The sequence below is a fragment of the Strix uralensis genome, chromosome Z, assembly GCF_047716275.1.
Source record: "Strix uralensis isolate ZFMK-TIS-50842 chromosome Z, bStrUra1, whole genome shotgun sequence".
NCBI classification, from domain to species: domain Eukaryota; kingdom Metazoa; phylum Chordata; class Aves; order Strigiformes; family Strigidae; genus Strix; species Strix uralensis.
This window is the reverse complement of record NC_134012.1, coordinates 52057324-52201502: the sequence shown is the minus strand read 5'-3', so window position 1 is coordinate 52201502 and position 144179 is coordinate 52057324. Positions and strand designations below refer to the sequence as shown.

Sequence of the window (144179 nt, the reverse complement as noted above, 5' to 3'; positions counted from 1 at the left end):
AATGCAAACTAAAGTTACTACTTGTTATTGTTTAGTCTCTGGCAAATATCAGCCTGTAAGGACAGTAAAGATGGAAAGGCAAATGGCAGTTTGAGAAAGACAGTATATTGCCCTTTTTAATTAACTCATGCATTTTAAATTGTGCTCTGCTCCTACCTCCTACCACAGTCAAATTTAAGTTTTAACTAACCAAAGTTTTACAACAGGGGAGTTGTGCTGGAAACCATTCTAATTTTAATGCAAAGTGAAATGCGAAGCCAGAGCTGCAATTAAAAATGTGAAAAATACAGTACCTGGAGGAATTTTCATTCTTTAAAAAATACATCACAGGACATACACAAACATGTTAAATGCTCTACTCTCAAGATGAAAAGTCCCATGCTGGTGTAACTCAGATGATTTCCATGGGAGTCATTCACTAGAATTGAGTATTGTCGACAAAATAAAGGGGAATCCAGACACACCGTATTCCTTGCGTGTCTGACAGAAACACTTGCTTCTGAAGCCAGACACTGAGTAAGCTTCATCCTCCTCAAGCAGCATCTCTGCTTCTTAAACTTGCCAATGCTCATTCGGGTTCTGTCTTCCTACAGGGTGTCTTCTACTGATATAATTCCTAGAGAAGCCCTATAGCAGTCCTATAGGTTCTGCTCTTTATTTCTCAAGGGGTCCATAACACTGAGTAAAACAATGCCACTAAGTCAAGACTTTCTTATCCCTTATTGATTTCTCATGGCTTATTGGAGAAACTCTTTCTGGCTTCCTCTATGAATCTTGACTTCAGTGGAGCAGTCACAGTAATCTTCCACTAGGAAAAGCAGAAAACCTAGGAGCAGGCACACCTCCCTACAGTTCTTTCAGATTTTTGTGCTAGAAGTTGTACTTTTGTCCTACTATGACTGATGAGACACCCCATTCTGCAGAACAGCTATCCCGCTGTTGAGTTCCCCATAGCAATGCATGGACAGTGAAATATAAAATCTCCTAAAGCTTAGGATTGTATGTATTTGTTTATGATGGTCTGTGTATTTGTATAGATCCAAGAGTTTGATTTTGTTCAAGTTATGCAGGAATATGGTGCTTGTAGCTATATACCATATTATATAGATAGATACATACAGGATATATAGATAGATACATACAGGATATATAGATAGATACATACAGGAAGTTGCGCTAAAAAGAACAATTATGGAAAGAAATTAGTATGGTAAAACTAGACTAAAAGAAAAACTACTGTGGGTTTAGCTGTAGATTTACTGGGGAAGATAAGTGGTTTAATTGCTCCTGGTTTTCCCCATCTCATGTTTCATGTCCTGCTCCCATGCCACCACACAGATAACTTATACAAACCCAGCCACTGTGTGGCCCCAACTTTTCCCTAGTGCCTCCAAAGTTACTGAGAAATCAGTGTTGCACCAGGGTCAAGACAGTTTGTTATCTGTTCTCTCCCTCATCCCATTGCCTATCCCTTGTAGATCCTATTGGCAGCATCACCCCATTGCCTGACCTGATGCAGCCACACAGCCCAGACATATATCACAGGGCACAACACAGGTCAGCTGGAGGGATGGGGAAGGAGCCCCTCACTTTCTCAGATAAAGGCAGCAGCCACCTCTGTCACTCAGTATTCAAGTGAAATTAGCACAACTCAGTGTATACATTTCTGAATAATGGATCTATTTTCATGAAAGTTTCTGTTTGGCTACATGACATCAAATGTTGAGATAATTTTGAATGCTTTGAAATGACACACATGCAGTGAAGTTTAGACCAATTACTGTGTTAGTCTTCAACTCAGATAGAATAAACCCAATGAAATCAACCTGGTATACCATGACAGTTTCCAAGCTTACCTTCAAAGACTGGTCTTCAGTTAGTAGCTTCTTGAGTCTGTTCACTGTGAGGAGAAAATATTTACAATCAACTTTTATTTCAGCTCATTAAAGCCAAACAACCACTTTCTAACTATATCTCGTTTCTTCTACTCTTAGTGGTGAAGCAAATATTACAGTCATTGCCCTGATATACCTTCAACATCTTTTTATAAACATTCCTTTTAATCTAACTGCATGACTTAATGTTTTACTTCAAATAATTTCTCCAATCATCTGAGCAATGAGAAGACCTACAGTAAAATCTGATAATTACCTATGGATGAAAATAGGAATTAAATTAGAAATGTGTTTCAAAAAGTATTACTATAGAGCAGCATAGTAAAAGCATTCATAATATTGGTATGTAAGACAAAATATGAAATTTAGACCAAAGGGAAAACCACCATGGGTGTTTCACTTGAGTCAAAACTACTGTCAACTTTTTTCAATAATAAACACAGCTGCATGAGGGCTTTCCCATGTTCTAAATGTTGCATCTGTTCAATACAAATTTCTGTATTCACTGCTGCTCTTCATATTGCAGCAGTGGCCAAAAGTAATAGTCAGACTCAGTGCCCTGCTGTGAGCATCACTGAACCTATACATAGGAAGCCATGGTCCTTGCCCTAAAGAGTTTACAACCTGGCTTGCGAAAGGACATAACAATCGGAAAAAAACAAGAGAGTAGTAAGGAGGAAAGATAACGGGACCAAGATCATGTATTTGGATAAGATGAGAATATGAACAACAAACAATTTCTCAATAGGTTTAGTGTTCTCTTTATCTTATAAGGAAGGTAAACAAATAAAGTCAGTTCTTCCCAAGACTCATTCAATTAGACACTACTTTTTTTCAGTCTTCCTAGAATAGTTATACTTAGTTATGCCTAGAGAAAGAAATGCTCAGCAGGCAAGAAATGCTCACCAGTCCAGACCATCAATTTAGGCAAACTGGCATATCTCCACTGTATGTATGTATTGACATACTGTATGTATGTATTGACATACTGTATGTATGCTGATTTGTTTCAGGGCTGGAAATATACCTGTCTTCACAGAATCATAGAATGGTTCGGGTTTGATGTGACTTTTAAAGGTCATCTAGTTCCAATGTTCCTGACACGGGCAGGGACATCTTTCACTAGGGCAGGTTGCTCAAAGCCCCCGTCCAACTTGGCCTTGAACACTTCCAGGGAGGGGGCATCTGCAGCTTCTTTGGGCAACCTGTTCCATTGTCTCACCACCCCCATCATAAAAAATTTCTTCCTTATTTCTAACCTAAATCTACCCTCTTTCAGTGTAAAACCATTGCCCCTTGTCCTGTCACTACAAGCCCTAGCAAAAAGTCTCTCTCCATCTTTCTTATAAGCTGCCTTTATATACCCAAAGGCTGCAATAAGGTCTCCCTGGAGCTTTCTCTTCTCCAGGCTGAACGACGCCTACTCTGTCAGCCTGTCCTCATAGGAGAGGTGTTTCATCCCTCTGATCATTTTTGTGGCCCTCCTCTGGACCTGCTCGAGCAGGTCCATGTGTTTCTTGTACTGGGGACTCCAGAGCTGAACACAGTACTCCAGGTAGGGTCTCATGAGAGCAGAGTAGAAGGGGAGAATCACCTCCTGTGACCTGCTGGCAATGCTTCTTCTTATGCAGCCCAAGATATGGTTGGCTTTCTGGGCTGCAAGTGCACGTTGCCGGGTCATGTCCAATTTTCCATGTACCACTATCCCAATGTCCTTCTTCGTGGCGCTGCTCTAAATCCATTCATCCCTGAGTCTGTACTGATACTGGGGCTTGCCCTGACCCTTGCATTTGGCCTTGCTCAACTTCACAAGATTCCCATGGGCCTACTCCTCAAGCCTGCCAAGGTCTCTCTGGGTGGCATCCCTTCCCTTGAGCAAATCAACTGCACCACTCAGCTTGGTGTCATCCACATGTTCTGAGGGTGAACTCAATCCCACTGTCTGTGTCATTAATAAAGATACTAAACAGTACTTGTTCCAGTATAGACCACTGAGAGTCACCCCTTGTTACTGATCTCCATTTGGACATTGAGCTGTTGACTGCAACTCTTTGGATTTTGCCCTTGGTGAAGCCACGTTGGCCGTCTTTAATTATCTCTCTCTCATCCATATATGTTGACATAGCGTCCAGGAGGATGCACACATCTGTTTAAGTAATCCACACAAAAAACCTTGACAACTTCAGATACAGCAAAACACAGATGGGGACGTCTAGGAGGGATTAAGGGCTGATAGATGCCTAAATTATACTGGTTTTCTATGGGAACTTGGCTAATATACGGTACTTTATACGTCTGAACCTGCATCTCTATCAGAATACCTTTTGTCAGGTAGGTTTCTGTGTTCTGCTACAGGTAGATCTCACTGTGGAGAAGTTGGCCCATCAATCTGTTTCTATTCTTCCCTCATTTATTTTTGAATACAAACTGCAAACTGTATTTCTAATGCCCTTGATACCTCTAAAACATTCTCTCATGCAAAGATATGTGGGGGGTTTTGTTGTTGTTTATTGTGTACATATTCTTCAGTGAAAACAAAGTAGCAGACAATTAAAATCCTAATTTAAATAGACAATATAGGCAATTTAAATCAACAATCCTACTAAAATAGACAATTAAATTACATGGGACACAGGAGCTCTCTGCCAGTTCTTTATTACTTTCATCATTGCCTCACCTTTTATGCATTCACATTTGCATTATGAACGGCATTATTGATTACTATTTTAATTGAGCCTTTGTATGCACCTTATCAGTATAACACAGACTTCTTTTCCATTGTCAATTATGAAAATTCAGGAATGGAGTTAAGGAACTCCTTTCTGTTATTTTTACAAAGTTAGCTTTGTTTTAGAGATATCACTGCCACACTCTCTAACTATCTTTGATGACATGCATAGTAAAATCATGTTCCAAAATTTCTGCCAATGTGTTCTGCTCTTATGTTACGTTGGACAGTGTTCCACTTTGTGAAGATTTACAAGGACTTCTCCCCTGCTGAAGAGGAAAGGAAAATGACAGATTTTAAATGTTATCCATTCCTCTCCCTTTATATATAATGTCCTTAATCTCAGAACAATCTGGTGAATGCCTCAATTCAAAACTAATTGTTTTCTCAAGTCTTCCTCATCTTGGACTTACTAGATTTTTTTTTTTTGCTTTTGTGCAAAATACGCAGAAGGGAAGATTCATTTTGGAGCCCTGCCACAACAAAGCCATGCCTGTGTATAGAACTGCTCAGCCAAATGTTTGCTTTTGATGAATTTACTTAGGTTTTTCAAGTTTATCATTATAACCTCTTCTCAGTATTCAAAAACTTAAATAAAATCAGGTAGTTGTGTCTGAGATGGTAGGCAGTTGAGCAAATGCCCTGCTTATGAAGACAAGTCAGGACTGAACTCCCTAAACAAAAAAGTACTGTTTACACATGCACTGTACAAATCTAATTTTAATTTTATTAACCTTGACAAATGAAACTAACTTGTACCTATCATAGACATCAATGCACAGATAGTGGGTTCTTTGAGTGTCTTGAATTTCTGTTCCTTTGTACACACCATCAGACAACTTACTGAAATCAAAACAAATACACATGGTTATATTACTGATGGTAAGTTTTGCATACCATTGCAATGAAAGCTTCAAATACAATAGTTAGGGAAGCTCTCATTATAGACGCTGATGTGTAAGAAAAGAAGGAGTAACTGGTGGATTTTCAAATCTCTGATTGAATTTGCAGTAGCTGCCTATTTATCTATCTCACTTTTTTAGAAATCTCACTTGTTATAGAAACCTTTGGGAAACTAACAGAAAACAAATAGAAAAGTTAGAAAACAATATGCAGGGATGAAACACACTATAAGGTCAAGAAGGGAGAGGCTTTTTGTTTAATTCTCACTCTGCTCTTTTAAAATCTAGGTTCAATTAAGAAACCATGTAACTGCATGCTGCGAAACCATTCATATTCACCTTTATCAACTCTAAACTTAAAAAATACTGCTATTAAAACCTCATTGCAAAACCCTGATTTGACAAAAAATCTACTGACATCAGAAGGCTTTTGAACAACAGCTATCTCAGGTAGTGTAGATGATTTTCTTGATAATGCTGTCGGATCCTGCAGAGAGAGACAAGTGTGCTTAATTTCCTTCACTGGGTGTAGACATGTGCAATTCAGTAGCTCTACCCACAGTGTATAAAACAAAATAACTACAAACCAGTTTTGTAATGCAGATAGATAAACCCAAAATATTAGATAGGGGCTAGGTGGCATTTTGGCTGATAATTTTGAATGAGGAGATTACCTACTAATAAAATTCTAACCATTTTCTTTCTTCAACAAATTGACAAGTTCATTGAAGCAACAAAAATCTATGTGTTCCTTTATAAAAAAGTCTGAAAGTTTACTTTTGCACTTTACTTATGGTCATAGGAAGCTGCCTGATTAGTGACTTCAAAATCAGACCTACAAATGGTAGCTAAATTTAAGTAGAAGATAAATTTTTGTGAAAATAAATTCTTACAGTCTGCTCCAAAGACTACTGATGTCAGAAAAAGTCTATAACCCTGATCTCTAATTAAGCTGGTTTGCTAAAAAAAATCTCATTACAGATCTGAATCTGAAAATACTCAGTGTTCTTAGTTTCTAGTGAAGTTCACATACTGTAATCTTAATTCTAACTATTAAGGGGAATTTATAATTAGGAACCTTTTAATCCAATGCATTGACAAGTCAGTTTCTGAATAAAGATATCCAGACCTGCTGTGAAACGTGCTTCAAAAAAATCCACATTGTTCTAGTTTGCAACAAAATTACCCAATTTTGAATATTTTAATGCAAAAAATTACAAGTCATAAAAAAATTATAAGTAAGATCTGCAAAAAAGATAAATTTGAATAATCTAATTTCAACTCAGTGTTTATGCAAACAGGAGAATCAGAATAAGTTCTTCATCTACTCAAGCATAACTTGGATGAGTAAACTAAATTTTTCTGAGACACAAAAAACTGAAACCAACGCCTTCTCTTCAAGCTTCTTCTCATAGTGACTTCTAAATAACCAACCCTTCGATCCCAAACAAATAAATACCAGCTTCAAAGAAATATACTTAATACGTATTAAGTTTGTCTACTTTCATGTTAGGATTTTATAAAATTATTTATATTTCTTGCTTCACATATGTGATTCTAGCTAAGCATCCCTATTCATTACTAAACAAGAACACAAATTAGCGATCCTATAAAAACAGAACTGATGATTTTTTAAAAATAACACTAAAAGTAACAAATAATGTGATTGGTTAAACTGTCATTTAAAATAACTTCCCTTTTTATACACTATCACACTTTTTTCATTCATACACTCTACAGTAGGTTTAGAGAACCTTAAAATGTCTTTCTTAGGACATGTACTAAGACATGCCAAAGTCAAATAGCTTTGGTCCTGTTTGGGGTTTTATTGTTGTTTTTTTTTCAGAACTGGTTTATGTTTTTCCATTTTTGAGATTCAAAACTGCTGTTTAACAGTGGTGTACACATAAGGAGGACTCAAAATGCCACACATGCCATTGAAGACATTTTTCCATTCATAACCTTTGAATGAGGATTGCAACAATCTACCAATTAAATTTAAATATAAAATACCTTCTGATCTCAGGTTTTGAGAAATTACTGTGATTACTTACTGATATCTGCTTCAATTAGTGTCATTTTCTGGTGAGGGAAATTTAATTTCTCAGTTGATATAGACTGTATTTGTTTCTGTAGATGGCAGAAATCAAAATCCCCAGTGCAACAAGTACCCAGGCATACCAACCATTCCAGACAAAAAAGAAAGGGGTAAGCAAATGCTTAAGTAACTAAATGAACTGTGATCCAGCATCAGAACTCGGCTTTGCAAAGAAGCTCTATTATTCTCATGAGAAAGCTTAATACCAAAGTACTCAATGGTCTTTAGGGCATTTTAAAAGCAATCACAGTACCTGCCTTGCTTACAAAACTTCCAAGGTATTTCAGAGATTTTCACTCCATACCTCTCGTCACAGACACTGGTGGGCTTTTTGATGGTCTAGACAGACCCAAGGTATAAAAGCCAGGTATAATTAGGTAACCTGTGAGGAGAGGACTATAGCTGAATGGACATAGGCACCTGATAATAAGGGAAGGACATGATTATCTAGAGATGCTGATAGTGCTTTTCATGCATCATGAAACCTGAATTAACTAACAAATAAAAATTGTGCTATGGAACAAATGGCAAACAATGTGAATGGCTGATAAATGGGCAGAACTAGCCTCAACTATGTTTTCTCCATTTTAATGAAAAATAGTTACTTAATCAGGAAAAAAAAAATGGCTAGAATCCCACTGTGCGGAAACATTGTCTAATATCACACATTGGGCAACAACCTGCTGTTTGTAACACTAGTAAGATTTAGAGGAAGATTAGAAAGACAGAAACCTCATTCCTTCAGTGTTGTATTTTCCCTATCTTCAACCTTTCCATTTTACTCAGTCTTAGTCACTGATTGTTCCAGCAAACCTTTAAACGGGAAATAATATTGTCGAAACCACAATGAGAAAGATCAGAGGGGATGAGCAGCCTGCAAATATGATGAATAAGAGAACCCAAACCCAACCACCCCTGTAGCAGGCTGCCTGGACTAGTACTAACTGGAGCACCAGGACACAACCCGCTTGTGGAAGGACACCAGTTACTGGTTCTGGTTGGGGGCCCAGACCAGCAGATGCTCCTCACCAGCCTGGTGCTGGCTAGCAGTGGTAACAAACATCCACTTTGCTATTGAGGGTATTCCCAAGTAAGAAGACTTTGCTGTCTTCGATGCATACCTGCCTTGTGCTCGTCAGTGTTCTCCAGAGTCGGAATTTTTACAGTTAACTGCTGATTTCCCAGGGATTCTAACCCTCCAGGTTGTTTGGGTGACTGGGGCAGGGGCGCGGGGGGGGGGGGGGGGGGGGGGAGTAAACACTGCTTAAGTGAGTCCACTAGGCTGCACACTTGTCTGCAGCACAGGCCTCCCGAGATCAAGAGCTGAGCAAGCAAGCCTGACTTGGTGAGCAGCTGGTACCAGACACTGGTCACAGCCTCTGACCCACCTCTCCACAGGGGTAATTCTGACGCCCAGGATGGCACCACTGATTTCAGGGGCTGTAAAAAGCCACTTTAAAGCTGAGTACTACTACTACTACTAAGTGGATAGCAGTGTAAATCAGCATTCACAATCCATCACAGCCACAATGCAGGACTGCATTTTGCAGGATTTTGACTATTGTTAACCTTTTAAAGTAATATGCAATTAAAATAAATTACAATACAAAAAATGACAGGATAACTGTGTCAAGAACATCAAAATGCAGTGGCAATATCTGCCCAGCCAGTAGCATGTGGACTGTTAACCTGACCTGGGGAAGACAGCAGCGGTGGGAAGGTGCTTTGCATCTGCCTCAGTAGGGTAAAAACTTCCAGCCTGGGCTGATCATCTTTGACGAGAATAACTTAAGAAATATCCTCACCACCAAACTTCTGGTGTAGAAGAACTTTTGTGTGTTGTCCTCCATTCCTTTGCAAGGATTCATAAGCAAACAGCCCTTGGAAAAATACACCCAAAAGGAGTTTTGGCTGAAATCCACGGAACTTCATTCGTTTGCCTCGCTGGGTGATTGGACACAGCGTTGATGAACTCTTGTAAAAGCAGGAGGGGAGGGAGAGGCTTTCGGGCATCAGCCTGCTCCTCTTCCCCAGCACGGTTTTGGGGAGATGCTGGCTGAGCCAGACTTAGCTGGTGACAGGGCTAAGCCTCTCCCATGTGAGATTTCACTTTTCAATGAAAACTTACTCCGGGAGGAGCACCGCCAGTATATTTCTCGTGTGACTCATACGCAGAAAACGCAAAAGTCAATGGTCAAGAGTTTATTTGATGGACGTTTTCTCCTAATTAAAAGGTCATTAAGGGGATCCGACTGTTACTCAGAGCTGAGACGAAGGTCCCCAGCAGCTGCTCCAGCCCGGGAGATGTGCCGGCCAGCACATTTTCCAGAAACATGTTTCCTCTCTCGCTAGCGGCCCCTTCCCCCTCTCCGCCACCCCGTTTCTAGTCTCTCCAGCGCTGATGAGCTAATAGCATTTTTCCTTTGCATACTTTGGCGCTGCCCCACGGCATACTCTGGCAGTCTACGTGTGTCTGAGCGCGCCCGCCCGCCGCAGGCTCGGCTCGGCGCGGCTCCGGGGCGCGGGGGGAGGCAGGCAGGCAGGCAGGCAGGGGGAAGGCAGGCAGAGAGGGAGGGAGGGAGGGAGGATGGGGAGCCCCCGCCGCCGCGCCGGCCCTCGCCGCCCCGTTCCCCCCTCGGCCGCCCCTACGCGGGGCGGGCGGCGGCGGCGGCGGGCGGAGGGCGGGGGGCGGCCGTGGGGGAACTGTCAGGGCCGCACGTTTCCAGCCGCATTACGTGAACAAATGGCGGGGGCGCAGCCAGCCCAGCCAACGGGGCTTGTGTAACTTTGCGAGCGTGCCAGCAAGTTTAAAGTCCCTGCTTTCTCCTCCTCCTCCTCCTCCTTCCCTCGCTCCAGACACCAGCGCGGGCCGGAGGACGATGAGAGGCTGATTGTTTGCTCCGGCTCCCATTCGCAACCCCTCGCCTATAAATACCGGGGAGAAGAAAAGGCGCTCCCGCCGCCTCTCTCGGGCCGGGTTTTCTTCACGACGGCCCGACCTGCCCGATGGCACCGCCCGGGTGCCGCTGCGCCTGAGACCTCGCTGCCCGGCTGACCCTTCCAGAGGCGCATCCCGCACCACCCGGCCTCCCCACACACCACCCCCCCGCCCCATCCCAGGCAGGAAGGCGCCCCTCGCTCTCCGCTCGCCCCCCCGTTTCGTCCGTTTCTCTCCCCCGCCGGCACCCAGGGAAGAGGAGAAGATGCATTTCGCGCCGCCGGGGCTCCTGCTTGCCCAGCTCCACGCGTGCATCTACTGGAGCTGCCTGTGGCCCGCCGGCTGCCAGCAGCCGCCGCCGCGCCGCGACCCCCCGCCGCCCCCCGCCGCCTGGAGACAGCGGATCCAGTGGGAGAACAACGGGCAGGTGTACAGCCTGCTCAGCCTCGGCTCCCAGTACCAGCCCCCCCGGCGCAGGCAGGCGGCGGAGGCGGCGGGCAGCCCCATCCTGCTGCTGCGGAACAACGGCACGCTTCCGCGGAGAGCCGCCGCCCGAGCCCCCGCCGCCGCCGCCACGCAGCCCCAGCCCTCCGCCGGCAGCCGGGGGGGCTCCGGCGCACGGCACTGGTTCCAGGCCGGCTACCAGGCGCCCTCCGAGGGTCGTGCCGCCGCCGGGCAGCGGAGCCAGGGGTCCGCCACCCCCGCCGCTGCGGGGGAGGCCAGGAGCGCCTCGGCGGGGGCGTCGCGACCCAGCGCCCCCACCAGCCCCGCCGGCGGCACCGGGGCTGACGGCAACGGGAGCAGCACCGGGGCCGGCAGCTTGCCGCCCCTCAGCAGCTTCAGACCCGGGCGGGAAGATGTCATGGTGGGAGACGACCCCTACAACCCCTACAAGTATACGGACGATAATCCCTATTACAACTACTACGACACCTACGAGAGGCCCCGCCAGGGCAGCAGGTACAGACCCGGCTATGGCACCGGCTACTTCCAGTATGGTAAGAGCCCTCCTTTCCTTGCCCGTCCCGTGCCCTCCCTCCCCTCCCGCCGCGCCGCCCCGCTCGCTCCCGCGCACGCCAGTGCCAGCGCGGCGCGTCCCGGCGGGGTGCGGTGCGGGGTCGGGGGTCCCGCCAGCCCCTCACTCGGGGCGAAACCTGCCCGCACAGGCGTTTGCACGGCTCCCGGCCCGCGGGAAGCCCGGTGGGCCGCAGCCCCTGCGGCTGGGCGGGCGGGGGGCTTGGGGGGGTGGGGGGCGAGCTGGGGGGGGCACTGCGGGAAACCCCCCGCGGGCGTCCGAGCGTCTTGCCTGCGATGCGATCTTTGAGAAGAGCCGAAGGGCCTGAGCAAAAGGGAGAGCGAGCTTAATGGGGGGACAGGGGTCCGTGGCAAAACGACGTCTCCTAACGATTGGGATGGAAGCCAAGTATTTGCAGACGTGTCCTGGGTTGATCTTGCTGTTATGTGGTTGGTTTGATGAACTGCAGGTCTCCCTGACTTAGTCCCGGATCCCTATTACATCCAGGCGTCCACGTATGTCCAGAGGATGTCCATGTATAACTTAAGATGTGCTGCCGAGGAGAACTGCCTGGCAAGGTAGGCATCACCCCGGCTTTTGCCTGCTTGCTGTAGGTTCTTGTGCTCCTGCGCCCAGCACGGCATACCTGAGGACGCAGTGAAGAGCGGAGAAAAGTGAGGCTGGAGGGCCTGAGGAAACATAGCCCAGTTTGTAACCTCCTTCTAAGCCTGTGGTAGATGGTAGGGTGTGCACGTAAGAAAACAATACTGTCATATTAGAGGAACTACAGATGCTTTGAAGAACCTATGTTTTGTGAAAAGTTACATTGCACATTTCTATTATCAGGCTCATTTGAACATATCTTAATTTTGCAAAATGGAGGTACCTAAAAAAACCACTTGAATCTGGTGATTTTCATCTCCCTCTCTAATCCAACCAGATCTATGGCATTCTACTCTGTTAAACCCCCCCCCCCCCAGCATTCTCAACCAGTGCAAATTACTGTTAAAATAATAACATGCTAATTGTTTCCGGGCCTATGCCTTGTAATGTCTCTTAAAACTAAAATCTCCCTGAAAAGTGTTTCAGAGTCTTTTAATGGGTTGAAATAACAGCTTTGCTATGAAGTTAGGTCCTGTGCAGTTGGCGAAGAGGGATTTTTCCTGTTTTGTTTGGAAAGAAATTAACATGGCTGTTTTTAACCAATTTAACTTGTTTGATACCTTATCATGCAAACCAGATTTATTTATTTACCAGCATCATTAATTGATGCCAGACTGTTTCCAGGGTCATGCTCTTTCTTCACTTACTGGTAAAAGAAAACATGGCATAAGAAAGAGTACTTTCTGTGCTAACTTTACGGTGAAGACTAATTGAAATGTCCTTGCTGGCTATCAATTGATTAAAATACTCTCGTATGTAAAAGACCGTAGATAATAGCTTATGTGCAATAGGAAAATACAGCCTGAGGCATATATTATTAATTTTTTTTACAACAGAAACAGACGTTTGTTCTGTGATCTTACATACACAGTGCATTATTTTGGTTAACAGCAACTAATGAAATTGTATTTTTGGTACCAGAGGAATTTTACAGCTAAGCGGTGATCTGTTTCAGAGACAGAGGCAGAGAGTCAGTGGTCAAACTCCTGCTTATATTATTAGAAGCATATCTGAATCTTACTCAGGTCTTGGTCTGACCCCAGGCACTTCTGAGCACACCGTGTGGAATTCTTGTGCATCTCCAACGGGGCTGAAAAGACCTGTGCTATCAGTTACTTCTGAGACAGTATAAAGTGTTTTTTGAAGTGTTTCTTGCCTATAATTACAGCTCTTTTTTGCATTATTACAGTTCAGCTTATCGAGCAGATGTTAGAGACTATGACAATCGGGTGCTCCTGAGATTCCCCCAAAGAGTGAAAAATCAAGGCACGTCAGATTTTCTGCCCAGCAGACCCCGTTATTCATGGGAGTGGCACAGCTGTCACCAGTGAGTGAAGTGCTCAGTATGGTATCTTCTAATTATCTTTTTTGCTAACAAATTGTCACTTATAAGGTGACATTTTCTAAAACTGCAATGGAATGAGGGGAAGCCATGGGGAAACTTTAGCCTTTTACTGTGTGATTAATTTTATGATAGTGGTAATTTCTCTTCATATAGCCACATGAAACCAAAATGGATATGAAGTTTATCTAGAAGTGTAAAACTCTTACACGTATAAATTCATTATAAATACAAGTCTTAAATCTGTTCTGACAGTGGCACCTTCTCCCTTTAATTATATTTTACATAGGTTATAGTCCAGTTAAATTTAAGTTGAACCAGTTAATAGACGTCCCAATCATGTTAAAAAAACTGTGGAAATCCTAAATTGTACATTTACTAGAATGTTCCCAATAATACATCATTGTAAACACTGATCCATACTTGACCTGAATTTTATGGGTTAGTTCTTGACAAGAAATGGCCTGGTCAATATGGACATGAAAAGATACTGAGTTGACTGATCCCAGTATCAGTATCCTTATCACATCATACTTGCACATAGCAGTACTGCTCTAGAAATAGCAAAATTGCTGGAAACACAGCAAGGCAAATGTAGTAGAACATTTTCAACATTCTGGGAGCAGGTAACACTGCAAACTTTTCAGAAAATTCACATTCAAAAGTTAGTTTGCAGGTTTGTTCCAGTAGGACCAATTATAAAATACTAGAAAGCTTACCTTTTTTCCGCCTTACTTAAAAGGGGTACATATGTGATAACATAATACAATTTTATTAAAAAATAATATGTGATGTGGACTTGATTTAAAGACCCCTGGAGTCAGTGGAATATTTCTTGCTAGTTTCAGAGGCTTTAAGGTTTTAGTGAAAAATCAGTATCATTACGACAAATTATTTTAAAAAAAGGACTGATATTACTAGTTTATAAATCTTGCAAGGATTAAAAAGTAAAAACTAAATCAAACCAAACAAAAAAAGCCTCCATAAATGCTCTAGTTAACCCCTACCCCTGCAAAAAATACCACCACCACCAAAAAGAACCCTAAACCCTGGTGCTTACAAAGTTGATAAATGGATGAAATGGATGAGAGCAATTGAAATCTTCCATTTGTAGAAAAGCAGTTTCTTACTCTGCCACAATAGCCAATCTATTGCTATCCAGATGCAGAGTGTCTCTGATGTTGATTCTGTTCTTGGACAGAAAAGACATTGTGTACAAAAAACCTGCATTTCTCGTGATCATTTCCATGACAGTGAAACAAGCTCATTTGGAAATGAACTATAACTGCCAATTAGTTTGGCTAGCCATCAGACTTCAGTGTTAGTCATCATCATCTGTGGACTGGTTTTAGTGTTCTTGACATGCATGCTTGTAAAACTTGTGTGCTCCTCTTTGTTTTAACAATACTTTTGAATTCTGTTTAATTACATCTTTTTCATATACCCCTTGAGCTGAACACATTCATAAATAATGGCAGCCAAATGCTGCACAAACTGCAGGTAGATAGTACAAGTTTAGTTTTCCACATGTCTGGAAAAAGTGAAAACACAATAATAATAGGCATTCAAGTCCACAGTAAGAGCTGGAACTCACTTTGTGTGAGAGCCAGAAAAACCCAAGACTGTGCTCAGATCAAAAGCATTCACACTTTTGAAATAGAGACTGCATTAACTATAGACTACAAAAATTGTTGACATCTGACAAGATCTGCATTGCCAGTACACAGTGGGTTTTGATTTCACTAATGTTATGAATGTGTTACATTGATTGAGGGACATGGAAATGTGAAAGTAAATTGTTGGGGTTTTGCTAGCAAGTAGGAAACTTTCCTGGTATTCATAGTATGTAAGGTAAGCATTCCTAGCGAAACTCTGCCTAAAGGCAGTTATAAGATGTACAATTCAAATATGAACTACTTAATACTTGCTATTGTTATTGGAAAAGAGCTGAAGCAGGAAATTTGGAAAAACGGTGCTGCTATGGAGTCTTTCCCTTAACAAATTAAAATCTATTATTTATTTATAAAAGATGGCATTTTTATAGTAATTGAAAATTAGAATAATGAAAATAAAACTTAATTGAATGGTCAGTAATAGGAGAGTATACTAACACAGAAGTTCCATGTAATAAATAAAATTTGGCCAGATCTAACAAAAGGTAGATTAAAAAGGAATATGCTAAAATGTTACTGACATATGGTTTAACAGACATTATCACAGCATGGATGAATTCAGCCATTACGATTTGTTGGATGCAAGCTCACACAGAAAAGTTGCTGAAGGACACAAAGCAAGTTTCTGCCTTGAAGATACCTCCTGTGATTATGGATATTATAGACGATACGCATGTACAGCGCATACTCAGGTAACAGTTGGTTCAGAGACAACCAAGTTTCTTCTGCCCCCCTAATGTATCTTTGGATATTTTTTCTACTGATCATCTGATGCCCTGAATTATCTGATGCCCTAACTAGCTCTGAAATTCTCCATCATAGACGCCAGGATAGCAACTTGGAGACCTATAATTTACCCAGGTGCTGCTAAATGGGAGTGTCTCATTTAACACTCTGAGGGACACTCATTAGCCTAGCATCACTAGTAACTGAACTGTATTAAAACACCCGACAAGTTCTTGTGGTTATAAGACTGGTCAAGCGAGCTAAAGGGAACACAAGGCAGAGTCAGTAAAGAAGTAATCTCCAGTGTTCATCCCCCAGAAACTGCTCAGTGATGTCCTTGGCTGGTTTCAGAGTTCATAGCTAGTATTTTCTCCCTTACAGAGCATGAAGCTGCAAGGTGCTTGCTGATTCCCTTAATACCTATAGCTACTGGCTGGCAGTCCAACACAGAAAACGTAAACCATACTTTTATGCGTGTATAGAAGGCTGTTAGTGAACATGTGAACATAATGATGGGTCATATACAACTGTAAAGCAAGGTGTTAGGACTTATTAAGGGAAGAGGTAAAAAATGGAATGTACCATTATGATATACAAATCCATGATAGACTCCTACCTTAAAATTGCATGGAGTTCTGGTCACCACCTCTCAGAACTGCTACAGAAAAGCTTAAAAACTCAAACCAACCAACCAACCCCAGGAGAACAAGGATGATCAACAGTGTAGTACCACACTAAAAGATTTCTTAGACTATTCCATTTGGAAAACCAGAAATACCAAATCTTGAGTGGTCCTGGATGGAAAGAGGAAATTGTTGATATTTGCTGTTGCTCACAGTATAAGAATTTAAGGATATCCAAAAGAACTGTCAGTCAACAGCTTTAAAACAGATGGGAGTGGTCTTTTGACACATGAATAAAGTATTAAATTCCTTGCCATAGGATGTTGCAGAGATCAAAAATACCTACATGGGTTCAAAAAAAAGTTAGACAAAGTAATGCAGGCTATTAAACACAAAAATCTAATGGTACCCCATGTCTTAAATACGGTTAAATGCCTGGTGGAAGGAATTTGCTCAAGTAAAGGACATTACACATCCCACTTCTTAGATTCTTTTCTCCTCAAGCATCTGCTGCTGGCACTGTCAGAGACATGACACTGAACTTGGTGGATCTGTGGTCTAACTCAGTGTGGCCATACTTAACACAGAAACTTGTATCCCTTATTCTGCAGTTTTTAATCTAGGAAATAGTTATTTTATCACAGAGAAATGACAGCTATGCTTCACTGGCTGATGTGTCCACATTTGATTTTTAAATATAATGAATGATCTGCAATACATAAAGTCTTTGAAGAGGTTTTATAAATATCTTTTCTCCTTCTGTAGACTATGACATCTAACTAAGCAACACACATATTTTACAGCTGGAGTATTTGTGACACTAGAATCATGGCTGTGTCAGCGTTTCCACTGGAAGCCCGTATTTCAGGGGTTTGTAATTGGACTGTAAAACTTTCCTCCAGCCTCAGACTTGGCACATATACGCGAGAGTCTGAGCTGATCACCAGCTGGGTCAAGAGGGAATTCCTGCAGGACTTTGGTTTTGTGCACTCTGTGTGTTGCCAGAACAGATCAGCTTTGCCTAAAGCAATCTGTATTGGCCACAGTTAAAAGACACCAGATTTGAACCATCAATACATTCATATGTGGAGATCCTTACTAATGTTCCTAAGAGAAAAGAAGTTTTCAGGAAAGATTGAACTGAAGAAAGGCTACATTTTCAGATCTCTCAGATTCTTGTGTCACTATTTGCCTGAAGAGACACTATTTCTATGCAAAACTCAATGTGAAAATGGGCCTAGACTGTTCAAAGGTGGCACTTTGGCAGAGTACATCTATTGGAGATTTTTAAGATTCAGCTGGACAGGGTGCTGGGCCATCTTGTCTAGACCATGCTTTTGCCGGAAAGGTTGGACCAGATGATCCTTGAGGTCCTTTCCAACCTGGTATTCTATGATTCTGTGATCTACAGCAAAAAGTGGCATCATTCCTAAGGGTAGAGGTAGGTTCCAACATGGTGATCAAGTTTGTACTCAGGGACCTCAGAAGCTACTTACTTGAGATTTACAGATATTTAGGTCCAGTCTTCAGTCAGTTTTGGTTTTGTGCTCACCTTTTGTAAAGAACAGTGAGTAATAGCATCAACAATATTTACATAAAAGGAGTACTATAATAAGTGATAATAAAATACAGATATCTTACAGATGAACAACTATCAATAGTAGTAATACAGTGCTGTCTATAAAAGTGATGTGTTAGACTTATGTGTTCTAGTTCAGATATTCAAATAAAATGCCTAGAAAAAATAAGCTTAATTTCCTGAGGTAATTTTCTTAGTGAAATGTGATGGTTAAGTGAACTTCAGTCCGAGTGTCCCTAATGTCTAGAATGTTACTATTCCTAATGATTTTTTGACATCCATCTTGACTTCATTTTTAAGGGACTGAGCCCTGGCTGTTATGACACTTACAATGCTGATATAGATTGCCAGTGGATTGATATTACAGATGTAAAACCTGGAAATTACATTCTGAAGGTAAGGGTATCAGGAGTGGGGAGGTTTGGGTTTTCTTTTTTTTGTTTTGTTTTAAAGAAGCAAATCATGTCCTTTTGAATGTAAGTTATCAGCTCAAACCTGGAAGTAGACAACACTGTGCTTTTTCCCCTTAAGGTGAGTGTAAACCCCAGCTATTTGGTGCCTGAATCCGATTACTCCAACAATATAGTACGCTGTGATATACGCTATACAGGCCACCATGCATATGCCTCTGGCTGTACAATTTCACCGTAAGTACATCCCTTTGTCTTTGCAACTGTTTTATATTCATAGTACTAAAGTTGACAAACAGATTTATAAAGCTTAGAGATTTACTTTATATTGAAAAAGTAACTCCCACCATTAATTCTAGTGATATCAATTTCTTCAGTATGTTGTTTCTTGGGTTTCAGGATGTAATGTGTTAATTCAAAATTCAGATGGTACTTCTCAAAAGTCTTTTTTGGCAGGTATGGTGGGAAAAGTTGCTTCGCTGTTGATAACTGCATAGCTTTCAAATATTGACCTCTGGTAATTATTTCTGTAAGGCTAGCACAGATTTTTAAAAATTACTTAGTCTTGAAATACAATCGTGAGAATTTTGCTCTTGCAATCATGCCATCAGGATATATAGCACTTTCAAAATCGCTGCTACTGTCTGGGCTACTAGATAAATACCTCTGGCTCATGCCTTCTTTGTATTTGCACTGAAACCTTTCTGTGCTCATTCAATACCCATTTACAGCATCCACACAGAACTGTTGAGCAGTTATGGAGCTCTTAAGACGTTCTGCAAAGTCCCACACATGTACGTTTGTTACTTTGCTACTGCTGAGCAGCCATCCTCCCTGAAACAGTTCTTCCAGACATACTCCATTTACAGTTAATTTCTTTAAAGTTTAAACAATGGCACAATTATGCTTTTTCTTCCCTCTAAAAAGACAAATTAATTTAATATTCTCACCATAGATCTACTGTAGCTTAGTATCTGTGAAACACACACACAAAAAGCAATCAGTCTTCTGTAACACAGAGGTAAGTGGTTCTCAGGATAATATGTAAGTTGCTCATCCAAAATATTTATCATGTGGTCTCATTTGGACTGTATAAGGAGTGAGTATTAACATTGTATAGAGGTTCATGTGAGATAAATGCCACAGCAGTAAATGAAAAGTAAAATAAATGACCAGTATAGTCTGCTATAGCAGCATCAGTGAAACAAACATACTGAATTAATGTGATTACTGCTTAATCATCTTCTAAAATATTCATCCTTTACTTTGTATTAGGAAACCAGTAGTTAATGAGGCTAAAATGAGAAACATTTTTTCATGCCAATGTGGAGATCTGTATTTATAATCACACTTTGGTCATAAACGTGACAAGTTAAATGGCTTCAGCAAAATTGTCTATTTGTTCTTGCCGTGTGGTGGTCAGACTTGCAGGAAACGGAGGAAGAGACCAAAAGGCATCCTGCAGGTGACGAGTGATTATTTTTGGTGGATCTGTGGCAGGAGCTTTTAAAGCATTTCTCTGTAACAGGACTTACTAACTGGTACTTCTAGGAACACCGTCTCTGCTCACATTTACTTGGAAATCTATGCTTCATGCCTTTTAGTCTCACCATCTTACCTCTGTAAATGTTATTACATAAATATATTCATACAGGGTGAGGAAACAAAATCTGTGCTATTCTTTGTTGACCTGGGCTTTCAAGCTGATAAATGGGTATTAAGCAGATACTCTTTTTGTATCTGCTTGGTCATCTGCTTAACATTGTTTCTTTTCTTTTGACAGATACTGAGAAAAATGCAAGAAAATGGATGAGATGGTGCCAGATGTTTTGAACTGAAGTATCATTATATAAACTTCAATAGGATGTAAACACTATAGAAACAAAACTACAGAACATACACACATACACCCACACACCTTATGTGATTTTGAAGCACTTCAGCTGCTTCTCAACCAAATCTGTAACTGGATTTTAAGCATTTAAATTGGCATTACTTTTTTTTTAACTCATGAAATGTGTGGAACTGGTGATTCATGCACAGATACTTAAAATTTTGAAAATCTAATTGATAAAAACAGGACCATTTCTTAACTCCTGAAAATTTGGAGTTTAGGTAATAATAGACTTCAGAGGGAGTATTACTGGTTGAATGAGTTGAACGTATTCTAAAAATTAGCAAAAATTTATGTAAAATGAATTAAATAAAATGCAATAGAAAGTACTAGTATCAACTATCTCAGAAAATACCAGAATGAAAAACAGCTTACAGTACCATTAAAATAAAACTTGCTAGGACACGTTGATATGAATGAGAAAAGTATGTTCAGTTTTCAAGGAATAACATATAGCAGAGAAATAGATATATATATATATCAGTTATACCCCTGCAAGAAAAGTTACATTTTTAATACATTAGAAGTTTCTTCATTTTCTTAAGTAAATAAACAGATGGGGTTTTGAAAGAAACCTTTCATCTGTGGAAATGAATTAAAGACCTTATCCACCTTTCTATGTTCAAGAGATTTTTCAAGGTGGGGCTTTTAAAAGACTTCTGCAAACTTAATGTGGATGAAAAGAAATACCTGTCAAGAAAAGGGCTCTTGGAGATGATGAAGAGTCCCTGATGTAGTCATCTGTGAAAAACATCCAACTTGAACAGGTTAACCATCAAAATAATACAGGCAATTAACTCAGGTGGCACCACAAACAGAAGTAGGTCAGAATCTCTAACAAAGTATTTTTATCGTGAAAAAGCCTACTACCTGCTTCCCCCTTAAGTACTGTATTTGACTTTTAAAATGTATTATCTCAGTATTCAAACAATGAATTTGAAAATATACTATATGTAGAGGGAGAACAAAAGTCAGTGTATTTAACATCATACTTTAGGCTGTTCAGGAACCAAACACAACATTGTTAAGGGGAAGAAATTCCAGCCCAAATTAAAGTTTTTGCTGAACTGCTTAACTGGTGCTGGGTACACCACTCCTCCTCCCATCCCCAAATTATTTTGCTTTTGCAGTGCACCCTGCTGTAAGCTACAGTAGCTGTGATTTTGTTTTTAAACTGTGAAATAACATATCACAAGGGGATCTGGCGTTTTTTTCAGAAGATTTCTGATCATGTAAAATGAAGGATCTACTTTTGAAACAAAGGGACTTAGAAATATTGATTGGTATTGGTTAAGTTTAATTAGCAGTTCAAAACACCTAATGAAACATGGAAAGCTCAACAACTGTTTTTAAAAAAATGAAAAATACATGTGCTATTTGGTATAGTTAGAAAAATCTGAGGAGTGTGGAGAGGTTTTATTACCACTTAAGAATACTTCAGGCAGTATTTGGAAGTATTTTATGCAATAGAACCCTACGGATTTAATTTGGAAGCTTCATGAATTATTGTAATATCCTTTAAGGATCAACTTGTTCTTTACTACATATATTTAAGCTTATTTCATGATTATACAGTATTTCCTTCTACCTTAATCATAACTTAGTTACAAATTTGCACAACTAGTATGTATACTTAAAAAGAATCTAAGAACCACCAACCCAGTGATTACTACTCAACATTGGGAGTAAGTGCAGAATGAATACCATTTATACCTGCAGGTCCTTTTTTGTTTGCTGAGAGATCCCTTTTAGCCATCAGTCACCAGTATGGGCAATGAACAGAAGCAAAATTTGGAAACTAGATATATTAGAAAGCCATTTATTATATGTGTCTGCAAAAAAGAGGGTCTGTTTAAAGTCTAGGCTTCTGAAATCTTGGCCCAAAAAGTTTTTAAGATTAAGAGGTGTTAAGGGATGCAAGTGCATTCACCTTTCTATAGACATAGGTCAAAATTAGGGTGAAAGTCCTGACAGCAGCTTGGGCAGTGGACACAAAAGCTACTGTAATGGAAGCTAGGCTGTGGGCACAGGCTGCTTCCTGGTAAGAGGTTGTGTGCTCGTACCTCATTGTGCCTGATGCTGAATGTGGGATCAGAGAGCACTAACTGGACACAGAGCAGCCACAGAAATTGAGTTTATCCCTCGGTTTATGAGGCAGTAACCTGCTCACATGTCTATACCCAAACTACTTGCAGAACTCCACTGAAGTCAGCAAGGAGACAGAGGACCTTGAGCATCTGTGTAGGTGGAGCAAGTTGTAATACTGGACTTAGTCCTTTCAGTGGGAATGGCCTGGTTCGGAAAGGTGTTGAACGCCATAACTTTGAATATTGGGGATATTGTAGCTACAAAAATGTAGCTTTTTTTTCCGTAGCAAAATATTGTATTTGTTTTGAAATGTTTGTTAAGCAACATGACAGTGATGTACAATAGCACAAAAATTGCCTAACATGAACAGTCTATATAAAAAACCAAGGGATTTTAGGATTAAAAAAAATGAAGGAATGTGACTTTAACTTCCCCTGTTTAACTATAGTAAATCACAACGCAGTAGAAGAGTTTATTATATAGCATGTGTAGAAGTAGTTCTAAATAGGGAAGTGCCAACCAGTATTTTCAGTATCTTGGCTCTGCAGTTTTGACCCAGACACCTTAACTTACTTTTTTCATACTGGAATATAGTTATGGGATTACATGCATTTTTGATGAAAAACATTTATAAAAACTGTTTTGATAAAAGCTTATTTTATACAGCAAATTATATTTTGGAATTCTTTTTACCAGACACTGGGCTTATTCCCATCATCTTTGAAAGGCATCTTGCCATTGGTCTCAGTGGGAGCAAAATCAGATTTAAATTTTGTGAGAATTCTAGTATGAATTTGCTGTCTTGCAGTCTCAAATTGCCCTTGAAAAGCCAAATAGTAAAAATGTGTGTGAAGCAATTACCTCCCACATTTCAGATCTTTAGATAAAAATTGCACATAAGGAATGTATTATATATCAGGCTCATTACAGGAGGGGTTTGTTATATATTTTTTTTAATCCTGAAATACATTTGATATTTGCATATTTCTAGACAAAAGTGTAACAAAAATGACAGATTGGTCACCAATGGAACCAACATATTGTGTAGATGATGTTTTTGTGTTAATAAAAGTCTACTCATTTTCTCTCTGCTCCAAAGTTTACTATGCAGTGTCGAATGAGTGCAAATGTACCCTTCTATAGTCATCCATGCAGTTTGCAGTGTACTCATTCAAAACCAGCAGGGTGAATTTCATAAATGAGACATTGAAAGGTGGTTTATCCTGTGTCTCACATTTATGCTGATATGGCATTTGAATTTTCTCCAAATCCTAAAAGGTGCTGAAAGATTTTAACTTGAATTAAAACCAAAGAGTATGTTATTGGGAAGTTTTTATTATGCAACTAAAGGCTACAGATACATTGAAATGCCACTTGTTTTTGCAACTTTTTGGAGGTTTTTCATTACTTCCTTCACTTTTCTTCCAAGAGTCTTAATTTCAGTAACTTTGCATCTTTATCTGAAGAGCTCTAATTTATAATATTCAGGCACTAGCTTTGTATTCTTCATTGCACTTTCATATTCTTGTGTTACATGCCCGTATTATGGTTGCAAGTTTATGTGAAAATGACTTGAATAAAATGTTTCAAGCGTTCTACTTGTTGAAGTATTATACTTACTAAATGCACAGGCCAGATCCATCTCAATGAGAAAGCTTCAATTAAAGTTATTATATCGATATGAAAATGAGGAAGATTCTGTTATGCTGACATGGTCTCAAAAAAATGTCACAAGTTAGAAACGAGAAGGAAGAAGTTGCAAGGCATGATAAATTACCTCTTGTCCTACACAAAGGTTTAACACATGAAGGCATAACAGGATGAGGTATGGTTCATCTGGATATAAGATTTCCTAACCGTATTGGCTGTCTCTGTAGGAACAGGAACTTAGAAACCACTTTCAGAATTTCAGCTCCAACACCTTTACTTTAATGGAAGAACATTTGAGCAGTGCATGTTAGAAAGTCTACGTACTCTAGAAAATTGACTAGCACATTTAACAGTTACTCTAAAAACATTTAATCCTTTGTTATTTACATTCTCTGAGTACAAACCAACATCCTGCTGCCTCTTCAATCTGCACACTAAACTGATGAAATAGGCTGAATTGTGAAGCATCTCTTGCCCCTTCACTGAGGGATTAACACAGAAGAGCATCGTTAAAAACTTTGGAATGTTCACTCTAGTAAGCGGTTGTCAAGCACTTAAATATCAACTAATGGTACCCTTGGCTTTGAGTAAATGGAGACAAAAATAATGTAGTATCTTTTAAAAAATTCATAAAATAAATGTAGAATTATTTCAGATATAAACAATGTTGTGATGATGTTTCTATAATTTAACAGAATTATACCTGTACTACCACATATTAGAGCTAAGAGGGCCAAACTGAGAATTCCTGCAAGTCCTAGACCACAGAACCTGGTGTGGATCAGACTCCATGCAAACACAAAAATGCAGTCAAAAATGCATAATTATTGCAGAAAATATATTCAAATTTATTGAAAATAAAGCATCTCCTCGTTTCCAAGTATCTTCTATCTGCTACTCTACTATTTCATTTTCACAGTAGATCTCCTGTCTAGTATCGCAAGTATCTGTCACCAGTCTGGAAAGCAGCCCAACACTTTTGGCTAAGAAACTATTGCTGGAGGTATATTTTCATTCAGGCCCTATTTCTCCTGATCTAATCAGTCCATAAAAACTGATGAAATATTTATGCCGGTTCGTAAATCTTCAAACTCGTACTATCAATAGTACACCTGTCTTTTTAAAAAAACATCAGACTTAAACTAATACTCTCTTAAACTAATACTGAAAAATCTGAGATCGTTTTGTAAGTCTGAAGTGAAAAAATTGTGTTCCTGAAGCAGTCTAGTAGTATCTTGACAGTATGTACCCTGACTGAGAACATTTCTTCTATGGTATGGTATTGAACTGGAAAGCACGGTTCTCAAGGTTTTTTAAATCTAATCACCACAGAATGAAATAACTTTCCATATCACTACAAAAATAAATTGGTAGTACTTTGTGAGAAGTCTCTGTCTAAGCAGTATTACAGATATAAGTTATGTTAAAATCTGTATATACTGAAAATGTTATCTTGTTATGAGAAAATGTTCTGAACTATATCAACCTCCAGGCAAGTTTATTGTGTTTATCAATCCACAAAAAAATTGCCCAGTTGCACATAAAAAGTACTGTCAAGTCTCAACCATCATTACTTGTTTTTATAGTGCATTAAGGCTGTGATCCAGGTGAGTCACTAAGCACCAGCTCAAGTAGTAACCCATTAAAATATGAAGTAATGCCAGTAAACTAATCTTTCTTCTCTCATGTTATCTTTTTTCTTTTCTTTAAAGTAAGACCTCAGAAATGTTTCTGAAGATGAAAAAAAGAGATGTTTTGATAAGTCAGGCTTCCTTCAGGAAGAATTCTATGGCCACAAATTACAGCTGTAAAAATGGAGTAAGAAACTTGCTCAAATGCCAAGCTAAACCAATGCTCCTAGAGCTCTAAGCACAAGCAAAAACCCACTTTAGAACAGAAGCTCCTTAAAGAGTCTTTTTTTTCTTTCTTTTTTTCCTTTTTTTTTTTTTTTTTTCCAGTTATTTGCATTATTTACAGTCTTTAACTTTTTGGTCTTTAATGTGAATCAACTCTTAAAATAGGGAGCTCATCTGCTAAAAGAAAGATAAGCTGTCCATGAAAAACTGGATTATAGCTGACGACATCTACCAAACGAAATTTCTCTTGCCTTTTATTGGAACCAGAGAAGTCACATACCAAACATTTGTCTGGTGTAGCATTCAGCTAGGATTTATTTCTTTACTTAGTTAAAGCATTAAGGATTAGCACTGGCATCTGGAAAACTTTCGAGTTTGTATATAGCAGGTAAACGCATGGCTTTTTCTACAAAATATGATCCTTCCCTACAAAACCACAATAAACATGTTTTCATGTTTTATTTTGATGCTTCTGGCATTAAATGTTGTTCCATATGGTACAGTGAGAATAACACAAAAAACCCTGGGAAATGGAGAGTTATTTAAATTTCTAATTCCTCTGAGTGGCAATGGCATTCAGGAAATTGCCACATATATTGACATTTGTTTAGGATGCAGAAAAGAAAGCCTGGGTGGGCAAAGACATGCCTAGATAATAATACAAAATGGACCAACTTGAACCTTTAGTCTTCAAGAACTTAACATAGGATGGGAGAATGGGCAGAAAGTGCTGGGCTGTAACTACTAAGATACAAAGTCTGCATGGGGGAGAAAGAGAGAGAGGTGACCTTATCAGCAACAGAGTAACACTGTATTAAAAAAACTAAACTTGTTCCCGCACTTTGCCTTTAATGTCATCCCAAGTGGAATACACTGAGGTATTACACAGTAACTACATGTTTTAAACACATCCGATAACTCCCCTGGGGAGCTGCTGATGGTTAGGGGGTCATTGCTTAAGTCAGTCCTAAGTATACAAAATCACAAGGATTAGATGATGTAGGAAGACTTCCAGATATCATTTAGTTCAAACCCACTGTCCAAGCGGGGTCATCTTGAGATGGCTACCCAGGACTGTGTGTCCAGTCAGGTTCTGAGTATCTCCAAGGATGGAGACTCCACAATCCTCTGGCCACTTGTGCCAGTGCTCCGTCACCCTCACAATCAAAAGGTTTTTCTTGTTTAAGTAAGAATTTCTTGTATTTCAGTTGTGCCTGTTGCTTCTCGTCCTGCCATTCAATAGCTCTGTATCACCCCTACATTCCCCTGTCCCCCTCCCCATTTATACATGTTGACAAGATCCTTGAGCCTTCTATCCCAGCTCTCAGTCTCTACTCGTATGTCATATACTTCAAGTCCTTGGCATCTTGGCCACCCTTTGCTGGACTCAACTCGTCTGTCCTTGTCCCTTGTGTACTGGGGAGCCCAGATCTGGACCCAGCGCTTCAGATTTGGCCTTACCAGTGCTGAGTACAGGGCAAGGACCACCTCCCTCAGCCTGCTGGCAACACTCTAATGCAGCCCAGGAGCCTGCTGGCCTTCTTTGCCAAGACAAAGACTGTTTTTCATAAGAGTGTAATATATAGGAAGAACTTCTACACCTTAAGGTATTACAGATTTTATAAGTTTACATGGATTTAAGAGCAGACAAATCTGCAGAAAAGAAATCCATTGAGGATTACTGAACACAGTAAGCTGCAATATCACAAGATGTCCCTGAGCTATAAAACTGGAAGCTCGACAAGTTGGAAGCTGGATGATGTATCACTGTGTGCTTCCTCTATCCCTGTGCTTAAACTATCCCTTTTCGACTACCATTGAAGCTATTAGGTTAGATGGACCTTTGGTCTTAGGCATTACAAAATGCTATATGAATTGTACAGTGTATTATCTTACACCCACTGCAGTCATTTACTAAGTTTCTGAATTAATTTGATTATGAAAGCACAAGATTAGGAAAGATAACTGTATTTAAATAAACAACACTCTTAAAGATTAATTACAAGTACAGAACTTGTTTCAATTAAGCAGTAGGAAAAGTCCATGAAGAAAAACACAATAAAGCTTTTACTTCATATCCCAGTCAAATGAACTCCCAAACTCAGAATGGCACTTAAAAGTCAAATGTTTCTTAGTGCACAAAGATCTTACAGTTTTTCAGCATTCTTTCAGAAAGTGCAAGTCAGACATGTTGGAGCACCCATATATATCCTCCAGGACAACAGTATTAAAGACACTCTTTCAAATCTGCAGTATAATCAAAAGACAGAGATCACAATTTAACAGGCCAATATTTTATTGCTCTCCAGAAATTTTCTTGATTGGCTTTTCCAGCTACCTGACACATTCATGAATTTGTGAAGTCTCTTCAAGTTTAAGAATCTCTACTTTTTCTCATTTGAGATGCGTTTGATATTATAGTCCTAGGATTATCACCTCAATACTTTGTATTTTCCCCTCTCTTTTGACATCCAAGTCCTCATACAGTTTAAAGTACACTTTTACACAAAAAACAAAGCTCCAAAGAATCTGTACTATTTCTACGTGTGACAAATGGTGTTCCTACAAACCATTCATTAACGTTGGGGAGTATTTCATAAATGGTGGCACTACATAATGGGACTTATGAACTGACACTGTATGACCTTTACATTAATCAACAGACAGCACACTGAATAAATGAAGCAATCTTCATTATCAACAGATGGTAAGTTCTAGCAGTTGCTATTATAATATACGTTGCAAAAGATTAGGACAGCATCACAAAAATGTTCAAACAGCAGTTGTAACTTTGTAAGAAAATACCACGGGATGCAAATCTGCAAGAATCATATTCTAAAATCTCAATTTACAAATAGTCTAGTCATCAAATTTAATCTTTCTCCCTTGGAATGCTGTAATTTGAGACATTTGTTCCCGGCGTCTCTTGCTTGCTTCCCATGATGGATGAAGAGGTTGCTCCAAACATGCTTTCTTATTGTCGCACTTAGCACCTGCAGCTTTTGCAAATGGTTGCTTCTTGAGCTCTGGTTCTTTTTTAAGAAGAGCTGTGCAAGAAGTACAAAATAAAATATTAACTACATCATGAACCTTCATAAAAATATGCTAAAACTACTTTGGGATTGCAGATATTTTCAAGAATCTCTTAATGAGCCATGGGGAACACGTTCATCTGAATGTTCACAGCAAGATTTCCTCATCTTGCAGCTCAGTAGATACTCCCTTGTAGACTGCAGGTAGTTAAGATTTACTATTACTGACCACATTCAACATCTGTATAAACAAATAGTCAGCACAATCTCAACTTTTTTCCTCACAATAAACCAATGAGATATTACACAATGTAACTCAATATAACTGAAATTATACCCTTGATGCAATGAATTCCAAAATGGAACCATATACTGTAAATGGAATAAAATATTGAAGGAATTACAAGATAAACTACTTGTTAAATATAATCTGACACCTTCACCTGTGCACAGGTAACAGTAACTGCTCAACATGAAAACAGACAGAAAAGTACTTAGCTGTGTAAACCCTACTTTAAGTATTTCTAATAGTAAAAAATAGGAAATAGCAAACAATATCCACAGATTAGAATGAAAGGTCAACATTTTTATCATTTTAACAACACATGTTAAAATATGTGCCACAAAATCAAAATGAAATAAAAAAACAGTCTATCATGACTAGACTGCAGAGGCAACAAAATCTCAAGATGTTACTCTTATAACTTTACCAGGTTAAGTAATACATACCTGTTCCTCCATTTTTGAGAGGTTGGTCTTTAGTATTTCTAAAAATAAAAAGAGAATGTAGGATTTTTCAAGAAACTTATGACAAACACCCGTGAATAAATTAGAATCATCATCACCAAAACACTCATGCAATGACTTTACAAGCATAATGTGCAAAACCCTTCCCTCTTTGTTAATAAAGAAGTAAAATCAGAAGTATTCAGTAGTGATTTAATTCGGATGCAGGTCTAGTTAGGAATCCCATGTACATGTCAGTGCTAATGTGAATATGAAAAATAGATAAGTGTCAAGAAAGCACAAGAAGACTGCAGAACAGTTTATGTGAAAATGTTCTAAGCTGTAATTGGATGAAGTTCTCCTTGTTCGATAAGGGCTACTAAAAATTATAACAATTTCCATTACTGGAAGGAGGAAGGGAATGGAGAACACAACAGGGGGAAAAGGTTTACCTTTTTCTGTTTTGAGATTTCTGATTAGAGGTAGACAAAGAACTACAGAACATTGATTCTAGCTTGCTTGCTTTTGCATGTGGCTTTCTTTCTTCCATGATCAAATCTTGCGCTGTCCCAAGCACTGTGTTCTTTTCTTTCTTCACTATGTTTTTCTGTAGTCTATCTTTTTCTTTTGCTGAAGAAAGATCAGTAACTGCTGCTATCTTTTTCTTTCTTTTTACTTTGCCAATGAAGAAATCATCATTGCTGTCACTGTCAGAATCTGATGACTGGTTATAAAACCTCTCTTCAGTACTATCATCAAAGTACTCCTCTTCATTAGGATGTTCCTGGTTGCTATCATCATTAATTATTTCTTTTATTGCATTTAATTTGTTCATGCTCATATTTTCTTTCCTTTTTTGATAGCCAAGTTTCCTTCCTGTTTTATTCTGAGTGACTGCTTGCATTTCTACTGCCTGAAATGAAGATTCTTCTGGAGGATCTATTCTGTCCATTCCCACAATTTTCTGCTCAGATTCACTCTCACAAACTTCTTCAGACACCCTGTCAGTTTCTATTTTCATACTCATTTTTGTTTTGTGTTCACATCCTTGCTGGTTTTGAGCTAGTTTAACAGCTTGATTATCGAAATTGCTATTGAAATGTTGTGCTGATTTAGATTGTTCTTCTGACTTAGCCTTTTTTGAAGGAGTGGCTTTGGTGAGGTTCTTTCTCGCGTCCTTGAAAGCTTTTACAGCAGCTATATAAGAGGCAGAAGAAAAACCTTTTGTTGCAGCTACACATGAGTTTACATTTTTTTTTTAATATAATAAAACAATTTTGCAAGTTTAATATGTTATATTGAGTAAGCATATTTTGAATGTCCTTATCAATATCTACTGAACACATGGGGCAAGAAATACCTTAGAACACAGCATCAACAAAAGTGAGGAAAATAACTTGAAATTATTACTGAATACACTGTTAAACTTGGGTTTAAACTGCAAACTTCTCTTTGAGTAAATAATTTGCAGCTGATAATCCTGTTCATTTAGGGCATTACTTTGTGTGTAAAAACTGGAAACAAATAGTAAATTGCTCAGATACAATTAAATTAGTATTTGGCATGCTCTGTTGTTAACAAAATGACTTAGTGACATTATCACTAGGATTTGACCCTTTTTAACATCATTTTTAGTTGGAAAATTTGAGTTTAAAGACAACAGGAAATAACCTAAAGAACCAAGAAAGATTCCCTAAGGATTCTGGGGATGGTTTCACGGGAAGTTTAAGGGAGTCATTTGCAAATGTCTCCCCTGCAAATGCAAAAAGTCATTTGCATTTTAGTTGCCTTTGGAAACCCAGTTGTAATGCTCCTTCTTTGTATCTGCATGTTATTGTGCTCATTGACAGTTCAGTCCTATTTAATTTAGTGATATTCCATTATATCAATTAGATTTTTAGAGTTCCCATTATAAGCCCTGTTTGTCCTACACCCTTTATCTTAAATGTCTTATAGCACACTGTCACATATAAGTCCATTTCAACCAATATAAATGCCTACAAGCTTGTGACACTTGGTTCACTGCAGCCAGTTAAGGTAATTACAGGAGCTTTTTTGTTTTTTACTTTTCTTTTTCTATTGGTTGTTCATGTCAGGAATACACAGGAACAAGTAACACACCAGTAAGCTACTGAAGTCATAAACAATATAATATTTCATACCTTTAAGTTCAGCAAATTTGGCTTTCAAGATGGGGTGTGTTGCAAGTCTTGCAATGGCTCGCTCAGTTGCAGTACAATTTGGCTATACAAAATAAATTCAAAGGCATGAACTCAATAGAACAGTGAATACTTACACAGGTCTGTATCAATTATGCTCAATGCATACTAATGTGATTCTGGACTGTTAACTGCACAGAATGAAAAGCTTATGACACTGTGGTATTTGAATATTTCTTATTCTTCCTGTATTACTGTCATTCTAAATGAGGAAAATCTGACTGCCCATCATTGACAAAAATGTAAGAGGCATACACATCTGCTATTTCTCAGGTACGGAAGAGGTATAACATGATTTTTATTTTAAAAGCATACCAGACACATCTTTCAGAGCGAACACATGGATTTTACATTCACTATTTCTTACACATTGTTACAGACTGTTCGTAAACAAGAAACTGTTTGTAAAGAGGATGTCTCAAACAACTCAAGTGGGACACCCTGTGGGGGAGAAGCGCAGTGGGCCGTTTCTTTCCCCCTCCCTCCTGTTGTTGCCCAGAGACAGAACTTGGGCCTAACTGCACAGGTACAAGCCAGAGAAACTGAGAACCTTCTGGAACAACCTATAGCGCATGTGTAAGAAAGACTATATAAAAGCCAATACCCCATGTGTGTCTTTCGACCCATCACCTATGGACTAACCTGGCTACTCTGTGACAACACAGGATCTAAGGGCGGTGATCCCCCTTTTCCTATCCCCTCCCCTTCTCTTTTCTCTTCCCGTATTGTAGGAAAGTTTTGTTGGATTTGAATTGCAATCAGTCCACGCCAAAATGCCATTATTCATTCTCCATATGGTTATCAGTTGATTGTTGCCAGATTGTCTCCATTTATTCACTAAAGTGATCAGTCAATACAGTCAGCAGCACAATTGTTCCTCTGAGTCATTGTGGTGACTCGGCCCGCCCTGCCGCTCTGCCGAGCAGAGACTGGCTCTTCCACCTGCACGCAGGCTCTCGGGGAAGTCAAAAGATTCACCCCTCTCGTAACCCACCACGTGGGACGAGACACACGTGCAAAGCAAATTCATGAACAGGACGTGTCTAACATCTGCTCACCAATGGGAAGTAGCAAATAAATCCTTACTCTCCTTTGAATGTACACACAGCTTTGCTTCACTTATTGAACTGTCTTTACCTTAAGCCACTAGTTTTCCCCACTTTGGCTCTTCTGATGCTATCCTCATCCTGCAGGATGTGAGCAGCTGCTGGGTGCTTAGTTACTGGCTGGGGTCAAACCATGACACAAACACTACCTAATACATCAGCAATGCATGTTTAAAGTATCTGCTTTGCTTGACGTAAGAGTACTCAGTTGGGAAGCTTGGTTTTGTATGCATTTTCTTCCAGCAGAATTATGCCACTTAGTATAAACAGTTATGTATTCATTGCATAAAGACGGATGGACACTTCATGCCAACTGCTAGTGCAGAAGAGTCACTTTCAGTGCTTTGTTCTGAAGGAAATAGAGCAGAAGACAAGACTACAGCTACAGCAGAGCCAGTACTTCTAAATGTAGAAACATTTAATTGGTTTGCAAAATGTACATCTTGTTCCTCAACCAATGTAAAGCAAATTCCATTTGTATTTCTTTTGCCATAGTTCTAGAGCGTATAAAATACACTCTGGGTATGTCCAGTCATATTTTATGTTTGAAGTGCGCATCTGGGAATTCTAGTACTTTCCTTTCTCCTCAAGTCTCTGCTATTACAATGTTATTTCTTCAGGTCAAAAAAAATATGGAAAAATATTTTCTCTGTAGACTGTCTACAGAACTATGAACACTGGCCAGAGAAGACGGGTCAAAAGACGGGTCCATTTCCAAGGGCCACAGACTGGCTTACTTTCAGTCTAGCCTAGCTCTGAGAACTTGAAATCTGAATTTTGATCCCCATGTGACAGTGCTGCATGCTGCCACCAGATTCCTGGGAGAGCAAGCTCACATTTCTGAAGATCAAACGCTATTTTCTTTGGAGATTTTTCTATAGTTGGAAAATCTATTTCTGAACTTAATTAATACACTTTCTCCCTCAGTTACTTCCTGTGGGTTTTGAAAGAATATACCATGAAGTTCAGAAAGCAGCAGCAGCTTCTGTGCAACATCTGGTGTCCTTTAATTCAAATATTTATAGAAAGGGTGTACATGCCAATCCATATGGAATAACCATATTTTTTCCTTATAGCAAAATACTTCACAAACACTACTCACACTGATAGACAGTAGCCAACAAACATACACTATGACATTCACGTTCTTTAAAATTTCCCATTTTTCTGTTTTTTTGGCACATTCAATGCTCAATTTATTTTTCCTTAAGTATTTTCCAGTACATAAAACCTTGGCGGAAAATAAAACTTAACAGAAAAACATCAACTGTATTTACAGCAAGAATACCCTTTCCCCCTCCCTGGCCCCCCAGTATGTTTAATTATGCAGATACTAGAATTGTATACATATATTCTCACATGTTCCTGCTATTTCTTGTATTATTTCACACTGTTAATTTCTTCATGCAAGAATGTCCTAGTAATTTCCATAGGAACACTCTTCCTTCAGTGTGCAACTGAAGCACTGCAAAGTCAAGAAAACAACTGAGCAGTGTATAATCACATTTTTCAGTGAGAAGCTGTAAGCTACATGCTGAACAACAGGAAAGTCAGGGTCTCCTCAAACTTTTTATACTGGTAAGTGATGTACTGCTTCTGTATATAGTATTAAAGATGTCTATCTATCAGCATCGACATATTTCATTAAAATCCATGTGGACATTTAACTGAATTAACTGCACTGACCTCTGTATTTTCAAATCTCTTAAAATTAAAAGAAATCCAAACTGCATAAACAAACATTCTTCATCCTGAGTGGTAGATGTGCACACACCTCAAAACAGAACTTACCAGTTATAGAATAATAGAGCAGCAGTTGCATAACTTACACACGTACAAACACACATGCATGCCCCACGTAAGAGACACAAACTTTGTACAATATGGCAATAACTGGGAAGAGAATGGTCATTACAAGCTTGGTAAGATACAAACAGATTCACAATGAAGTTTTGAGATGTGCTGGAATAGGGGTCAGAAGTATGGAATGGCTCTAAGAACTGGAAGAACTGGGTAAAAAAAAATGTCAGACAGAAGTTGTGTGGGTAGTACCTGCTTCATACAATACAGGTGTGCACTTGGGCCACAACAACCCCCAGCAGCGCTACAGGCTTGGGGAGGAGTGGCTGGAGAGCTGCCAGTCAGAGAGGGACCTGGGGGTGTTGATTGACAGCCAGCTGAACAGGAGCCAGCAGTGTGCCCAGGTGGCCAAGAAGGCCAATGGCATCCTGGCTTGTATCAGAAATAGTGTGGCCAGCAGGGACAGGGAAGTGATCTTGCCCCTGTACTCGGCACTGGTGAGGCCACACCTCGATTACTGTGTTCAGTTTTGGGCCCCTCACTACAAAAAGGACATTGAATGACTCGAGCGTGTCCAGACAAGGGCAACGAAGCTGGTGAAGGGTCTGGAGCACAGGTCGTACAAGGAGCAGCTGAGGGAACTGGGGGGGTTTAGTCTGGAGAAGAGGAGGCTGCGTGGAGACCCTCATCACCCTCTACAGCTACCTGAAAGGAGGCTGCAGAGAGCTGGGGATGAGTCTCTTTAACCAAGTAATAAGTGATAGGACAAGAGGGAATGGCCTCAAGTTGTGCCAGGGAAGGTTTAGACTAGATATTAGGAAGTATTTCTTTACAGAACGGGTTATTAGGCATTGGAATGGGCTGCCCAGGGAGGTGGTGGAGTCCCCATCCCTGAAGGTGTTCAAGAGGCAGGTTGACATGGTGCTTGGGGATATGGTGTAGTTGGGAACTGTCAGTGCTAGGTTAATGGTTGGACTAGATGATCTTCAAGGTCCTTTCCAACCTGTGATTCTGTGATAAAGTGAGATAAAATGAGAAACTGAGTGTCTCAGGGTCTTGGGGCAGATGAGATTGCAGGAGTTAAAAGTGTTACCTTGTTAACATGCTTGAGACAGTAGAGCTTCAGGAAGAATTAATTAGATGGCAGAAGCCTGGGATTAATTTGGGAACCTGAAATGGAGACTTCGAACCATCACTTCATTCCTGTTCACATCTACTTCTGTTCATACCCTCTCTGCTATAATTATGACGAATAATAGGAAAGAAAAAGGTCATACTTCTATTCTTCAATTTGCTTTTGTATAGAAGGGGATTGCCTTGTTACAGGTCTCACCAGAAACAGGACTGCTACTAGAATTTCAGCTGGGTCAAAGGACACTGCTACTAAACTGGTAATGCTTGGTGGCCCTGCATCTGCCACTTTAGATCATCTCTTGGTTATTTAAAATAATGACATTCAAATGGAGACAGTCAGAAACCCCACTGATAAGTATGCAGTATATGACAAAAGTCATGACACAAAAAGTAGCCTTGAAGCATGTCATACTCAAGTTTCTAAACTAACTAGAAGAGCATTTTAATGTTGAGTGTAACAACAGCCTGATTTTATGCAAAAAAACGGCATAGATAATGCTAACCAAGGTAAGTGTAAAAAAAAAAAAAAAAATCCCCAATTCTGGGCCAAAACAAGACGTCATTGCAATACCCTTTGTAGCAGCTTAGGAGAAGAGCTGTCTCTCTACTGAAAATAAAACCCCAGAAAACCTGTTAATCCACACGTTCTTCCCAGAGCTCTAACTAGTTACAGCTGTCCTTCATTATAACAGATGTGGTTAATGTGGAGTCACAGGGTGGCTGAAGGTGCCAGATTGTGGCTGCCACCCAAGTCTATCCCATGACCTCATACTGCTTTGGAATAAGACCCTTGAGAAAAGCTATGTTCTGACTGTGAAATGCTGATCGTTCTCCCTCTTTATGTCTATAAGACAGAGAGTATGTGATTTGTGGCCACCAGACATGGTGAAGATTCTTCTATGAGAGGCAATTGTTATTGGTATCACTCATAGCAGCATTGTTGTCTCTGAGTTCCCAACAGCAAGAGATTGTTGACCCTGGCTGGACACCAGGTGCTCACCAAAGCTGCTCTATCAGTCCCCCTCCTCAGCTGGACAGGGGCACGTTGTCTTTGCTGCTCCTTCCTCCTCAGGGGGAAGACTCCTCATGCTCTTCCTCAGCTCCAGTGTGGGGTCCCTCCCACAGGAGACAGTCCTCCTTGAACTTCTCCAGCATGAGTCCTTCCCACAGGCTGCAGTTCTTCATGAACTGCTCCACCGTGGGTCCCTCCCATGGGGTGCAGTCCTTCAGGAACAGACTGCTCCACCATGGGTACCCCATGGGGTCACAAATCCTGCCAGCAAACCTGCTCCAGCATGGGCTTCCCACAGGGTCACAGCCTCCTCCAGGCATCCCCCTGCTCCAGCGTGGAGTCCTCCATGGGCTGCAGGGGGACAGCTTGCCTCACCATGGTCTTCACCATGGGCTGCAGGGGAATCTCCGGTGCCTGGAGCACCTCCTCCCACTCCTGCTTTACTGACCCTGGTGTCTGCAGAGTTGTTTCTCTCACATATTCTCACTCCTCTCTCCAGCTGCAGTTGCTGTGCAGTTTTTTTTCCCCCTTCTTAAATATGTTATCACAAAGGTGCTACCACCATTGTTGATGGGCTTAGCCTTGGCCAATGGCGGGTCTGTCTTGGAGCCATCTGGAATTATCTCCATTGGACACAGAAGAAGCTTCTAGGAGCTTCTCACAGAAGCCACCCCTGTAGCCCCACCTGTTACCAAAACCTTGGCACGCAAACCCAATACACTCACCTTGATAATAAGAGGACGGATCAGCTAGGGAATTCATAAACAGGTCTCTGTTGGATTTGGCAAGAGTTTAATAGAGGGTGGTTCTCCCAAATACAGAAATAACAGAGAGCAATCTCACAGGATTGAAAGGAGAGAAACATCAGCACAAGTGCTTCAGACTCTGCACTGGAAATGGATGGCCAAAACCTGACAGATTTATAAGCAACTTTTACCCAGTTTTCGTTCAAGCTTTCCCAGTTTTCTATGTAACAACAAAATGATGGTACAGGTGTTATAAAGAGGTAGCTGTACAAGCTTATTAATAGCAAGACAGGTGAGAAGTTCTTAACTGAAATTACTTTTGTACGGATCTCAGGAAATCATGCAAGTTTCAACTTTTTTTTTATTGGACTATATACGATTTTTAAAATAGATGGACGAAAAATTTCCAACTGAAGCTAAAATGTATGTCTTAACAGATCTAAAGCTTTTGCAAAAAAACAGGATAATGCCTTGTAATAGAACAACAGAAGAAAAACTGAACAATTTCTTAAAAAACATCAGATATACAAGTAAACTGGAAGTCCACCTTCTCTTGTTATTCTTTTCAACACTTGCCACAGTTTATATTGGTTTAGATTGTTTTCTGTTACCATGGTAATATTTACTTTATCTTGCAAGCATTATGTATGTTGAAGACCCATGGAAACATGAGGTACTCTGGCCAATCTTTTCACTCATCTGCAGAACTGCACACAATAGAAGGTAAAGGTCTGGAGAATCTAACTGACCTTGCATTGGCAGTAGCACTGACTGTCGACTTATTGACTTCTGCAGACTCTTGAATCCAGCATCAGGGAGAAGCATGAGATTCTTCTAAATACCAAGGTGCTTACACTGCCCTAACTTCATTTGTATGTCCGGACCAAAGCTGTTCTTTTCCCCATAATTTGTTCATTTATATTTACCTTCAGTCCTACAACCAGTCTGGCTTGCCTTTTATCAAAACGGAGTATGAAGTATAAACTTGTCTACTCTTCTTTTAAAATAAGAATTTTAAAATAGGCCATAAGTTCAAACAAAAGTAGATTGCTTGCTGTTCTTTGTCTGCATGCATGATAAAAAAATCTTATTATCCAAATGTCTTGAAAAGTTTAAAGGCCTGTTAAGAAGCCTAGCACTTTACAAGTGTTAAAAGACCATATTTAATGGGAATATAAAAGTCAATAGAGTTCCTCTGGATTAACCTGTCACAACCAGTTTAGCCAACCGTACAAGTGTGAGGTAAATGCTTATTTTTCAGATTGGGAAATGGTCAAAGAGAAATGGAGTGTTTCATCCAAAACTACCACAGTGATCTATAGCAGAGCTTGGCATAAACCCCAGACCTGCCCAAGTTCAAATTACGTACTTAATCTTCTACTAATACTTTCCTTCTTCTCTTTACGTATAAAATAATTTCTATTATTGTTTCAATAAAGAGAAGTCAGAGCAAAAAAATCCTGAATAAAGCAAGCATGGATTCTTAACTATCTCCTCATGGAGAACGGGGTCAAATCTACGTGTAAACTGAAACAAGATTGTGGGAAAACTCAAATGTTGCTAACTCATCTTCATTTCTTCCAGGGGTAGTAAGACTATGTGTCTACAATCCTCTCAGTTTAGCATCCCACACAAAAAATGCACACATTTTTAAAGAAAAAAATGTTAACTTCTCAAGGTTATGAAAGAGGACATAAAGCAGGCACCATGCCAACTTCCTCCCACAGTTGTGGTGGTCTAACTCATTGGGATGACCAACACTGAAAGCTATGCTGGCCTTTAAGAAAACCTAGAAGCATGCTGAACGTTACTTTATGCTATAGACAAATGGGTCTATGATGTGGACAAATTCCCAGTGGAAAGCAATTGTGAAAAGAGTACTCCCCCTATAAGAATCTAAAAAAATTATTAAGAAATATCTGTAATGTAAAAATATTACACAATTTGAATTGATTATTCACTACAATTAACCTGTACAAAATATGTACAGTTCTGACTTACAGCAATGTAACATCAAGTACATAAAATGTAACCATATAAAGGCTACATGCTTTTGCTTTTTACATATAGCTTTGTATAAAATACATGAAATGCATATATTTTGACATTTGAACACTATAAAATATATGTTTTGCCAAGCTGAATAAAAATTTGTCACACAGCACAGTAAAATAGATGCCACTGAGAAAACAAACAAAAGCCCACAAAAAAACCCCAATCAACCCCTCCCCCAACCCAAATCACCTGAAAAAGACAATCATACTGAGAAACTAAACTGGAAAGCAAAATATGATGAACTATAAACCCAAAAAATGGACTTCAGGGGAACAGAAACAAAATGCATCTTGGATAACAGGGAGTAGCTGTGAACAATACTCAGAGAAAGGTCTTTGCCACAAAACTCACATAGATTTCTTCAGAGAACATAATGAAATTTGGAGAAAAGGTCATATATAAATTAGTTTGACAACCACATCAGATCTGAAGCCACAACTGACTTTTGCAGAAAAGTGAAGTTGACAGATCATTTGCTTGTAACTGGCCATCTAGAATGAGGGTCTGGAGACTCAAAACAGGCAACTGGTTATTAACTCTGAACAGGCAGTTAAGCTGACTAATCTCAAAATGAAATTTGAAAGAACCACTATTTGGAAAAACAAAATTTTAAAAAGTGATTACTTATTTGTTATAGAAAAGAGAGCAGAAACACAAAGTAGACCAACAACACTCAGGCAGTGCTGCAAACTAAGCAGGAAATAGAACTGTTCAAGTTCACTAAGACCTGAACGCATTTGAGCTCCCAAGATCCAGCTGTGCATCAAGGGCACGTCCAAAGACTGAGTGGAAGCAGATGGCAGCAAATAAACTGGTGATATACACGCATGAGCTCTGCATTATTAAAACTATTTAATGAACCAAGAAGTTCACAATATTCTGTCTTGAATGAACTTGAGAAGTTTCAGAATTGAGATATCAATCACTCCCATTATGAAGTCAATTTGGTGATAAAACTCTGTACTGAACTTCCAGGGATGTAATCTTAAGACATCCTTAATGGTATTTCACTGTAAAACAGATGCTCAAACCTCAAATTATCACTTGTCAGATCAGCCTGATACAGTACCATATGTATAAGCACATATGCATAAGCACAGTTTAACAGAGAAAGTAGACGTAGTTCAGATCTTCAAATATAAAACAGATGAAAAGTTTCAAAACTAGCTAACATTTGAAAAACAAGCTCCAATTTAATCAGGTATATTTCAGATAATTTATACTGTAAAAGATTTATAAGGTAGAAGATGTACAATGTATTTATCCCTGTCAACAAACGCTGCCTTGCTCAGACCTTCACATTTACAAGCACTACCACCAGGGAACACACCTATATATAAAGTATTGTCAGGTCAATATATTCAGATAAAACTCTCATGAGAGATGTATTTATGTTCAGAGCCCTGCTGAAGGAACTAAATGCGAGATCCAGGGTTTGGAGGCACAGACGACTTAAAGACTTCACGAACTCTGCACACACTAGCCAGGGGTAGGCCATGTTATAATATGCTATTCAAAACAAGACAGAATTTCTTGGCATACCACATTGCAATTTTCATGCACAATTGAAAACAGATTTCTTTTAATCTATATGTTTTTCACCCACTTTCTGAAAAAGACAATGGAAACACAAATTCTGTTCACTGAAAAGCTATTAAAACATCTGAGATAAACATACCAGTTTTTTGGCACCAACATGTAGATTTTCCATCATTAAGTCTATTGAGGGAATATATGCATTTGAAACTTACTCTAATGATAAACACATGTCAGATATATATGGAAGTCCTGATATTACTTGAGCATATCAGCAGATGATGGATGTAAAATAAATGGAAATCCTGAATGCTCACATTTTATAGCAGGCACATAGAACAGTCACCTTCATGGCTTAGAGGCTCTTGGGCATCTTCTAGGCCATTAACATTATTATTACTGAAGTCTGGCATGCAGAATTTTCCTAATGTGTAATCACTCAACCATTTCAATAGTAATGCAATTATTTGTATTCCAAACCCAAGGAAAACTAGACCATCACTCTTTAAATTTAATGCTGTTATCCTTTCACTAAGTGACTAATTACCTCACGTTTCCCATACCTTCTCTTACCTATTAATCTTGCCATAGAGGGGCAATATGCTGTATAATTATGCTCTCATTTTACCAAGCTGTAACTTTTTAACGTCTTAGCAGCTCCATTCATTCACATCCCATAGATGAGATTTGTCTTTAAATAGAATTCCAGTAATTCAAGAACTTCTAATTTTTCTCCTTCTACAGTTAAGTTTTAAAAAGTTCAAGCCATAGGGCCTCCAGCATTTTTCATCTAATTTTCCAGTGTTAATAGACTGATGGACTTCATATTGAGCTGAAAGAGCCCTCCTAATTCTGTAACTTCTTTTTTTTTTTTTAGTCTTTATTTTTATAAGCATCAATTTCTTAATTCTGAATTGTAGCACTTTAAATACAGATCTGGATAGGAAAGGGGGGAAGAAATCAGAATGTTTTTATACTTTATTTTTATGATATATAATGAAAAACTGATAGAGTTTCATTTATAAAAATAAAAAGAGCAAAAGACAGCAGCAGCTGTTTTTCATTTGAGAAATATCAGGAATGTCAGATTTAATTTCTTCTGATTTTGTAATGCAATTCTGGGTCAAGCATATATACAGAAAGAGCTTTTCCAGTTAGTACTGTGTGACTAGCTGTCAGTCTTTAATGTGATTACAATTGTTTATGTAACATTAAAGACATCTTAACACCTTAAGTCCTCTAAGCAACCAAAATAATGAAAGATTCCAATTCATGTATGTTCTACCTCACGTTCTCGTTCCTTGCATTTATCTTCTGTGACAGCTCTGCGGTGCTTCTCAAAACAAGATCAAGAGGTAATGAACTATGGCCACCTTTCCCTCATGATACACTGATCTCGGTTTCTCACACAAAAATCCTGTTGGAAGTTAATGCTTTTAAAACCACCTCCAGTAAGTTGAAATTGCTCAATGGGTACTAATACTTAGAGGATAAGCAGAAAGACAGATGGCAAGACAGGGAAAAGATTCTGCTTTCTTGTTTGGTTGATCACATCCTTCTCCCTGCCCCTTCATGTGGATCAACTTTATAAATAGATTACTTTTCCTATGGACACATAAAGGATGTAATTCAAAGATTCTCTCTTTAGTATCCAAATGAATTAAGGGTAACTGAAAACTCTCATTATCAATACCCATCCTAAATTAGTAGCTTCTCTAATCTCATTTAACATCTGTTTACAAACATCACTCTGACTGGCAGCTGTAGAACATCACCAGCACCAAACTTTTATGAAAGTTGAAACTTCCATTCAAAAGGCTTCTTAGTGCTTCTCTTTTCCCATAATACATTTGTGCCGTTACACTTAAAATACAGTGCTTCACAACACAGCATCACTTTTATGCATGTAAATTCTACCCCATTATCTCAGTAAAGATGGTACCTTTCATTAATTATATTGAAGACCTGGCAGAAGGATGATACTTACTATATCTGTGATAAAGTTTTATGCCAGGTATTCTAGTTTCTCCCCATTACTTTTTTCAGGTCAAGGATTGGTATGGAAGCATTCATACTTTACACCCTTTCTCTGTAGCTTAGTATTGGAGGTGCCAATCAACTAGGACTGTAGGCAGTTAGATTTAACTTTGTTATTTATTTGATCAAGCTGTTTCCTCCTTCGCCTTTAAGAGACATCCTGAAAAGCAGCCACATGCCCACTGTTGGTTATGTCATTGTGAATCAAATGTTCCTCCATGCATATCATCTTCTCCTTGCTTATAGTTTAAGTATTCCTTTATAGCCTTTAAAATTTTCAGTGCCAGCAGCCTGGCACAATTTTGATTATGATGCAGCTCATCCTTCCTGCCAGCTAAACACCTAAATCTCTCCCTTCTATACTCTCATCCATGCATTGACATTCTGTACCTTTGCCTGCCTCTTGGGCATTATGTGCAAGTCTGAACAATATTTTGGAGATGGATACCAAGAAGATTCTGGAACTTGGCCTTCCTTTCTTTAAAAAAAAAAAAAAAAAGCCAAACCAACCACCATACCTTGAGAACCTCTTGTTATGCTACATTTTTTTTCCTCCATTTTTTTCAAGGAAAGCATAAAACCAAAACTACTTCTAACATTTTCCTCTATTGTTCCCATGATAGCTCACATCCAGTAAGATATTTATACACATCACTTAAATACTAATTTAAAACACAAATGAAAGTTGAGAGTTGCTTGTCATTCGTGAGTGCTATGATGTAAATCTTTCCAGGACTGAAAAAATATAGCCATATGCATGTGAAGCACCATGCATCACAACATCACTACCAAAGGCATATCTGAGCTTAAAAACACTGCTCTTCCCCACCCATCTTTCTATCCATTTATGCTCTTGCAAGTATGTTTATTGTGTCTGAATTACCTAGATAATCCAAGCCAAATATTGCTTACAAAAACGTGCACTGACTCCCTCTGAGCTTTTTTAAGATTAACCAATTAAGTAATACAACAATATGCCTGCCCACATTCTGGTCTGACACAGTAAGTGAAATTAACATATTCAAAACAAAAGCAACCACATCGCTTTTGAGAACAAGCCTTGTCTAAGGACAGGAATACACTTCAATAATCTTGAACAATCAGTTCACCAGGCAACAAAATTAAGTAATACAACTTCACAGGAATGCAAATAAATGGTAGAAAAATCCCTGGACTAGTAATTCAAAATTTGACAGGAGACAGCTTTTTTTTGTGTCAGATAAACACAGTATCTTTGAAAAACTGCCAAAGGTACTTGCAGTTTATTTAAATACTGAACTTCATAAACATTCTTTCCGGAATGGACAAAATCCAAGCCATAATTAAACTGAGATCACTGCAATTGCTACTCTGCTGTTGAAGATGATGGTAACTTTGGTCTAGTCTATCTCCTTGCTCTCAACTGGTGACTCTACTGAGGCACATGCGTGGCAGCCTAGTTTGAATGCAGAGGGGCTAATGGAGAAGACATATACAAATTGGCCCAGAGAAAGTAAGGGAAAGAGTGGTGGTGGGGATGGAATGGCTAACCAAAGGTGGGAGGGCAATAGACAGCACACAGCATAGACGTGAGCCTGAACTCTCCCACTGGAAGCCTGTGAAGGGATTGATACTGGCTCGGCTAGCAGTCAGATGGACAATCAGGTGGAGAAGTATGTGAGAGAAGAGTGGAGAAAGATGTAAAAATTGACACAGTTAGGTTTTATAGTGACACAAAACTTGCAGTGTTTTATAATGACATAAAAGTTGCAGCTATAGCAATTGATTCTAGGCTCTAAAATATAGAGGAATATATATATAAAAGTCATGCTAAACAGCTTGCAGTTCAAGTGATCAAATCTGGAAGATGAGAAACCTTCAGGAAAAGAAAACAAAAACCGATCGGTCACACAGAGAAAGTATTTACGCCTGAATGTGATATTCACCACTGAATGCAAAATTCTTCACTTCATCAGTAGTCTTACAAAGACCACAGACATTCCTGTTTAATGTTAACATCTGGTGTTTGACATGGAAAATTCTCAGGAAACAGTGGCTTCATACATTCAGTGTAACTTCCATTCAGATTCAAAATACTCAGGACAAAAAGAATTCAACTCTGCAACACTCATTCCCAGCATCAAGCCAATTATTTTAGCCTGTGTTACAGGAAACTGTGCTACTAAATCAATGCAACACATTTCCAAAAACCATAAGATGTTGACAGATACAACTATTACACAGAGAAAAGTATAGCTGGTATCTGATATGCAAATAAATACCTTTATTTCCATACTGAAATAAGAAAGGAACATACCATTTTAACATGTATGAAAATAAATGGAGTATTATTATTTTACTATTTGCAGCATAAACACATTGTTGGAGAATGAAAACGTCTTTATATGTACAAGGCACTACATTCATTCTGAACCAAAAGTAAGTAAAGTTTATAACAAAGTTTCTAATAAATGAATAAAAGAAGGCAGGTGTAGAAGAGGAATGAGATCGAGATTGTTAACAGAGTCCAGGCAGGTGACCATTAAGCCATTAAATTATCATATATTCTTCTTATAATTATGCTCTGATTGTCTATACAATTTCTAATTTAAGAAGAATGTAACAACCAGAATTTAGATAAAGAGAATGAAGTTTTTATGGGTCCCTCAAAACCACTAGCCCCCACATTGCCAAAATCAAACCACAAAACAGCAAAGTGCAAAGAATTAACGATAAGCATATTATCAAAGCTGATGGACTATCCCATCTCTTTTACACAGAGACTGATTCATACAGTAGTCCTCTCCCTATGGCTTATGGATTGCACACAAAATATTTTTGTAAGCAAAGAATGTTAAAAATCCACGTAAGTACTTACGTAGTTATGCTGCTATTAAAGGCATTAACAACAGAAACAGAAGTTTTGTATCAATAATAACATCTATCCTAATCAGAATGTTTTTGGAGCAAGCAGAATTCTTCAGGGGGGGTTGGGAGTGCAGTAAGAAAGGAGGAGGTTGTGGAAAAATCCCCCAAAGCTCAAACTAAAGACAGCAACTATTATGTACTTGATCCAAAGCCTTTGAAGTTAACGGAACGTCTTCAATTAAACTGCAAGAGACTTTGCATCAGGCTCCTTTTATGATTTAGTGCGTTTCCTCAGATTAAATCCACAGAGAATACAGACATTTTGCTTTCATATACTTTCCACTAGAAGGTACATTTTAAAAATAAATTAAGGCAAAGATCACAAGTGTACATTTAGGATTGTCAGCTAAAATAGAAACCTTTATATTTTTCAAAGTTAGACAATACAGATAAGACTGTTCCTCCTTGGATGCAGATGTGTTTAATCAAAAGTTCTACTCAATTCAGAAATAACATCTTCCTTTCTTTCCCTGTCACACAAAGTACTAGCAGTATCACGTTTAAAATTTCCATAATAAATAAGTGTATTCATTAGAATAAATGTTATGCTTTTATTGATTGTGTAACCATGTCTTGTATGTGTTAAGTGTCTTGTAACCAAAGATTACCATCTAGTGATATACTCCAGGGAACTCGATGCTCCAAATAATTACTTACTGACTGTTAATTAATGTCTCAAAGTTAGTAGCCTTTCATAAACTGCCTTTCACAGATTGTTGGTGTAAAACACGTTTTCAGTGTAAATCTACAAAGAAGAACATAAAACAACACAAGCACTGTGACTGCCCTATCCTTGCTCTTTTTTTCGTTACAGATGAGAGAGAGGTTGTGGACTGATAAACTGCCTAGTTTCAAGCTATCACCTGCATAGTTTAAAAAGAAGGTGGTATGAATCTGAGAAATGCTATTTTGATAATGTGATTTAAACACTCTTTTGAAAGACACGAAGGTAATACATAATCAGTCCTGTAACTTCATCCCCTTTTGTTCCTGTCTGTCCTGAGCAAAATTACCTTTCTACCTCTTTCTCATGTCCTTCTTGCACAAGGACTTCCTTAGTCCCACACCAGAGATCCAGTGAATGCATGGAGGAGCTTGGGAGGTGAAACAGGTTTCCTCACATGTGAAGCAGCAGAACTCTCATTTGATAAATCACAGAAAAACTTTTCTTATTACTGTTAGTATTTAGCTGTTCTCCAATCCCAAATTCATTTGAAACATATAGGTAACGAGCCACAGATATAAAATTCACTCACGCCTGAAATAACCCCCAGAACTTTAACTGTAGCATAAAAGTCTCTGGGTATCCATTAGAAATACCTGGACCTAAAGCTAGACAGCAGTAATGTCATCTGTACATCTGTCCTCACCAGGCAGCTTAAATTTTTAGTGACCAAAATCATACTGTGCACCAGGCTGCTCAGTCAAATCCTGGCAAGTCTCTCTATGGCCATGCATGAGCTGCCTGAGATCCTGTTTCTAAAGCCTCTGAATTCCTTTTAAATTCCAAACAAGACAAAATTGGTTCGTGAACAAGAAGCAATCCAAAATAAGCTCATGAGGCCTTACATTAGCAAAAAAAAGCTTCTAAGAGCTAGTAATGGCTTACATTTCTGGTCTAGAAGAAGTTTCTCAACACATTTAGAAATTATGGAAAGCTTTTCAGTAATCTTCAGACTCAGAGCAATGTGGCATGGCCCCAACAAATTTGAAGATCACAATATACTCAAAATTTCCTGGGCAGAATCCTCTTTGCAGACCAGCATCTGCATGATTCAAACATGACAGGATTAGAGTAACAGGTGAAAATACAGGACTTAGTAGGAAAAGGTGGTGCTCTTCTCAAGGAAAACAGATTAGGGCTCAGTGCAAAAAAAGGAAAACTGTGCTCCTAAGGTTATGTGAAGATTGTATCTGGAAGCAAAGAACAGAGGATGCATTTATCATCTGTGAGTATTTGTTGGTATTTCTTCAAGTCAGAAGCATGTGCTCAATTCAAGCTCTGACAGTAACGTATACTGGTACTCTATTCTTCACTCAAAGAAAAATACAGTAGTTCTTTGCAGTTGTAGTTTCAATTACTCCCCCACCCCGCCCCAAAATCTGAAAGTCATTTAATTTTGAAGCACATAACTTTATTATTTAAAAAAAATTAGTAGTATTTTGACTTAAGGCGAGATGACACTCCAGATCATTGTTTGTAGTAGAGTTCTATTATGCTGCATTCTCAGTGTTTAAAACACAGTGGGTTTTTTCTCATGTCCTACATACCAAAGACTTACTGGAAAAAAACCCTAAATGAGATGCTACAGTAAATTAGTATCTGTTAGCACTAGTGCAAGCGCAACAAAACTAACTGCAGTTACGATGGAGTTGTTCACAGGTGGACCAATGTCCCCTTTTCTGGAGAAACTCCACAGATGATACATATAATTTCTCTAATATTGGAGAAATAATACACATTAACCAATCTATCCTGCCTATCTTAACCTAAGTTACCTTAAATCAATGTTAGTAATAAGTAGAAGACAACAGTTAAAACCTCTGTCAGTTCCCTGCTTGTAACGAACAGCATTTTTAGGATTAGCTTCCAATTTACAAGCTTGGTGTGCTGGAGCACAACACTAATGAAGCAAGCCTCCCGTAATAGTTCAGGTACATACGCTGTAAGGAGCACTTCAAAATGCAATCACAGCTGGAAATATCAGTTTTAAAATACATTAGGTAACAGATCTGCCACATGGTTTTTAATTTTATTATTGGCAGGCAACTACTGCAGACAGTACACAACTATGTACAGAAAGTGCACAAAAACTTAGTCAAAACCTAGAAAATACAGGTTCCATTCTTCAACAGCTGTAACTAAGCTCCAACAATGTAAAGCCTAGTTAAACTTGCATGGCAGCATTCATTACAATTTCTACAGTAGAATTTATCACCTGTTGATAGCAATGGTGTCAGCTGCAGCAATATTAAAATGGATTAAAGATATTTCAGCAGAGATGCACAAAGAACTGTCTACCTACTGCTTCTTGTGTTACAGTAACATGGTAAACCCATTTTTATAAATTAGGAAAGGAGAAGTCTTGTGTCATGTGGTTGGTCACCCTTACCAACTCACTCATAAATCTGATTTGCTTCCTAGCAAATGTAATATAGCAATATTGACAGCTAAATTGTAAGAAGTCAAGTTAGACTGCTACTTGCTAAACACTTAGTACAATTTTATTGTACTTGACTGAAATCTATGCACACTCTTTTTAAATAGAAAAGTATGCTTATCTTACTCTGAAAAATATATGGGGAAACATAGTAATGGAACATAAAATCTCAGTGGGTCGAAGGAATTAAACAAATATCTTGACTACATGTCCACTATGAAAAACTAATATTCAGCATTCCACAGTGAATTAAAAGCAGACTGAATTTTATCAATGAAAACAAACCTATTCTGAAAATGAAAACAGCCACAGGATGTTTCCCCTCAAGTGTTTCGAAACTCAAGTTAATGAAAAGGTAAACAGTGTGGTCTGCATTTCATGTGACCTACAGAATACTGCTAGGGATAGATAATCAATGATTTTATTTTTTTTTTTTATGTTTAATAACTAACTGTGGGAAAAGAAGAAATAATACACTGGAAAATTAATTTTTGTTAAAGCACATGAGGGATGCCTTCTTTAGTTGAGGATATGCTATGGCTGACAAATAGCAACCAAAAAAGTTATGATGGCTTAGCCACCACTTGTGAACAGTACTCTAATAATTAACTGTACATGTTCTTCTACTGCAGTGAGGTTAAAAACCTTCTATGAGTTTAAAAAAGCATCAGCACCCATCCATAAACTTGCTTTGAAACATGAGACCTATTCACTACAAGGTGTGAGATTGACTTTCATACCACCAAAAAACAAGACCAGCACCAGAAAGTAGCAGAAATAACAACAGTTCTAGAAACCAAAACTATTCCATGAAGATACCCATATTATCTGTTTTCAAGGATTACAGCCAAATGAAAGCCTATTTTAAGTAAATATGGAACGCATACAGTCAACCATGACTATGGATACATCAAAAATGATGGAACAAAATAAACTGGTAATATTAGTAATATTCCTTCTGTATTCTTGGCAATAGAATTGTTCTCTTAGAAAATAAAATTCCAACTGTAAACTCCTTTAAAACAACAGCATCAGTTATTTAATTTTGGGGCTTCTATACTTTATGCAACCAGCATAAGCCTGATGCATTTGAATTGTTGGCAGAAGAATCTCCTACAGGAAGTGACAAAATGTCTTACCGTTTGAATTTAGCATGAAATCCCTCTCCATGTGTCCTCACACATCCAGAATCTTCACTTCTGCACTATTTCTAACATTACAGTAACCAGTTTCTGACTAGCTCACCTTCAGACTGGAAAACTGTGGTCAAACAAATTTAAAAGAATGTTGCTTTTTAGCTCCACGTCAGTATATCTGTGACCTTTTTCTTACTCTCTTCTATCATTAAAGAGAAAGAAAAGCAGTAAGATGCTGCCATCCAAACACTGCTCCAGAAATACCAAATTCCTATGATATTTTCCTATTAAGTTGACTTTGTTCACATGAAGCATGAAAATCCTGATGTGCACTATGCTGATAGGTGAACTACGTCACACATTACTGTGCTTTGCAACAGCATAGTTATATTAGAAACTACTGATGTCATTATAGAAGGAAATGACCCAATTCTACATTAAAACTTAGCCTGCGGACTATAAAAATTACAAGTTTCAGACCCCCTCAGTGGACTGCCCACATGAATTTAGGATAACGTGGAGGAAAATATACAATTTCGTGTATTGGTATTTTTGATTCAGAATTGCTTTCTGGCATCACTTCTGCAGCACATCCCTTAAAACAGTACTTATTTCTGCTCTTCTTCACTCTTCTTTTAGAGCATACTGTCTGCTCTCAACCTCAACTGCTTACTTCAACAAGCATCCTCCCACTTGTACATCTTCATGCCATCTCTTACAGATATCACTAGTTAGACAATATTTAGTAATGTACTATCAGTGGGCTTCAGGAGAAACACTGCACTGAAATTAATGAGCCACAGGGGTGTTAAAATTCCACCTTTATTCCAGGCTACTGTTTGTCATGTTTTGTTCACATGTGGAAACTTCTCTCTCCATCTAAAAGTATTTAGAGCCTTTTTCCAACTGTTGTTGAAAGCTTAGATTATTTACACTAACTGAACCATGTATATGTACTATATAAACAAAACAAATCTATTTATAAAGACTCAAAACCCACTACTATGCTTCCTGCTATTCTATTCCAGTTACTAGGGATTAGCCCACCAGCCTAGACAAGTCACTTGTACTAAACAGATGTATTATTTTTTGTAGATATGCCCTAGTGGATAAATTCCTTAGAAAAGGAAGTAAGGTCTACAATGAAGATGCAGTATAACATAAAGAACACACTGTGCAAATGCACGTAATCCCACCCATATACGCACCCTTCTGAAGGAGTGTTCTCACAGCTATAGAAGCAGGGGTAAGAAAACAGAAACCAACAAGACTTACCTTTTTGCAGACACTTTCGAAATTAATTTCTGTCCTAAGAGCAAGTCTGGTAACTTCATCTGGCTTTATTTCCTGTGGACAAAAGATGTATTTATTATTCTTATGATCAGACTTTACAAAATCTTTCTAAGGTTCACCTTCCTCATAAATATTCTAACTTCATGGCATCTCCCACTGACCTGTTAAAAGAATAAAATCAGTTTGTTATACAGAGATTATTTTTTTATGTGTGTGTGTATGTAAATACTACATTTACTGACTTCTGAAACATTATTTACACCTAAATTGCCTATATCTACTACTACTAAGGGCAATAGAGATTTTCAACAGCAAAGTATGCAGAATGGTGATTTTATTTACAGAAGTGTTTAAATTGCCTGTATTGTTGTACTATAAATGTAATTTGGAAGGTTTGAAGTGAAACTTATCTTAGACTCTGAAGTTACATTAGAACTTATCCACATATGTGAACATATAAGTTTAAGACAACTAAAACGAAGTTCAGAAGGAAAAACAAGATTCTCTTTTCTGAAGAGACTCACTATACATGTAATTTTCATTCCTGGACTTAAGCATTTCCACTGGCAGCTGAAACAGAGGAAAGAAAATCTTGGACAAGTGGATTTTGTTAAAAGTTGAATACTTTATGAAACATTTCCCCATGACAGATTTCTCATTATTTTAAAATATATATTTTATATATGTTGTATTACAAAATGCCTTATTAACCTTATCAATTGAATGCACTGAATATTGGCTTTTTCCTCCTCCTATGTCAAAGAAATCATGTTACATACCAGTTGTTTGCCAGATGGCCATTTTAAAAGCAGTTTAACTACTGTTATGCAGAGCCCAAATAACTTCCACGCATTCATAGTTCCAAAAACACAGAAACTTTGTACAAAAAACCCTAGTTATTTGGATAGCTTTCATCTAGATCTAGTCTATATCACAATGCTGGTAGCTTTGACACCTGATCTGTTTGCTGAATTTCTAAAACTCCAGGAAAGCAGATGACTTAAATATAAAATACATCAATTTTGTAACACTTGTGGTCAATAAAGAAGAAGAAAACCTAAATCTGAAATGCCCATGCAAAGTATTGTAGTTTGAGAAAATGCAATGTGTCCAGGTGCTTGGGCTGCACCTGTAGTTCACGTTATGCTTAGATCTGGACAAGACAGACACTAACTGAAAACCCTTATAAGCAATTACTGTAACTATTGGTTCAGAATAATTATTAGCAAAGATTCAAATCCAAATCAAATTATGGGAGACATGATAATTTAGAAATGTCTAGGAAAAAAATGTACTATATAAAAGGGAAGGACTTTCATGTTTAACAACTCAATTATACTTGTTCCTCTCACTCTTCTTCCTTACTTAATCATCCTTGATAAGTATTCCAACACTTAAATTTATCATCCTGCTCCACCGTTAAGTTTCCATAGTCTATACTGTTGCTGTCCTAAATCTGGGGCAGTCTGCACACTTCCTTAAATGTAAGTTCAGGAAGAATCAAGTAGCTTACTTTCTTATAGAAGGTCATACTTGCATTTCAAAACCTTATGTTGTCCTTCTTTCTCTATATTGGATAACTTACAGAGAGTTTGCATCTTATCTAGATCTTTAAGGTGTTGCATAAATTGCATGTCTTAAAACTATAAGCAAGTATATAATAATGCAAATAAACTAACAGAACGAAGTTAAATTTAAAAAAAAAAAAAAAGTCTCTTATTGTGAATGTCAGAAGAGCTTCCTGACAATGAGGTCTAGAAGTCTGCAAAATCATCTCCCAAAGGTACTGGTGGAAGCTCAATCACTTGGAAGACAGAATCCAGACTGGAAAAACACTGGTAGATGTAGGAAACAATCTTCTACTGGCAGATGGACAGTTGGATGACCTAACGGAATCTAGAGATGGAAAAGACCTATGATTCAGTTTTCCAAAGCATTTCACAGATGGTGAAAGTAGGACACGGTGGTTAAGTGACATGCTTACTGTCACATAGTTGGTTGGGGGCTATGAATGAAGCTCTGGAATCCAATACTATTCATTAAATCAAGCTGTTTCTTTATTCAAAAAAAAAAAGATAATTTATGTGATCTTCATCCCAAATAAAACTGCCAATTTCCTGTCTCTTTAGGATTTAAATGCAGCAACCTGGTTCAGAGGGGAGACAGGTAAACTTCATCAATCCGTACGCTAGAATGTCAAATGTTTAATTTTTGTATTACAATATTGCTGAATTCCCTTAACATTGCAGAATCATGCAAAATAATGGAGAACGAATTACAGTTTGGAATGTGAAGTCACGAATGGAACTTCACTGAAATTCTTAGAATACAGAATGAGCCCAAGAACCTCCTGTTAAGGCTTAAACCCCCAAATTTATAAAGCATCTCCTTCACTTCCCTTAGAGTTAAGGCAAAACTAGCATCTTTGACTTACAGTCTTCAGCAGCACCCTAGTTTTGTAAAAGCAGACATATAAATCAGGTTATTGGAATACATAGACCTTTTTTCTGTGTCTATTAATGGTCAGTGGCAGACAAGAAAATAGTAAAAGGATATAGTGATATTTTTCTCAGCACAGTTTTCTCAACTTTGAGAGGCACATAGCTCAAGAACTCCTGACTCACAAAGGGGGCCTTTGTATTGAGTATCTATTATGAAATCTTTTTTCACCAGTTATGTTAGGGGATATTAAGGGATGTCCACTTGAGCAACGTGATCTAGTGGAAGGTGTCCCTGCCCATGGCAGGGAGGTTGGAATTAGATGATCTCTAAGGTCTCTTCCAACCCAAACCATTCTATGATGTTATAAGTGGCTGCTGCCTTCAGCATCTCTGGGATCAGTCCAGGGATTCCTCCTGCCCTGCTGGTGGAGCCCAGACCAGTGCATCCAGAGACCTGGAAGTCTCCATCCCAGGTCTACAGATGCACTGTTGCTTTCTCATTGTCACGTTCAACCAGTAGTGAAGCCCAGCTATGCAGCTAGCTGCCACAGACAAGGCACTGCCTTCAACAGCACCCACATGTAACACTCCCAAGACTCACATGAACTTAAGTATAACCATCCAAGACCTCTTACTCCTTTTCATCTGTCCAGGATTAAAACTCACTGAGAGTATGCTCCCTCCCACCCTCCTCTAGATTCATGAGCACATGCACATTCATCCATCCCTCAAGTATCAGCACAGCATATCCCTCTGTCCACCTAATAGGCCTCTGCCTGGGTCCAGAGCCCTTTCATGCACCTCATGGGCCTCCTTACTTGCATGCACTCACACTCCAGTCTTACAAGTACTCTTGTGTCACAGGCACCCCTGCACTCACAGGTCCCTCCCAAATACCATCATGGGTCCTCTACCCACCTGATACCCCCACCTGGACCTAGCGTCTTCCATTCACTGCTAGTCTAACTTGGAGTTTGCTAGTGAATTACACATGCCAAAGACACACATGCACAGGGTCAAACCGTGTGAAAATACAGACACTCTGACTGCCCCCATCAGCAGCAGGCACCAGGCACATGGGCTACAATCTGCAGTCCCAGTCCAGATGCTGTACTAAGAGCCTCACTTGATTCACTTGCCCCAGTCTCACCTGTAGCCATGCCCAGGACACACATTGTCCCTGTGCTCTCAACTGGGACATGGGCTGCTCCCACCCCTGTGGCTGGAGCTGAGATCCTCACCCACTCCTGCTGCTGACACCACAGGCTCAGGACACCTACATCACTGGTCTGACTCTTGTTGCTGGCCCTGTATCCACTCATGCTGGTCCCCTCAGTATCTGGCACCTAGTCCTTACAGCACTCGTGCACACAGGATAAAGAGTGAGATTACAAAGAAAGTTAAGAAAAGATTTATAAAAAGATGACAAACTGGGGCAATCAGACGGAAGGCTTGGTCAGATAAGTGTATTGACTGGCACTGGTTGGGACTGGCCCCTCCAATACCCGCTCCCACCTATGCCCTCCTAAACATTGTTTACTAAGTTTTGCATAGTCCACTGGTCCCCCCATACCCTCATGATCATCTTGTTTCCCCTTCTTATCAGTTACAAAGTCCAGGATGGCCTTCCCCAAAGCAATACCAGTAGTTTCTTAATGGCCCTTACTTAGTGACTGGAGACTTTTTGTCAATGTCTCTGTTAACCCTTGTCCACCAGCTATGTTCCTCCCTGTGTTTTTATTTACCCCATCCCCCTTCACTTATTATCCCCTTAGCATTGAACAGGTCCAGTACTGGAGGCTCATAATGAAGAATGCTCATCACCTTCCACGTGCCCTCACATATTATGGCTGCTTTCTGAAATCGTGTTAATACCTGGTATCATAACCAGAGTTTAGGGCTGGTGTGCCAGGACGACCCTCACCCTGCCATCTCAGCGGAGGCAAGGGATGGAGACATGCAGAACAACAAAGATGCAAGGGATATTGATGGATCAATAACTGTGGTAACACCTGTGAAAACTCAGGCTGCAGTTAGGACCTCTAAATGCAAAAAGGTGCTGGGGACATCAGCCCATCTGAAGTGCATCTATACCAATGCACACAGCATGGGTAGCAAACAGGAGGAGCTTGAAGCCGTGATGAAACAGGAAAATTAGGATGTAGTGGCTATCACAGAAACATGGTGGGATGTCTCCCATGACTGAAGTGCACCTGTTGATGGCTACAAGCTCTTTAGAAGGGATAGACAAGGAAGGAGAGGTGGTGGGGTGGCGCTGTATATTAGGGACTGTTATGATTGCTTTGAGCACAAGTGTAGCGAAGACAGGGTGGAGTGTCTTTGTGTTAGAATCAGGGGGAAGGCCAACAGGGCAGATGTTGTAGGGGGAGTCTACTATAGGCCACCCACCCAGGACAGAGAGGTGGATGAAATATTCTATAGGCACTTAACAGAAATGATTCCTTACCCTTGTTCGTGTGGGAGACTTTAACTTCCCAGACATCTGCTGGAAATACAACACAGCAGAGCAGGACCAGTCCCGGAGATTCCTGGAATGCGTGGCAGATAACTTCCTGACAGCTGGTGAGTGAACCGACCAGAGAAGATGCCCTGCTGGACCTCCTCTTTGTGAACAGAGAAGGACTGGTGGATGATGTGGCGGTTGGAGGACGACTATGGCACAGCGATCATGAAATAATAGTTCTCTATTCTGAGAGAGGCCAGAAGACGGGGTAGCAGAACTGACATCCTGGACTTCCAAAGGGCTGACTTTGACCTGTTTAGGCAACTGCTTGACAGAATCCTTTGGGAGATGGTCCTGAAGGGTGTAAGGGTCCAGGAAGGCTGGACGCTCTTCAAGAAGAAAGTCTTAATGGCCCAGGAGCAGGCTGTCCCCAGGTCCTGTAAGAGAAGCCAGCGCCAGAGAAGACCGCCCTGGCTAAACAGGGAGCTTTGGCTGCAACTCAGGGAGAAAAGGAGAGTTTACCGCCTTTGGAAGAAGGCGCTAGCCACTCACAGTGATTACAAAGACGCTGTGAGGCTATGCAGGGTGGAAATCAGGAGGTCTAAAGCCCAGCTAGAAATTAATCTGGCTTCAGCAACCAAGGACAACAAGAAACGTTTCTAATGTCAACAAGAAATGTTTCTAACGTCAACAGCAAAAGAAAGACCAGGGAGAGTCTCCATCCCCTGCTAGACGCAGGAGGAAACATGGCAACGAGTGATGAGGAAAAGGCTGAGGTGCTTAATGCCTTCTTTGCCTCAGTCTTTAATAGCAAAACTAGTTGTACTGAGGGAATCCAGCCTCCTCAGCCAGAAGACAGAGACTGGGAGAACGACACCCCCCTGCATTCCAGGAGGAGACAGTCAGTGACCTACTGCATCACATAGACATACACAAGTCTATGGGACCACACAGGATACACCCGAGGGTGCTGAAGGAGCTGGCTGGGGTGCTTGCCAAGGTGCTTTCCATCATTTACCAGCAGTCCTGGCTGACCGGGGAGGTCCTGACAGATTGGAAATTGGCCAATGTGACACCCATCTATAAGAAGGGTTGGAAGGATGATCCAGGAAAATTACAGGCCTGTCAGCTTGACTTCAGTGCCTGGGAAGCTGACAGAGGAGCTCATCCTGAGTACCATCACACAACACATGCAGGACAACCAGATGATCAGGCCCAGTCAGCATGGGTTTATGAAAGGCAGGTCCTGCTGACAAACCTGATCTCCTACGACAGGGCGACCAGCTTACTGGATGAGGGAAAGGCTGTGGATGTTGTTTACCTTGACTTTAGGAAGGCCTTTGACACCGTTTCCCACAACATTCTCCTGGCAAAACTGGCTGCTCGCAACTTGGATGGGCACACACTTTGCTGGGTAAAAAACTGGCTGGATGGCCGGGCCCAAAGAGTTGTGGTGAATGGAGTTAAATCCAGGTGGCAGCCGGTCACGAGTGGTGTCCCCCAGGGTTCAGTTTTGGGGCCACTCCTGTTTAACATCTTTATTGATGATCTAGACAAGGGGATCGAGTGCACCCTCAGTAAGTTTGCAGATGACACCAAGTTGGGTGGGAGTGTTGATCTGCTCGAGGGTAGGGAGGCTCTGCAGAGAGATCTGGACAGGCTGGAGCAATGGGCTAAGGCCAACTGTAGGAGTTTCAATAAGGCCAAATGCCGGGTGCTGCACTTGGGCCACAACAACCCCCAGCAGCGCTACAGGCTTGGGGAGGAGTGGCTGGAGAGCTGCCAGTCAGAGAGGGACCTGGGGGTGTTGATTGACAGCCAGCTGAACAGGAGCCAGCAGTGTGCCCAGGTGGCCAAGAAGGACAATGGCATCCTGGCTTGTATCAGCAATAGCATGGCCAGCAGGGACAGGGAAGGGATCTTACCCCTGTACTCAGCACTGGTGAGGCCACACCTCGATTCCTGTGTTCAGTTTTGGGCCCCTCACTACAAAAAGGACATTGAATTACTTGAGCGTGTCCAGAGAAGGGCAACGAAGCTGGTGAAGGGTCTGGAGCACATGTCGTACGAGGAGCGGCTGAGGGAACTGGGGTTGTTTAGTCTGGAGAAGAGGAGGCTGAGGTGAGACCTCATCACCCTCTACAACTACCTGAAAGGAGGTTGCAGAGAGCTGGGGATGAGTCTCTTTTAACCAAGTAATAAGTGATAGGGCAAGAGGTAATGGCCTCAAGTTGTGCCAGGGAAGGTTTAGACTGGGTATCAGGAAGCATTTCTTTCCAGAATGAGTTGTTAGGCATTGGAATGGGCTGCCCAGGGCGGTGGTGGAGTCCCCATCCCTGGAGGTGTTTAAGAATAGAGTCGACATAGCACTTAGGGATATGGTGTAGTTGGGAACTGTTAATGTTGGGTTAATGGTTGGACTAGATGATCTTCAAGGTCTTTTCCAACCTAGATGATTCTGTGATAACATCCTGTGCCAGTAAATTCCCGAGATTATTGTGGTGTTATGTTCTAAGTTAAGAGGCAATACAAGTTAAGAGGGAACCAGGTAAGTATCCTACTTTATGAGGTATCTGGTCCACAATAATCCTAGATTAAGTAAATACAGACAAAGCCCCCTTACCAACCAATACACACACTCTTCTTCTCACCTTGAAAATGATGGCAAACTTTTCAAACAACCCCAAATGCCTAACAAAAAGCCTTAAAAATAAGGTCTTGAAGTACTGACTGCCTCTTGAGGGATGATGAAAAACAACTGTTGGGATCAACAGACCCTTCTCCCCTGCATGCTGACCATGTTTTCCCTCTGGAAAAGAGACTACAATTGCAACAAGAGCTACTGACTTTCAGATACACTGCCAGCATTGATGGCAGCAGTGCCAAGCTGGGAAACACTGGTACACTGATGGATAATGGGTAGTAAGCAACAAGGGGAACAGATCGCTTCCTTTTAGTTTCAGACTGCACCCCTATGTCAACTTCTGTCAGAAAACCCTTTAAGAGCCAGGGACCTGAGCAAGGAAAGACTCTGCAGGCCGGCGTACACGACACAAAGCACAACGGTGTAGTTCTCTTTGTCCTGGTGCCTGAGCTGAGCAAACAACTGCCACAGGAGCTACCAATATGAGACTGGAAGGAGGTGGTGAAGGTGACAGAGCAGCATCAGGACCAGCCTGGCTCTCGGCTGGGATTTGAACAAATTTTCAACAATTTTCACAATGTGGATACTGAGGCTCCTCCAGGTGTTCGCCACCTGAGTGGCTGATCCATACTCTGGTGCAGGGATGTTAGATGAACCCACCTGTCAGCCAGTTGGACATCATCAGGTCTTGGCCTGATATTAAGCTGAATAAACAGGATGTGAAAAACTACTGGACATGACGTAAGAAAACTGCTGGATGTGACAGATAATGCGAGAACCTGACAGATTTTATAGATCGTTAAGGGTTACATGAAAAACAGATGAGTTCAATGGAAAGGTGAGTACGGGGCAGCTTTTGTGTGGGTACGTCTTGCAAGGCTGATAGTACTGAGGTAACCATACTGGTAATAGCCCGTGAAGCCAAGACCGCCTATGAAGTCACACTGAAATACGAAATTTGGGGAAAAAAGTAACTATGGGTGGGCAAAGACTGGACTGGGTTGGGAAAACGGAGTGCTAGGGCACAGGAAGAGATATGGCAGCGCACAGCAGGGGTTGCTGTGGGGCAGCCCTGCAGCTCTGAAGTGAGTCCCAGTACCAGAGGCAGCGAGCTCACCCACTACTTACAGAAACTTAGAACAGCAAAGTTTGTTTTTTGTTTTTTAAATGATGAACTTATTTAAATAAACCATAACTGCCTTACACTGATAGGCAAGACTATATCAAACAGAAGTACGTCAAGAATAAATGGCATCTGAAAATACAATTTCATGCCGATATTGATCGTGGTTCCTCAGATGTCACTTATCGAAGTGATACTGAGGAAGCTACAGTTTCTAACTTAATGGGTATGGAAATGTAATTTATGGAATAGCCTTCAGAAGACAGGAAAGAGAAAAAAACCCTGTCGGATGAGGCTTTAACATCTCAGAAATGCAAGATTCTTCACATAAAATGTATTCCCAGGTATGCTGTTTAAGGCAGTTTTAGATGACTCAGGAAAAAAAAAGCTTGCCAGTAGTGGCCTGTAGAAACAATTTAGGAGTCCTCACCATTAAAAACTACCCAATTTCAATTTTCTTTTGACTAGTATTTTTCTTTTACCTTTATCATACAATTCATTCATTTTCCTCATTATTTTCTCACATTTTTGTAGCTGTATGAGTGTTCAGCCTTTCCTTATGAAATCACTCCATATACATCATCTTTGTGAGATGATATTTGTCTTTAAATGGAGGAATTTCTATTAAAAAAAAAAGTAATAGAATCAGAGTATATACAACTACATAACAGAACACCCATACCAAAAATCAAGTATTTCTGGTGAAATCTCAATTGTAATTTGTTAGCCATTACTGCACTTACATTGTTTAAAATATTATGATAATTTTTACCCTTGAACAGATGTTTCAGACTACTTTCTTGCATTTTTCCACAGCATTCAGTCTCGTTTTGCTGTTTTCTGTCATTTTTCTAGGTTTCTTAGTGAGGAGAAAGGGATAGGAAAAAAACCCCAAACTCAACTCATTTCAGAACAGGTTTTCAGCTTCTTTTTCCTACAATCACTGCATGGCTTCTTGTCAGAATCAATTTGTTCCCCATAGCCTGTAAAAGTTCACTATTTTAGTCATTCAGAGCAAAAGTAGTCTTTGACTCTTAGTGTAAATAATACCACTGTGAAAGTACACAAAAATGGGATCACACACTTAAAAAGTAGGATATCTTCAAAATAGTGAAATAAATCAGCCATGGTTCACCTGAAAGTTTGTATGCTTTTCAAAAGAAGCTAAATCCATGATAAGACTACAAGTTTGTTTCAGCTATGAAGGCCTGTTTTCAAAAAATGCATTAATCTAATTGGTTATACCAAAGTGATTATGAAAAAAAAAGTGACCCTTTTTCCCCCTGAACAAATCCAAATCCTTTGTCAGTAACTGCCTAAATATCTATGTGTATATATATACACACAAAATAATTTCTGTAGATGTAAGTCTCATTAGTGGACCACCGTAACAAACTAAATGGCATGCTGCCTATGTAAAAAAAATAAAATAAATCCACTCCCCAGGCCATATCCCTGCAAGCCCCTATTTTACCAGATGTGAAACCAAGATGAATAGTATTGCCAGGAGGGGAATTTGGATAAAATTAATAAACAGAACAGTAGGACAGAACCTTTAAACTGGTAAGTAAAAATCTGATATTGTCAAGTTAAGTGTGGCTTAAGATTATTAATAAGTTTATTAAACAGGTCAGTGCTACACTGATATATCTGCTTTGTTATAAAAATCACTATGTAATTTTATCAACAGACAAAATTAAGCACTTTAGAGTAGCTGGTTGCCTTCCTGTCAGTATTTATAAACTACTACCAAGTCACCTCTCAAGCCCCATTTTGAGAAATTAAACGTCCTGAACTTCATCTACCACAGAATGAAAATTTGTCCATATGTAACTTCTCCAAGTCTTTTCTACATTTGCTCTCATTCTCTATCTACAGTTCTAAAAACAGGAATAAAATGGGATGCAGTATCTGTCTTGGTAATATCATATAGAAGAAAACTCTCATTCTACACAAAGAGCCCATAGCCTTCCTTACTCCTGGAAATTTAATCTTCCATTTGGCTTTACTTTTTTTCCTCAGTGGAATCCAGGCAATCCAGGTCACAATCATCTTTATCCATCACCTTTAAATTACATAAAATCCTTCCAGAGAGGTCTACTGATTTGTGTTCAATTTCCCTAACTGTAACCTGATGTTAGATAAACTCGGTACACTGTATTTGCTACTTGTTTGTGACTGTACCTTCTGCAGTAAAGCTTTTGACACCTAAAGACTCAAGACTTCTGTTTTAATGATTTCCTGATTTGTTGACTGTGCCAAGTAATTCCAAAACCATATTTATCTTCTCTGGCTGAATGACAACATGAGAATGCCCGAATGATGCAACTGCCCCATTTATTTTACTTGGTGCTAAGAAATAGATTGGATAATCACTGAAATGTTTCATTCCTGATTAACAAAAATATAAACTGATACATTAATTTAAATGGATACAGTAGCACTACTTTGATACTAAAAATTCTGTTGCTAGCAGCACCCAGAAATCTCCAGCCTTTGCACCCATATATTTCTACTAAAAATACAGCACAATCTGAAAGCGTGGCAAATAAAAACCAGATTTTTTTCATCAGGAATTCAATCCAGCATTTCATCATTTCAATTCTAAAAAGACCTGCCATGCGTCCTGTTGCAGCAGACTGCAAACAGATACTTTATATAATGTTTCTCAGCCATGGATGTGAAAGCATTAAGCCACAGTTACCAAGAGTTCCAAATTGCTGCTTAAGAGAACTGAGATTTTCAACCCACAAGTGAGAATCCAGTGAGGGCCAACAGCAGTCTCATTAGAGGTAGACTGATTCACACAGAGTCTAGGATGGAGCTGTTAGAGCCACCCCTGTCACAGGTCTGAATTTGACTGATTCCCAGAAAATTAAGAAGGTATACAGACTGCTCAGAATATTATTGGCCTTCATGAGTCAAGCAAGTATCTAGATAACTCCATGCTAAAAGCTTTTCTGACTTTTTTTCTCTTCTTCCCAGCAGTCATTTAGAAAAAACCTGCACCCACTAATCCTAGAAGTGTCAGCTCACACGCTGGCCCATGCAGCTGAAATAGGGATTTCTTCTTAGGTTCTTGGGATGCTTGCAGCTCATGGCAGAGGATGCGCTAGGAAAACTTCAGCACTTCAGTTCCCCCAGTTTACAGAATCACCCTGTACTACACAGAGAAGGGCCTTGCTATGCTTCACAAACTACACTCAGTTCATTCTTAAAAGCATTTATGTGTAATACTCGAAACAGACATAGTAATATTTATAAAATGCTTAGGTAAAGAAATTAAAGCCAAGATATGCTTAATCTACTCACACTAAGGTAAAGATCTCTCTGCCTTGCTCAGGTGGACTCGCCATTCTTCCCGGCAAGGTGACACTCAGGATTTTCAGTGTTTGTGCATATTTATGCCACAGTCTGAACTTTCCAGATAGACTCCCTCACCTTCTTTATTTGGGAGCTACTACCATGGTTTCTCTGGTGACTCACTGGCAGCTCACCGGCATAAACCCTTGCTTTCCAAATTACAGATGTACACAAAATCTAAGTGTTACAAACATGTAAAGCTTACAAAAATATACTGCGTACTAACAGAGACCACAGAAGACAATAATTAGCCGATTAACCTCTGTAGTGTGAATGTGTTTGGGAAGATGGATTCCCAGTCCTTTTCATCTAGTATAATGTAATTTACTGACACAGTAAAGACTGCGTGTTGAGGCATAAGTGCACTCAAAATTAATATAAACAAGATAAATCAGGAATTACTAATAGATTCTTTTTTCTAAATGAAAATAACACATCACATTACAATGGGGGTAGGAATTTTCAATTAACTGCATGTTGTAGGAACTTTTATTAAACTGTTTTCACACTATCAGTCTTACAAATATTTACTAATAAATGTTTGAATAAATACTATTTCAGAAGTTCGCACATTTTCAGGAATGACATCTTCTTTAAATACATGACTTCAAAACTTTTGCTAAGCTTACAGCCAATGATAAAAGTTCAAAGTATGCAGACGTACAGATTTAGCTTTCCATAGACATCAAATTTTACTGTAAATACCTGTGTCATAAAGAACAGAAAACTACAGGAAAGCAAAACCACAATAAAAGCTTCCATAGATGTTTTTTGTTCCACCAGTCTAGCCAACAAAGCTTTTCCCAGCAACCTGACTGGATGACTAGATTCCATATCATCACATACTGGTTTTATCCAGTAGAAATGAAGACATACTCTCTCTAATTGCAGACAAATTAAGGGAATTATAATTTAAATACATTCCCCTGTATCATTAGGGTTTAAGATTACTATTATGTCCTACAGTAATTATAGTATTTTTCACTTATCAAGTATCCAGATTCTATATTACAAAGAGGAAGGAAAGCATAAAAAGAAAGGGTTCTACAGTTGCTAATTTTCCTAAAAGTATACACTAAAGAAAATTTCATGTATTTTTTAATGACTTTGCATGTTTCATCGATTGTCTTACATTTCAAAAGCTTTATGGAATTTAATGTTGTTTTAACTTGCCTTTTATTTTAATGACTTCTAAAAATAAAAAATAATCTTCCTTGAAATCATTAATTTTCAGCCTTGGTGGATTAATAACAACTTGGGCAGGAATGCTACAGAACAGATTAAGAAAAAATAGTAAAACTTAATGCTCATTTTAAAATAACAAAACCAAAGAAGGTCCAGTGACCAAAGTCACTGGAGGAAATTATCAGAATAGAACTTCCCAAAAAATCAAAAGCTGTACAACCATCTCACTTAAGATGAATATATGGCATTTGATTTTGATGGGAGTTAACTATTACTAACCTGTTAAAAAAAAAGAAGACTCCAAAACTACAGTTAATCATTGGGAATGAAAGAATGTATTTCAAGTGGAATTTGTCTAGCAATTGTTCTCTTTGTAAACTACACTGGTGTCAGGTTTTTGCTGGCACCAATTTTAAACATTACTAAATGTCTACAGTATTGCTGTCTCAGTTTAGATCCAAGTGAAATTCAATGTCAACCTGTGAGTTTTCATCTACTAAGTTTCACAGCACAAAATTTTATAGTTTTATGGTTTTATTGTTATCTGGAAAATTAAAGTTATTAAAATACTCAAACAAAACTGTACAATATTCCTATAAACATAGTTTTGTCCAAATGGTTACCTTCCTCTAGCTAAATGTCCTTATTCAGCTATGCTATACAACCTCTCTTAAAAGCAGAGCATGCATCTGAGGCAAAGACTACTTATCCATGCAGTTTATTAACAAAATATAATGAAAAAACAACTCTCCAAAAGAAGAGTTAACATGGCTAGTTTGTTTAAGCTGTTGTAAAATACCCAAACTTTATTTGTCAAGTGTAGGCTGCTCTTGTCTGCCACGTTTATAAACTAATTTAATATTTCAAGAGGTATGCAAGTCAAGTGCCAGCAATTACATCAGTCTACTGAGATGAACACTGTGAACTTGGCATTTTATTTAGTCAATTAGATGAAATGAATTGTTTAATTTTGGAGGTTCCCATCTGATTCAGTAGCCACATTCAGGGAGCAACAGTCATTGTTTTCACCATCTGATACAAAAAAAAAGTTAGCAAGTCTGTAATCTTGTGACAATTTCAGAAGTAGAAGGTATTATGAAAGTAAACTACAATGACAAGCATTCAAAAGAAAAGTTACAAAAGAGGAAAAAACAAGCTCACTGGATTATTTAGCACAGCAAGCATGATGATGCCAAAATTATTGTTATTTGAATACTCTTTTTTCTTCAAACATCTTTTAGTTCTGAATGTCAGTGTTCACTTGGACTGGTACAATCTGTAATTTCACTCTGTACTGGCAATTTGTTCCATGCTGCTTTTCTAATATTAAAATAACAACCACATGCAATTTCAGGGTTAACATATTTCCAAGCAGTCCTGTGTTGGCTGGAACTATCTTTGGTTTTGAATTACTATCCCCGGTATTCACAACCGTTGCCAGTATCGCTGGTTGCCAGATGAACTCCTTTTGTAAAAATTAAAGGAAAACAGCATTACCTGCCAGAAGGGGACGCTATGCACAACTAGCAGAAAGCCACCTCTTTCTCAGTTTAGCCTCTTTTCTCCCAGCAAGAATTTGAGCCAGTAAGACTGCCACCAAAGCAGCCAGGAAGAGGGTGTATTATATTCTCACAACGTTCCCAATATAGACAGTGACTGACAAATGTTCCCACCCGCTAGATTCTGGTTTGGAACACACAGAAACAGAAATTAATAATGAAGACAGAAGAACCCAGAGAAATGCAGAAAGAGGCAGAAGAGTGAATGCACAGAGCCATATACACAGCTCTTTTGTCTGCTTCCAGAGGGCATAAAAGGAGTTCAAAGATTAGACACAATGGAGAAAGAAAGAATTTTCTTTTTCCATTCCCCTTCCCAGTATGCACTATCTCCAGGAAAAGTACTCCTCCCCCAGTCTTCTCTTAAAGTGCCATGGGAAAGAAAATAAATTACTTTTTGTCCCTTCCTAGAGATCTTGAAACTTGACAAACCTGCTATCTCATTTGCACAAGCTGAGGGATAAAGGTGGAAATAAAAGATCTGGCAACAAAACATGAAAAACATGATTTTTTTCAATACCTGCAGATTTCCATGTTGGCTGCTAAAAGCTCCTGAGTAAATATTGGTATACAAAGTGCAAAAGAACTACCCAGGACAAATACATGACTTCCGTAAACCTCCAACATCAGTAGTTCACCTTGTATTCTGGGGAATCCTATCTTAATTTTGTTACACCTTCTGTAGATGCTATGCTGTATCTCTGACCTTCCTTGATGCTTCTCCTTATACTTCTACTAGTTGTTTTGTTTTGTTTTTTTTTTTTAAATACACTAGAAGATTTCTGCAGTATACAGTAAAACAATTGATTTAAATAGGAACAGACTGTCTGAAGACACCAAATAGCAATACAGCATTTTCACATAGGTATCTATGGTAACTCAAATATCCACCTCCTCACTGGTAATAGCCAATTTTGATCCAATGAAAATGAACCACTGGAAATGTAATTCTCTCTCACCACCACATGCATTACTTTGCATTTATCACTATTGTATTTCCTTAGTCATTTTATTGCCCAGTTAGTCAGTTTTGTAATATTATTCTGCAGTGTCTTAGTATCTTCACTATCCTGAAATTATGGATCATCCAGCTCTGTCATTCATTCTTTTCCTGAATCATTTCCAGCACTGATCTCCACAGAACTCCACTGTTAGCTTTCCATCTATTTCCATCTATTTCTCTCTTCCACTTATTATGTTTAACTCTGTGACTAAAAAAACTCATATTCAGAAACAGCTTTTTTTAAAAAAAAAACCAACAAACAAAACCACAAAGAAACACCAGAGGCTTTGGTGAAAGCTGGACAACAGCTTTTTGGAAATTTTAAAAAATATACAGGCTCTATCAGCAACATCCACTGTATGTATTTATTCCTTCAAAGAACTCCCACTGTTTTGCAAGGCATGACTTTCATCTCCTAAAGGTACAATTATTCTGCCTCATCCTATTTACCCATGCGTTCACTAAATCCATTCTTTAATAAAAGTGCCAATGAGTCTGTCCAGCACTGAAGTCATATTTACATTAGTATTACATTCCCAGAACAGACTTTATATGTTTTTTTGTAAGCAGGAGGTAACCATGGGGGAATAAGATTTTACACACAAAAGCATCAATAGGAATAAAGTGTCATAGCAGCTGCAGTCACCATTCTGAATTAATTAGTTTCCAAGTGACTATACAGATAATTACAGTAGGTCTCCAATTTCTCTCCCCAACCCCTCCAATTAGAAGAAATAAGAATAAAACCTTTACTACAATACTCAAGAGTGATTTCTTTTATACCTGTGAAGAACAAAAGACCTAATTTCTGTGGGAACTTTCCTCAGAAGAAAGAGTCCTAAGAAGAACAGTTGATTAAGGATACTGAGAGAGTTTAATATTGATCCACCATACTAAGTAGATTCACTACTTACTGGAGATATCTTAGCTCCTCCAGAATACATTTAAGTACAAAGACCAGCTAGCATGCAACAAGAAATTAACTAGAACTGCCTCAGAGCAGACCATCTTACTTGTCAACTATTAGTACACCTCAGCATGGGATAGCCAAAATGTAAAGAAAAGGTATGCAGTGCTTACAGAAACTTTATTCTCTATCTCAGGTTCAGATGAATTACGGAGAAGGTTAACAAAGAGGGCCAAGTTGGTGCACTAAACTGAAATAAATATACATTGGGATGATGAAAAAAGTCAACAACAAAAAAGTATCTATTTTGAATATGCATAAATATTTTCAAAATGAGCACAAAAACATGCTGATATTTCTGTCATTATTTTGAATAATAACAGGTGTTTTGGTTTTCTGTCACTGCTCAATTTTCAAATAAATTAAGGCATATGGGTTGCATTAATTTGTTTTTTGTACTACTGCAAAGGTTGCCTCTTTATTAAAATAAACAATAAAAATACTTATGCAGAATTCAGAAAGGACATGGAGTCTCATCTGCAAGCCATACTTTTTAGAAAGTGAAAATAGCTTATTTTGCATCCTTACAAAAAATAAGATAGTAAAATTCTTACGCAAGACTCAAGAGGAAAAAGCTTCATCTGCAAGCCATATTTTTAAGATAGTCTTTAATGAGCACCTACTTTAATATTTTCCTTAAGTTGTCTCAAATCCAACAAAAAGCTGCCTTTGTGATCTGTCTTCACTTTGTAACTAAGAATCTAGTGCATAAGAAAAAAACCACATTATAACTGCTTCTATTTAAGTATCTTGTCAATGATGAAGTCTTGAAAATGAAGCTGGCGATATTTTTACTGACTTCTATTATTTAAGAAATGCAACCCATCTTTTTTTATGTAAACCAAAGCAGTATTTGGTGTAAAAAAAAAAAAATCATTACTTCTATTATCATAATGAAATAGAACAGTAGGAATGGCTGTCAATTGTTTTCTCATTCCAAATTATAACTGTACAGTCAAGATTTTCCCCCTACATTTCTCTCTCAGTTTTTCTTACAATTCTAAGTATTATTTTATGCTTGCTACCTAGAAAAAAATGTATCCTATTCTACAGCTTTCCCATGCTGAGATTAAGCTTGCTTAGTTCAGGTATTTTGATCCCGCAAGAAAAGCAAACAGGAAAACAGTTATATTAAATATGGGGGTTCTCATTTTAGCATAAACATGAATGGAAGCAATGTATCAATGAAAGTAACGTGAAATGTTCTGAATATTAAGAACAGAACTCAGCGAGTATCCAACCCACGTTCTCACTACTTAAAGCATCATGTCAGAAAAAGGTGGTAGATACGGTCTGCTGGGTCAAGCACTGGCTGGATGGACGGTCCCAGAGAGTGGTGGTCAATGGGGTTAAATCCAGCTGGCGGCCGGTCACAAGTGGTGTTCCTCAGGGCTCGGTGTTGGGACCATTTCTGTTTAACATCTTTATTGATGATCTTGATAAGGACATAGAGTGTATCATCAGTAAGTTCGCAGATGACACCAAGTTAAGCAGGAGTGTCGATCTGCATGAGAATAGGGAGGCTCTACAGAGAGACTTGGATACATTGGATCAGTGGGCCAATGTTAACGGGATGAGCTTCAACAAGGCCAAGTGCCAGGTCCTGCACTTGGGCCACAACAACCCCTTGCATCACTACAGGCTTGGGGAGGTGTGGCTGGAGAGCTGTCTGGAAGAGAAGGATCTGGGGGTTCTCATTGACAGGCAGCTGAACATGAGCCGGCAGCGTGCCCAGGTGGCCAAGAAAGCCAACGGCATCCTGGCTTGTATTAGAAATAGTGTGACCAGCAGAAGTAGGGAGGTGGTAGTCCCCCTGTACTCTGCACTGGTGAGGCCACAGCTGGAGTATTGTGCCCAGTTTTGGGCACCTCAACACAAGAGAGATATCGAGGTGCTGGAGCGAGTGCAGAGGAGGGCAACGAAGCTGGTGAAGGGCCTGGAGAATAAATCCTATGAGGAGTGATTGGAGGAAGAGAAGGCTAAGGGGAGACCTCATGACTCTCTACAACTACCTGAAAGGACATTGTAGAGAGGTTGGTGCTGGTCTCTTCTCACAGGTGATAAGTGATAGAACAAGAGGGAATGGCTTTAAACTCCAACTGCGGACATTCAGACTGGACATTAGGAAAAAATTTTTCACAGAAAGAGTGGTCAGACAGTGGAATAGGCTGCCCAGGGAGGTGGTGGAGTCACCATCCCTGGATGTGTTTAAGGGTTGTTCAGATGAGATGTTGGGGGATATGGTGTAGGGGAGAACTTTGTAAAGTGGGGCTGATGGTTGGACTCAATGATCCCAAGGGTCTTTTCCAACCTTAATGATTCTGTGAATATTCAAGGAAAGTGGGTATACCGAGGAGACATGGTTATGTAGCCTCCTGGCACGCATTCCTCCCTCATTCTTATTAATCAAGAAGAGTCAACTCTCAGACCTCCTAAACACTGAGAAAGACATCCCAGCAGACATCAATTCAGCTCATCACTTCTGTATGCTTTCCACCTGAGCTAGGAAGACCAAAACATCTGTGCTTTGACAGAAAAAGTTGTCATCATTCACTTCTAAGGATAAGTGTATATACATATTGGTAGACAGGCATAAGCAAAATTTCCATGAAGTAAATTCCATTCAGAAGCCACATCCTTACTGTCTTGACTGGAGAGCAATTACACATACCAACATTTGCTCCAAAAATAATTTGTATTTGTTCAGACTCTTACTTCTCTGTGGAAGTGTAACATTGTCTTTGCTCATTATTTCAATGTTAATGTGAAGGTTTTAATTTCAGAAACAGGAAGAAAGAAGTTTTTTCAAGTAAGAGTTTTTTCAGTATCAGAAATTCATAATATTTCTGAAACAAAATGCTCATGAATTGCTGAGGAATTATCTCCTACAAGGATATCACAGAAGAGGAATTCCATGGAAATTCATGATTAGAAAAAAGAAAAGGTATTAGTGAGCATATCCAACCACCTATCACGATAGTCTTGATAGACGAGCTGGAGAGAGAGCGTACTGTAAAAGTGAAAGAGACAAAACCCTGACTTTGAAGTTGAAGCAACCAACCCTTTTGCCCTTCTAATCCAATGCCCAGGATGCTTTAATATTCATATGCAAAGGATGACAAAACACTGTGCTGCAACCAATTAAATACAGAAATATATGATGCTTTCTTCCTCACTTCCAGTCATGAGACATTGATTGTCAAACAAATTATCTTTGCTGGTTTTGCACAGAAAATGTACTAAGAGCCACTTGTTTACATATTCTCTAAAACAGGTCTATTTACTGGTAGTACCAGTTCAATAATACAAACTAGCACAGAACAGAATATCCATAAGTTCATCAATTTAAGCATTATTAAAATGCCACTGTCCAGACAAGCAGAGGTATGGTACTGCTCCATACAGTGTATTCTCAAGCAACTGACCTAGCTGCCTATATTCAATACTGTTTATGATGCTCTTCCACACACTCTTTGGAAGGTAAATCTACAGTATAGCAGTTACTTATGCATATTGAAACTTAGGCATGCAACTCTATTGACTTATTCCCAAAGCTATTTCTTAATGAGGAAAAACAACTGACTGAATGAGATGGTTTTCACTCCTAACTAAATCTAAAATATTTTATTGTACATCTACAGTTTTAGTGTTCCTAACTTTAAAATCCCTTTTATGTTTCTGCAAACGTAGAATTATGTACACTGGAAGAGACCTCCATATCTAGTGTAACCTTCTGCCCAAAGCAGCTCTAGACAGAGAAGGCTCTCCAGAGCCCTTGAGTTTAGAACACCTTCAAGGACTGAAATCCCACACCCTCTCTTTGCTTTTTCAGCATTTTATCACCCCACTGGTGAATTCCCCCCTGCTCCCCACACAGGAAGACAGAATTCTCCAGGATATAATTTATACCCACCATCCTTTCACTGGATACCTCTGAAGAAAGAATGGCTCCATCTTCCTAGACATTCTCAGGGCTATGTCCAGATGGGTTTTGAGTATTTCCAAGGATGTAGACTTCACAAACTCCTTGGAAAACCTGTTACAGTTATTAATCACCCTTACAGTGAAAATGTTTCCTCTCAGGTTTAAACAGAGTTTATTGTATTTCAGTTTGTGCCCATTGCCTCCTGTCCTATCAGTGGGCACCACTACTTCCATCAGGTATTTATACACATTGATAAGACCCCCCTGAGCCTTCTCAAGGCTGAACAGTCCCAGCTCTCTCACCCGCTCCTTGATGCTCTAGTCCCATAGGCACCCTCACGACCCTTCACTTGACTTGATCCAGGATGCCCTTAGCTTTCTTGCACTGGGGAGCTCAGAACTGGACTGAGCACTTCAGATGTGTCTCACCAGATCTGCATAGAAAGGACCACCACCCTCAACCTACTGGCAATGCCCTTCCTAACGTAACCCAGGAGACTGGCAACGCCTTTGCCATGAGGGTGCATTGCTTGCTCACGGTCAGCTGGGGTCCACGAGGACACCAAGGTCCTTTCCTGAAAAGTTGCTTCCCAGCCTAGCATAGATGGTTGCAGGGTCTCTGTTTCCACCTTGTATGGTTCCCTTTTACATTTGAGCTGGTCATGATCTTTTCCTTTATCCTGCAGGCCTCCTGCTGCCTTTGCTTGACTTCCTTTGGGCTGGAATGGTTCATTCTTGAGGTCGGCACTGGCAATACCTGAAAAATCAACCTCTCCTGGACTCCCCTCCAGGACTGCTCTCCTCAAGTCCAGGGTTGTGATCCTGCTTATTTTTTTTGCTCCTTTCTCTCAGTATCCTGAATTCTACCACCTTGGGGTCACTGCTAGCAATGCTGCCCCTGACCTACCTCTTGCTGACCAGTTCCTCCTTGTTTGCATATATCAGGTGCAGAAAAGCACCATCCGTCATTGGCTCCTCAATCACCTGCATTAAAGAGGTAGCATCAGTGCTCTCCAAAAATCTCCTGGATTGCTTGACAGCTGTCGTTTAATATTGCTGCAGCAGATAGTGGGGCAATTCAAGTCCGCATGAGGCTGTGGACATGAGACTTCTTCTAGTTGTCTGAAGAAGGCATCACCTATACCCCGGGGAGGGTGTGCATGGCCATGGGGGAAAGCTGGTGTTGGGGAAAGTGGGGATGGGCCAGGCAAGGGGGCTTAGGCCAGTGCTGGCAGGAACAGTGTGTGCAGCCACACCACCCTTAACGTGCCCTGTCTCTAAAGCTAAGCAGCGGTGGGCCTGGTTAGTACTGGGATGGGAGACCGCCCAGACACACCCTTTTTTGCCCCTTTCCATTTTGGGCTTTTCCCCTTCCTCTCTTGCCCTGGGTTTTGTTGTTGCCTTCTAAAGCCTCCTCGCACACATTGTGGAAATTGGCCGTATGGGTGCTAACAGGTGTAGGTCCTGCCAGCGTCATGGTCTGCAGTGTCAGTGCCTCTAGTGCTGGCCTGTAGACTGGGAGACGCATCTTCCACCTCCTTGGGGTGGTGTGGATGTAGGCGTGAGGAGGACTTTCTGCCCAGCCAAGGTGGCGGGGGAGGCTTCCTTCATCCCCTCTGAGGGGCAGTGGCAAGTCCCCAGACCTGGGCCAGGTGGAGCGTGTGGTGTCCTGGGAGGCGGTCGGAGGCAAGGGCAGGGCACTGATGGCAGATTATCTGCTGTGGATGCTGGTGGGAAGTCATCTGGAAAGGGGTCTTCACCTCTGTATCAGGAATGGTGTGGCCAGCAGGACAAGAGCAGTGATTGTCTCTTTCCACTTGGCTCTGGTGAGGCCACACCTCAAATACTACATTCAGTTTTGGGCCCCTCACTACAGGATGAGAGGAAAGGGCCTCAAGTTACACCAGGAGAGGTTTAGATTGGATATTAGGAAAAATTTCTTCACCAAATGGTGAGTCACCATCCTTGCAGGTATTGGAAAGACATGTAGATGTGGTGCTTAGGCACATGGTTTAGTGGTGGACTTGGCAGTGTTAGGTTTACTGTTGGACTCTATGATCTTAAGGGTCTTTTCCAATCTAAAGGATTTTATGCTTCTATTATCTGTTCCCGATCTGGTGGTGTGCAGCAGATACTCACAATATCATCCATGTCCAAACATCAGTAACCTGTTTCAATTATTGTGACCTTTTAAAAATGTTGAAAGCAGCCTCATCATGACATTGGTCAGCTCCTTCTGTGCCCCAAGTACAAGGTATCCAGTCCGATGGACTTGTGTACTTACAGAAGCCATTCCTGTAGGCCTTCGTATTCATATGAGTTGGAAAACCACCCGAGTTCTGTTTTATAACTACCTTTTTGCTTTCAGGTAGTGTCTCTACATTCCTCCCAGGTAGTCTGTTCTGGCTTCCACCTCTCGCAGACTTCCTTTTTGTGTTTCGGCCCAGGAACACACTGTTTATCCATGCTGTCTTCTTCTGCATTACATTAGGTGCTCTTTACATTGTGTCTTCTACTTGGAAAAGCTTTCTACTTCAGCCCTGACAGAATTTGAGGTATTTGCTAAATGAATATTCGGAATTCGTATAACAAAAATAATCTGTCTTACTAGGGCATACATTACCTAGAAGAGCCACATAATGCCATTTGCAAAGTAGAACGTGCTGTTGAGAACACAAGCAGTAAAATCCAGTGTTTCCTAAAAGTGCCTTTTTGCACATGCATTCCTGAGTAACGCACACACGGATCTATTCACCACTCAAAGCAGAGAAATGCATCACGTGTAGACAACAAATCAGACACTTGCCAAAGCAAGGATCTGCACTGCTCCACTGAGGGACTGCTGAACGGCTTTGAATTCTACTCCCTCTTCCTTTCCTGAAATGGTCTAAGTGGCATCTGGCCATACCATTGTGGAAGTTGGACTACTCCTGTGTCAGTCTTTTGCTGAGAAGCAACAAGGACCCTTCCTAAACTGATGACACTAGAGTTTAAGAGCTTCCCACTACTCTTTCGAAACCTTCAAAGGTTAAAGATTCTATAACATTAATATGAAAGTCTGCTATCTATTACGAAAGAAAATATGCAAGACTGTTGGAAATGTGCTATGAGGAAAAAAAAAAACCAGAACTGCAAAGTGCATTAGGCCTCATTCTTACTTAAAACAATTCTACAGTGAGATTTTAACTGAAGCCAAGGCTATAGAAGATTAAAGCATTAACCAAAAACCAAAACACTACTGTTAGAAGAAAATGATAAGCCTTTTTGAAAAAGCCTGGTATTTCAGGATACAAAAATTCCATGCAAAAAGTTCATACTAAAAGAAAGATCTATCAAGCTCCTTAAGGCTGAGCTACTCTAAAATCATCAGTTACCCAGTCCTGAGCAAAAGCCATTTGTCACCCATATCACTATTATGTTCACAAAATTGGATTATTTTTGTTCCAGGGCCAAAGACTGGCTCTGCCTCTACAAAATGATTTGGTTTTCAAAAGCTTGACAGTAATATTGGAATTCATACTTAACTCTACTTCTGTTCATATCTTGCTAAAATATAAAGTTGAGAGAAAACAATTTAGAATAAAGCATTATTTTTTTCCTGTGTCTCTTGTACTAAACTCATTATTCTGTGATAAATACCGTATATTAAGCGTATTAAAAAAACCCCAACACTGTATTGACTTATCTGTTTCTCCAGTGATAATTTTCAGGATAGAGAATGTATCTTTCCAAGGTATTTAACAATGGCTGTAAACCAACTGCTGCTCATTCTCAACAACTGGAAGACATTTTCCCTTCAAGCACTGCAAACAGCCCTTCCATATCTCATTAACGGGCATCCTCCAAACATGATATTGCTATAGTAACACCTGCCATAATACCAAGGTTTTCATTGTAAGATAAAGGCAAAAACTATTCCTAAATACACAGTAAAGTCAACACATAAAGTTGTACTAAGACCTAATTTCAGCCAAGAAATTTAAACATTTCAAGGTAAGCTACATGTTGCTAAGAAATCACTAGACAATCTGTTATTTTTGTGTAAAGAAACTTTAAAAAATATCATTCCTTCCTAAATAAGGTAAGAAGTACTTTACAATGGATAATGAATCCATTTTGACAGTATCATCAAGCCTGACAAAGAAGTAAAAAAATTCCTGTAAGTATACACAATTTTATACGTTAAAAAAGTAGTATCATAGGAGGACTAGAAAGGATCATACTGTTCTTTTTTTCCTGTTAAATAAATATTTTATATGGTTTCAGCAAGACATCTGGAGAACTCAAAAAACAGTGTACTATTTCAATAGCTTCGAGAAATCCTGCAAAACAATTAACCCAATTCCTGCATCCACGTAGCTGGAATTTTTAACTGCTCTCATTTCCCACAATGTTTACTTCTGATTGTTGTGCTTGATACATTATTAATTGTATTTGCTAAATAAGTTATTTTTAATCTCCCACAATGAAAACATATAGAATCAAAAATTAAATGTCATTCCAACAATAGCACAACAATATATGCTATTTTCAAATTCAAGTAACAGGAAGTTTCTTAATACAGCCCAGCACTGACACTTCCGAGGTTTTCAATATGCGCAGAACTGTGCATGTGTATGTGCAGGATATACAAACAAAATTAGACACAGACACTATATTTAACCTGAAAAGTGATCGTCTAATTATGTCCCACTCCTAGAAAACAGTATATTTACAGTGAAAACATGTTACCAGTGTCTCTTCAGAGTCTACCTGAAGACAGGAATAAAGCATCCCCAAGAGTCAGTGTTAAGACAAGAGTTATCAAATAACAGCAAGCATTTTCTCCTTCCTGTAATATCAGATTGTAATTAGCAAAGATCCACACTAGTAAAAGTTAAGATCTTGTAACTGAAAGTTCACATTTGTCTCATTCAGAAGGACAGCAGCTCTTACAAGTCCTGCTGAGCTGCAGGCAGCCAGCTTCCCACAACAGATGATCATTAAGCAATTGATGTTTTTTTTGTTGTTGTTACAGTCTGGATGAAAGGTAACAGTTGTTCCACGAAGTGGCAGAGCCATACCAATACTCTGTGCTGACCAAGAAACAGATTCCCCAAGTAAATGAACTAGAACAAAAGGTCTGGGGGTTTACAGGCAGCTGAATGCAGAAGTGTAATTCTGAAGAAGGCAAGGAATTCCCCCTTATGGGGATTTCAACCCCTCAGATTTTTTTCCTGTGTAAGGGAAACTTAAGCCATCACATTAAGGACTTCTTTCCAACTAACTGGTTCAAGGTCCCAGAATGTCAGTCTCACTTTCTTGGGCCTGAAACAAATTGCCTGTGAAATGGAATCTTCTTCTTGTGCCTTCTGAGGTCATCAAGATACATAAAGTCCTTCACAAAAGATACTGTTCATGGTGGCAGTCCCCAGAAGGCTTTTTTTTAATTCTGGATATGTACCAGGGGAAAGGTGGTCTGGGTCTGTTTTTGACTGATGGAAGAAAAATGAGTATTTTGAAAGATGTGTGCTGTCTTTCACAACTGGGAAAAACTCAGGAAAAAAATTGTACTATTTTCCTTTTCTTTCAAAGATGTATTTTCTTCGACCTACAGCAATCCTCTGTGTTTTTGTCCAACCAATAAAGAAGTTCTAGAAGTTGTAAGTAGCCATCTCAAGAAATCTTCTAATCTGAAAATACACATGCTGTCAGACTCTGGTGTAACATCCACTTTCTGGCTCCAAATCATTTTGCGTGGTGTAATTATTTTTGTTGGTTTTTGTCTTTTCAGCTGAAATTCTCTTTGCAGCTTGCTATACTTCTCAAGACTAAACATTCAGTAAGAGAGAAGGCAAACATTTTTTCTTACATAAAACAGGTGAGTAGAAGTTTATGGATTATTTCTGCATGTTACCTGGAAAATGACCGATTTCTATATTCTGCACACAGACAGTCTATCAGTTTTGAAAGGATTTGTACCACCTCTCACAACTGTTTGGGATCCACACACTGAAACTGCTTTAATAGTCTGGATAATACAAGCCTGCTCCAAGTTGCAACTTCGTAGACAGCTTACCAAATTTACCTTATTAGCCATTTCTATTCTGTCCATTCTTTCCTAAAAATTCTAAACTATCCATTCAGGATATGCAAAGAGTTCTTTATGAATTGTATGATCAATTACTTAAGACAAAAGGTTGCTAGGAGTAACATTATACCAATATAAAATCTCCCACTATCTCAAATAATATCGATGATTTTTGTGTAAGTTGTCTTGTTATTCTTCCATGCTGAATGAGGAATATTTCTATGCCAACTCTAAAAAGCTCTGTTGTCTAGAAATCAACAGTGGAGAAGAAATATGTAAACTAGTGCCTTTTAGGCTGTGACTCATAAGAAACAGGGATTTTTCTTTCGTCTAAGAAACAAATATATTGCAGAGCTAGTAAGTGTTTATTAGTTCATTTTTAAGACTAAAAAACCCCAAGAAAACTAACCTTTTTGTTATATAGTATTAATCTAAGGATGCATTTTTTTTAAACAATGAAGACCACTTACAACACGATCTCAGATAACTGAGCACATTTACTAGCTATTTGCCTGATAAGTGGGAGAACTTTTTCTCAGATGCTCACTTTGAAGACTCCTCCTTTTCTATAAACTATTTCAAAGCAAAATTTGTTTGCCTTCACCTCTCCAGATTACAAATCTATCCTCCCTTGACAATCACTCTTAAAGTTAACGCTTACAAGTCCTGCACTCCTTAATGCCAATTGAAGAAACAACTTGAATGTACTTAGGCAACACAGCCCCGAATGCAGGCATCCTTTAGGATGTCTGCATGAGCCAGTCCTGGAAGGAAAAGCACAATGTGGACAAAGCGAACACTTCTGGGAGATGTGTGCTGAACGGATCTTGCAGTGAAACCCTCTCAGGAGCACGCTCAGAAGCTCCTTAAAATATGGACTTGTAAGCTCAATGCTGCACCACACCTGATCACTTATTATATACTATTACAAAGCAAGACACTTTTCCAGGATCCTCATCATGCTCCAACAGATACATAAATGTGTCATCAAAAAAAAAAAAATAGCACTCACAAAACCAAGTTTAAGACCGATGGCAAGTCAGAAAAGCAGAATGCTACAATATGACTGTCATGTTCTTGACCAGTGCTGTATCCTTTAATACAGTGCTGCCCATTTTCTTTTTCCCTTTATTGATTTGTGAGGACTCTTGTTTTGTAAGTAGTGGGCTAAAAACCCCTATGATTCCACGTGAGGAATCTGGCACAAAGCACATCTAAATGGGTCAATGAAGCCTTTCCAGTTACCAGATTTTTTGAAGACTAAGATCTGTGCAAGGATCAGCAAATTAAAAAAAAAACAAAACCACACCACCAAAAAAAGAGAGGAATGTTAACACCCAACACCGCGCCCCCCCCCCCCCCCCCCCCCCCCAGGGTAATTTAATCACTACAGGAAAAACAAACAAAACAGGCATATTATGTGAAAACAGTTTTCCTGGCCAGTACAGGACTCTTGTGCTCAAGCCTTATGACTGGAATTTGTACCTCATTTCAACACACACAATTTTAAGCAGTATCAGTCAAAACTGGGTTATGACTAGTACAAAACACGAAGTTATAAAGTTTCGGAAGCATTTGCTGATGTGTCATAACATATAAGATACAGAAACTGTATCAATTGACAGCAAGGCTGAAGAGAAAAAAAAGGTCTGACTCAAGTGTTGCCAGTCCCTTGCAGCTAAAATTTCAAACTACCACAGAACTTTGAAGTTGAAAATAAAATACAAGTAGCATCACACTTGAAGCTAAGAGAACTGACAATGAGGATACTGTATTGTCAGGTACACAAAATGCCTTCCATACTCCTGAGAAGCATGGAGTTAACTTTTTGCACTTTAACCTTTATAGTAAAAACTTCAAGCACCACGCATTTCTAAACAAATTCATGTTTAGCCTGGCAAGCTTAAGACTCAAACTGTCTAACACCTTGACAGATGCAGCAAATGTGGAAATATGCAAATATTCATAATTTTCCAGCTCTGGAAATATTTGTTAAGTTTTAGTAATGCAGTCCCAGAAAACAGACAAAGCTTTTTGTTACTAAAATGAATTGCCTCTAATATTTAAGTATCCAAACATGGTATTACCTTCATGGCATGGATTTCTTCTATTAATCTCTCAACTCGTTTTTGGTTCTTTAATTTCAAGTCTTCTGAACCCCTGCAAATAAAGTCAGTCTTTATTAAAAAAATCTGGGTTTTGTTCACTTTATTTCCCCCTGGACTAATACTAAATAGCAAAATAAAAATATCACAAGAGTGATATTCCCTTGTTGTTAAATGAATATTTTAGCAAAGAGTTGAACATAATCTAATGCTTCTGCTGTTCCAGACAGAGGACAAAACATTGAGGATTTACCAGAACTATAAGAAAGACAAATTTTACTTTATTAGAAAATAGTAACTACAATTCCTATCAACAATACATAGGAGAAACTGCTATCTCAAATATAATTGCATTAATATCTGTATATTTAAATATAAAAGATCATTGGGCTTGCTTTTAATTTTGTACAATTTGCTAAAATTGTGGGAGAAGAGTAGCCTCAGTTTACACTTTGAACATAGTAACAGATTTATGTTACACCATCTCCAATAATACGTCATAGGTTACTCTGGGCCAGTTATTTTTAAAAACATAATCTACAAAATGTTGCTTTAACTATTTACTTAAATATTAATCAATACTCATTACTAAAAAACAAGTATGACCTGTACATCTATGCAAACTGCACAGTATTTTTTGCTCACTGCAGTGAGACAATGTTCCACAACTTACGTTCAACAGCGGAATAATCTAAAAGATCCAAGTCTGACACTGTTTAAAAGGTGCTGTAGAAGGTTCTCTAAGTGATTTGGATTGGTTTCCAATACTCTAAACCCTTTTAAAAATGTTATCTGAACTCAGCTTTATGAAACTGCTTTTTAGTTAGCATTTTTAGTCTATCTAAAGTGATGTAAAAATGACAAATAGAATTTATAGTGCCTTAAGTTTTCAATATAATACATGTTTCTCCCAGTTCTCCATTTTTTAAAAAACAATTAAGATACTGTTTCATTTATAAACACAAAAACAAGAACACTGATATTTAAAACTGGCCTTTTCAACTTTAATTTCCCAATGTGTCTGGTTAGTCTGCGAATAGTCAGGACTCTGGCCTTCTTCACATCTTTTCTCATCTTCACAACCTGTCAGAAGGATGGAAGACATTATTAAGCTTGTTTTCCTTGATTATTTTCCACATACAATACATTCATTACATTGACTTAAATGTTAGAAATTAGTTCAACAAAAAGAACTATTTTTGAAAAGTGCATTCCCCTGCTAACCAAATCCCAGTTCAAATGAATTCAGATTTCATTTAAAATCAAACTGCTTCCATAAACATCAGAGGAAGAACAACCAACAGTCTAAAAATGTGTCTGAGGTCTAAACAGAAGACAAGACATTCCTAACTAGCCATACTTTAATATTATTCTTAGAGCTAGACTGAGTTAGAGATTTGAAAAGACTCACCTTTTGCCTTCACTTTATTTTTGTCCCAGTGAAACAGCACCAGTACTTTTCCATTAGACATAATACATAAAAGCATTTTAATTATGAAACATTTGGAAACTTAAGGACTCTCAAATTAAACATTATTTATTATAGAACAGAATTTGAGATATGAAAATCTTTTTACATATTTAATTTTTCTTGAAAATAAAATCAAAGTGATTTCCAACTCACTGCAGTCTCTCAACTTTCTATCCTACCAATACTCCGTTCCCAAAATGTATTTCAAAGTAGACAGTATTAAAGAAAACTTGACAATGTTGTTTTGGTGTTATTTCTCACCCCAAAATAAACAGAATTCTAATTGTTATTAGACAGATGGTACAAACAGACAAATATTTGGAATCTTTTGTTATTAAATTCCATCATGGGGAACCTTAGGTCTAGGCATTGTGTTGTCAACGATGTACATTTTTGAGATATAGGGAGGCAACAGTGACTTATAACCTTACTTTTTTACAACTCAAAAGAACCTCTTATTTATTCAAATATATCTTACTATCAAGATTTTGTATTTAACAGTTAAATTTAGAAAATATGATATATTAAACAAAAAAAAAAAAAAAATCAGTCTTCCTGACAAAAAGCTAACTTTCCCTTAAATTTATCCAGTTGGATAAGTTTCAAAGAAAGTTGACACCTCTTTACCTCTTTCTTGAGGAAGTTCTTCAACTCAGATTTTTATTTTATCTTCTAATTTCTCAGAGATAATATCAAAATGATTGCTTAATGGTGACTGAACCATCAAGTCAGTTCCACCAGGAATATCAGTGTTACAGACCTGCATCAAGCTTGACCAAAAAAAGAGAGAAAATAAATCTTCAAAGCTCACAGAGGATCATTTCACATCTGTGATGAGAGGCCTGGCTCGTATATGACCCCTGTGCAGAGACCATAAAGCTGAGACTATATAATTTATTTTAAAAAACAGCTCCCATATTTTGGACATCTGATTATGTCTGCAGCTAGGTTACCAACACAAGCAAGCAGTTAAGCCTTGAACTGTACTCAGCAGTGGCTCTACTGAAGGCTGAATCAGTCAGAGCAAGACAATTTCTAGAGAGAAGCACATGCTGATTGTCAGCCCCACCTCCGCCAGGGCAGAGGAGGAGTGTGTGGAGCATCACTCCCCTGAAAAGTAGGGGGAGAGGAATTGTACGGGGGCAGCATTACTGGCACTTGCACAGAGAGGAGGGAAAAGGCAAAGAAGGTTTTTGGGACAAGAATGACTGACTTAAAATTGGCCTCCTGTTCTAAAATTTGCACAGCAAAGGTCAGTACTTAGCTAACCTAGTGAAAATAACTGTGCACACAGGCCTACCTACAAACATTTCTACTTCAGCTAACAGCAGAAACCATGTGCCAAAAAGCACCTGTACCAAGTCTCTGCTAGACAGCAGCACTGCTCAAGTCTCCACGCGCTAAGGAAGAAATCCTTAACATTACCCTTTGCCATCTGAGCAGGTAAACATTTCTTTTTGTAAGACAGTGAATGGAATTATCACAGCTCCCTATATTACATTTTCTAAATGGAAGAAAGAAAATAAAGCATCTCGTGGTAGAATACCTCTTAGATACTATGTATGTTCAAAGAGTTTGGCGCTTCAGATGCAAAGTGGGTATGGCTTCTTAGAAAGTCGGGGTGGGGTGGGGTGTTTTTTTGTTTCCTTTTTTTTCCTTAAATAAATAATTTAAATAACTCAAACTCTACATATTAGTTACTGTGTAGCCAAACATGAAGTATATTTAACTTTCAAAAAATATTTGCAATGTATTTTTTAATAGAAGTATTAATGCAGACACAGCATGCTTCTGGGGCCTACACGAGCCAAACCCCAGCCTCCACCACTGCCAGCCAATGAAGACTGTATAGACATATGACAGCAGGAATGAGGGAAGGTATTCAACTCTTTGGCAGGCTAGGAATATCAATTTATGTAATCCACAGTCACTTCTTTCACACGGGACAGTATGCATCAACTGTGTTCTTGGAAGTACTCATAAAGTTCTCAGGAAAGCAGTCAGCTCTTTAGGACAGAAATCAAAAAAATTTTGCTTTAGATTTAGAGTGTGTCTGAAACAATGGGGCTTAGACCACCAGGGTGGCTCCTAAGAGTCACTGGACTATTAGCCTCTCATGTTACAAAGAGAGATATGCAACTTCCTCTTGAGTTAAAAAAAAAATAGCAAAAAAACCCCCACCAAAAACAGCAGTAGATTTAAAAAATAGTAACAAGTATTTACTCATAATAAGTAAGACATTTTTTGTAAAGAGGTTAAGAAATACAATAAGAAAAGGAGAAGTCTTTCCACTGAAATGTAGAAAGGCTACAGTGTAAATCAGGGTCAGATTTAACAATGCTTTAAGATCGGGCAATAATGATTTTTAATCTAGTTAGAGGTCACAGTAAATGAAAAAGAATAATTCCAAACACAGGCGAATCTCAAAGCAAACAATTTCTTCAGTCAATAGAAACACATTCTAGGATTCCTGGAAATTGAGGAAGCCTGCGATTGTAAGTGGAAATAACCACTTCAGGGATTCCTTGCAAAAAAGAACAAGAGATGCTTTCCTTTGTTGAAGACATTTATTCATTCTGTAGGAAAACATTATCTGAAAGCAATTAAGCCATTACTATTTACTAATACTAACAAATATCTGTGCTTATTAATGATTAATATATTATTTATTACAATTCTTAAATAGTAAGAATAGATAAAAGTAAGAATAGATACAGATAATATATAAATGATTAAATCTAAGAAAAATCATAGGGGAAGTGAACTCATATTTAAAAACAAGCCTAGGCAGTAACACATAGTATCCTGAAAGCACATGAGCATGTTTCAAAAGCTATGGTTAGGAATAAAAACGATGTCAATTCTGCACTATGCCTTCCACAGTATGCTATTGGTATTTATATTACTACAGGACCTAAAGAAAGATGAAATGAAAAAAAATTCCATGGCTGCTGGTATTTCACAAAGGGAGGCTTTAATAATCTCAACAGTTTGCAACCTACAGTAAGCACTGACACAAAATATGACATGTACCAGCCAACTGCACACAAGCCATTTCAAGCCATAGGCAGACAGTAGCTGCTGCTGTTTCAAGGGAGAAAGGGCAAACAAAGAGCACAGCATGGGATCAGCAGATTACTAGTCAGACTAGAACTAGAAACCCTCTGCTGCTATTTATCTTTGCCCGAGGAGTGCACATTACTGAAGGGGATTATAACAGGAATTGCTAACTTTAGCACTACCTACACTGAAGTGGTATTTGTAACAGAGCTCCAGGTACTCATTTCCAGTGGCAGTAAAGAGAGCCCTGATTTGGATGGTACACTTGGCATGGTACAAAGGAACAAAAGGGTGTATGTCAAACAAAGAGGGCGATTGCCAGCTAACAATGCATCTAAGAAGTGTGTGTTTAAAGGCATCACAAGAACTATATTTAACCCAGAATTTACAGCTGAGGAAGGGAGAAGCCAAGAGCTTCAGCCACTTTGTCTTCTTACTCCAGTTTGCTCCTGCTTCTGAAGGGTGAATGACTATTCTCAGAGATTTGTCCTCCTATATGGTAGTCTAGTCAAGCCTCCTCCAATCCTCAGCATGTCCAAGCCCTTCTCATGTCCAAATAGGGGGAATAAAGGGAGAGAAACTAACACAGGATTGTTTAATTGTACCTTTGATCTCTAAGGTTCATTCTAGGTTTTTTTTGCAAGAAAATAGTTTGGTTTGAATCCTGTTATTTCAGTCATAGTTACAAGTTACTTAATTTCAACAAACAAAAATCTTGGAAGGGCTGAATCAGTGCCTGAGTTGGACTCACTGGAAAGGTCTTCTGACCACATACATTATCCATTTTAAATTAATGGGACACAGTTATTGTATATAATACAAGACAAAACACATGTGTAATAGAACAGAAAGTTATCTTTTAAGAGCCTCCCACACAATTAAGCTGTTGCAAAAAACCTTTTATGAAAATTTTCAAGTTTCTTAAAGAGAAACCTAAGGTATTTTTAGTTGAAAGAACCAAAAAAATATCTGGTTTAGGCTCCAAAAACCTAAATCACTACATGATTGTCCTCATACTGGTGCTGGCAAGAAAAACACATCAAGCAATGGACAAAATGACAGTTCAGGCACAACATTACATTCAAAGTCACATGACTAGTCAAAGATATTTGCCTTCACATTTTTAAGACAACGGCAGCAGTTCTCAAAGGAACAACTACATTAGAATAAAATGTTATACTTGGCCACTTCTGAAACTTGTTTTGAGGTCTGTACAAGCAACATGCCTCCAAACTAAGCTAGTGTTCAGCCAATTGGGAAAAAAAAAAAAAGAGGAAAGTGTGACTAAAGATTTGTAGATGTATCAAGAAAGGTACGTGTCTACTCTGAACTATAGTATCAACTATACTTGACACAAAAAAACCCCCAACCCTAAACCGTTCTTCAAAAAAATATTAAGCCAATGCATTAAGAGAAAAAAAATAATAGCATATCTCTGCCCATGACCTGTTCAATATATTCTATTCCAAAACACTGAAATACTGGAAGAACTACTAGAAAGTTTACGATATGAAAAGTGGTTTTTTTCATGTTACCATGTATAAAAGCTAGTACTGTACAGGAAAATACGTGAAAGACCCAGAACGTCTTAAATTCTTCTTAAGTCAAAGTTAATAAAAGCTTACTTACGCAGTCAGCCCCAGCTATACAAAATGCATGAAAGCCAATAAACTGATAGCCACGTCCTTCTCCTCTGAGCTGCCTGAAGCACATACAAATTTCCTTGGGCTTCCATCCATGAGGTGCTGAACATTTTGGTCTTGACCCAATAATGCACTTAAATTATTAAATCCTTAAACAATCAGCACTAGATAGACTTGCGTTTCTTCATCCACTTCTGCTCTATGCCAGCACACAGTCTAGTCCCAGTTCTTGTACAAGTAACCAGAAAAGTAATTCTGTTCTCCTCAAAGGACACTGCACCTAGCCTCATTCAGTTAAAAAACTCATTGTAAGAGTTTAGTGTTCTGAAATATCCATGTTATATAAACACACACCCATTAAACAGAGGCCTCCCTACTCTCCCCCAACATGGTGAAGTCTCTCCTATATGAAGAATGTCTTCAAGGTTGAGACACAACTGCAAAAAAATTTCATTTACAGTTTGAAGATACCATTCCTAAGCAATGTTTTGTAATTTTACATAGACATGTCCAAATCCACTTTGCAATATAAGGTCTCTTACGCCTTTTCTGTCACTTGATGCTTGAAAAAAAAAGAAGGTATTCTGAGTACTTTTCTGCTTCAGTTTCTTCCTGTGCTCTGAAGGCTAACAGGCTTTACCTGACATGAAGGTCACACCTGAGAGTGGGATGACACTGAGAAAACATCAAGAATCTACCTTGTAAATTCTGTCTCAGGAAAAAATCTGTTTTAAATATACCTGATCATATTGCTATCAACAAATTACCACATGCCTGCACAAACTGGGTCTAGTGAATGAATGACAGCAATAAATGAAATTGTAGGGACAAGATATACCTCAATCCTAGTGGAGCCCTTTCATGTCAAGGAACCCTAGCAGGTTGAATGAACTAAGAGTCTGATCCATTAAGATCAAAACACCTCAAAGCAAAAAATTATTTAGATGTGCATAAAGGTATACAATAGCTTTTTGATTTTACTGCATTAAGAAATTTGCTTCTGAACACCCTCAAGTTTAAGCAGCACCAATGGAGTTGAAAGGGAAAAAAGTAATTAAAAACACACCAAAATCAGTTGTGCATGTTGCTGAAATTATGCATCAACAAATGTCAAAGCAAGAAATCTAGCTTAAAAAAAGCCAAAATGTATTTGAGTATTCAAGGCCTCTCCAATACCTACAAGAAAAACATGGAACAAAGTAATGTTTCAGTTCTCACCGATCTTCTTTCCTTGTTTTAGGGCACACCAAAAGCATTCGTTTCATTTTACAGTTATTTGGCAGCCTTCTAACCAAGAAATTACCACAGCAGCAGAGTATTCTAAATGTTAATTTTTGGTGCTATTTGGAAAAAGAGTTTTAAAATTCAAAACACCTGCAGCTGGATCACATATTAGCCAGAACTAACAATAGTACATAATCTTTTGAGTGAATAATCCAAGGGAAAAAATGTTTCTGGAACTTCATTACACATATTTCTCTCTATTATCTGGACTGTCAGCTTGAAAGACCTAACAATTTTTAGATTCTTAGGAAAAGTTAGGAATTACCAAGTTTACTTTTTTTCTTTTTTAGAAAAAGAATCACTATATTAGAATACATATTTTATACATGTCAAAATATCTGGAAATGGCCAGTCTTAGACTTATTACAGCTTCATATATTTGCATTATAAAAAACAGAAGTAAAGGAGGTAAATTTAAGGTAATTAAAGGAGGTAAAGGCAGCAAGAACAACACAAATACAACTACATGGAGTACCAGATTTCAGGTGTTCAGTTCCAGGAGTTTTACACAAACACATATCCACAAAATCAAAAACCCAAAACATCCTAACCTTACAAAAAACAAAGGTGAGTTTTCAGCCAGATCAGTTTCCCAATCTGCTATCCCTTATGGTCAAATGAATGCTAACTAGTGCCAGGGCAAAAGAGCTAAGAATGTACAGGAGACAGAACGGGCTACAACAAACCTGATTACAATAAATGAGCTATCCCTCTATTTAATATAAGGATCAAATCCCAGCAGAGAGATTGCTAAAGAACTCAGTTTCTTCAGCTAGTGTCTGTGCCCTCTTCAGCTGCATGCCAACAGGTTCGAACGAAGTGGACTGAATTGCATCACAATACGTGTAATGAAATGTAAACAAGTTCATGCAATATGAGGCAACTTTTTCTAGATTAAAACACAGCACCCCACTGCCCAAAGCAGGCAGAAGTGCCATCACTAGCTGGAGGCACCCACAAAGCAAAACACCAGCAGCCTCTCAGGCCTCTGGGCACTCACCCTGTCAGGTTACCGAGGAGGGTTGCTAAAGATGAATGGGAAGAGCACACTGCCCACTTGGGCACGTTTCCACCTTTCTCACAGGAGAAGTAATGCACACACTCCTTATGAGTTAACGGTCAAACCCTTCCTCCAGTCTGTCCATGCTGCTTTCTTTGTACTTTCTCAACTGAAGCAGTGAAATACAAGTTTCTTTTTTCAATATAGCACTGTATTTCCTCCTGCAGGAGAACAGCTGTAATTTCTAGCATAATTTCTCCAAGTGGAAGCCACAATGAGTACTCAGACTGCTAGCAAAGATCATTTTCATCTAAAGGTTTTGAAAAGCAATTCCAAATATCTCAGATAGTTGGGAGGGAGTAAGGTTAGTCTAGAATTACTTGCTCAGTGCCAAAGACCAAAATTTAATGGATTGATTGCTTCAAAGTTGGTGTCTCACTGTATGGAGTCAGGCTCTATGCAGTACTTCAGAAAGCATTCGAGCTCTCAAGGCCAAACCAGGATCATGAGCTGGCTAGACACATTTCTAAACCCTAAATAGATAGCAGCAGTTGTAAATGTCCAGGTAAGAAATAACTGTGATAAATTAGCCCCAAGATGCTATATTACATAACTTAGTGTATAGGTCACCACATGGAAATAAAAATTACACAAGTCTCCCAGAAACATAACTACCCAAAGGTGATTTCGAACAATGAATGATTTCTAATGATGATTGATCAGCTGGACATGAGTTTGAAAACCTCTAGGTAGCACTCTGCTAAAAATATTTCCATGGAATGTCGCAAGGGGATACGAACAAGGCAGTCAACACAGCCAAGCTCAAATCAATGGATTTCTATGTCTAGGATTTGTTAATTAGACCAGAGCTCTAGCTAGAAGCCACATGTGAATTTCACACATCCTTATGCTTTGATTTCACAGGAAGACAGTAATAGCAGAAGCTACAGTAGTGACATAAGAATTACCAGGATGAACACACGTGAATAAATAATGAGTGGTGAAGGTTTTTCCTCTTTTTCTCTTCAAATGGTGAAGTTTTTAAAAGTGGATGCTAAAGAGAGCACTGCTCCCATGGCAGTGTTATGAATCTCTACATTACTTGCACAATCTGAAGCATAACACCATACCTTGACTATACTGACTCATAGTCTAATTTGTTACATCAATTATACAGATCGCAAACATTATCCAAACCTGTAGAGTTGAACTGCTATCATGAAAAGAAGATTGTGTCAAAACTGTGTATGACACTTTTCACATAACAAAGTCAGAAATGCCATAACAGTGTTTCCAGTATTTATCTGGGGGTATGTGTGGGATTGCTTTGGCTTGGGTTTTTTTTTTTTTCCTCCTTTAAAGATGCACTGTCATGTTGGTACTTCTTCCACTTCAAGATAGGCAACTTTTTTTTAATGACTGTGCAATTTCTACAGAAGAGATAGTCAAAAGAGGTTTACAAACTTAGATGTCTGTTCTGAGGATATTTTAAAAAATATAACGTGACTCAGGTTAATGTATAGTTTTTAAAGATTAACCACCTTTTATCTAAAAATGAGCCTGAATAATGCTGTTGAGCACTTGCCGCCCTTTCACTTACCACAATTCACAAACCACAGTATTAGCCTAACCACCAGTGAGGAGCTAGAACTCTCTCTTCTGACTGCCTGATACCAGATCAGCAAGCACTTTAAACGCAAGTTAAATTCAGGTCTGTGAAAACGCCAAAACATCAAGGGATGGGTTTGTTTGACAGAACTAAGAGATGCAAGAGTCCTTGCTACTCAAGCCAGCAAGATGACTATTAAGTACCAACTCCTTTGAAACAGAATGTAAAACTAAAGCATTTGAATAGATATCATTTCATCTTGCAAGGAAAGCAGCAGGAGAAAAACCAGTTGGAAGTTCAGCTGAGAGGAAAAACCAGGCCATCAGATCATTTTCCCTTATTCTATCTCAGTATTATTGTCTCAGTCATGGGTATCAGTCACTTGTAGAAATGTTTACAAGAGGGGAATGGTAAGAGAGTACACTGGCAAACTGTAAACACACAGCAGTTTCCCTTACATTCTTCTCTAACTTCCCTCACATTTACTTCCACATGGTACTTGGCTGTTGAATATTCATAGAATAGTTTGTGTTTGAAGGGACCTTTAAAGGTCATCTAGTCCAACACCCCTGCAATGAACAGGGACATCTTCAACTAGATCAGGTTGGTCAGAGCCCAGTCCAACCTGACTTTGACTGTTTCCAGGGATGGGGCATCTACCACCTCTCTCAGCAACCTGTTCCAGAGTTTTACCACTCTCACTGTAAAAGATTTATTCCTTATGTTCAATCTAAATCTACCCTCTTTTAGTTTAAAACCATTACCTATTGTCCTATCATAACAGGTCCTACTAAAAAGTCTGTCCCCATCTTTCTTATAAGCCCCCTAAAGTATTGACATGCTGCAATAAGGTCTCCCCAGAGCCTTCTCTTATCCAGGCTGAACAACCCCAGCTTTCTCAACCTTTCTTCACAGGAGAGGTGTTCCGCCGTTATGGTCATTTTTGTGGCCCTCCTCTGGACCCAATCTAACAGTTCCATGTGCTTCTTGTACCAGGGACCCCAGATCTGGACACAGGACTGCAGGTGGAGTCTCACCAGAGTGGAGTAGAGGGGGAGATTCACCTCCCTCAGCCTGCTGGCCACACTGCTCTTGATGCTGCCCAGGATATGGTTGGCTTTCTGGGCTGTGAACGCATACTGTCTGCTCATGTCCAGCTTTTCATCCACCAGTACCCCCAGGTCCTTCTCTGCAGGGCTGCTCTCAATCCCTTCATCCCTCAGCCTGTATTGATACTGGGGACTTCCCTGACCCATGTGCAGGACCTTGCACAACCTTATGACAGGCTAGGTAAATTGCACTTCATTAAACATGCATTTTAAGCATCCTTATACCATTCCCCTGGCCAGCCAGTTGTTCTTTGCACGCTACAGTTCACTTTCAAGTAACTACAAGACTTCAGCATTCATGGATCACCCATCCCTCATCTGTAGGCCTCCAATATCCTATGGTCAATCAGTCAGCAGGTCAACTGTCATACTGGCTCACTCTGATTAGCATGCAGTGTGCTTTGTCATTAAGTAAAACATCAAGATTCATTCAAAGCTGCTCAGCTCCAGCTGTAAGATCAGTCTGCTGAGCTACTGTTACTATTTGGGGGTGGGATGGGAATGGGGAAATAGGGACAGTGGCAGTTGTATACTAGTTCGCCCTACAAGAATGGATGCTACCCCTTCTTTTTGCACTGGTAGAATTGATCTCACTCATGCATTCATTTGGTTTGGAAAGGCTTTGGACAACATCCACTGAAAGCAATTACTTGCATCCAGGAAGGTGGCACAGCACAAACAGAAAATCATCACCTGAGCTGACTCAAAGATTATGATGGAAATTCTGAAGACTGCCAGCTAAACTGATTCTTCCATGTATAATTTTGCTTTCTAATAGTTTATTTAGACTTGAAGTTCTTTAAACATTACATCAATTTGTAGAACTACTTTTATGTAACACTGATGTTATGATAAATTACTTTATTTACATGCTCAAAAAATGAAGGAAAATATATCCTATCCTACATTTAAAACATATTTTGTCTGCACCATCTTCGAAGTCCCACTTTCTCAACTTTGTTTCAGAATTTAGATTTTCAAAATTTGTTTGCTGCTCAATGTTTCTAATTGAGTTTAATTAATGATCATTTCTGCAAAGAGATAGTGGTATTGGCCTCCTAAGCTACCAGCGAAAAATCTGAAGAGTCCTGAGAGTCAATACATTACAACTTTTCTTAGCTATCCTGAAGTGGAAGATCAAAAATGAGTACTCTGGAATTAAATTTGTTAACCTGGTTTCTGAGGAAATTATGTTTGTCAGCACATTGTCTGCCTGTCAGCATCTTTTAGTCACCCAGTAACTTTTGGGCTTACTAAACAGTAACCAAGTTTGACAAATCAGCACAGGCCAGAGCTCCTACACATTTTGTGAAAACTTGTAGTAAAGTAGGAGATAAGGACTAAAATGAGCATGCCTAGGAAGAAATATACAACCAGAATTTAAATCTTTTCCATTTTGGCTGCCAATTAGTACATGCATACTCATTCACCAGCATGTCTAGCTCTGAACCAGCCACGAACACCAGTCACATCTCCTGATCAGCCAAACAGGTGGGAAACATAGGCCATAACTACAGTTACTGATCAGCGCTCAGACAGTGCCATCACAGCAAAGAGGAATCAAAGAATCACAGAAACATTTAGGTTGGAAAAGACCCTTATAAGCAAGCCAAACCATTAACCTAACACAACCATGACTCTAAGCACCACGTCTACAAGTCTCAGTATCTCCAGGGCTGGTGACTCAACCACTTCCCTGAGCAGCCTGTTCCAGTGCTTGAGAACCCCTTTCAGTGAAGAGATTTTTCCTAATATCCAATCTAAACCTCCCCTGATACAACTTGAGGCCATTTCCTCTCATCACTTGCTACTTGGGAGAAGAGACCAACACCTACCTCACTACAACCTCATTTCAGGTAGGTGTAGAGAGCACTAAGGTCTCCCCTGAGCTTCCTTTTCTCCAGACTCCCAGTTCCCTCAGCTGCTCTTCTTATGACTTGTTCTCTAGGTCCTTCATCAGCTTCGTTACTCCTCTTTGCATGTGCTATAGCACCTCAGTGTTCTTCTTGCAGTGAGGGCTCAAAACTGAACCCAATAATTGAGGTGCAGCCTCAACCCAGTGCCGAGTACAGGGGAACGATCACTTTCCTGGCCACGCTATTTCTGATACAAGCCAGGATACCATTGCCCTTCTTGGCCACCTGGGCACACTGCTGGCTCCTGTTCAGCTGACTGTCAACCAACATTCTTAGGTCCTTTTCCCCCAGGCAGCTTTCCAGCCACTCTGCCCCAAGCCCATAGTGTTGCATGGTGTTGTAACGCAGCTGCAGGACCAGGCACTTGATCTTGTTGAACATCATACAATTGGCCTTGAACTACTGGTCCAGCCTGTCCAGATCTCTCTGCAGAGCCTTCCTACCCTCAAGCAGGTCAACACTCCCACCCAACTTGGTGTCATCTGCAAACTTACTGAGGGTGCACTCGATCCCCTTGTCTAGATCACTTGATAAAGATACTAAACAGAGCTGGCCCTAATACTGAGCCTTGGGAAACACCACTCATGACCGGCCACCAATTGGATTTAACTCCGTTCACTACAACTCTTTGGGCCTGGCCATCCAGCCAGTTTTTTACCCAGCAAAGCGTGTGCCCATCCAAGCCATGAACAGCCATTTTCTCCAGGAGAATGCTGTGGGAAACGGTGTCAAAGGCCTTACTAAAGTCCAGGTAAACAACATTCACAGCCTTTCCCTCATCCGAAAGCGGGTCGCCCTGTCGTAGAAGGAGATCAGGTTTGTCAAGCAGGACATGTCTTTCATAAACCCAGGCTGACTGGGCTGATCACCTGGTTGCCCTGTACATGCCACGTCATGGCACTCAGATGATCTGCTCCATAAGCTTCCCCAGCATTGAGGTCAGACTGACATCCCTGTAGTTCCCCAGATCCTCCTTCCAGCCCTTCCTGCAGATGGGTGTCACATTTACTAACCTTCGGTCAACTGGGACCTCCCAGGTTAGCCAGGACTGCTGATAAATGAAGGAAAGTGGCCTGATGAGCACTTCTGCCAGCTGCCTCAGTACCCCCCTGGGTAGATCCCAAGGGTATAGCTGATTCTGAAAATAATGAAGATAGCCTGTTATCACAGTAGAATTTTTGAGATGCCCTCTATCTCACACATCACAATGGCTTACAAATTTAATGGAGAATGTTCCCCTAACCACAAAGATTCAGATATCCATACTTAGCATTTACTATGCCAGTGATATACTGTATGTATTGCTTATATAAAAATATAATTCCTGTTTGCCTTGCTCCACCACTAGCTTTAAATATTTTTTTTCTTCAAAAGGGGTGGGCTTTCTTGTGAACACTTTCTTTCAAGACAAAGTAAATGTTATTTCAATATGTTTAATTCAAAAAGTACTAACAGTTATACCCTGAGGAGTAAATTTTGTTTTTCATTGGTCAGTTTTATTTTGCTGGCTAGTTTTCATTCTATATTGAAATTATCAAGGTCAGAATCTAGGGAAAATGAGCTAAGAAAGTCTGAACTGCAGAACAAAAAAGAGAACAAAAATAACAAAGGAATAAACACAATTTTGTAGCCACTTTAAAGCATGTTTGGAGATTTTTATTTGAAACTGGCTTATTCTCATTATTCCAGTTATTTGGAAACTGAGTAAGCCAAATCATAAGATGGCACTCCTTTTCTAAAATAGCTTCCAAACAAAGAGCTGTTCCAGATTCACTGCTTACATTTGCACCTTACTTTAACACACAATATCTTCTAGGAGTAAGACAAGCCCCAATTCCAACATTTGACTCATTAACAACAGGAAACAAAGTCCCTCACATTTTACTCCGAGCTTCAAGCTCCTGCTCCTAATGGAATATTACTCATTTCTGCTCCTGGTCAGGGTAATGAATTTTTGAGATTGAACTCTTTCACACTGTATCAGTTTTTAAAAGACTTTGCAGTCTACCTTCTCACCCTAGCAAGCTGCTATACAATAATATCTAAAATTGATAGTTCTTTAATTCAACTGCCGAGATCCACTTTATATCCAAAGTTTGCTTGACCACAGACAAAAAGAATTTAAACAAGTCTACAAACATATAATAAACTAGCTTCCAACACAATGAATTAATCCAACCGGATCTCTAGATAGTACACTCAAATTTGAGAATTAGAGCCTCTAGCTTATTTTTATGTCATGGAGATCTCAATATCAAGCTTACTGGTGATTTAAATGGGAGTTGTCTAAAAGCCATTACACAAATACTCTGTTGGACTCATTTTTGACCTGTTTACTCAACACAAAAATTGCAGAACAGAAAAGCATGTCAGATGACTACAGAACAGAAAGTACACCTGAATAAAAATTAACAGAATATTTACATTCTAAAAAAATGGTATTAATTTACATTCTAAGCAGTTAGTTTTGAATATACATATGAACACACGCAGAGACTTAATTTGATATGAATAAACATGTACCACTGTGACCTACCTTTGCAACAGAAATAATGTAATGCTAAATTTTTTCATATAAAATCAATACAAGAATTTTAAATCCCTTTCTCTTATATGATTTAAAGGACAATCAAAACAGTCATTGAATTTAATAGCTGGCCATTTTTGTGCTAAAAACCCTAACTAAAAAAGTTTTGCCTTAATTCCTCTTCACTACTGACCTCCACAGCATAAGGCAAACTGAAAGGAATTTTATCACTGCCATATCAACTAGTAATTTGCGACGAATTCACAATTGATTACTATTCCTCCTTTTATGAACCCCCCCAAGCCCCAGATTTTGTTAGCAAAAAATCCCACTACCACCCCTTTCCTTCTACACCCATTTCAGCCTTGCTTCCTTCTTCATTTGGCAGCAAGCTTCAGGCCCAGCAATGCAAAGGTTGCAGAAAGATGTCTGCAGCGACAGCAGTAAACAATTAAGCACATTTACTGTAACTGAACCATGTTTTAAAATTGTATTTTATGCATGTATATATCCCCATAAATTACATCTGATAAAAGACTATACTGTGTACTGCAAGTATTTCACAGTTCCTTTAAAATAAAAGTTACAAAGTTTCCCATGACAGCGTTTGCATGTTTTTTTCATTATTGTACACTACCACACCAAGGAACCACAGATGTTTTGTTTTATGAGAGCATCTTACTAGTCTACGTGGCCTACCACACACACTTTATATAAACCACTTGAGCTAAGGAAAAGTTTTCATTTCTGTCCTGAAGTACAGTAGTTTGATAATGGCTGTATACAATATTGCCAGAAGCAAAAACTGCATAGTTTGCCATGTTTAACTGCTTCAGTAATATGCTGAAACAAAATCTGTGTGAATAGCAGATCTGAATTTGCTGTTAATATTAGTATAACTGATGATGTGGCAACTCCAGAAACTTTAGAAACAGCTGCTGGAACAGTTCCTAGGAAAAAAAAAAAGCCACAATTCCTCAGAATTCTATCTCACAGAGTATAAGTTTGGAAATTTCATAAGCTTTCAAAAGGACCTTTTCCTTAGGACATTTACATGGTCTGTAAAAGAATGTCAGTAATTTAACACTTGAACTGTTTTAAGCAGAATTCAAGCCCAATCAAGCACAATTTTCTTCTCCTTCAAGAAACTGTTGTGCACAGAATTATTTATTAGTAACACAACTAATGCAAGAATTTTTACATGCACTTCCATAGAGCTAAAATGACTGCTGCCAAGTATTCCAGAGTTTAAAAAAAAGTCCTGTTTGCTTTTTAACTTTGCACAGAGTTGTAATTTACAGAAAAAAAGTAGTGATTTGCCAGTACACTGAGAAATAAATGGAGGGAAAAGATTAGACATTTGGTTTTGAATTGTGTAGAAATGTATTTTTACTCAGTTCTCGTAACTTATTTATATGCCTTTCCAAGACTTTAGACTGATTTCAGTGACATAAGAGACTGTATGACTAGGTTCAAAGAAGTATTTAAGACCACATGTATGCCAGGGATACACAGATCTTGGTAGTGCTAGAATTCAGCCACAACTTCAGTTTTGATCACAAAGCTAAGTACCTGTACTTTTTTGAAAGTATCTAAATGCTAACCACTTTACCTTAAGAATAATTCTGAAGTGGTCACAGATGAACTTAAAGCTGACTTAAGTTGCCCAAGAGCCAGTTTCTCTGATATAGCTTAACCATACTGGCAGATAGCTCAGAACAGCACTAGAACTGGTGTCCACGATCTAAGGTACAGTTTAGATGTTGGGGCACTTACCAGAACTGAAAAGCTTAAAATTACAGACCTTCTTCAGTGTGAGGAGTCTGGGACAAATGCTTCTACTTCAAGAGAGTAGCTTGGCCAGCATGCTGGATAGGTGCTGGAACAAACAAGGCTCATAAGCCAGAGACAAAATAACAAAAGGGAGATCATCTGTAGACCAACAAGATGAATTTCTTCAGGGGTAAAGAGTTCCAAGTTCCTGTATTTCCTTTGAGGGAGCTCATGTATTTTATGTTAATTGTTGGATAAGCAGCCTTTGGAGCACTGCCAAGGACTTTTCCTAGGGAAATGCTCCCACTGGTGAAATACATGCCCAGGCTCCCCTTATCCCATAAAATCTCCCTTCTTTGCCCGACAATAGCCCAGTGTTACTATTTGTGATTAGTGCACTCTGCTGGTCATTGAGATCACAGGATTCAACTCATCTCAGACTGAGGGAACCTATACACCAGCTTTCTCAACTACTGGAAGGTTTTGTAAAAACTAAGCCATTAAACAGTAAATGCAGCATTTCTCCATTAGAGGCATGCCTTGAAAGAAGGCATGATATTTTGAATTATGAGCAGCAAAACATCTCACAGCTCAGTCCAATACTGGGTAACTGCTCAGATACCTCACTTCATGCCTCACCTCCCCTTTAGGCAGCTGTAAAGTCAGCACGCAGGAATATTAAATTGCCCTAAAGGAACTCCTAGATTCCCACATAGCACAGGAAACAGCACAGATCTTTGGGGGTAGTTACTTTATTTCAAAGACAAGCCTGGATCACCGCACTGGGCTGGTTGCCCAGTATTTCAGACTGCTTTAAACACTAATGCCTACAGCACTCAGTCACTGTTATCTTCAAAGTGTCCATCTAGGATTCTTTTTTATCACCAGTAAAGAAGGTCCAGGAATGCATTTAAAAATATCACAACATACCTTAGGTAACACTAGCTGTTTGGATATAATACACTAAAAAATTGAATGCCCACATCAGCTTGTTCATGATAGTGGAAAGCAATTTTAAAGAAAAGCCAAGAAAGAACGGCTAAGTGTTAATTTCTCTGATTACTGTGGAAAACACAACTCCTAAAAATTATTTTTGCTTTACTTACTACCGGACTGTAACTTGTTTTAAAAGTTCTTTTGCAACAGGTAAGAGACCAGTTGGGTTTTTTCCCCCTTGATATACCATTGGTCGCATTTCCCAAAAATAAATATAAATTTAAGTATAACAGTGAAATTATAAGAGTCTTCTTTTCAAGCTGATTTGTAACATGAACTCATTATGTTACATTAACAAGATCAAATATAAGGGCTCCTTTGGCTTCCTCTTTGACCCCTCACGCTCTCTTGCCCTTATAGCTGGTAGTTAACTTCCGTAATGTAAGCACCTGCCAGACAACATAACTGCACATCATATAATCATCCCAACTCTTTTCGGTTTTGTTGGTTGTACACTCTCCCCAAATCTTATGCTTATTTCACAAAAATGCCACTGCCTAAAGATAAACGCTTAAGTAAGATGCAGAACAGCACAGTTCTACCAGCCCCACAAGCCAAGTGAACAGCTTACTGTGGTGGAAAGCAGAGTTTGTCTCCATCTATCCTGCAGGTCCCTCCCATTCATCTCTGGTCCTATGTTCCTGCTGCTCTCACTCCCTGTAAGACCCTGCTATCTCAAACCAGTAGCAGAAAACTACCCCAGCAAAAAATTTTTTCTGCCCACAGAAGAAGGAGGCACAACCATGCAGCCATGTGGGTAAGGAGCAAGAATGAGAAGTCCCAGCTTCAGAGGCAGTGAATCCAGCTGCCTGTGAAACCCCAGTTGGAGAATCACTTTCCTTCGGGGGCACATTACGTGTTTGAGACACCATACACTGAACAGCAAAGCAATTCTTCACAAAAAATCTTATACAAAAGGCCTTTCAATGTTAAAAAACTGTCCCAGTTTCTATAGTCTAAAACGTGGGGGGAAAAAGTCATTAATAAACAAAATTTTGAACTGTATGTCTAAACTGTCATCTTCAGTCAATGAAAACACAGAGAAGCGTATGACAGTGATGTGGCAGTCAATGCTGAAGAAGGCTGGAAATAAGGAAGATCTTAAGTAACTGCAAATAAGTAGCACAGAGAAGTCTTGCACTCAATTTGTATGGAATGTTTCTCTGCAAAAATAGTGATCATTCAATGACAAAAACCCCTTTACTTCGAATCAATTTAAAACTGACATTTATACAAGCACGCTAGACCTACTGTATCAATAACAGAAATACATAATGCACTAAGGACTAGCATGGATAAGTAATCAGGTTTTTCACATTTAATGCACCTTACAAAAATCATGATGCAGTTCCTGGCTATACAAGCCAATTCAGCTTCAGGAAGAACACATGACCCTCTCGAATTCCTGCCTCTTCATTCTTTAATAATTCCACCTGATATCCCAGCCAGACCATGTTTTTTTTCACTGCTACAGAGAAACTCTGGTCACCAAAAGTGGTTTACTTTTAAAAGCATGTACTTGGCCTTTCAGCAATTTGTGATCGAAGGTACGTGTAAACGCAATTTCAGTAACTGTTTTTCTGTTTACATTTGTTATCTTAGCTGTGTCTGACCACCTAATGACAAACATGACACCTACCCATATAAAGGCCAACCCAGCCTCTACATAAGCATTTCCAAATACACATTTACTTCTGGTTGCACTGTGATAAAAGATGCAAGTTTCACAGAATTACAGATATAACTCAGACTGCAGTTTCAGACTTTCACATACTGTCAGTCTTTCTTTACAAGTTAAGGTTATGAAAAATATCAGACAAAAAGCCATAAGAAATAGTCAGCTATGCTATCCATCTTTGACTCTGCTGTACACTGGTCCAAATCCTCAGCCACATGTCCAGATTGCTTTCTGCGCATGCCATTCATCTAAATTGCAGTCCAGATAACTCAGAGGTCAGGATGTCAGTCCTAAATCTAAAGAGTAAAAGGGCCTGAGTATTGCTTCATTGAGTAGCACAACACAAAGAGTGGGGACCCAAAACACTCCTGAATGGAATCTACCACCTTAAGCTTCATAACTAAGCTCCCTACATGTAATTTTTTAAATCTGCCCTTTGTTTAGCAGACTGAACAATTTGCGTGCACTGATGTGTTACTCTGAAGATATACTTTTATCTTGACTCTACCTCTTAGGAAAAAAAGAACACTTCAACCATGATGACAAGCATTATGTAGACATCAGCTTTTATTATCTAAAAACCTGTAGCTTTGTAAATAAAGCTCAACCTTTCCTAATTCAGTAAAAAGTCTGTAACATTCTTACGGAAAAAAGTTATTTTGGATGCATGCAATTGATTATTATCAAGACAAATTTAAGAGAAAACTTCACCTCATACCAAAGTTTCCATACACAAACAAGTTCAGCAAATTCATGTCCCATGGACTGAAACAACTCTCAACTCTGAGAGGATTTAAATTTGCTTTACATAATATGATGCCTTATTAATATTCAACTTCAGTGATTATGGCACTCATGTAAATACACATTAGAACACTTTTTTTAAAAACAATTCACAGACACATCTGCATTAGCTTCATGGTCTTTCTGCAGCTTAATGCCTTGAGGTAGTTGTAAGAAGAATTTAATTCCAAAAAAGTAAAAAGGGGGGCAGAGAGATAACTGTATTTGTTGTAATTGTTGTACTGGTAGCACAGCATGACTGTAAAAACAGAACAATTTAATTTAAGAAGCATGGGTTCTGAAAAGCACACAAATCTGGGCCGGTTCCCATTCAAAAACTTCAGTTTCATACTACTGAATATTGCTGATCAACGACAGTAATTTTTCACATTAAACATGAGCTATCTCCCTTTAAACTTGCTCTTGTCCATGGCAGTTGATGATTATGTGCTGCCATCTAGCAAATGTTTCCAGAAAAGTTTAACTTTGGAAGCTATTCTGTGATATGACACCTGAAAATTCCTAAAGCTTTTTAAAATATGAAACATTATGAGACAGCAGTAGTTTTTAAAAAGATTCCATCAGCTGCACGCTTATAAAATTAAAACACAAAATAAGAATACTAAGCCTAGTTAGGCTCAATAACAAAACCTGTAGAAGTGTGATCATATACAGTTGATACATAGTAATTGCAAAACTGAATTTTTCATTCTACAAGTTATGTGTTCCCTCATATAAAAGAATGTGATGAGTAGAGAGTGGTAAGAATTACCGAATTTTCCTTTTCTTTCTCAAAAACTATAGTTTTCAGTTTAACTTTCTTCTAACTTTCTGCAGTCTTTACTTCCTCCCCCTCTCTGTGCACAGAAATCAAAATGCAGCAATCCATACAGGAATGGGATGCCTGAATTACAAAAGCATTTGTGTTTGTTGATTCTTTTCAATCTTAATTTTTCAGTCATGCAGTCACACTGAAACTGTACATTATTTGCCAGCAGCAAGATGATGGCTTCTTAAAATTACTGGACCTTGCTAACTGTGGGTTCTGCCATGATCTTGCTTTTTTCTATTATCTAGGTATATATGCAATTAGAGAAAAAGAACATATTCTTGACACGATACCTATTCGTTAAAATGGAAATAAGGTGAGTTTCTGAAGCTGCCTTTGCAGAATTAAAACCTGGAATATGTAAATTTAATACAGCTGAATTTACAGGGTCTTACACAGAACTATTGTAAATCCAGCTGAAACAAGCTTATCAGCTATATAAGGGTCACAAAGTTGTTCTTTCTGCAACAACTACCATCATGCCTATTTGATACAGCCTAATGGGGGAAGAAATCTGTATAATCCCTAGCACTGGTTGATTGTGGAATGCCAAAGGTGCATAGTAGAGAGCTGCTTTGTAATTACAGCAAATCTTTCCCTTAGCAAACTGGAAGAATACACAAGGAAAATATGTTTGTTTAAAACATCAGACTTCCTAAAATCATTATTTATGCTCAAATTTCATGGTTTCACCTGTGAGGAAGATAAATATTTTTTACCAGTACATGTTCTTACAAGGGCATCTCTGTAATAAATACACAGAAGATATCCAGGTATTGGTAAAGAAAACATTTATTTCAGATTTTATGACTACTCACCATAGTAATTAATACAACTCTGATGCTTATGAAAAAGCATAGATGTAGAATTAGAAAAAATTGCTTGATCTACTCACACTAGGTGTCCATCCTACTCTTAGCCACCCTGATCTTCTGTCCCTCTTGATAAGATGGCATCCAGGATTTCGGTCTCTGTACTACCTTATGACCTTACAGGTCTCGCACGGACCTGTTATAAAAGAGTGTCTACTTTTTGTCCTAGCTTTGATGAAAGCTCCCACTTCCAGAAAATCTAAGAACTTACTTTCAGTTTCCTCTTAGGATAGGGTGACAGTTGAACTATAAGAAGGAACAATGCACCCCCAGTGTCCTTAGCGAAATTTTTGAATCTTTTGTACAGAAACTCATTGTATTCTACCTTTTTCTGAAGAACTGTTTGGTCATTCCTCAGTCAAGTTATGATTCTTTTTTCATCCTTTGTTAATATTAGTATCTCTTTAGTGAAAGACTATGAATCACCACCTGAACTTGATCAATCAAAAAAAATCCTTGCTTCAACAACGAACTAAATGCGCTATTTTTTTGCTGATTCACTGGCATATTTCAACGTGAAGTCATTCATATTTGATGTTACATTTGTTAAAAGCAAAGACCAAAAGGCTGTAATAAATCAAACTTTCTCAGAGTTATTATATGCCTAGAATACAAAACTTACTTTAAATAGAAGTGTAATCTGGGAATGCTAGTATAATCTGTCATTTTGGTTCTGGTAAGAATTAATAAATTTAATCACACTATGAATTATCTAGGAATCCTGGAAGCGCACAATGCAATCTGCAGAAGCTGATACAACAGACGCTCAGCAGAACTGTCAGTTGCTTTTTAGGTGTTGCAGAAACAATTTAAAGAGGCCAATTTAGTTGTGTCAGACTTACTTCACACAACGATTTGCAAATGAGGAGTCAAAATCTATCACAAGAGGAACACACCTAACTAATTTAATTCACACTATAGAGCAGGCAAAAATTCAGAAAGAAACGTGAAACACCAACCTTCTTACAGAACAGGAAAAAGTCAGCTCTAACCCATTAATTGCTCATTCCCAGCCCCTCCACCTTCAAGAAAATAGGGCAACATCTTATCTTTGCTATCCAGGAGACAGGCAGCTGAGAGTTTGGTAGGTCTGCTAGAATCACCTGCAAAACTCCAGTGCGAACAGAAACATAGTGAGTCATGCCATGATACGATGACGATCTGCCAGCACACTGAACCGAAGCATACATGTCGACAATTGCATATCACCCCCTTAAAAGTAGTTTATCTTCGCAAAACAGATCTTTATTTTCATCACACAGCCCTTCCGCCGAGAGCAATCACTGCGCGCGGCGTTTCCCAAGGGAACAGCGGCAGCCGTCTCAGGCCACATGGCCACAGCCGCGGCCTTCGCCACCGCTCCGAGCAGCCCCGCCAGCCCTGGGAAGGGTCGGGACGGGTACGGCCCGGCCCGGCCCCCTCGCAGGGTGACACGCCGCCGCCCGACTCTGCCACTTTCCTCCCCTTCCGCTGCCCCGGCCCCCCTCCAACGGCCGCAGCCTCCGCCTGCCGCGCCGGGCCCTCCCCAGCCCACAGCCTCCCCGGCGGTCCCCGCCGGCCCGCTGCGGCCGCCGCCCGGAGGAGGCGGGGGCGGATGGCTCACCTCGTTGTTGAGGTTCAGCACGGGAGCCATGGCGCCGGTCCCCGGCCCGGCCCGCGCCGCCGCCCGCCCTCCGCGCGCTCCCCACGCCGTCTCACAGGCAGCGCGAAGCGAAACTGCGCGCCTGCGCCGCGCGCGCGGCGGCGGGCCCGCTCCAGGCTGAGGCTCTGTGGGTAGAGCCTCCCTAGGCCGCCTCTCAAAGGCCTCAGTCCTCCGACTCCGCCCTAGCCGCGCGGCCGCCGAGGGGCGCGTGTCTGCCTGGCGGCGCGGCGGCCCCCGAGGCCCTTCCCCAGATCCCGGGCTGCGGCGGCCGGCAGGCCCGGCCTCCCCGCACGCTCCCGCCTCGCCAGCCCGCGGTCGCGTTTCCTCTAGGAATTGGGTAAAGAGGGTTTTTTTTCCGGTTCTCGCGGGTGATAAGCCACCTGGGCCGGAAGAGGATTCTGAGCCTGAGCCGTCTCAGGCGCGCAGGGGGCAGCTTTTTGAAAAGAGCTCGCTTCGCGTGAGGTTAAACTTGAAACTTCTCACTGTTGCGTTGCATTTTATGCAGTTACGCTGTATCTTCAGCTGCTGAATCAAAGACTTGGAAAGATGTACACCTCTAAATCGTTAAACTAAAGGAATATCTGCCTCTCCGAATGACTTATAATTTTAGAAATAATCTGGGACTCTTGCTTTTCTTACTTTGTTGCTGCCATCATGGAACTAGCCTAAAAAAAGATTACATGAGTAAATGGTGAACAGTGCCGTGGAACAGACTTTGCTTTATCCTCCCCCTTCCTTTTCCCTGCGACACAAAAACAGCCTCCATTTTCAAACTGCTTTAAAATTTTCAGATTGATTTTTCCATTTGTGCAGAAGGCAGAGTATGAAATGTGTAGAAGTCGTTTGAAGCTTTAACTGTAAAATTCTACATACACAGTTCATTTAAGAAGCTCTAGTGAAGTGGGACTGAGCATGTGTTTTGGACTTCGCAAGATCGTGGTCTGAAAGGTTCAGCAAAATTGCGTCAGAACTTTTCCTCATTATTTCCAGTCTGTTGTGCTAGAAGGAACTGTTGATTTAAATTCTTAAAAATACTTTTCTATTTTACTGAAATGAGACTTTTACGTAAAACTCTTGCCTAATTGTAAACAACTCTTAGCATGTCTAGAGAATGAATAATTGTTTCACATTACAGTTTTTCTGCTGCAGTATTGAAAAGAACTGAGACTATATTTGAAAATATTTGGGGAAATTGTTTTAAATATAAAACCCTTTTGTTTATACAAATAAAATCAGTTTCAGGAAATTCTTTGGACGCTCACCAGCAATTAGCTGGCCCCTGGATGGCACTGTTGTGCCTGGAATTCTGCTTTGAAGTCTGAATATTTAAACAAATACAACTGTTGTCAGCTGTCTCTGTAATGCATTTTGTCTGCAGCATCTAGTATTTAGATCTTGCTATATTTTAATGTCTGATTTCTAACTGATGCTCAGGCATCTTCTGTAAGTGAACTGCAGCTAAATCACCTTTGGCTGTAATTTTTATCAAGTCTTGCATGCAAGTGGGATCAGGTCAGGCTAGTCCTTCAAAGTAAAACTTTCAAGTTCCATTTCGGTGGTACTGTTTTTTCAGTAGCAGTCTGGGTTTCATTTGAATTAATAAAGAGCCAACTGAAACTACTTTGAACCCATCCCTTCATAATGTAGTAAAGGTATTTTGTTCCAACAGGAGTTGAATTTCAGCTTAAACAGGAATGCTTTGGCTCTAACTGCAGGTGAGGGTCATTTACCGCAGCTGCTGTTTTGGAAAAATTCTGACTTGAGCAGTTATATCCAGCCTACCTAGAGTCAGCTGACCATGGTAGAGTATTCTTTGCTTTTTAGTACCACTGATGGCAAGCAGCTATAGTGTTCTACATGAGAAGTAGCTGCATTTGATTACAACTACATATAAAGCAGTCTTGGATGTAATACACTCAATACTGTCAATGTATTTTAAAAAATTAATATGATCTCTTATCTAGATTGGATTTATATGCACTGAATGTAAAATTGGAATCAGAAACTCAATAAGGAAGGATTTTCCAAGGAAAATAAAGAGGTGCTTCCCTTTGTCTTGATCTTTCATGCAAAACCAATTCCTAAATATGCCAGTCTTAAATTCCGTTGTGCATGTTAACAAAGAGAAAGGCAAAAACGGGACCAGGGAACCAGCAGCGGTTCTGTGACTGCAACCAGTGCCAGCCTGGCCTCACATCAATTAGAGTTCTTCCCTGTCTGTGTAGCCTACTGGGTCATAACTTCTGTTTTCCTTTCCATGTCCTCTGGACACTGAAATAACTTGCTTTGGAGGTTTCTCATAGACCCTGATGACATACTTCTGGCCCTTCTTCATCCAACAATATTGTTTTCTTGTTAGTCACTGATGAAAATATATATTTTTGTTGCTTTCATCTTTTTAAACCCTAGTGGCCTTCCAAAGTTTAGAATCGCAGTGCCGCACAGCTGGTTCATTGGCTCTTTGTCATACTATTTTTTGACTTAAATTCATTCTAAGTCAAGATTTTCTTGTCAGCTTGTCACAGTCAGGATGCTTTGAGGCATTGTCCCATATAACAATTCAATACTTTGATTCTTCGTACTGACCTTCCTTCCTTTCATGTCAGTATTTCACTCAGATCTTTTGGCATGCTTTCTCAGTGTCTGAATGCATTTTTCTAGACCATCTTCTCTACTTTGAGAACAGCTGCCTGTGTGTGCACATGGCAGGGCAGCATGTATTTGTAGGACATAATATGTTGCAGAACAATACAGGGGAGTCAGAGTGGTGAGCTATTTAAGGAAAAAGGGGGTTATGACTCAGTCCCATTTCCCTCCCTTTATCTTGGCACTCTCCAGACTTATGTGATGTGGTAGCAGCTGCACAGACCATCTTGCAGCTACATCTGGCCTTGATCCCAGAGGCCATGCATATAAGTCGTATTTTTGGAGTACTTACTGAAATTTGTGATTATTGCAGACACTTGCACCCATAGTGCAGATGCAATGAAATATGCATTCTGTGTTTTGTATTGAAAATTACAAGTAAATTTTAGCAACTTCAATTAATAGTTCATGTTTTCTGAACCAAATTTAAGAATTTAAGACGTTTCACAGAATGAAAGTGACAATAATGTTAACTAGACTTTGAGGACCACAAAACCAGGTGTTCTGTGACTTGTAGCTTCCTGTACAGCAGCTTGTGCTCCAACTTTTCCCAGAGGACTTTCTTTTGACTGATACCAAGGCATCTGTTCTGGGCTTGTTCCCTTTCTTTTATAGGAAATTATATTATTTTTTTAATAATATAATTATATATAATATAATTATTATAATAAAACTTAAAGAATCTAGCTAACATTAGGATACTGGTTTTTACTTAGCTTTCTATGTATGTGTAGTAAGAAAATTTCAGCATCACACAACAAGCAACTGAAATAGCCAGGCCAGCGACTGAAACTACTTACAAAAGGAAAATGTAGGATATAGGAATTATTAAGTGATTTATGATGGGTTGCAGAAGAAAACAGTGTGCATTGTGCATTTAAACTTAAATGTCCCAGATTGGAGTTCACCACAAGATCATCTTTCCAGGCCCTGTTTTTCATATACATTAAAATATTAATTGAATTCAGAAATACTTTTGCAATTTAAGTTAGTTCTGCTTCTTTAATAACAGAGGGATGTGATCACTTAGGATTGAAATACAGTGAATTTCACTGAGCATGTTCTAGTGTGTACATAACAAGGGCAGTAGCTGGTAAGTGTGTATGAAGACATAAAGATTTTTAGAAGTGAAGAAAGTAATAAGAAAAATTAGTGTGCACTAACAAGAGCTAATTTTTCTCTTCTGTCCTAAAAGTCAAAACAACTCATTTCATAAAACATTTTAATAGACTACCAAGGAATTTGATATATATTTTTCAGTCTTTTTCTTATGAAAATAATAGTTCACGTTTCAATACAATAATAAAATTATTAACCAGATTCACTATGTATTCATTAAGTCACCCATATTATAGCAACTACATGGCATTCACAAAACACACCCTTATGGAAATAATGACAGTAGCATTTTGTGGTATGTTGGCTTGACTGGAATAAGATCCAGCTATAGCTGGGCTCATACATACACGTACAGCATAGTAGATTCTGTGTGTTGAGAATATCATACAAGAAACTTGAGTGGAAAGCATTTCACATGTTAAGCATGATCTTATTTTTTCTTATATGATGGGCTAAGACTTTGTAAAAGTGTAAAATACCAAATATGGGAGAGTCTAGAAACACTCTACCAGAGGAGTAATGTTGTCTGGTATAGCAGTTTTTGCAGCTGCTTTGCACACAGTGGATTCTGTCAATGTATCCAACTGAGATTGCTATTAAAAGGTATTCCAGAACAGTGGCAGTGATCGCAAAGGCACAGAGCAAAATTTCTTGAGGGAAAGGTGCCAGCATTTTAGTAACTTTTCTAAGACAGTAAAAAGCCTATTTCAAAATATATTAAATATGCCTTTTCAAATAATACTAAGAAAAGATTCTTCAAAGTATAAAAGTAGTTTGACATCAGACAGAGAAGAAAGAGCATATAATAGCTGGTTTTCTTCAAACGATTATTGCCTTTTTGCATTTTCTAGTTTAATGCCATTTTCGTGTATCTTTGTTCTCCTTTTCATGCTGCCTTGTAAATACACAATACACTGTGGACGGACATGAAAGTGTTGTTCTCCCATTTCAAGTACTGTTTGCTTGTATTCAGAGCAGGCTCAGCTTGTTTTGCTCCTAAATTGTCCAGAAGCCACGTGAATGTTATCTTTATGGCACTGTTGCTTGCTTGCACCAATGAGCAGCACTGAGAGCCAGACCTGTGGTTTGACACTGCTTGCTCCCTCACTTCACTATAGCAACTGTCTATACACAGTTTTCTGTTGACTCCGGTAGTGTCTGGGAAAGAATATTAAGATCTTGAATGCGAAGATAAGCTTATATTTAATGCATAAGGAAGGCTGCAAAGAGAAGGGTAGCAAGGTGAAAATTACTTTCTAGGAAGATGATCTGTATGTACAGTGCCAAGGCACAGAACTGTATTAGTCAAGGCCGTGGACTACCATGTGGCAATAATTGTAATGGAAAAGCAGTAACAGAAACCTTGATGAGAGTATCAGCTCCATGAGTGCATAGGACAAACTCTCTATGTCTGAGGCAAAATCGTTGTGCCTTAGACAACAAAGTTATCTGAATATTCAAGGTCCAGTATATGGGCTCTGATGCCCAGTATATGTCTATTGAAAGGATGGTGCTGCTGTCATTGTTGATTCAGGAAAGACATGGGAGAAATGACCAGAGGGTAAAGTTAGGGTAGTGGCGTAGTTGATGATTAGGCCTGACAAGATAGCAGGAAGACAGGTTGAAACACAAGTTTGACTGAGGGGCAAGTCTGGAGTAGAAAGCTACATCTGTATGTTTCAGTCCAGAAATGACTGCTGAATTTGTGACAGCAGAAAAGATTACTCAAAGGTAAGATTCAGGGGGAGAAAAGGACAAAAGACTGAGTTCTCTCCAGTCCCTTGCAAGAGGATCACTTGAAAATTAAGCTGCAGAAGCACTCTAAAGAGATCCCAGGAGTAGAAGCTGTGTGAACATACAGTATCAAGATTAACAGTGGCTCTTCACAGCACACAAACAGCTGATGTTCTGCGAAAGATGAAAGTGAAGCGGGTCTGACTCTTGCTCAGAGAGAGGTTGTTGTAATTCATAGTAAAAGATGCACTGGGAGTGGGCTTCTAGGGTGAAGGCTATATAGGATGAACCCTAATAATACCAAGTCCTGGGAGGGGAATTCAGAGGTGGGCAATGGAGCTGGGAAATGGATGGGGAAAGGGTCTATGGGATAGTAGCTGAAGAGACTGATGGGACTAGTGAGTCTGTGTGCTGACTGTATTGTAAAGAAAAAGATTCAGAGAATGAGTGGGCAAGGAAAGGATAAATTGAAGTATGAAATTGAAAGTAAGTGGGATGCGGAATAGCACAGGGTCATTAGTGCAAATGGAGAGGTGTGAATAGGTGAATAGATGAGAAACTTCTTGGTTAAAATGAAAGAGAATTTAGCATCCATAGAGTAATATTAGGTAATTCCGTGAAAATACAGAGCAAAGCATCATAGTTTAATTGTACTCTGACAATTCAGAAATTATTTTATTTCAGAGTTTAAATTTTTTAAGCTTAAATTTTCTGTATAGAGAAGTCTGAAGAACAAAGTTCATCACACCCAATGTTAGGCTTTTAAGCAACATGTTTAATCAGGAGTCAAATCAGCATTAATTATCCCTTCTATTCCCTTCAGAGGGAGACAGAGGAATACTTCCATAGAGCACCTAAACTTATCTAAAATCTTGCTGCTGAAGATAATAGAAGTCTAGGGTGACTAAATTCTTAACTTAAATGCCTCAATTAAAAATCAGTTAGGTAGGATGAATCTTAACATGGGTATCATTGTTGTAGTTGTGAAGTAAAGCCCAGAAATGTGAAGAACGTTGTTGGTATTTACCGTCTACCTAAGTAGACATTATAAAACAGATGTGATTTACTCCAGATATCACAGGGTGTCCCTTGAGTACTTCCCATGGTAATTAAGGTCAGTGTTTGAGTCACTGTCATCTTTCATCAGGTTCATCTACAAAGGCAGTTGGGGAATTGAAGTCTCATAGTGTATTTCGGGGGGCATATGACTAATCAAGCTTGCTCTCTGTTTTCTTTCCCCTTTAAAACTGACCTATGAGTTAAGTCTGTGGAGCTGAGCCAAATTCACCCAGGATTCCTCCTTCAGAGGAGTCAAGTCAAAGGAACTCATCAAACTCCACAGACCAGAAGGTGATCAGGTGGAGCCTGCCCACTTCTCAAGTTTAGTTTGGTAACTCAAATGATTAGAGTTTGTCGTAATCAAAGTTTGGAAGAGTACTGCTTTGGAATTACATATTTGCACAATATTGTTAGGTGGTGATTAATGAGAATCCTGAGAGAGATTAATGAGACATACAATAACAAATTTGTAAGTCCTCTGAATTTCTTTCAGTCTACTAATTAACAGTTTTTACCAAAATGTGCAAAGGATTGTTGCATTTTAATCTCAGCTTCTTAAAGAGATTGTTTCCTCATATCTTGCTCTCAAAGTAAACTAAATTTATGCTAGAAAAAAATTCACATTTTTTTCAAAGCAAATCAACAAAATGTAAACAAAAGTCTAGAGTGCGCTATAAGTCTTCTTAAAGTAATTACTTATTCACAGTAGTTCTTGGAACTATCACATTTTCTATCACTGGTCTTCTGGCTTTAAAGAAACAGCTGATGGCACTTATGAGTGTAATCACAGAGCTAAAGGAGGTTCTAAAAAGTTTGGGTAGCTAAGAACATGAGTAAAAGTTGCAATAATAGGTGCATACTCTATTTTATGTTCTCATATGTATTTCATAAACTGTCGTTATATGTCTTCACCTGGCTATCTGTTGCAACTCTGAAGAGGAAAGTACATTACTGTTCAATTTAAAGATACTGTTGTGGTTTGAACTCAGCCAGTAGCCAATCACCACGTTGCCAGTTGTTTACTCCCCTCCCTGCCTCCCCCTCCCCCCCCCCCCGTGAAATAGGGGAGGGACAAAAGAATAAATTCATAGATTGAATAAAAAAATTAGTAATAGTAACAAAAAACAACAGTAACAATAATAGGTCCAAAGCGGGTAAAAATGCAGCAGTGGCTTACCGAGCACAGTGACAGGTACGCAGCCCTCCCCCCCACAGCAGCGATCCAACCACACCAGAAAATCTGCCACGCCAACCCAGAAACCGAAATTGGACACGAGAGAGCCCGCATCTGCCTATATACACTGAGCATGACGTCACATGGTATGGAATACTCCAGTGATCGATCTGGACCCGGCCCTCCAGCTGTGCTCCCTCTCAGCCCAAGGGAAGTTAACTCTGTCCTGGCCAAAATCAGGACAGATATGTATAATATAACAGATGGATTGTAGCAACTTCAGAGCAGTAAGTTCTAAACACATGAGTCCAGTCAATGAATACTCATTTGTCATTACAAGTTTTCAAAGATGAATGCATCATTTCTTTCATTAAAATGAGCAAAAGGTTAAAACTAAATTTTGGACAATTGCTCTTCAAAATTTGTTTTATTAGACAGGCTGCTTTTTGTCTTATACAATTTACAGGAACAAAAAACCTGAGAGACTTTATGCTTTAAAGTTGTTTTTGTGGGGTCCTGGCTTAGAAATAGTTTACAATTAGTCTTAGAAAACAATCTGTTAATGCCTAAACACAATTTTATGGTGTAGCTTTGACAGTAAGACTCTGTAGTGGAAATTCTGACTGATGAATCTGTAACTGCAGCAGTGTTTGCAGAATCGTGTTTCAAGGTTTTTATAAATGGAGTTGAAAAATAACAGGTGAAAAATTGTCTTCTTAATTTACAAGGTTGTCGAACCAGCACAACCAGGAAAAAGGTTTTTATTTAAAATCAGTCTGTATCATTGCAAAAGACTACATTATGTGATATACCCAGAGTTCATGTAACGTGATCCTTTGGCAAAGATTGAACTTACTGAGCTTTCAAGCCACAAAATGATGAAAAAAATCTGGAGTCTTTCCAATGTCAAAGCAATTGTTGAATGTTTGCTGTGAAACCAGTGAAAATTGGACATAATGTCCTCTATTCTGAACACTTAAAATATATTATTTTTGACTTCAAATACATCTGTTCTTTATTACAGTAACATCAGTGGTTACACACTAGTTTCTATATTCAGTTTGAAGGGATCTGATTTTGGTATGAAAGTGATGATAAGGAAATCACTTCTGTGATATTTATGCTACAGCCACAGATATTCTTTATTTTTAAGCTTCCAGGAAATTGATGATGCTGACTTTATGTTTCATTTTTGTTGTGTTTTCAGTGAAAAAATTAATTCTTTGTGGGAATTTATATACAAAATTTCTAGCAGTAAACAACTTGTATTTCTTAATCTGTTTCACTGATTGCTTCCAGTTTGTGAGATAATTAAATCTTTTGGTTATACTTTGGGATTTGGCTGGTTTTGAAAATCTCGCAAAATCACAGATTAACCAAATCGCACATTAAAAAACCTCACTGAAATTTTAACTCAATCTCAATATTACCAGCAGAATCCAAAAATTACAAAGTTGTTTTAAAAAGAATCTTTCAGACATTTCCAATTAGGAAAAAAAATGTCTTTTTTTTAATGTCACAAACAGAGAATTGTTCTGGGATTCATGAACATTGGAGAGTGGATTCTGAATATGGCTAAGTGACCCCTGAAGTAGGTAGTATTGGTTTTTTAGGTTTGGGCATTGTTCTCAGGTAATTAGTGAAAACATAGAATCTTTTAGGTTGGAAAAGACCCTTAAGATCATAGACTCCAACAGTAAACCTAACACTGCCAAGTCCACCAATAAACCATGTCCCTAAGCACCACATCTACATGTCTTTCCAATACCTGCAAGGATGGTGACTCAACCACTTCCCTGGGCAGCATGTTCCAGTGCTCAAGCACCCTTTCAGTGAAGAGATTTTTCCTAATATCCAGTCTAAACCTCTCCTGGCATAACTTGAAGCCATTTCCTCTCATCACTTGCTACTTGGAAGAAAAGACCAACACCCACCTCGCCAAAACTTCCTTTCAAGTAGTTGTAGAGAGTGATAAGGTCTCCCCTGAGCTTCCTTTTCTCCAGGCTAAACAACCTCAGTTCCATCAGCCGCTCCTCATAAGACTTGTTCTCTAGACCCTTCACCAGCTTCCTTGAATGTCTTTGGACATGCTCCAGCACCTCAATGTCTTTCCTGTAGTGAGGAGCCCAAAACTGAATGCAGTATTTGAGGTGTGGCCTCACCAGAGCCAAGTGGAAAGGGACAATCACTGCTCTTGTCCTGCTGGCCACACCATTCCTGATACAGAGGTGAAGACCCCTTTCCAGATGACTTCCCACCAGCATCCACAGCAGATAATCTGCCATCAGTGCCCTGCCTGCCTCCTCCTGCCCTTGCCTTCTCCTGCTCTTTCCTCCTCCTGCCTTTGCCTCCAACCACCTCCCAGGACACCACACGCTCCACCTGGCCCAGGTCTGGGGACTTGCCACTGCCCCTCAGAGGGGATGAAGGAAGCCTCCCCCGCCACCTTGGCTGGGCAGAAAGTCCTCCTCACGCCTACATCCACACCACCCCAAGGAGGTGGAAGATGCGTCTCCCAGTCTACAGGCCAGCACTAGAGGCACTGACACTGCAGACCATGACGCTGGCAGGACCTACACCTGTTAGCACCCATACGGCCAATTTCCACAATGTGTGCGAGGAGGCTTTAGAAGGCAACAACAAAACCCAGGGCAAGAGAGGAAGGGGAAAAGCCCAAAATGGAAAGGGGCAAAAAAGGGTGTCTCTGGGCGGTCTCCCATCCCAGTACTAACCAGGCCCACCGCTGCTTAGCTTTAGAGACAGGGCACGTTAAGGGTGGTGTGGCTGCACACACTGTTCCTGCCAGCACTGGCCTAAGCCCCCTTGCCTGGCCCATCCCCACTTTCCCCAACACCAGCTTTCCCCCATGGCCATGCACACCCTCCCCGGGGTATAGGTGATGCCTTCTTCAGACAACTAGAAGAAGTCTCATGTCCACAGCCTCATGCGGACTTGAATTGCCCCACTATCTGCTGCAGCAATATTAAACGACAGCTGTCAAGCAATCCAGGAGATTTTTGGAGAGCACTGATGCTACCTCTTTAATGCAGGTGATTGAGGAGCCAATGACGGATGGTGCTTTTCTGCACCTGATATATGCAAACAAGGAGGAACTGGTCAGCAAGAGGTAGGTCAGGGGCAGCATTGCTAGCAGTGACCCCAAGGTGGTAGAATTCAGGATACTGAGAGAAAGGAACAAAAAAAATAAGCAGGATCACAACCCTGGACTTGAGGAGAGCAGTCCTGGAGGGGAGTCCAGGAGAGGTTGATTTTTCAGGTATTGCCAGTGCCGACCTCAAGAATGAACCATTCCAGCCCAAAGGAAGTCAAGCAAAGGCAGCAGGAGGCCTGCAGGATAAAGGAAAAGATCATGACCAGCTCAAATGTAAAAGGGAACCATACAAGGTGGAAACAGAGACCCTGCAACCATCTATGCTAGGCTGGGAAGCAACTTTTCAGGAAAGGACCTTGGTGTCCTCGTGGACCCCAGCTGACCGTGAGCAAGCAATGCACCCTCATGGCAAAGGCGTTGCCAGTCTCCTGGGTTACGTTAGGAAGGGCATTGCCAGTAGGTTGAGGGTGGTGGTCCTTTCTATGCAGATCTGGTGAGACACATCTGAAGTGCTCAGTCCAGTTCTGAGCTCCCCAGTGCAAGAAAGCTAAGGGCATCCTGGATCAAGTCAAGTGAAGGGTCGTGAGGGTGCCTATGGGACTAGAGCATCAAGGAGCGGGTGAGAGAGCTGGGACTGTTCAGCCTTGAGAAGGCTCAGGGGGGTCTTATCAATGTGTATAAATACCTGATGGAAGTAGTGGTGCCCACTGATAGGACAGGAGGCAATGGGCACAAACTGATAATAATAAAACACAGAGCATAAGTAAGTTTTGGGTGTTTATACAGAGCATAGGTAAGTGATGAAAAGAAGGGACTGTACAGTTGCTAACTGATCAGAGATGCAAGTCTCAATTCTTTGGGTTTTTTTGTGCAACTTAAATGTCATACCTTGGGGCAACACATCAGTGGCAGAATCTAGTATTTTGGTGATCTGGCTTTCTGCCTGAATGGTAAAGAGATGGTAGTCAACATACTTGAATGATCTGGAAAAAAGAGGATGCATTCCTATTTCTGATTTTTCATTTTCTGACATGTAATTCTCTAAGATGGTGGATTTTGCTTTCTGTGACAAGTGGAGGAATATGCTAGAACATGTAAGACTCATGGATGGTATTACGGCATAAATAGTTTGGGCACCTGCCACATTTTTCTTCACACTCTCCAAATTAGGCCTGGCTTTTCAGTCCACTGAAGAGTACACTGAGTAGGGGCTCCACCTGGTGATTGTCAGGGTTTTCCTGATTTTTCCTCCCGTCTTTTTTCAAATTGCCTAGATTATATACATTTAGTCTTGGTTCTTACTTGTTTTATCTTTCATTTCTGTAATAAAAGCCTGTCTTTGATTCAATAAGCTGTGAAACAGAATGTGTAAGTAAAACCTTGTGTTGTTTTTTTCATTTTCTCTTACAATGCATTAAAGTTTTCACCTAGGACTTCAGCAATTTTATAACCTGTGCATTTTAATTTATAGTAACTGTAGGAAGAATATCGTAATTTCTTGTTTGCTTTTTTAGTTGATTTTTTAGTATTAGCAAATTTGTTTAGCCTGCTAATAAATAAGTTATCATACATCGGTGTTTCTTTTTTATCACTGTTTGACTTCTGTGTGTGTGTGCACATGTACGCCATGGACCTATTTTTGTGTCTTTATTTTGATACTACATGAAAGAATAAATAGAAAAGTCTCTTGTACTATTGCAAAAAATTTACAGGAATTAATTCGCAAGGTCTTCATAAGGCTGGTGCAGCAGAATCTGCACAGTTGACTTAGCGCAGAGACAGCTCTGTCCAGATTTTGTTTCTTTTGAAGCAAATAGAATAGGAGAGAAGCTATGTGAATTACTTGGCCTCTCTGTTGCTTCTGTTGCAATAGAAGACTCCTCAAAGCGTTGGCAAGAGTGGCAGGCAATCATTCAGTCACAATATTTTGGGACTGGCTGTAGGCTCTTTGTTTTTATTAGCTTTGGAAAGTGATGACTGGCTTGATATAGTAAGTAAATGTGCATATGAGTTCTCCTGAAAATAGTCACCATAAGTGAATATCCATAAGTGGATGACAGTTATGGTGATATAAGTCTCTGAATGAATAGCAGTTATTTTATGAAGAAATGCATGCACGTAGTGATGTTGTCTGGTTCTCTGCCAATGAACGTACAAAATCCCTACAGCCCGTAATAGCATCTTGATTAATACCTGACTGTAATTCTTCTATTCATGGCAGTCATGCCTGGAAAATGAGCAAGTATATTTAGTTTGTTCCAATCATAAAGAAGCAGATTTCAAGAGCAATTTTCAAATGAATATATGAATAAGATATCCTGTGATATTATTTCACTTCCTCTGATTTCTTGCTGTCCAATGATGCATACGCACCTCTGGGATAATTTTAGAGAGGACAGCCATAACAGACATGTTAAGAAGGTCTTTTCAGACTGCTCAGGATTTAAGAATTTAATTTGTCATGGATGGAGTCATGCGCTTCACTCGTAAGAGAGAAGCAACAATATACTTTATTGATATAAAACAGTGAATTAATAAAGTTAAATGGTAAATGCGACAGTGGTTTAACAAGATTCGATGGCAAGGTACGCTTGAATATTTACTGCATAGGGGATAGGGTCAGACAAACTGTCAAGAACATCCTCCCATTGAGTCATGATATTCAGAAAGGATGCCCTTGCTTTCTAAACTCCTTCTCAGAGAGGAGTCTAGGTGCCGCTGGATCCAATCCTAGTCCCAGACTTGGTCAACAGATTATGGCGAAAGGATTATATATGTACAATTAATCCTTTATATCACTTAGCTAAGAGTTCAATGTTTAATGTGCTATTAATCACTTACCAAGAATCTGTTGTGGCAAGGCATCTTTCAACCCTGAGGAGTAACCTTGAGAGGCATCCCTACTCAAGGGGTGATCCTGGCATGCAGCCTGCTGCCATGCAGGGATGCTCAACAGGCCCTGGGCTGTCCACTATAAAGTAAGATGATTGACTTATAGTCATATTTGCATGCCAGCAAGATGGCTGGGCCACCATTCAAGACAGCCTTTGACTACTGTGTGGCCATCCGTCCCCCAAAGTCCAGAGTAAGCTGGATGCAGCCATCACAACTCCCACTGGTGGTTATGGCTTAAGCAGGGTATGTGTGTGTGAGCATACCACCACACTCCACTCACTGCATGACTATAGTCCATTCATCTTACCTTTACAGAGTGGTGGTACAGTCACCACTTGTCTCTATACTGTAAATAGTATATTGATAGCTTGTGTGCTTATAGATCCATGGTAAGTAGCTAGGGAAGCACTGCTATTCGTTAGTTTGTATGTTTTGGGTGATTGAAGTTGGGTTATTTGTTTTATCATGTACCAGACCTTTATATACAACATAATTATAAACAATGAATATATTAGAGTCAGCAAAATCACAACTGGGTGAGGCATAAGATTAAACACTCCTGTTGCTGTTGGTGACCATCCAGGAAGAGTTTCCCACCAATGGTGTTCTCCACCCTTCTTTACTCTTTCCAAGACATGGTGTATCGCTTCTGTATTATGATGGATGGTGATTAGAGTTTTGTGTCCATTGTTTTGGACGTGTTCTAGCAGTTAACACAGGTTGTAGTAGTTTCTTCATCAGTGTGAGATTCATTCTGCCAGGGGTAGGCAACAAATCTTGACTCAATGTACAATTAGATTGTAATATTTGTTAAGGTCCTAAGTGACTTGCTCAAAGTTCTAGCTCAAATTTGTGATCAAGCCAAGGAAATTAATCTGGTTTCTGTTTCTCAGCTTCATGGCCTATCTACTGCATTAACAACATTTTAACCACTGGTTTCCGAAGGAAGATTATGTCAGTCCTTCTTCTTTCCTCATTCATTTATAGGTGAAAGGCCTGACTCTGCGTGACTGTTGTGCAATGCAATTGTTTTGGAAAGTAGATAGAAAGTTAGTAGCTCAGCCTCCATATGACTTATCTGCATAACTTTTAGAGGGTGAAGAATGCTAATGGATTATGATTGTACTTCTCACCTTGACATGGAACCTCCTGGGGAAAGGAAGCAAGGTTGGAATAGTCCTTTGCCACTGAATTGTTCTCTGCAGTTACTGGCAGCAGGCTATTGGGATGCTCTAATTTATGTGAGGGTCAGGTAAACCAGTTGCAGGGCTGCTGGAAGTTCAAAACTGGCAAAAGCTTATTGCTGATCATAGCTCAACTGGGAACCAGAAAATCTAGGCTGAAATCAGCGTATCTGAAATCTGTAGCACCTAAGCATAGGCTTCACACATAAAGAGTTTGGCTTCAGCTCATGTAATTCATCCACTTAGCCAGACCTTTTTCATACAAATTAATTTAAAATCTCTTGTTAAAGCTCACTAATTAAGATTACTCTAGAGTCCTGAGTGCTTTGGGAGGGGCAGAGAGTTAGTCTCATTATAATGATCAGACTGATGGGGATTTTTCTACTACCTCTAGGAGATATTTCTTTTAGAGATGATGAGTTTGTTTATGATACCATTAAAATGAAAAATTGGTGGAAAAGACCAGAAGCCGATTTTCACACTGCTTTTTGAGTGATTATACAGTCATTGAAGTAATACATGAGCGTCCATGGACTATGCAAGTATAGCAAAAGGAATGAGAAGATTCACCTTGCATGCATAGCCTGAAAAATACTGTGTGAATATTTTTGTGGCCTGGTGTCAAACCTGGAAACTTGAAGGAAAAAAGTTCAAAATTACCTGACAATAAATTTAAAATAGTAGTCATTTACACCAATTTTGCACTTCCCATTTAAACCACATATTCCCTATGTATTGTGTAGAATACCATTTGGAAGAGCATCTAGAAAAGAAAAGTTTCCCTTCCTACATCTTTCTTTATATTAATGTCTGACACATTATTGAGAAGTTATCAATAAATGACCACCACTTTATTCAAAGAAATTGCTGTGCAGTCTTTGTTTTGTCATTTTGCAATGGATGTGTGAATGGGTAAAAATCCCCACTTTCTGTCATGTATGATGCTTTGGATGATTCTGTTATTGGCTCATAAGGTACCTGCCTGCTCCAGCTGAGGTCTCTGATTTGGGTTGTCTGTGGCAGATTACTCTTGTAACATTATCACTATTAAGTGAAAAATTCTGATTTTATCAAAATTTAGATATTTTCAACATGTTTCACTCTGCATCTTGAACATTAGAGAAGGCATATGTGTTCTTGCTGCACAAGAAGATACTCCTCATGTCCTTAATATCAATATCAATAACATTAATATTACAGTCATTTGAATATTTACATCAAGTCTGTTATAGAAACTGAATTTTAAATTTGATCATGCATTAAGAATTGCAGTTTCTCTTGGTTGGTCTTCATAGATCTTGTGTATGAACTTCTCAGCTATTTTACGAATTTGCCTTCTGAAGTTATACAAATTTACTGTTCAGTACAGCAAGGTCTAGAGTCCAGGTTTTGGTATTCTTTGTGTTGTATTCCTTAGCGAATGGGTTTAGAGTGTTCCTCACTTTCTCTGTCTCTCCAACACTGTAAAAACATTAATGGAGCAACTTCAGAAATAGAAAAATCCACCTTGAAATATAACCTAACATGATGTTTAGAATACTATCATAGGAAATATCTGTTCTAGTGCCTGTGATGAAGGATAAAGCAGAAATAGACTTAACCATTGGACTTGAGTAAACAGTGCAATCTATTCTCCCTTGGTTTCTGAATTCCAGTTTCTATTCCTCCATTATTCTTCTCTGAAAACAGTAAATTTAACCCAGATTTTTTGATAGCTCTGAGTTGGCTACATCTGGATTTTTCAGCAAATAATTTGTTAAAATTTGCTCATCCCTGTAGCAAATCATTTAGAACCTCTGTAACTAAACCTTTTTCATGTTATGTTTGTCAGTTCAATGCCAAAAAGTGTTAAACACATTTTGAACATGTTCAGTAGATTGGGGAATGATTGTACTGGCAGCAGAAGTCAATACTTCCCCTAATGGTTTGAAAGCTGAAAAAAATCACAAATCTTGCAAAAACTTATTTTATACAACTCTCGGAAGGCTGATTTGCAATTAGAATAATTATTCTAAATGAAGAAATCCTACAGAGTTTTTTATTGGCTATTATCAGTAGGAGGTCCAAAACCCAACATTCATTTACATGGGTGTTCAGATACATTTTGTAGCAAATTTTTAGTGATACACTCATCAAATGAATTTTCAGTCTGCTTAAGTCAACAGAGAGAAAATATAATGATTTAAAAGTAATACTGGCCAAAATCTGTCTCCTTTATGAACACAAATCCATGAAAGTGCTTGGTGAGCAGGTTTTATATCATGTGTCTGATGTGTGGTAATTCTACATGATAGGAATAGTAGCATCTCAAAATAGTTAACTACATGATATGGGCCATGGGGCACACCACATGTATTGGAATGGTATGTATTTTCTTTCTCTTACAAGAAAGAGTGAAAATGTGAGACTGATATTTGTAACTTCATGTTACATAACTACTAATTAAAGTGGATATGGAAGGAGAAATTCTCCAGCTTTTAATAGCACTGAGCAATGCCTTCAGACATCACTCAACAGTCAGATCTAATCATGTATTACAGCTGTTCTTACAAATTTTACCCACTAACAGATAAATAGTCTGTCTTCTACCACCAAAACCTGAAAGCACCTTTGGGAAGGAAGTATTCACTGACTGAAGGAGACTTTTAGGTGTTTATGTCTGTGTGTCCCACCTTTTGTTGTGTTGATACTGAAATCCTTTTATTTATAAGAAAGAAAATTAAGACTACTGCTGTAGTTATTCAAGGACTCGACATTGCTCGAAGGGACAGCTTTCTAAAAGTTCACACTATTTTTCTGAATGTTCACGCTGTTTAAGAGAGTTATTTCTTTTTCATTCTTCAAGGGAAATCTTGACAGCAAGGGTGAGATGCAGAGATGTTCAGGTCATGAGAGATCCCTTTTTCAAGATAACAGCTCTTAACACTTGTGTGTCGTTAGTTAATTTCACTGCCTTGGAGTTTCTTCTCTTAACTGTGTTTAATATCTGAGACTCAAAAAATATCTGAGTAAATTAAAAATCTATTAATAATTTTTTGAAAGTTGAATTCAGTCACCAGATCCTTGATATTATTTAGATATGAGAAACCAGTCAGGTGTTTTTACTTTGTTTTGAAAGTAAATGATCTCTAGTATTACAAGTTCAACATCCATTCTTCCAACATTTAGGGTCTGGTTTATTTAGAATATATAATATATACATATAATATACATATATAAGCACATATGTATAAAATGCATATATGCATATAATGTAATGGTTAGATATGATTTGACTTTAAGGATGTGTTTCCCTGCTTTTATGAATAGGGAGGGACTTAGTTTTAAAACTGCTTTCTTTCATGAAGACCTTGTAGCTTTATATATTGGTAGAAATCAGTTATATACATCCTTAAATCCAGTGCTTTCTTGGGAATATAAAACTTTTCTTTAAAAAGTCCATGAAGATTTGTCTAAAGGTTACTTTAGTATTCACCTCCTTAAAAGTAAATATAAATAACAGTTAGAACTTTGGGCTTTTCTGAAATATGTAAAATCAATCCTTCTATCTACAAGACACTGTTATTCAGGTTTAGATGTGAACACCAGCTCACATCTGTAATGTCTAGTTCTTGACAGAACAAGAAATGTGAGAAACGGAATTGTACTAACAATACTATTACTGTTGATTCACTCCAAATTGCTTGATACCAGAGTGATTACTGCAGCAGCTTTCTGTAGGAGAGATGTTGTTACAAATGGTTGTTGCCAATATGGTTTGTGGCAAAGAATATGATGGGCAGTAGCTGAAAGCAAAATTGCAACATCAGATTACAGCAGCTGAAGTTAGAGCATAGTGTTTAAAAATTACACAAATTTTTGAACTCTTTTAGAAAAGACCTCTTCACTGCTGCAGAAAAGGTGGCAAAACTCAAGATTTGTGATATATGAAGTAGTGAGATATATACTCTAATACAGCTTAAGTAGTATAATAAATATATGAATGTGTATGTGAAGTAGTCAGATAGATAACCAGATACAGCTCAACCAAAGCAAGAAATATGTTTCTTCAGTTGTTCCTTTTGACTTTTTTACAAGGTATGATAGCAAGCACTAATGGGACTGAGCTGGTATTCCCGTCAGAAAAGTATAATTGGACAAAGTGCCCTTGAAAACCCTTTAGACAGGCTAACCAACCACCTGCAATCTCCTGGTTGCAAGATAATATGACATTGACCTCTTGCAAGGGAAGAAAATGAAGGAGCAAGTATTTCACAGGACGTGTTCTGTTCTCTTTCCAAACTCGTGTATCATATGGAGCAGGAGGTATATATAACGGTGTGATAGAGAAGCTGTCTTGCTGTACATGCTCTGAGCTCTTCACTGGAGACATCACTGTGTTCATCTAACTGAAAAGGGCAGTTAGCTTGCCTGTAGAGATAAAAAAGGTGCATGAATATCCTTAGTTGGGTCAGTCTACTTTGTGACTTTTGAAACAAAATAGGACTTTAGGTTCAGAAAAGTCTTTGTTGTCATCAATGATTTAATATTATGATGTTTAGTTTACAGATATTGAAACCACGGCACTCACAAAAGTTCCTGCTGGAGCTGCTGGAAAGTTAACATTTCATTGCTAACTCTCATTTCAGTTATGTTTTTGCCTAAGAATTTAATTTCAGAGTAATTTGCTGTCTAATAACTTGCAAAATCCTATTACCAAGCTCTGTATTGTTAAGTTAGAATGTAATTATGTAAATCACGAATGAATTAGTTCACAAATAATTATTTAAATATGAAATACTGTTTTCAGTACTTTTTACTTTATAAGCTTTTTTGCTTTTTTACTTTGAAAGCTGATGTGTTATTAATTTCCATCACTATACTGATATATGCTTTATCATAATATATTTTCATTACATTCTTGGGGTATTCAGCATGCTGAAACAACTGGCTGTTAGGACATTGGATACTGTTTCAACACTTCCTCCCAACATCTGTTTCTTATTTGAACTTTCTATACTCCCTTATTTCTCTGCCCCATCTTGGCTTCACTGTGAAATGGAGCTGCCAAAAAGAAAAAGAAATAAAAAGAAGTTTCTGGTCCCCTGAAACTGTGGTCAGGCAACAATGTTCTGCAGTTTTCTCTTTACACCACCAGACATGTGAATGTGTGCTCACCTTTATTCTACAATATTTTCTCTCAGGAAAAACTCTAGCCAACTTTATGACAGAAGAGAGGCAGCAAAAAAGGCTGATAAATGGTTCTCAGGTTCCAAAAGATGTTTTAAGAGATTGTGATCTGCAAATAGATCTGCCAGGTCTATTGATCTGGACTAAGTCATCCTTCCCAGGAAAATCAATTACCAGGACTCAGTGGGTAGCAATCCTTTTTTTGAGAGTGCTTACCACAGAAGAGCCAAGATGCTCTGAAGAGTTGTTAGGATGTGGCACTCTGCTAGAGCTGGTCCAGCTTTTGCTCTTAAGAGATGTCAGGACATGGTACTCTGCTAGAGCTGGTCCAGGTTTCACTGACAAGAACTTGTAGTACTACCCATCTACCACCTCATCAAGTGTCCAGTGGAAACATTTTAGGAACATGTTGTTTCTTAAGGAGTTTTAGTGAAACTGACATGTCTTTGGATTTTGTTTGGAAAAAAAAAAGCAGATAAATATTGTCAAAAAATTCTAAAGGATTTTTACATATAAATGGGGTACGAGAATAAAATTGTACAGGAAATTTTTCTGAAAGAGTGAAAATTTTTCTTGGAATTCTGTGAAGCTGAAGTTCCTCTAGAGTACATTGTCAGGTCACTCATGGGCTGACAAGAAAAAGGACTCTGACACTGGAAGTCTGACATGAACTACTTTGACACTAAGAATGCACTTAAGTGATAGCAAAGTTGGTGTATTAGCAGCGGGATCCAACACAGAAGGGGAAATCTGTGCTAGGAGTTAAAAGAGTGTACTATGCACAAAATGTGGTAAAGGAAGATTAATGGAGGCTAGGATCTGTTTTGTCCAGGCAGAAGTTCAGAGAGACACCGCTTTGAGAGATACCAGTCAGGTCTCAGCTTTTTTTTTTTTAAAAAAAATAATGTATGACAGCATTTCAGTGTTGCAGTAATCAACAAGGGAAAAAAAGAGTAATTTTAACACATTATTAAATGCCTTTTCATCCAGGATCCTTTCTGCTTTCCAGTTCCTTCTAATATGAATTAAAATTTCTCTCTCATGTAGCACCAACCAGCTTGAACAGAGAGAAGTTCATATTGCATTGTGGGAAATGTTATTTGGAGATCCTAGGCCAAAATGGAATGGAAGCCTGACACATAATTTCTGTAAAAAAGTATAGTGCCTCGGAAATCCTATTTAATATTTTGTTATTTCAAAACCAAGAATGTCCTTTTTGGTGCAGTATAAAATGTGAGTGAGAGAGACCTGCAATGAAATATTTACTTTAGACTTTACATCAGAAAATCAGTTTTTAGGTAAAGTCATTCCCGTGGATAATTCACAATGAGCTATAGTATTAATATTAATTAAAAAACTTTATTCACTACACCTGTGAAACTGTGGTAGCTGTAGTAAATTTTTAATCTGAATCCAACAGCCTTCAGAAAGACCAACAGTTCAGTAGAAACTGGTGATTTAACATCAGTCATGTTCTTTCTAGTAAAAAATAATGAGGAACTTATTTCTAAAGACTATGTACAATTTCTGTCATACAAATGTTTATACTATGAGCATTGTGAGTACTTACACTGAATGGAAGAGTTTTGCATGCCAACCATAAACATGCAAAACCAATTCCTTTCTCCTGTGCTCTCAACCCCTACATATGAAATTCAGTTCTTCTGAATATTGTTCCTGAAGCATTTGTAAACATAATTTCCTCTACAATACTCAGTATGAAAGTGTTTTTAAGTAGAAGCTGATGTTTTCAGGCAATAATCCGATTCCAAGCTGCTGCTCAATCAGTTCTATAGATGACATCTGCCTAGTTTCATGCCCAAATGTGGATCAATTTATACACCTTCACACTCTGCAACTCTGTTTTCACAATACTGTCTTGCAAGCAAGTCAATACTGTCCTGTGTAGAGGTGTGCTAACAATTGCATATTAAAAGTAATCTACACAGTTTGGAAACAATAGCAGACAAGGTTAAATGATTTTAGCAGTAATTCTTTGTTACTGCTATAAAACACAGAAAATCCTGTGGAGAGTAGGTAGGGCCTTCTCATTTTCTGCTAAGAGAAGCAGACAGCTATAGTGATGCTTCAAAAATTGTTAAAAATGGGAGAGGCCCAGGTGTCAGTCTTGAATACTTGTAGACATGAACCCAGAAGGAAAAGTTGTCATCCTGCCAGATCCTGGTTCTTACAGTCCACTCCACATGAAAGAATAGTGTTGTGTACTTCATTGCTTTCTGACAAACACTTCATTGCTCTTAATAGCACTGAAGAATAAAGCCTCATGTGTACTTTTTGCTATTTGGCAGTTATTATCATCATTGTTTTCAGATTTGGAAAACAATGAAAGGTTATTAAGGATCTGAGACAGAGCTAGGGAAAAGACAGAAATTTGTTGACCTCCAGTCCTTTGCCTTAACCAGAGGACAATCTTTTCGAGACTGTATCTCCTATTTCTGGGTGTTTTCTTAGTACACAGCTGAAGAAAGATAAGAGTTGGTTTGATTACTTCAGATTTTTTCTGTTAGGTCTGAATCTCCTGAAGGTAATGTGTGGGCTGATTTGCATATCTTGTGTTAGTGGATGAACATCAGGAAAAAAACACTGGGAGCATGTGGTAAAGCAAGAGTAAAAAGATTTTTAAAGAGAACTTGCTTCAAAGTTCAGGTCTCAGTAGATCTTGTGAAAATATTATGGGATCAAAGTCTGGGACTTACTACACCACAAACAGTAAACTATTGGCACATGCAATTGAGGCTACTGTTATGTGTGCATGAAGTTCCTTGCTGAGTGCTGTAAGTGTAATGTTATCAGTTAGTGTCTTGAAATTCTGAATTTTATTACTGCCTAGTGCAGACTAGAAGTGTTTTCAGAAAACCCGTCAACAGTTCTGCTAAGGCCGCTGTACAACAGCTTTCCACATGGTACCAGTTGTATCACTGGAAATGTAAAATTCTCACACAGGATCTGAAACACAAATGGCAACCTTTTTCTACTTTAGCATTTTGTATGACATGGAGAAGAATGTGATTTTAAATTAAGATCTGTGTTGCAAAGCTGACTTCTGTGAGGTAGAGCTATGGAAAGAGGTTTAGCAGTATCGCCTAGAATTTCTCCAGGCCTTTCTCCTGTTGAAAAGCTGCTTCACTAGTTTTTGAAAGGAAATGAACGGACATCCCTGTGCAGAGTCTGCATGAAAAAATACTGCTGATGCTAGCCAAATACAGTCTTTTTATTCAGAGGACCTAGAGTTTATGATTTATTATTAAGTCAAATGAGTGGCAAGAAGAGATTGCCTCCCATTTATGAACACACAATGTACCACTGAAGCAGTTCACTTATAATTGGGCTAGACTGTTGCATAGATCCAAAAGAAACTCTTAGATGTTACATACTCTAGCTTTGAATTATGATTTTTTATATCTATCAAGATTTTAAGTGGAAATTTTCATAGAAAGCTGTTGAATTATAAAAAAGTCTGACACAGAACAAAGATGTATCTGTGCTCCATGGGCTCTAAGTTTTAAAAAGCAGAAGTCTTGGTAACTTCCTTAAATACTTGATTGCACATTGTCTGTGTTGGAGAGCTTCCAGTTCAGCTAAGGACACTGAACTATTGCTTGAATAACAACAGCTTATAAGAGGTTTTGAAGACTTCCACAGTATTTACATTAATAGGGGTTGTGCTACTGTTGAAGGAAAGAGCACTTTTCACTTCCCCCTCCACTGGAGCATAATGATCAAAGTCAGAAAGCCACATTATTCTTTAGAAACGAATTTACACAGACACACACAAAAAGGTGAAATGCAGTATTCTCTTGTAGTTACTCTTAGGCTGCCTGCCTGTGCTGTTTTGCATGTCAAAAAATCCTTTCATCTAAGAGGCATTACTGTAAAGTCTAGGCAGGCATCTAGTCTTTCTGATGATGTGTCATTAATAGCTTCAAGCAAGCACAGATTGTAAAGTATTGAGTCAGTTTTAACATGCTCCTAAACTCTTCTGCTCTCTCTCTCACAGATGCACCAAAATGCAGTACTAACAAAAGCAAAAAGCTCAAACCTTCATAATTCCCAAACAAATAATAAATCAAAACTCCAACGTTTAGAATGAGTACTTCTGAAGTGCAAAAGATGTCTTGTATTTCAAGGTATACAGGAAATTATGCTGCAAGATTTTTCTGCTTTAGCAAGAAGAACTCTTCTATGTAGCTGTGCATTGAGGTAAAAGTCATCAAGTCAGTGGTTAGGAGATGTAAACCATATTTTATAGAGACCATATTTTTTATATTTATATTTTTATATTTATAGAGTCTATATAGAGACCATATATTTTAGAGACTCCTCTAAATAGCTTGAAGGTGTAGAAATACTCATAGTAATACACTAGAAAACATTACAGACTTACAAAACATTAAAACAGGAAACTTGAATATCATTTGAGGCCATGAGGGTAATTTATTATAATACGTTGAAGTTCTGAAGTAGAGATGTGATACAAATTCTTCCCTGTTGTAATATGTCGCAATGAGTACCTTGTCAATTTTAGCTAACTACCATTACCAGTAGTCCTGGTTAGACACTGCTTTAAAAATAGCTGATGATCTCATGGGTACTGGAAAATTAAACTCCCCTGCTGCTATATCTATTTAATTTTTCCATCTATCTACATGCAATTTGTAAGAAAAGTTTAAATTCCTGTTATTTTTTGAACAGGGTTGTAGTATCTCAGTGATTGCACATTTCATTTCTGGTTGATGAATTAGAATATAAGTCCATTCAGTCTTCTCTGAGTTAGTAGACTCTGATCACGCTGTATAGGGAATAAACTCAGGAAGGAGAGGAGCTATAGCCTTTTGCTTCTTATTTTGAACTACTGAATTCTGACTAATTTTAGAGGTTTCTTGACACTCTGCTGAGGGATTAATTCAGCCTTTGTTTTACTTTTATTGTCATGTATAGGATCTAACAAGTGTATCACTCCATTCAAAGAACACCTTTGTACAAAAGGTAAATCCACTACAAGTTGTTCCCTGTATGCTTTCATTAATTTGGATTATTTTTTTTTAACTAAGAATGCAACTGCAAAAAGCAAACATATTAACCAGAACACCATCAAACATTATTTTGCATTAAAATTGAACTTTTCTACTTTGATGGGAAATAATAAAAGATTGTTATGTGGAGAAGGATCTTCAGTAACTGATAGGAAAACAGACTCTGGAACATCAGCTCTCTGTGTTTGTGTTGAACCTGAGTCAAGGAATTAATTGCTAGCTAAACAGACCCTTGAAAAATAATATTAAACAGTTACAAAGTAAAAAAAACAAACAGGTGAAGCAGCTGAAACCAGGACAGTATATTAAAATGAAAGAACAAAGGTAGAAGTCAAGAAATCACATAGCATTGCCAATGAACTTAAGTGCAAATGAGTAAAGGGAAGAAGTTATTAAGAATTCAAGGTGAAATCTAAATTAAATTGAAGGGGATAGTAAAAAATTGAATGGTTGCAGTATTAAATCTAATTTTGCCCAGAGGGAAGACATGACTAAACCATACTGGTTTCATGGGTAATAAACCATCAGTGATAAAGGAGGTACAGTGAAACAGAGTAACAAATGTCAGTAAATGTATATACTTTTTTAAATTAGTGGATCTTTTAAAAAAGTATATATGCACTTTTGGAATAAAAGATTAATATTTTAGTCTTGCTTAATATAATTTCATTTTAGACAGTAAGAAAGAATGAGTCATGGCAAGAATATCAACTAGAAAAGCATAAGACAGAATAACTTTTTCATTTGCCTAAGGCTCATCCTGAATTAAAGACTGTGCAAAACATCAGGGGCCAAATTCACATTTTGTGAAACTACTGATTTATGCAAAGGGTAATGTTTTAGCAGTAGTTACAGAAGTTCAGATAGAAAAGGTAGATTAGAAAACAGCTTAATCTTTGGGTATCTGTAGCCAAGTCCAGAACAAAATGGTGATTAAAGCCAGCAGAAGAACTTACAGTGAGTGTTAAATTTTACATTACAGCTCACTGCAAATGAAATAAGCTTGAAGATCTCACTGGGGACCTTAGTAAATAATTACAATCAGCACATCTGTGTAGGGCCACTATAAATGATACTTTTATCAACATGAGTAAAGTGTATGCTTCTTGTTCCAAAGATTTTGCAATTTACACAAGATATGAGGAACAGCTACATAACTCAGAACAGCAACGAAGAAAATGAGGATGTGCAGTCAGTTTCCAAGGTACAGGAGAAAAGGTTGACTGTTCTAGTTGTTTGAAACACAGATTTGTTTGTTTAAAACACTCCGCTCTCGTGAGACCCCACCTAGAATACTGTGTCCAGCTCTGGGGTTCCCTGACATAAGAAGGACATGGGCCTGTTGGAATGGGTCTAGAGGAGGGCCATGAAGACAACTTGGGGCTGGAGCACCTCCCTTATGTGGTCAGTCAGAGAGCATTGGGGTTGTTCGGCCTGGAGAAGAGAAGGCTCCGGGGAGACCTTATAGCGGCCTTCCAGTACTTAAAGGGGACTACAGGAAAGATCGGAAGGGACTGTTTTATCAGGGAGTGTAGTAATAGGATGAGAGGTAACAGTTTTAAACTGAAAGAGGGTAGATTTAGATTGGATATAAGGAAGAAATTCTTTATTGTTAGGGTGGTGAGACATTGGAACAGGTTGCCCAGAGAAGTTGTGGCTGCCCCCTCCCTGGAAGTGTTCAAGGCCAGGTTGGATGGGGCTTTGAGCAACCTGGCCTAGTGGAAGGTGTCCCTGCCCATGGTGCAGGGGGGTTGGAACTAGATGGTCTTTAAGGTCTCTTCCAGCCCAAACCATTCAATGATTCTATGATTTGCTACCTGGCACTTTTCAAATATGCAGAATGGTTTTAATGGCCAGTTGTCATGCATAGACAATTATAGATCATTTATTGCACCCATTTGTCTGAGGTGACATTTTCCAGTAGATTAGGACTGGTGTTGGAGCCACATGTCAGAAGGCATGAAGGCTTAAGCAGGCAAAGATGGAACACTGAAGAATTGGTAAGATAGTGAGGTTATTTGGGAAAACAAACAAGAAAAGAAACTGAGGAGGATGACATAGGCTTATGAGAAGTTGGAAATTGTAATACAAGACGTAAGAAGCCAATGAACAGATAAAAGGGAAAATGTTCTGTGATTTGTAAGTGTGAAAGATGATTCTGACAGTGACTTTCTAAACTGAAAAGGGACAAACAAATGTAACAATAACCTAGACAACTGGCAGTACAATTGCTATAGGAGACCAATATATAGCAGGAGAGTTTTAATCAGAGATTACAAAAACTCCTGAATTTTGAGGAAGTTAAAAGCAAACAACAGACTGGATATGGGAGAGGAAAGAGCAAAAAGACTGTAGTTAAGGACCTCTACAGAAGATCTCTATTGGTTATTGAAGCATGTTAAAACTTTCTTTTTAAATTAGGCATAACACTGCAAATTCTTGCTATATACTGCCTACATACCAAAATATAGTTGATATTGTGTAGAGGTGGGACCTTTAGAGACCTCAAGGAGAGCTGATTAAGGAAAAAGATTGTATAAACAACAAAGCAATGAGAACTTCCAGTTATCATGGAAGCAAATGTTTCCTGGGGTTAACTGTCAAAATTGATAAAGCTGAACAGTCTCTTACATAGCTTATTTTAATGCTTTAATAGTTCATGAGAGGAGATAAAAATGAACTTCTTTTCCAATCAGTCATGGGAATTTTATTGAGTAACAGTGTGGTGACATTTTGTGGTGCAATGGTCAGTTAAATCTTTATGAAGTTATGATTGATATTAATCTCATTTGCATTATTTGACCTTTATTACATTTGTGGAGTTTTTTCCCTATAAAGCTACTGTATTTAATTTCTTCTTCCAAGATCCTGGACCGTGACCTAGTTGTGACAACATGATTCTGAAAACAGTTACTTACCCACTTTGGGTAGCTGAGATCCACAAGTGAAAATGTGAACTGGATGAGAGAGTACACAAAGTACATACATGAACTTTAGCTCATTAACATTTGGCATTTTGACAAATTTGGAGTTCTAGAATAATATAGATGAAGAAAAACTTTTCTTGAATTAAAGGTATAGTTAAGTTTGACAGCACCATAGAAAAGGTCCACAGTTTGCTTAAGAAAGTCCTGTGCTGGTCTTGGGTTTTGAGTTCTCACTCAGTTCATTATAGTAGCATTATAGTGGCAACAAAAACACAGTTAAGCAAACATGCTGAATTTCTGTGAGCCCCAAGGGTCTTTTTGATTCCTATTATGGTTGATACTGGAAGTGTGAACCAGTTGAAATTGTACACATTTTTTCTGTTGACTACAGGCCTGTGTTTAATGATGGCATATGGGATATTAATTTAACCTATGTACTTCCAGCATGTGATTTTGGATTTCATTCTAATTTGTCATATCTTTAACAGTCATAAATAAAACATCCATGCCTAACTGCTTTTGAGCATATAAGACCAGATCTGTACCGGGTACAGGTATCAGGCAGCAAGTGAGTAGGCAGCTCCACACGGACAAGGTGGCCAACAGTGCTATGCCACACCACAAGGGCACAGGCCCACCACCCCAATGAGAAGGGTGGTGCAGGGTCAGGACCATGACCAGGAGCAGCCAAGGGACCTGTGACCACCACACCAGGCCCAGCCATGGGGCAGGTTTGAGGCCAAGCCAGGAAGCCAAGCCAAGGGGTTGGGGACAGCAAGATGCGAGGGTGAGAACAAGCAGGCAAAAGATGAGAGCCGAGCTGAAAAATGCATCTTCTGAGTGAAGGCAGGGAGGCCCCAGGGAGGTTCCTTTCACATTTTTTCTCCCAAGCTCTTTCCCAGGAGGCTGCTCCAAGGCTGTGGGCCTGCACCATGGCTGTGAGCATGAGCCTCTGTGAGATGGTGGCAGCTGCTCAGCACCTCAGCCTGGGCTCTGACACTGAGCTTAGAAATTCAGATATGACTTCAGGTTTTTGTTCACTTTACTGATCTGAAGTGTGTATGTATATCCCAAGGAGAAGTGTAGAGTACAAGCTGTTTCAACTGAAATATGGACTGATAAGTTTTCATCATTGCTGTTTTTGCATAGTGCTTCAGCTTCTGTTTATGATTCTCATGTGCTCACACATTTCATGCTCAATCCCCAGGTCTTTTATTCCTCCAGCAGTCATAATTGCCATTAAACATTGTAGATCACCCTCTGCTGAATAAACCTGACTCAAATAGAAGTTGCAGTTGTGTAACTGAATGAAACTCTATTCATGAACAAATCATTATTATCTCCATTTTGAGTAGACTTACATATACTGTTTTAAATTAAGTCTCAGTAAAGCAATTTTTTTTTTTACTATCTGCATGTATTCCAATCTCTGTCTCTTTATTTACAGAAATAAGGGTTTTTTTAATGTTTGCTAAAAATACGTAGTTAAAACTCCAGAAAAGTGGTCTACAGTGATGTAGATCTGCAAAGCAGTTTGTATTTCATCTTGTGTATTGACTTTCAGTTGCAGAATTGTAACTTTGCAGCATAGAAACCTTGCAGCAAACCTATTTAGCCTTGAAATGCATTTCAGATAGGTTATATTATTGTTGCCAATTAGAAAGAATGAAAGAGTAGTTTGCAGTTAGAGAAATAATAAAACAATACTTACAGATTTCCTTTTCAGAACAGAACTGCATTTTAACTTTACCTTTAAAAATACTACCATTAAGTTAGAATAAGAAAATAAAGAAATCACTGGGACCAAATTTCTTTGTTTCTTTTAAGCAGCTGGTGAAAGGGTGCATTCAATTCTAATGTCTGTAGAAATGAGTCTAACTTGTGTCCACTCATCTTGCAGAATGGCATCCAAATTTAATTTACATATGAAAATAATGGAAAAGTTTTTAGTCCTTGAGATAACTTATACCTTTTACCTTGTAATGATTATCAGGGTCATGGATGTGCCATTTTACTCAAATAGTTACAACTATGATCCCTAGTATGAATGCAGTGCTTTATTCCTGTATGTTTTGAGAATACACATCCCCTCAGAAAGCCTTTCATACCATAAAACTGCATTTATATTTTGGCAGGTTTTCCTATTCCAGCTATGACAATGCATCAGTGCAACTTGGATGTTTTACAAGTGGTGTTTGTCAATTAAAATCATGGTGACTGTTTTATGCAGACAATTGAAGTGTGAGTGATAGATGGACACTGCCTGTATTAGTGTGTGTGCTGGCAAGGAACCTGCTGAGTTGGTTATTTTGGATAGACAATATCAACTTATAAACTACAGGTCATTGGCATGTCTCTGTTTATGGAGAGTAATGTCTTCTCCTGAGTTCATCTATCAAATGTTTATGGTTATAAAGATTTTAGATGTACTGGAATCTAATTAGAAGCTCTCTGTGTGTCAATCTGGCAAAATCACTAGATCTGCATGGAAACTGTGGCTTCAGGAATAATCAGATGTCTACAAGGGTGTTAAGAAACAAATATCCAAGACTGAGACATAATTCTGTGCAGCCTGAAGAGAGAAACTTCGTTGTATTTTGTTCATCACAAATTGATATACCAAAACCCTTCACAAAACCAGCATTAAATAATTTGTGTTACATTCTCAGTTCATCTTTTTTGAGGGTATAATTGTCTCAGCTATCTGCTAAGTCTGATTTATACGTTCTTGCAATCTCTAGTACTCTTTAATTATGTATTTACACAAACAGTATTATGTCAAGCCACCTTAAACTCCTGTTTCTCATACCCACTGAACTGCTAATGGATATTAGTGTCATAAGTCACCATAAGAGCATATTGATTAATGCATAAATGTATAGAAATCTGTTAAGCGCATTTTTTTAAAGCAAGGATTTCACTAGAAAATAGTACTTCACCTGTTTTGTTCATTTGTTCATTCATACATAGATAAATCTCTCTCAAACTTAGAATAAGGCAAATTCCAATGTAATTCTTCTTATGTATCAGAAACAAGGAAGCATGAATAATCTCTTAAAGAAGAATGCCCTAGGATATGTATTCCTGAATGGGCATCCCAGATTCATGGTATTGACTATTTTTTCTGTATGGAACACATAAATTTGGCTGTAACCATGATCAAAGCAAAAGGGGCAAATGTTTAAACCTCCATACTTCATACATACTGTTGCCACAACAACCATGTCAGGTATAATAAAAAACTAGCAAAGTTTTTACCAGGTCTGAGTTGAAAAATGCAGATACTCTTTGGGTAACAGGGAAGACAGAAGACTGCCAAGTGTAATGTCATGAGACAGATCTAACAACCCAAGATGATGGTCCTTTTGTCTTTGCTGTTGTCTTCCTTCTGATACCAGCCACGTTCTCCCATCCATCCTTCACTAAGTAAGCGATAAAGTAATCTCACTTTTTACTTGCTATGTAGCCAGATTGCCATGTAGCCAGCTCAGCTCCAGAGATGGTGTGAAGGAGATGGACGGGTCAAGATGGGAAAGAGATGGGAAAAGGGATGGGCAGAGCCTTCCTGTGGTCTGGCTGAAAAAGCCTGAGCACATGGAGGCTTGGAAGGAGCAGCACCGGCATTCCTTGCACAGTGAAGTGGGCACCAGGCCAGATGCAGGACAGCAGTTCACTCAGTAGGGCCAGAGTGGCTGCCTGGAGAGCACAGTCAACATGAGACTGACCATCTCAAAAGTGGCTTTCAACCTGGCTCTGCCTAATTATGAGAAGGACTGGCATGAGTTGAACAAGGCTGCTTGCCTCCAAAGTCCACTGCAGGCATCTCTCCTGAATTGTGGGAGCTTTGGCCCTCACTGAAGTCTCAACATTGTTTGCAGGATAAGCAGGTGCCAGGTTGAGGATGGCTGCAGAGAAGGACCTCTCCTCCAGGAGCTCCCAACTTTTCTGCAAGGATTTGGGGTGTGCTCCATGCTGCAGCCCACTAGCTCTTGCTTTGTTTAGCTTTGGACTTTTAGTTTCTTCTGGGTGAATCTGCATCTAATGGCTTCTGTTAGATGTTTTCTGATTATCTGGTTCTTGATTACAGAAAGTCTCCATCTTTAGACTTTGATACATGATTTGCCTATATCAGACGACTGGCTTTGTGGAAGCATTTATTTTGTTAACAGGAGTCCAGCAAAGTACATCAACTTTGGCAGTGAAAGTGATGTAAAGGGCGCTAGAAACTCTGCTTTAGACAGCATGGGATTGCTTGACACAATGCAGTGGTGATGTGCCAGGATGATCCCAGCACCAGCTAGAGAAGCTGTCCTGACACATCAGAGGCATGGACTTAGCTGCAGCTCTGGAAGGAGAATGTTGCTGTCCAGGACTTGGAGTTCAGGAATTGCCTGTTGCCTCTCCTCCTCTGGAGGAGATGGTGGTCCTGGTTGAGTTGCAGAGGAAGAAACTGTGGAAGAGGTGAACAGACAGTGTAGTGTCAGGGTGGGCAACGAGGAGGCTGACAGGTTCTTGAGTTTCCTTCCCACCAGAATGACCCTGTGATCCTCATACAGATTCTGTCCATTTTGTTGTCTCTGGCAAGGCACAGGGACAGAGAAAAACAATGAGAAGGGTAAATTCTTGAATTGTCCCATTGCAAATTGCCACAGCTTAAGAGTGAGGAATCTTAGGTAAAGAAAGAATGTGGACAAGTCTGATAAAGCTTGTTGTGTTATTTGGAGTCAGCTTGCAGTAATCCATTTCCAAGAGGGATGCCTGCCTTCTTCCCTTCAGCTGTATCTGATAAAATGCTAGGCTGCATCTTTCACTGGCCTTAATTGGAGAAGAATATTCATTCTTCTGAAGTCTCAATGTACTTTAAATAACTGAGATGAGAGAGTCTGTAAATCTATTTTAGCAAAGCAGCCAGAATTTGAGAGAATAGGTGTATGGCAAGATTTCTATGGTGGCATTCCCCCTGCCCCTTTTGTCCTTCTAAATGACAATTAGAAATGTTGACTTTTTCCCCCTAACAACATATGAATAAAGAGAGATTTGTAAAAGACTGACAGTGCTTTATACAGTCTTTGTAAATAGATCTTGGGCAGACTGGATCTAATAAATGGAGACTTAAATGAGACTCATACATGATCTTTCTACATTATTCAGTGTTCAATCATCCTAGCAAAGTTATGATGCTAATAATGATGTTAATTTGTTATATACCTGACAGTTTTCAAAAGCAAATATAATTAGACAAATTGCGTTCAGAGGGAATAGTGATGGTTTTGAGGATACCTGGGACTGCACTTGAATGCTCTGGGGATTTTGAGAATAGTAACCTGTTGGTCAGCTCTGGCAATTAAACAGGAATGTCTCCAGAATTATTACCCTGTTGAAAGAACGCAGAGGGAGCCCAGCCATCATTTAATGCACAAAGGCTCAACTTTATTAGTACTCACACTTCTTTTATATCCACAATAATTAGTTCATACATATTGCAAAAAGCAAGCTCCTTATAGGTTGCTAAGGTTAGATACATTGGTTGCTAAGGTTAAATACCAATCTCTCCCCTTATGATTTCTGCAAGGCCTTCTACATAGTCCTGCTTCTGTTCTTTGTTCTTCTTTGATACTTTTCGGTATTCTCCCATCACGTCGCCGTTGTCAGCAGTTCCTCGGTGCTGTGCCCTTTCTCACGTAGCCAGTTGTTAGCAAACTGCTCCACATCTCCCCCGTTTTCTTTTTGCACTTGTGCTAAAAATATTGCAGAGGCAGTCTTCTGCAGGGCCCTTTGCAGAAGATTGACAATACATGGCAACATCAAAAGCACAGTCATAATTACCAAGATCATGACCCCCACAGACTTGATCAGAGATATTAACCATCCTGAAAGTCCCCATCCTTTTAACCAGCTTTCAATCCCTAATCCATCTTTTGGATCCTTATAATTTACCCATATCTCTTTCCTTCCTTCACTTACTTTTGCCTTCTCATAATGTAACATAGCTGGTGGTTGTTCTGCGTCTCCAAATATACACAAGTGATTCATTACAAATAATGTTTTTACTAATTTTTCTTGTACATCCTGTATTTCCTGATATTTTGCTACATAACGTTTCAAGGTACCATTTGCTCTCTCAACTATGGCCTGTCCTGTGGGAGAATGCGGTATCCCTGTTACATGCTTCACTCCCCACTTGTTTAAAAATCTTTGCATTCGACTTCCGACATATGCTGGTCCATTGTCTGTCTTTATAGTATTCGGGACTCCCATTATTGCAAAACAACATGTTAAGTGTCTGATTACCTGTGTGGCCTTTTCCCCACTCTGCGCGGAGGCCCATATATATTTGCTATAAGTATCTATAGTAACATGTACATATTTAAGTCTACCAAAACTTTGTATGTGAGTCACATCCATTTGCCATACTTCATTAGATTTTGTCCCTCTAGGATTAACTCCTATTCCAATACCAACCCCTTTATTGTGAAAACTACAAACAGGGCATGTTTTTACTATGGCCGTTGCTTCCGCCATTGTGATGCCAAATTGTGTTTTTAGCCCTTTTGCATTCTGATGGAATATGTCATGTGCTTCTTTTGCCAATTTGTCTTTCGGCATGGGAACATGTATAACAGTGGATACCAATTTGTCCGCTCGAGCATTACCTTCCCCAAGTCCTATATCCCATTTATGACTTCTAACATGAATTACAGCATACGGTTGTTCCCTTATTTTTATGGCCCTCTGTAATTGTAAGAACAACTCATAGAGACGCTTATTTTGTACTTCCCTGACTTCTGCATCTTCTATCCTTGCTACTATTCCCGCTACATACATAGAATCAGTTACAATATTCAATGGTTCATTAAACTTAACCATCGCCCAAACTACTGCCAACAGTTCCAAAGTTTGTAGTGTGTCTTGTGCTGTGGCTTTTAATATCTCGTGTTTCCATGTATTATCTTCCTGCCACGTTATAGCTGCTGTCTGAGATTTCTTTCCTGCATCTGTATAAACTGTGATGGCATTCGGGATCGGCGCCTGTTGTCTTTTTGGCTGTTCAATCCAATGTAATTGTCCCAACCATCTCAAAGGTTCCATAGATAATTGATCAGTTGACAACATCATTGGCCCATTTAACATGGCTTCCTGCAATGCTGTGCTATTTGCCAGGTACCACTGCATGGTTTCCTTCTGCATTGGACAGTATATGAATTGAGGTTCTCTTCCACTTATTTGAATAACTCGCACACGACCTTTCTTTACTAAATTTGCTAGTGCCTCAATTTTTTGAAGTAGAGATTTTGATTGTTGTAATGCTGGCGTGATCCATTCTAGCACCCATGTCTCCCCCGTTTTCTTTTTAAACTGCGTAATAGCTCCGAGCAAATGCTGTGAACCCATCCACACAAGTATGTCCAGGGGGAGCTCAGCGTCTCTCCGACGCACTTGTCCAGAAGTAATACGATCCATAATTTGTTGTAGCACTCGCTTCTGGTCTGCTGATAAAAACACCACCTGTGCAGGATCATTTCCTTTTAACAGTGGTCGTAATTGTTGTAAAAGCTCGTTTGGGATGCCCACTATAGGTTTTAACCATTGTAAATCTCCTAATAGCTTTTGAGCATCATGCAGTGTTGAAATTTCAGGATTAATTGTCAATTTTTGTGGTGTCACTATTTGTTTCATCAAAGACAATCCCAAATATTTCCATGGAGCTGTTTTTTGTATCTTTTCTGGTGCAATTACCAATCTTTGCTTTGCAAGGGTGTTTACAATTTCTTTTATCTGTGCTTCTGTAAATGGTTCTTTCTGTGCAAATAATATATCATCCATATAGTGATAAATTATAACATCAGTCCATTTTTGACGTAATGGCTGTAAGGCTGCATCTACAAAAATCTGACATAAAGTTGGACTATTTCTCATTCCTTGCGGTAAAACTGTCCATTCAAACCGTTGATCTGGCCCTTCTCTATTTATTGCCGGTAAAGTGAAAGCAAATCGGCGCATGTCCTTTTCATGAAGCGGAATCGTAAAGAAACAATCTTTTAAGTCCACAATCAATATAGGCCATTCATAAGGTAACATAGCTGGATTCGGCATACCTGGTTGTAAAGCCCCCATTGGTTCCATTTGCTTGTTTACTTCTCTAAGGTCATGCAAAAGTCGATATTTGCCTGATTTCTTTTTTATGACAAATATCGGAGTATTCCAAGGACTAGTAGATAATCTTAAATGTCTTTGCTGATATTGTTCTTGTACTAGCAAGTGTGCTTGCTCAAGACTTTCCCTTTTTAGTGGCCACTGCTTTACCCATATTGGATTGTCAGATGTCCAAGTTATAGGGATCGGGAAAGTCCAAGCAATGGCCATTAGAATAAATGGTGATCGTTTGTCAAAACTATTCCCATTTGTGCTAACACATCTCTTCCAATTAAGCAATTTATCCCTGGAGGTAATTGCACTACAGCAAGCACCGCTGTGACTGTTTGTCCTTCAATTGTCAATTGTAGGGGCGGCGTTCGATTAGCTAAAGTTAAACCACCCACGCCAGTGATGGTAGTGGTATGCTCTTGTAATGGCCAGCCTTGTGGCCAAGAAGAAGGCGACAGTATGCTGGAATCTGCGCCTGTATCTAACAACCCTTCCATAGTTATTGCGTTACCTTGAAATGACAGGTGAACAGTCTTTCTGGGTCTCGTACTCAGATTCAGTGTTAGCAGGGTCAGGCTTCCTGTGGATCCGAAGCCTTTATTTCCGCGACTCTCCTCAGTTACTGGTCGTATTGTTTGAGTCACTTGTGGCAGAGGCACCAGCTGTGCAATCCGTTGTCCCTGTGCAATCTTTACTGGTGGATTCAGTGTATATGCCATAATATAAATTTCACCTTCATAATCTGCATCAATAACTCCCGGTAAAACAAATAGTCCACATTGTGATGCCGATGATCTTCCTAATAATAAAGCTCCCATGGCTCTCCCATTAATAATGATAGGTCCTCGTACATTCGTAGATATTGTTTGAGGATTATTTGTTAACAGAATAACATCTACTGCTGCTGCCAGGTCCAACCCGAGACTTCCCCGGGTGGCGGGTTGAAGGACTGCGCTGCGGCTGCAATTTTGGTCGTTGCGCGGCGGCCGGCGAACGCGCTCCGTATGGAGTTTCCCGACCATCTGCAGCAAGCCACCTCATTATGGGAGTTGGATCGGCAAGTTTGACACCATACATTTCTGGCTGTACAACTCTTTCGTACATGCCCTGGAGCTCCGCATCGGTAACACCGCAGCTGCCCCTTTTTAGGTGTTTGCACTTTAACTGCTGTTGCTGCTGAAGTCTGGAGAGGCGCAAGGGCTGCCATAACCTGACTTTGAGTAGCCTGAGCCTGTTCTTTCATTCCTTCCCCTAATTTCTTTATTGCCTCTACAAGAAAAGCCTGAGGTCCAGTAGGTATCGAGGACGCTTTTTCAAGTGCCTCCTCTACAGTCCAATGTGCCCTTAATGTATTCAATAAACTCTTTGTAGCAGGATTGCCATTTTGTGAAATACATTGTTTTAAGAGAGCACCCTGCATGTAGAGAGGTACTCTTGCTCTTTCAATTGCATTTACCAACTTATCTACAAAACTGCCCAAAGTTTCTTCTCTCCCTTGCTTAATCCCCATATACATTGGAACTCCGCCTGGCTCTTTCACTTGCTCTATGGCTTCTCTCACTAACCTCATTGCCTCTCTCACTTTATCCGGACCGAGCAATGCTTGAGCTTCTACTCTAGCATAAGGTCCTAACCCCATTAATTCATCCATTGTAATCCCTTGTAATGGATCTCCTGCTTGCCGCTGTACCGCTATCGATTCTAACACTCTCGCTTGCCAATGCGCATTAAACAACAACCACTGACTAGGAGAGAAAATTAACTTTGCTATACCCCGACAATCTGCAGGCAAAAGAAGTTGAGTGCTCCAGAGATAATCTAACATTTGACGAGTCGGTTCACCAGTAACACCATAAGAACTCACTGTAGAGCGCAATTGTGACAAAAGCTTCCAATCTAATGCCGTAACAGTAGCATTTAGTCCACCAGCTGGGTTCGGCTGAAACTGAACTGGAAAAGCCATTGCTGTCGCCATCTGAGTCATTTCCTCATCCCCTTTTTCTAACCCCTCTCGTGCCAATGCATTCCAAGCCCGACACCTTTCTTTAGCGATCTCTATCCCCAGCCCATCTTCTGAGCCAGGAGTAGAATTCTCGCTTTCCGGCGTCACAGTCTGGCTGGACGCGTCAGGGCTACTCAGGGCAGAAGCGGGGGGAGCGGTAGGGAGAACTCGTTCTGAGCTTTCCTGTCCCGTCTCTTCGGAACGTAAAGGTGGTAAAACAAGCTCACGAAACGCAGGCGGTAATGGCCACCTAGTTTCCTCCTCCCCATATCTGGTGTTTTTCTCTTTTGCCGCAATTGCGCTCTGTGCAGCTCTTTTTTCAGCCTGATACCTTAGCAATTCATTATGAACCACCCTCCATAACTTTCCCAACTTTTTTGCTGTCTTATCATCATTCAATGTTAATTCCCATAATTTATCTCCAAATTTTCTCCATTCCGATAACTCATGAACTGTATGTGGATTAATAAAACAACCTTGCTCTACCCCATAAGCTAAAAGCCCCTGAAGATCCTTTTTTACATCTATTCCCTCAACCCGGCATTGTGCCAGCCAGGATGCAAATAAATCATATGCTGCTTGCCTGTCCATACCTGAATTTTTCCGTTGCAGCCTTTCCAGGTCTCGGCAGCACGTATCAGCAGGGCTCACCTCTTATGACACCCTGGGCGCGGGCCTTTTTAGTCGCCTTTCGCCGTCCTCGCTGCTTAAGGACCTGAACAACCTTCTCTGGTCTTTATCCTTCGTGGTGCCTTATACGTCCTTTGGCACGTATCACGTCGGGGTCACCATTTGTTGAAAGAACGCAGAGGGAGCCCAGCCATCATTTAATGCACAAAGGCTCAACTTTATTAGTACTCACACTTCTTTTATATCCACAATAATTAGTTCATACATATTGCAAAAAGCAAGCTCCTTATAGGTTGCTAAGGTTAGATA

General features: G+C 39.2%; 2 protein-coding genes across 7 annotated transcripts; one reads left to right on the top strand and one right to left on the bottom strand.

Moving 5' to 3' along the window:
- The first annotated feature begins 10454 nt into the window (after window positions 1-10454).
- LOX (lysyl oxidase) lies at window positions 10455-24169 on the top strand. Of its 2 annotated transcripts, XM_074855312.1 has the most exons (7): window positions 10455-11559; window positions 12046-12154; window positions 13429-13566; window positions 15790-15946; window positions 18483-18578; window positions 18714-18829; window positions 20376-24169. In XM_074855312.1, the coding sequence occupies exons 1-7, from the start codon at window positions 10827-10829 to the stop codon at window positions 20380-20382; spliced, it is 1356 nt and encodes a 451-aa protein (XP_074711413.1). In that variant the 5' UTR covers window positions 10455-10826; the 3' UTR covers window positions 20383-24169. The 2 variants fall into 2 exon arrangements, with proteins under 2 accessions (XP_074711413.1, XP_074711414.1); XM_074855313.1 differs by lacking the exon at window positions 20376-24169 and having other exon boundaries at window positions 18714-18833.
- Window positions 24170-28358: 4189 nt separating this feature from the next.
- Window positions 28359-105339, bottom strand: SRFBP1 (serum response factor binding protein 1). Of its 5 annotated transcripts, none has more exons than XM_074855316.1 (9): window positions 104982-105339; window positions 94934-95058; window positions 81823-81911; window positions 80811-80883; window positions 51963-52034; window positions 32001-32082; window positions 30291-31035; window positions 29842-29879; window positions 28359-29127 (listed from the first exon to the last, which is right to left on the bottom strand). In XM_074855316.1, the coding sequence occupies exons 3-9, from the start codon at window positions 81900-81902 to the stop codon at window positions 28940-28942; spliced, it is 1278 nt and encodes a 425-aa protein (XP_074711417.1). In that variant the 5' UTR covers window positions 81903-81911; window positions 94934-95058; window positions 104982-105339; the 3' UTR covers window positions 28359-28939. The 5 variants fall into 5 exon arrangements, with proteins under 5 accessions (XP_074711417.1, XP_074711418.1, XP_074711416.1 ...); XM_074855317.1 differs by lacking the exon at window positions 104982-105339 and adding an exon at window positions 104338-104354; XM_074855315.1 differs by lacking the exon at window positions 94934-95058.
- Between the last annotated feature and the right edge of the window lie 38840 nt (window positions 105340-144179).

Excerpts from the sequence above, each read along its gene's own strand:
- SRFBP1 (XM_074855315.1), bottom strand. The coding sequence starts at position 105,011 with ATGGCTCCCGTGCTGAACCTCAACAACGAG. Across the intron at positions 32,083-51,962 it reads TCGAAAGTGTCTGCAAAAAG|CCAAATTGTACTGCAACTGA; the intron begins GTAAGTCTTGTT and ends TATTTTGTATAG. Across the intron at positions 31,036-32,000 it reads CAAATTTGCTGAACTTAAAG|CTGCTGTAAAAGCTTTCAAG; the intron begins GTATGAAATATT and ends CCTCTTATATAG.
- LOX (XM_074855312.1), top strand. The coding sequence starts at position 10,827 with ATGCATTTCGCGCCGCCGGGGCTCCTGCTTGCCCAGCTCCACGCGTGC. Across the intron at positions 13,567-15,789 it reads GAGTGGCACAGCTGTCACCA|ACATTATCACAGCATGGATG; the intron begins GTGAGTGAAGTG and ends ATGGTTTAACAG. Across the intron at positions 18,579-18,713 it reads CTGGAAATTACATTCTGAAG|GTGAGTGTAAACCCCAGCTA; the intron begins GTAAGGGTATCA and ends TTTCCCCTTAAG.